This window comes from Eublepharis macularius, chromosome 13 (genome assembly GCF_028583425.1).
Source record: "Eublepharis macularius isolate TG4126 chromosome 13, MPM_Emac_v1.0, whole genome shotgun sequence".
In the NCBI taxonomy this organism is placed as follows: Eukaryota; Metazoa; Chordata; class Lepidosauria; order Squamata; family Eublepharidae; genus Eublepharis; species Eublepharis macularius.
This window is the reverse complement of record NC_072802.1, coordinates 50413223-50535118: the sequence shown is the minus strand read 5'-3', so window position 1 is coordinate 50535118 and position 121896 is coordinate 50413223. Positions and strand designations below refer to the sequence as shown.

At 43.8% G+C, this 121896-nt stretch overlaps 3 protein-coding genes across 11 annotated transcripts; 1 reads left to right on the top strand and 2 right to left on the bottom strand.

Annotated features, from left to right (window-relative positions):
* Positions 1-1049: 1049 nt before the first annotated feature.
* Positions 1050-22531, bottom strand: EWSR1 (EWS RNA binding protein 1). 4 transcript variants are annotated; one of them, XM_054996180.1, is made up of 18 exons: positions 22449-22531; positions 18186-18222; positions 17938-17989; positions 16907-17030; positions 13284-13470; positions 12228-12392; positions 11225-11436; positions 10438-10621; positions 7663-7700; positions 7099-7131; positions 6334-6452; positions 5805-5934; positions 5219-5341; positions 4956-5121; positions 4282-4379; positions 4138-4203; positions 1672-1924; positions 1050-1457 (listed from the first exon to the last, which is right to left on the bottom strand). In XM_054996180.1, exons 1-18 carry the CDS (start codon positions 22459-22461, stop codon positions 1418-1420), a joined length of 2040 nt encoding a protein of 679 aa, XP_054852155.1. In that variant the 5' UTR covers positions 22462-22531; the 3' UTR covers positions 1050-1417. The 4 variants fall into 4 exon arrangements, with proteins under 4 accessions (XP_054852155.1, XP_054852156.1, XP_054852157.1 ...); XM_054996181.1 differs by having other exon boundaries at positions 7663-7697; XM_054996182.1 differs by lacking the exon at positions 4138-4203.
* Positions 22532-22857: 326 nt separating this feature from the next.
* RHBDD3 (rhomboid domain containing 3) lies at positions 22858-37768 on the top strand. 3 transcript variants are annotated; one of them, XM_054996189.1, is made up of 7 exons: positions 26739-26883; positions 27734-27907; positions 28024-28181; positions 29264-29668; positions 32054-32222; positions 34656-34973; positions 36883-37768. In XM_054996189.1, exons 3-7 carry the CDS (start codon positions 28028-28030, stop codon positions 37058-37060), a joined length of 1224 nt encoding a protein of 407 aa, XP_054852164.1. In that variant the 5' UTR covers positions 26739-26883; positions 27734-27907; positions 28024-28027; the 3' UTR covers positions 37061-37768. The 3 variants fall into 3 exon arrangements, with proteins under 3 accessions (XP_054852166.1, XP_054852164.1, XP_054852165.1); XM_054996191.1 differs by lacking the exons at positions 26739-26883; positions 27734-27907 and adding an exon at positions 22858-23002; XM_054996190.1 differs by lacking the exon at positions 27734-27907 and having other exon boundaries at positions 26740-26883.
* A 1530-nt stretch (positions 37769-39298) lies between these two features.
* EMID1 (EMI domain containing 1) lies at positions 39299-114605 on the bottom strand. Of its 4 annotated transcripts, XM_054996188.1 has the most exons (16): positions 114371-114605; positions 97008-97121; positions 96147-96250; positions 80960-81046; positions 74655-74716; positions 73785-73929; positions 71003-71056; positions 69956-70063; positions 61128-61274; positions 59198-59278; positions 55965-56008; positions 55091-55153; positions 53830-53874; positions 53094-53138; positions 47115-47199; positions 41286-41528 (listed from the first exon to the last, which is right to left on the bottom strand). In XM_054996188.1, the coding sequence occupies exons 1-16, from the start codon at positions 114499-114501 to the stop codon at positions 41389-41391; spliced, it is 1455 nt and encodes a 484-aa protein (XP_054852163.1). In that variant the 5' UTR covers positions 114502-114605; the 3' UTR covers positions 41286-41388. The 4 variants fall into 4 exon arrangements, with proteins under 4 accessions (XP_054852159.1, XP_054852160.1, XP_054852161.1 ...); XM_054996184.1 differs by lacking the exon at positions 47115-47199 and having other exon boundaries at positions 39299-41528; XM_054996185.1 differs by lacking the exon at positions 47115-47199 and having other exon boundaries at positions 39299-41528; positions 71003-71053.
* Between the last annotated feature and the right edge of the window lie 7291 nt (positions 114606-121896).

The window sequence follows — 121896 nt, the reverse complement described above, 5'->3', positions numbered from 1 at the left end:
TGGTATTTGAATACTAATTCCAGATGGGTAGCCATGCTACACTTGTTACAGTAAAGTGAAGAAGTGGCCCAGTAGTATATTAAAGACTAACAATTTGTATGAAGTCAGGCGCTATCAATTGTTGGAGAGCCACTGCTTTCTAGACCAAATTTAATGTGGAGTACATGTACTCATAAAAGACCAGGTCATCAACCAGCAAGTTTCTTGAAACAAACAAGATTCCACTAATTCCCTTTAAATGAAAAGGAACGGAACGTATTTCTTATGCCTGGATTAAGAACCTGGTGGGATCACAGAACTGCTTTGCAGCTGGGGTACAAACCTTCAGCTTGGGCCTGCAGTTCTCCTGGAATTATAAATGATCTCCAGACTACACAGATCAGTTTTTCTGGAGGACACAGCAGCTTTGGAGGACAGATTCTATGGTATCTGCTCCTTGCCCTCTCTCCAGGCACCGTATCTTGGGGCCAGATCACAACTACCACTGTTACAGGACCTAAGCAAATGACTACTTTATGGTTTGTGTCCATTTGCTGTCTAGAAGCTTCATACAAAGGTTCTACAACTGCTACTGCTGCAAAATCAAATAAAATCATTTGAATATTTGCAGCTGAAGCCCTGTTTGGCACCTGAACTTCTGAAGGACCTTTGAATGCTGCATCCAGCTTTGAAGTAATATGACAGGCATGGTTCCAAGCCACCAAATGAAGAATGAACCCCCTAATGAAAGTTTAGTCATTAGTGTGCCCAGCAATGTGATTTTATTTATAGCCAGGAGACAGTGGCAAATGACATTGTTGGAACAGGTCTCGCTTCCAAACCAAAGAATATGTTCTACAATTCATCCTGTGGATGCAGACTGTACCTGACCAGGTATGCTTCACAGCCTATTCTGAGCCTCCTACATTCACAGTGCCCCAGAACTTTGCAAGCTACAGAGTTACACACAGCTGCTTGGAAAACCCAGATGATCTCCACATAGCATGAGTGCCTGAAGGACGCAAGAGCAACTCCAATGGGAGTGCAGCTGAACACATGCTAAGAGGTGCTGCATTTATAAACATTTGTAATTTTATTTAAAAAACATCACAACCATTAACAGTGTTACAGTTAGTTTCCCTCCTCCTGTTCTCCCACAATTTACTGAGCATGCTCACAACAACAGTTTCTCATTGGTTTTTAGTTAAACAACCATTTAAAAAAAGGAAAAGAAAAAGAATAACTCAGCACACTACCATTTAACTTTGTTTTAATGTTTCTCCACAAATGGTGAAAAATACTAAGTACAGACAAGGAATAATCATAATGTTGTGGTCAACATTATAAATATGGAATTATAAATTTAAAACATTTTCTGGTTTAAAAAATAAATCTGGTAGTAAATGCAGTCCTGCAGGGAGAAGGGGGTCGGCTGCCACTAGTAGGGCCTGTCTCTGCGCTCCTGGCGATGCTCTCCCCTGCAAAGAGAAGGAAGCAAGGTCGTGCTCAGCTAATTGTTCTGGGAAGGCATTTCAGCAAGACAGCCTAGTGGGAAAGGGAAATGACAGCCAACCACCACAGACACCCTCCCTCCCAGAACTTTGGGTATCCTTTTTCCTTCTCCCCCTTCCTGTAAACAGCTACAATACACATATCCATGCTATGTCACATTATTACTGCCCCCAATCATACTTGTCCATTTTTCCTGGTCCTCCGCGTCTGCCGCCTCTGCCTCCCATTTGTTCCATAAGAGGTCCAGGTGGGCCCCCAGGTCCTCCTCGGCGGCCCCCTCCAAAGCCACCTCGATCCATGCCCCGACCACCTCTGAAGCCACCTCTGTCTCCACCACGGCCACCTCTGAACATTCCTCCAGGGCCACCACGATCCATGAGGCCTCCTCGACCTCCTCTCATTCCACCAGGGCCACCCCTGCCACGGTCACCACCTAATGCAGAAAAACAGCATCATTCATTCGAGCAAAGGGTCGCTAATAGGGTGGCAACACCAGACAGGCTGCTAAAGACCTGCCCCAAAGTGCTGCACAACTCCGTTATAGGGTTCCAGCCAAACTGGAGCCAAAAGTGGTGAAGCAGGTCAGGAGCCTACCACCTTAAGAAATAGGACATCTGTTCCTTCATCCCACGACAGGGAGCAGTGGCAATGGACACAGCTGCAAAGTAAACATCAAGTACCAGAATGCCCGACTTCTGTATTGCTTACATCCAGCTCCGCAAGGAAGATCCAAGAGGGAGAATATTTCAGACTGACACACCCCCCCGCCCAAATCTCTTGTAGCTTTTAATTGCTCCTAATAAAAGCAACTGCAGAAGGAATGGCTCCTGGGGACCAATCATTCCCTTGGCTGGAAGAAGTACTAAGAATGGGTAAGGAGCCCTTCACAAATTATCAGTAGTACTACGGAAACAGTAGTATGAACATTAAAAGCAATGCTTCTTGCACTTTGCTCCTCCCTGTACCTCCAAATCAGGCACTCAAAGTATATAAAGGGTTTGTGAAACAGAAGTAACTAACTGGACTGAATCTATGTTTAACAGAGGCCAACTTGTGGGTCAAATGCCTGAATGGTCAGTATGACTCTGTATGTGGACCTACTGCTAAATAAGCCCTAACACAAAGATGTGCAGCCACCTCTGGGCACAAGCTTGAGGTGGAAAGGCATGAATTGGCAGGCTGTAATAACAGGGTGAAGGGACCAATCTGCTTAACTCGTCCTTGAGGGAGTCTTGAAACACAATCATGGGCCCTTGTAACACGCAGGGTGGATAGGTAACATTCTGTGGCACAGCAGCAATCAGACACACTGCACCTTGCCCTGACATTTCAAGCAGCCATCTTTACTCTGCTTGAGCTTACTCCTTTCAACAGTGAGGACCCAGCAATTCCTAAAGTTAACATATCGAGACCAAGATGTCTTGCAAAGAGACTGAAATGGGATACAAAGCACCTATACAGTGGGCTATCAGACTGCACCATCTGATGCCAGATAAAGTACACCCTGAAAGATTTTGCAGAGTTGCACTAACAACCGAATATATGAAACTCTCAACAGAGCAGTCCACAAACACACACACACCCAAGCCAAGACCTTGAGACCTGTCTGCTACTGCATCTAGCAAGCCTGCTTGCCAAGGTCTATACTGGTGCCCTAAGATCTCACAACTACAGGGTGAATTCCCACTTGACTATAACAGCCACCCTCCAGGCAAGCCAGACAGTGCTAATACTATGCTGTCATTTTAGTGGAAGATGTGATATTTCAAGGCCTTCTTTCAATTCAGTTTTGAATTTTCTTAAGTGGTTTTTTATGTGAGCCGCTCTGACAATGGGACAATGACAAACATGCAATTAACAAGTTCCTCACCTGCAATCACTGCAGCACCTTGCCAGCCTTCCCAAACTGCTTTGGATGGGTGAGTGGGATTGGAGCTAGGGAAGAGTAGGTAATGGGGTAGGGGAAGTAGGAGAATTTTGCTCCTTGTAAATGTTTGTTTCCAATCCCATCCACAGATCCTCATATATGGCTTATGTAGACATTGTTTGCAGAGAGAATATCATGTGCTTGCCAGAACAAACAACATGTGAGAGGGATGCACATCACCAACAAGCCTGGGCTCTAGTAGTTGCCAATGACAGCACAGGTGAATGCAAAGCCCCTGGTTCAGGAGCTCACTCCTAATGCTGCCATCTAAGTATCACAAATGGTCTTAGGAAGACATTCATTGTGCATGGGAGTTAGACTAGGGCAACAGTCATACATCCTACTTCACATATGGTCAGGCCCCACACAAACTGAGGATCCTAATCCTGAAGACTACCAAGTTTGGGCATACTACTTCTCCTCAACTTCTCAGACACACCTCCCACCCCAGACAGTTATATAGGTGCATGCCTTGCCCAGGAAGGACCACAAAAATCTGGAGCCTGCCCTGAGAACAGCATCACATTCACCAAATGTAAGTTGGTTACCCCACCTCCAGTATAAATTCCTGCAAGAGAACATGTCCATGGTCAGTACTTCCAATCATCAACATTGGTAATCTTATTACTGCACATAGGGCAGACTCACCTGCCCATTTATACTTCCAGAAGCGTATACACGAACGAAGGAAAAATATACCACCTGTGCAATTCCCTTACCACTATAATTTGTCCCGTAAATGAGCCCTCTAAGTGGCAGCGGTTTTCCAAGCAAGAATCCAGGACCTTGTGAACATCACATAAGCAGAGATCAGTGTCAAATATTCCAACTCCCACCCCAGCTCACTGACAATAGGAACATACCTGGAGGGGGAAAAGGTGGGGGGAGAAAGCCTTCTGGTTTAGGAGCCTTGCACTGGTTGCATTCTGTTCTCCAGGCAAAGTTCTGGTTCCCACAGCCCCTAAAAAGAACCAGCAGTCAGTGAAGGTAGATGCCAAGCAGGTGGCTGAATCGAACGCACAAAAGCCAGCACAAAAAGGCAAAAGACAGGCATAGTCTCATTACCAGCATTGATGACAAAAGCATGCCTGGCTATAGGTATCTGAAAACTCGGCTCTTTCCACTTGCATAGTGGCTACTGTTGAGAACATCTTCATGCAAGTGGCTAGGGACAAGCTGAAAGAAATACTGCTGCCAACGCCTTCCACTACAACAAATGAGTCCTGAGGATATACATGCGTGCAAGGCAGGGAACTAACCTCTGGATGAGTTGACAGAGTATACTGAAAGATGGGGTGAGAGGCAAGCAGGGCGCCTGACAATGAAAACTTGACAACAAAAAAACCTTGACGACAAAATGTTGCTACCTAGATTATATTCCCTCACGGTAAACAAATGCCCTTGATGGATTTTGGGGCTCTGCTGAGTTTGAACACAAGAGAACTGCTTGTCCAAAGTCACAAAGTCCAAAGCGAACTGCTTGTCCAAAGCAACTGGTGCACAAATGCAATAGATGAAAACTAGATGTGCGACTTACGGATTGGGGCACTGCCAGTCTCCTGCTCGGTGTTGGACATTTCCTCCACCGGAAGGGTTTCCTCTTGATCCTCGTGGTCCTCTTGGTGCAAAACCACCTCCTCTATCACCACCTCTGCCTCCCATGCGGCCCATTGGACCACCAGGCCCACCAGGAACTCCTGGACCTGAAAGAATGAGCTTAGTTATTCCGTGTACACAAGAAGGGCTCCTGGTCAACAGCCAACGTTTTCAAGTCAAGGAACATTATATCCCAATGGTTACCTCCACGGAGAGGGGGAGGCAGGCCTCGTGGCTCACGAGGAGGCATTCCTCCTCTCATGCTGTTCAGTGGCATCTTCTTCCGAGCAAGAGAGACTTTAAGTTTGCTCCCCTGGAAATCCTTCCCTGGGAAGACAAAAAGCAGAAACTTTATGATAAAAGCCTCCAGCAAGGGGAAGGATTTAAATGGCATCTACCTTTATCCAAGACAACGTATCAATTTCATTAATGGAAAAATTGACTTTAGTGTTTACAGGCTGAAGAGTCAACAGAGGGAACTATGAACCACTAAAGTGAAACAATCAGAGCAATTAAAATATTTTGGTTTTCCACAGAAGGGGCAAAGATTCTGATATCTTGCCCTCCAGCCACTAGCATCTGAGATTTCAGCTGGCATTGCCAATACTAGCCACAACGGCATTCATATAAATCCCCACCATTCTGCACTGTTTGTGTTCCTGTAGAATCAAACCCCTCACCCCAAGACCACCCATATGCAACAAAGCTTATACCCATATGGCATAAATATGCATTTAGGTATTTGCAACCTGAATCCTCTGGTATCTCGACCTCAGTTTAATACACTCACCATCAAGCCATTCTATAGCTGCTTTGGCAGTGGGTGGGTCATCATAACACACAGTAGCATCTCCTTTTGGCTTTCCTGTATCCTTGTCAAGGTAGATTGTTATCATGGGCTGTCCATTTCTTTTGTTCATCTGCGTTATAAACACAAACACACAGGACTGATGGGGTTGAACACTAACAAATCAAGTCAGTCACCCCTTCCTCCACACACTCCAACGTTTATGAAGTCTGTTGAATTAAGCTGGAAAACTAAACTCAAGATCACAACACACAAAGATCAAGTTTATGGTAAGATAGAACTGAATTGCCTAAATATTTCATGTCGCCCTTTATTGCTAGCATGGAGCTCACAACCACTCACGTGGCTTTCAAATTCCTCAATGGAAGGTAGTCCTGGGATGATGAATGACGCATGGAACAGCTGCTAAGTAAAAATACAAATAACTGCTGTATTTCAACCAGTTCTCCTTAGGAGCACAGAAGAGGGTACCATCTTAACCAAACAGCCTACAGGCCATGCTGCCACCCACCTTGACAGCGCCACATTGTTTGAAGAAATCTGTTAGGTCCTCCAGAGTCACATTGTCAGTCAACCCCTGAACATACACTGAACTGTTGTCAGCATCATCATCTAGGTCTAAAGGTGGGCCTGTGGATATAAAATTTGTCAACAGAACTGTTACCACAGGAATATCCTCATGAAACCAACTGCCCTTAGGACACAGAATCCAGCTCCACCCTTAGTTATCTAGCAGACTATTTTCCCACCTTCCCAGAAGGTATTCTGCACTTCTATGAAAGAGATCCCAGCTAAACTCTTAGAAGTCTTTGAATCACCAAAGTTGGGGGAAGAAGCAGCGAGAGGTGGGGAGAAACTTATGATATGGCAGTGCCCAAGAGCATTCAGACAAAAAGGAGCACTTCTGAGTTGCAGGTCAGCTCTATTTGCAACAGATCAACCAGTAAACACAACAAGAATGTAAGGGCATCTTCTTCCCCACACAAACCCACTGTAAACACCTGTACCCTACTCCAAAAAAGCCATGCCAAGAAGTTCAAGACCTTCCTGAATAACACCAAACGCGGTATGAGAAACAGGCACTGAAAATAGGCAAAGATATTCCGTATGAACTTTAGTGTCTGACATGGTGCTTCTACAGTGCTGGCCTTACAAAAATGCCAAATTTTTTTAAAAGCAGCATTTGATTACAAGCAAGGAGTCATCTAAGCAAACTGGAGCATTGGCTGCAAAGAGTGGAGATGGAGAGCCCTTTCCCACAGTTGTAGCAATTTACCTAAATCAAGATCTGGTCCTTCATCCATGTGTCCTGCCGCCCCAGGGAAAAAAATCACAGAAGGCATTGTTAGTGCACGCCTTGCAGCCTATGTTACCAACACACACACAGCTACCTATTTACAACCGCCATTTGATGGCATGTGTTAAAACTCAAATTGACCTGCACTGCAAAAAAACTTGCAATGCATACCCTTTATTTGTTGCTGGGATCAGCTTGCTATTTTTAGCAGCCTTTTAAAACCATGACCTGATATTACACTTGGTTAAAGGGGCTTTCTTGGGCCAATCAGTGCACGTTTTTCCAACGTTATTTTATAAAAATCCAAAGCCTCTTAAAGTGATTCCTTCCCCAAATTACAGAAGTAGTTTGTCTCAAAAACTCATCACCCTTTGTTCTGTAACCATAGGTTAAAACCTCATAGACCCCTAGGCATTGCCGGCAGTACCCATTAAAAGTCATGTTGTATGGCATTTTAACCACTTATGAAAACAAATATTTATGGTTTTTATTTTCTGGCTGCATTTTTTTAACACTATCCCATTGTAATGCTCAAAAACTTACCACCAGGCTTATTGAAGCCACCTCGCTCTCCAGCGCTGCTGGGGGGATAAACGAAGAAATGAAGGCCTTTCCCTTTAATAAGCCAGTACCGCTCGGAGCCTCTGGGGCTCACTGGGAAGAAGGGCACTGGCTAAACATATCCAAACAATGCATCTGTCTGTCTCTGTCTTTCTGTCTCTCATCTCGTCACTAGGCCTTTCTTCAGGGCAGCTTGTTCAAATCTCCTTTACACACGTAACCTTTGCTTGCCTGGGTTTGGACACCCCACTCTGGTAGTTGGAGCCTTTTGTTGGTATTAACAATGCAATACCTTGCCACGAAAAATAAAAACTAAGCTTTCTCAATTTTGTTGCGAAAACAAGATTGCCTGCTAGTCAACTCCCTCCTCATTATGCGTATGCAAAGTTGCACCCTCAGCCTCTTGTGAAGGAGAGAGCAAACCAAGTCCCTGGAGAACCTTTAAACATTTAACAGTTTGGAAAAACAAGTAGAAGATAGCAAGCCTTAGAACACAATTCAGATGACAGTCACTAAATCTTTCCATCTAACTCCATACATTCAGGTCTCACTACTGGATTTAACAATGTCTGTGAATGAAGTGCTTACAGAATACACCAGGGTTCAAAGGTCTAGGGATGCAGCTTTGCAGACAACACAAGGGAACAGCACAAAAATCAGTGACTTTAAATTTAATACAGGGTGATGCCACAACTTTTAATTTGTGCAGAAGGTGTTTGGTTAGACACGTACCACCAAAAATGGCACTGGGGAGTGTATTAGAAATGGAACTATTTGTACAGGATTAAGAGGAGGGAGAAAGACAGCAATCTATTAGCAAGTATTGCACCTTTAATCCATAAGAGATTTACTGTACACAATTCCAAGCTGTTGCATGCAGCTTTGCTTCTTTTTGCTAAAGTATATATACCATATATGTAATGTTTCCCTTTAACAGATTTTTACACTTTAATGTTACACAATTCTAAAGTTTACACCTCCCCTCTAATTTCATTACCAAACATCAAGTACTGTATGCAGTTACCAAAGTTACAGAAGATTTCCATTTATACAATGAACACATTTGGTTAAAAATATTCTATGTATATTTTTTCCTCTCCATATGGACACCGTGTCTAGTCCCACTTTTCATTATGCTGCCGGCTGAGTACTGAGTACGGGTACTTTTTAAGTATTGAAGTGTATACAAGGCTCTCACTTTGTAACCTGTAGCATATAAATGCGACAAAGCATGTTAAAAAGTTTCCATGTTTAACAGCCAGTGAAAAATATAAAAATATTGAGGCAATGAAAAAGGGCATGTTAAGAACATTGGGCTCCTTACCTGCAGGAGAGAGACACTGAAATGCATCACCACACCATGATGAAAGGGGCAGAGTTCCCCTATCCTGCCCCCTTGATGACTAATCTACTGCTTTACAGAGCCTACACAGGCAGCGGGAAAACTGTAGCCCCAAAGGAAAATGAGAATTCCCCATCCCTGTTAACAGTCTGGACAGTTTGGAGTTGATTCTATAGGAGCAAGTTTTGCTTACAAGTGTGAAAATGGTGTAACCAGCATTATAAAAGGCTAAAGACGGTTTAAGACAGGTGATGTGATGATAGTCATTTCAAGTGTCTACATCTACTTTAAACACATCTAGGAATACCTTACAGATGAAATCTTATACACAACTAGGGAGCCCTTTTCCATTCAAGCCAATCTGAAAGTGTTACTCTTCAACATGTTAAAAAGGCTTAGTCATTAACTGAACAGGTTTTAAAGTAATAAAAGCAGTTGGATTTCAATAAAGATTTAAAACCATCTGGACCCATTTAGTCAAACTACGCAGAGTGGCTCTATTACTTTTGCAAATTTACTTGGTAAAGTATGTTTGAAATGGGCAAGATCAATCCGTTTTCACTGCAAATCAACTAGAACATCTTTTTGGGACCACTCCCCCTTAACTGTTTTTTTTAAAAATAAATTAAATGAACACTCTGCATAGCTTTATGTTATTTAGATGGATGGAACACACACAAAAGCACCCTTCATTTTGTCTCTTTGATCACACTTTAACAACCCAGTAACAGATAACTAAACCTGACCAAACAGGCTTCCCAAACCAGATTCTGCCAGTTAAAATGGCCAAACTGATTTAGAATACCTGAAAGCTCCAATGGGGAGCTGTGTTCAGACTTGATAGGCCTTTTAGCACAGTGCATGTTTCTCTTCTAGTTCCAAAGCAACCTGCATAAACACAGTGGTCACACTAGAGTGCTGGGCTTCAAGAGAGCAATTCGTCACCATCCATTCAACTTTGACACTAGCTCAAAGAGCTACTGCCCAAAGCAAACACAGCTAGAGCAAGAAAATGCTTTACAAAAGCAGCAGACACCATTGTACATACCTGCAGTATCAAAGCCCAGCGAAAAGCAGAAATGACATGTGGACTTCTTTGGAAGGGGTGTGTGTGTGTTCAATCCAAACAGAGGCTTTCCCCTCTGTTTTACCATGAAGGGAGCTGAAAGCTTTACAATTTTAACACCCAAAACTCTGATCCCTAAGCCCCAAACAACTGCAGGAAAAATACATCCTGCCCCTAGTTCCCCTTGCAAGATGCTTCCATGGATTAACTAGTAGCATATCTACTGCTATTAATAGATATTCCCCATGGAGCAGTGATTTTGCATTTACATCTTTCAGCCCTTCTTTGCACTGCACGCCCTATAGGGTAAAACCAAATTAGATGAGAAGAAGAAAAGGTTTGCTCTTACCCCATTCCGCCGCGGCCGCCTCCTCCCCGCCCACCTCTGCTCACACCTCCACGATCAAAGCCCCCTCTGCTCCTGCCCCGGTTATCAGGGCCGCTCATGCTCCGGCTTTCTCCTGGGCCTGAAAAGCCTCCAGAATCCTGGCCATATACACCCATGCTGCTGGGATGGTCCTGGCGGAATGAACCTGAGGAATAGCCAAGGTTGCAATGTTAGACAAGATGCACCATTCATTTTCATCCTGCACATATATATCTTTGAGCCATCGAATTTTAACATGCAGCTACTATCAATAGTCTACAATAAAGCCAAGTCGTGAAGACAATCACTAGATATGCAAAACATCCAGAACTGGAAATCTGCAAATTAACAATTTCAGCTGTATTCTGCTATGCCCCGCAGCTATCTCTTTCAAACCAACCTCTTAATACTATGACAAGTTCAAACAAGGGCATAAAGGGGCATCTTTTTTTCAGAGCCCACCCAATCGTTTTGTTTGTTTTTTTAAAAAACTGATGACTAAACATTTTGGCAGACCAAGCCTGATGACTAACCATAAAGGGGAGGGACAATGTTAGGCTGTCAATTCACCTGGAGTACAAATTATAGAAACTACAGAAAAACAGATGTGTGAAAACTAAACAGGGGGTTAGCCAAAACAGATGATTCAACCACAAAGATACTGCAGGTTCTTATGCCTGAAAGTTTTGCTTTTTGAAAGGTCCCATTAGTATAGATTTAGAGATTCAACTGGGCTCATTTGTTAACACAAAGGACAGTTACAACTCACTTTGTTGTCCGTAGCTGCTGCTCTGCTGGCTGTACTGGCTTGGAGTCTGGCTGTAGGATCCAGTGGGGGGTGGGTAGCTAGTGGGGGGCTGTTGCCCGTAGCTGCTCTGCTGCCCATAGGTACTTTGCTGCCCATAGCCACTTTGTTGACCATAGCTGCTCTGCTGGGAGTAAGAGCTCTGATCATAACTACTTGGCTGCGATGAGGAATAGCTGAAAAGACATTTTAAAGGATGAGGAAACAGCTCTTAATAAAATAGTTAATAGCATAGTCACTGTTGGTTACCATATTTGTGGTGCCACAGCATAACCAAGCATTGGTCTTTTATGTGATCAGTTATAGCAAAGGAACTGTTTGTACTTGGACTCGAGTAATCTTTTGGGGAAGGAGTTTTTTGCTGTTCATACACAGACTTTTTTAACCAGCCTATTAACACAGCTTTTACAATCCCAGCTTTTCAATCACTGCCATTTCTAAATACCTTAAAATACCCTCCCACTTTTTCACTTTGTTGCATACATTTAGAAAAGTATTTCTTTATGATCTAGTTTTTCTTGATCTTCGCAATCCTGAGGGACAGGAGAATAAGAGTTAGTTGATTCTCCAAGTATACCAGCTCTTAGAGCCAGGCAGACTTGAGAAAACATGCCATGGCAGACTGCAGCACAGCCAACGACCATACAGCTTTTTCACGTTCAGAAACCAAGCTACAATCACATGCTTTAATTATGTTAAGTCCTAAACCCCATTCCTTGAAGATTTCCCCATTATCTGCAGAATCACTCTGAGGAACAAGGGGTGCGGAAGTTCATGGCATACCAATGGATATTAAAAACAATTACATTGGATGAGTCTCCATATAGCCAAGTTGATCATTTCTAAACATAATCCACACCTGTTCTAAAGCATCATCCATAAATGGCATAACACCAACCCGTAACTTTTTTCACTACAGAAAACTGACCAAATACTCTTCAAGGACAAAATGAGAATTCAGGCTTACCTGGTGGGAGGATAGGATGGAGGTGCAGTAACTGGCTGCATAGGATAACTGCCAGGCACCTGATAACTGTAGTTACTTTGTCCATATCCTAGACTGGGTTGGCTGTAGCCTGTTGTGCTCGATTGAGGCTGGCTAGTCTCAGCAGGCTTACTGCCATCCTGGGGTCTAAAAATTAAATTCAGCAATGAAAACACATCTTGCAACAAGACTGCATGTTCAGTCTATAGGTCTAAGACTTTTTTACTTGTAGATGGAATTTATGTCTCAAGAAAAATCCAATGCGCTTCGTGATTGGCTTTATAAATTACATGCAAGCCAAAAAGGATTAAGATTGTTTTGCTAACAATAAGCTTGCTGACTGCTAGTCTGATCACAAGGTACTTTACCATCTCCGAAATGCCTGTCTTAAATGTCATTTAAATCACAGCATTAGCAGTGAAACAAACTGAATTTTATTCAGATTTATACCCTCTTGGAAGCTCAGGCAGGGAAACATGGTTTTCCCTTGCCCATTTTATACTAACCACCTTGGGTGGGAGGTTAGCCTGAGAGTGGCTGGACCAAGATCATCCCATGAGTTTCAAGGCAGAATACAGATTTCAACTCAAGTCCTTGTCCAACACTTATCCACAATGAGCAGAGTGCTCATTCTCAGCCCAACCCCTTAACCACTATGCTACAGCAGCTAGTATGCTGCATGATCTGGTAACATGTAGTGCTCTTTTAATAACTTTTTACGGGCAGAGGTATGAAGTTAATAGGAAATGTGGCATATTTTGAGGCTGTGGTGCTTTACCAGTCATTATACTAGTCTAGAAGAGTACTATGTAGAGTAAAGAACTTTCTCACACTGCTCTTGACAGAACTTGATATTCTGAACTTCTATTTCATTAATACACTATTCAGAAATGGTAAACATTACATTCAAACTCTTCCATAATAAAGCAGCTTGCGAAGCTAAAATGCAGCAAAATGGATGTAGAGACCCAGAGCGAGGCATGTCATTGTTGGGGGAGGGGGGAGTCAAAAACTCTATGCAGTCTATTTATATGATACCTTGCAGGTGCAGATGTTGCTGGCTGCTGCCCATAAGTGGGGTAGGCAGGCTGGGTCCCATAAGCAGATGGGGCAGCATAAGAAGCCTGGGTGGTGGTCACTGTGGCTGTGGTTGCATCATATGCAGCAGTTCCATATCCTTGGACAGGCTGACTGTAAGCTTGGGGGGCAGTTGGGGCAGTATAGCCTGGAACAAAGAGATGTTCATAAGATGCTTACATACCTGTACTTCTCATTGCTCTGAGTGTTTAAACATACCTAATATATAAAGCCCCAAACTGAACCTCTCCTTTAAGTAAAGGAAGCCTGAAAATAAAGGATTTATGCTTTGCGTGAAAGGGATGGCATCTTCTCTACCTTCAGTAAAAATACCACAATATCTAGCAAAATTACCTTTCAGGTATCAATTAGAAGTGAGTGTTAACAGAGTGGTATCACAGCCTCTAACATCAAAGCAGAGGACTTCAAAATGCTAATTAGACCCCGTCAATTAGACTCTGTCCAAACTAGTACCCTTGTACAAGAGAACCAGTATATAAAAGCCCTTCACAAGTCATTGCTGACACAGCAAGCCTGCACCCCTAGCAAACTGTAACCACACAAAAATACACTATTCTCAAGAAGCTGAGGCCTCTTCTTCTGCCACTATGGAACAGATAGCTACTCTTTACTAGTTAGCACACAATATCATCTTCAACTAACTTACTAAGTGGCATCGTAACTGAATTTTCAGCACTCTGCTTTTAAATATAAAGGTGATCTTTGCCATTTTAAAAGGCAATGTAAATTCTGATTAATACTATGTCCTCTCTCAAACTGGTGGCAAACATCTGGTGTGTTTCTTCAAGTTGTGGGCAGGGGTTATTGATGCGTCTTCCCACTGCCACCAGTAAAAAAACTTAATTTCATGTAGTAAAGCAAACCAGGAAAAAAGTTTTGGCTCAACTATATCTTTGATAAGGATACAGCGAAACAATGTATCACTTTAAACACATGACTGCAGTTACTGGTGACTAGGTAATGGTTGTAAAGGGTTCCTCTTAAAAGCATACTTAAAATTGAGTAGTACAGTATGTTACTGAGCAAACTGTATTCAAGTCACTGTATTGAAAGCTACCATCTCAAAATAAGATCCAAGGTTAAAAGCTAGACCTGAGCAGAGTGAATACAAGTAACATGAACTACACAAATCCTAGTCAGAGATTATAAACATTGGAGGTGAAGACTTATCCAAAGCAGAACTTCAGAGAGGCTTCTTGACAAGATTAAACAGAAACTTAAAAAGGACACGACTTAACAAATACTTTATATAACCAGATGTTGTGGGTGAAATTAAACATTTTGCTAAACATTTCTGCATGGTAAATATTTTGAAATGTTTTGCTTCCAAAACTGTATCACATAGAAATTATACTTTAGACTACAGTACCACCCAAATAATTACAAATATTCTCAATATCAAGAAATGATGCCAGAAGACATGTTTTCACCCTAAAGAACATCATAAGCAATTTGGCAAAAAGAGGTGAAAATACTGACTATCAACATTGTGGAAAATACAAAAAAGCAAGGCTGTAAACAGTCTGAACATGGAAACAGTGGCCGAGATGCCAATAACCACAGTTCTTATTGCTGGGGGGGGGGGGGGGGCGCTGCCTCATATGTCCCTAGCAGCAGGAAAACATCAAAAATTGCACGGGACTTGTTCAAGCCACTGGGCCACACACAAAGTAGTTCTTTAGATCCCAGCAAAACGTGGGTCTGAAAATTCAGAAATATCTGCCTTTCTAACAAAGGCCAAGATGTTCATGTCCTTGCAAGATACACTGAGAACCTGGAGTAAAATAGGATAGTCACTTGCATATCTCTGGACAAATCTAAATCATTTCCCAACATTACATACAGTTTCCCCCTAAATTTCTCCATATTGGATTTGAGACAAACATTAAACAAATACTCCCACTTTCATCCAGGACCTTCCATTATGTGTGTAACTCAGCAGAAAGGTTAACAAAGGACTCTGGCACCTTCAGTTAGTAATTTAATGACTAAAACCAAAGGTATACCATCAATTGCCTCTTTACAAAAAATGTAAGAGAGTTTTTCTAAATATTTCACACGTTTCATGAGCATTTAACCAGTTTTGCTGGTGGTTCACATTACTTTACACAGAAGATACTCTGCACTGTGCTCAGGAATTTAGAAACCCCGCTTCCTATTTTCAATATAATTGTAAACAAGTATCTTTATTTAAACAAATGCAGTATTACCACCAGGCCTTCCCATACCCACTCATTTGACAACATCCTGTTCACCATTCACTCCATTCCCTACTTTGACTGATTCAACAGGTAGGAAGACAATAACATTCTAAGTATCAAAGCCAATGGATGTTCCATGCAATAAACACCAGGAACACAGATAACATGCGCTCAAGACATTTCCCTGAATATTCTCAACATTAATCTAAGAGCCTGTTCCATTCCCCAAAAAGCAGCTCTAGCAGTACTGAAGATTTTTAAAACTAAAACCTATTTAGCTATCAGTTTTTTGAAGGCAAAAAAGAAAAACATTTTAATGTAATTGGGTAATAATTGTGCAATTATTTTTGACTCAGCCTGAACTGCCTCAACCACTCTTTTTAAAAGCCCATAATCTGCTACACAGAAGTATTGATTTTAAGTACTAGGAAGCAGACATGCCATTTCAAACAGTAGCTGGGTGCCTTTAGCCAAATACGTGTTTTCATGCATTTTCAACTCAAACCACAGGACCTATACATCCTTCAAATTCTGGCTGGTATTTTTAGTCAACAAATAAAACATTAGGATGAACAGAACTCCAATTTTAATAACACAAGCAAAATAATTTACGAAACATTTACAATGACACAGAAATAGATGTCTGAAAGAGGAACCAATGACATGGAACATGCAGGGATGGTGGCAACTGCTGAACATGTCTACTCATGCTGTTCACCCTTTAGGAAACTGCAAAGACCACCAAGTTAGATTATGTTTGACTATCTCAGTCCACAATTGTCATTTTGATGCACAAGTTATATCCGCACAATTAAGTATTCAGAAAGAGGGCATAAATTGCATTATTTACACAGGCATGGTGCTTATAAATGACAAAGTGCAAAACTGAATGGTCCTGCATGAACATTACATGATCTGTTGCTAGAATAAAAATGTCTAAAGGGTTAACACCATAAATTTAGACAGGATGAACAGCATTTCCCATGCAAAAGTGAGCAGGATATTCAAACCTGTACTGGTCCCTTCTACTGTGGAAAGCACAAGACAAGAAGTAGAGGGCATACCATCAGGAACAGGCAAGCAATCTTCTGAACCACTCTTATCCTCAAGCAGAAGAAACTTTTACAAAGTTAGAGCACTGGCCCAAAAGATAGTAGTACTTCCCTTCCCATTAGTACAACTTTAGTATCTTGCCAGCAGTCTTCACCAGCAACGCCTCAATCTGCATGTGATCCAGCATTCAAAGTTATTTATAATAAAGTGCAATTTCCTTTCTGATGTAACTTCCCACCCTTCCATTACTTTAATCTCTCTTCTGCACCAAAATGGAACCGAGGTTCAAGGTAGGAGGCACAAACATACCAGTTGGAGGCTGCCCATAAGAACTTGCATATGCAGTCTGTCCATAAGTTGCAGTTGTCTGAGCCTGGGTGTAGCTGGCATCAGTAGGTTGTCCGTAAGTCCCATAACTTTGCTGCCCATAGGCCTGCCACAAAGAGGAAAAGGATTTCACTTGGTATTACACACAAAACATTTTCAATGGCCAATCCCAAATCAAAAAATCCTGTAACCAGACGTAACAGAAAAAGACTAAGAATCCCCACTTCTGCTTCAAGCATCTTTCTGTTCAAGAAAACAGGTCAACAGCCCATGAGAACACAAAAACCCATAAAGTGCTACAAGACAGGAGTATAGCAGGAAGTCGGTTAAAAACTAAAAGTGCTGTTGGATTATCCAATTCACTGTTCTGTCACTCACTGGGTGGTACTGACCAACACCAGGCCACATCACTAAGAAAAGCTAAATGGCATGTCAGGCACTGAAAGCAAATGTAATAAAAAGAACATTAGAGCTTACTTACAAACAAGCAGCTGTAATCCCTCAGTGGTTATATGCTTCTCATCTTTAACTCCCCAGCAAGCAAAATATTTTGGCTTTATAACAATCTATACCTTTTAAGATATTTTATTTCTGAAGTGAGACTGGCATGCTGCACTTAGAGACAGGTCTGACAGCCATCAAAGCAGCAGGGTGTAGTATTTCTAAATATGAGTACTAAGATGGCTGCCCAAACATGTCTGTCACTGCTTTGCTGTGTTTCCCTACAGGGCAGTCTTGAGGGCAACAAACATCCCCCCTTTTAAAGCTAGAGAGAAGAGCTAGGAGTAAAGTAAACTCTGAATAGGCACAAAAGATAGGGATGCAGAAGCAGCAACCTCAAGATTATAAAATAATGTCTCCTAAACAATTAAAGACTGTAGAAATGTATTTTGAGCAGCCGTTTTAACAATCCATACAGTAAAACATTCTAGATTGCAGAGACAATTTTTTATTTTAGAAAGTCACTGTTTCTGTTGCTTTCATGAGGGAAATTGTCTACTGTTATATTTTACCTGGGTGGTCTGTGCATATCCTTGAGTAGGCTGAGCTGCATAGGCAGTGTAGCTGTAAAAAGAATACAAGAAATGTGAAGATACAGAATGACAACTAAGAAGAATCATTTCCAAGACAGTGGAAAAATCAGCACAATGCACTTCTAATTATATTTCTTCAATGTCCTTAAAATTAGTATTCCACTACTAGAAGCCTAAAGGCCTCCTTGCAGAATATGCTATTTTCATCTTCAGAGAAGCCAACTTACCCCTGCTGAGCTGCTGCTTGACTGTAGGTACTATAATCTGTGGGTGTTAAGACAGAAAACCAAGGATAAGAAATGGAAAAACAACAGAAGCTAGAGCAATTAAAGTACCATTATTGTGTACAGAAAATTCATATAGCTAATCTTTTGGGCATGCAAGGAAGATTGAAATCTTTTAGTTTTTTGAGTTCCCCTGATGAGACCAAGGTAGTACCACAGCAAAAGCATCAAAGAACAGCCTGCCTAAATCAATACACTCTTGGAAAGCCATTAAATACTGTGTTTATCTCAAGATGTCATGACTATTAAGAAATCTGCTACTTTGCCTGTTTTATATCGTCAAAATCTATTCAGAGGCTCTACACTGATCCTGTTAGATTAGTGCTATGCCAAAAATTTTTTTTACGCAAGTATGTTTAATGGCATTCTAATCATAGGTGGCGGGTATTAAATCCAAGAATTGCCAATAGCGTCTCTACACTCCTGCTCTGCCCCAAATACTACTGATATTTCAACTACAAAATTGGTGAGTTGAAAGACACAAAGGCACCAAAAAGACAACAGTGACTGACTTCCAGAATACAAGAATCCAGGGACAACTGAACCATGACCAATGCTAAAATATGTGCATTAAAAGCCAGGCGCACAGAGATGTGCGGCCTGGTAAAAATTCGTATTATCAGCACTGAGAAATAGGCAGTTTTGACTTTATTCTGCAACCCATTCCAGATATCAACTGAATCATTTAACAGACAGCTCTCCTGAAACGTGTTCTGATGTGTATTTTCTGGAGCTGCTCTCCTGAAGAAATGACATGTAAATCCTCTATATTTCCCAGCACCACAAGCATATTTAAAGATAACTTTTAAATAACTCCTTGTAACTCCTATTAGACTACATTCTGGGATATGTATTCTCCATCTAATTGTTTAATCTTTACCCTGTGATTCAAGCCACACAAGAAGCCTGATTCAACATGGCTGACACAGCAAAAAATGCAATCGTTCAAACAATAAAGGGACCAAAGAGGCCCAACACAAGAGGAAAAAGGGCAAGTAAAGTAGTACTTAGATTTAGAAAAGAAAACTGCAAGCTTGCAGCACCAGAAAACAAAAAAGCATTTTTCTTCTGTCCCTCTGACAACTGATTTTGTTAACTTAGCTTTGCCATGAATTCTACATTAAAACACTTACCTTTACCTATACTTATACAATGAGGAAATCTATGGGCAGTTGCAATAGCTAACAAATCCAACAAGTAGCCATGTTAGTCTGCTTCAACAATAAGCAACATGAGCCTTACATAGCCGCTTAAAACTATATAAAGTTTTTACCTTAGCATAACTTCTGCAAATCACCATCTCTTTAAACTCTTCAAATGGCTAGTGCTTATTGCTTTTAACTATCAAATGCAGTGGAAATCTGGGTTAAAATCAGTTCCACTGATAACTGCTAAATTACACTGAGGCCTAACTGTTAATATTTCACAAAATAACATGACAGTAAAGCAAACCTTATTATGAATACTACAAAGGGCATTCTTAAACACAAAGCACAATTTGCCTCTGCTCTTTTGGGGATCGAATTCTACAACACCTGTTTTGTGCTGCACAAATATAAATATTTTATACTGTAAGCCACCTTGAGTCCCTACAAGGTAGAAAAGTGGCTAATAAATGTTTTAAAGAATGTGGATTTGGTTAGGAATAACAACAGAACACTTTAAAGTATTTCCTGGCTGCCCACTTCTTAGTAAACCACCCCCTTTATTAAAGAAGTCCTTGCAATTTTAAGACTGGAGTTCTATCCTCTAACTGGTGGTGGTAGAGACTGCCCTCAAATCATAGCTGATTTATGCCAATCCCTGGCGGGGTTTTTATGACAAGAGACTAACAGAGGTGGTTTGCCATTGCATGCCTCTACAACCCTGGTCTTTGTTGGAGGTCTCCCATCCAATTACTAACCAAGGCTGACCCTGCTTAGTTTCTGAGATCTGACAAGATCAGGCTTTCTTGAGCTATCCAGGTCAGAGCATCCTCTAATTAGGAAGAACCAATACAGTTATAAAAGTGCAAGATTTGATTCCAGTAGCATCTTAAAGACCAACTACATTCTCAAGGTATGTATGAGCTTTCAAGAGTCAAAGCCCCCTTGGTCAGATCTGAGAAAGGGAGATCTGACTCAAAAGCTCATACCCTGGAAATCTAGTTGGTCTTTGAGGTGCTACTGGAACTGAATCTTGCTCTTCTGCTACCGACCAACACAGCTCTCCACCTGAAAGTAATAAAAGCTTAAGTTAAAAACTACTATATCTTAATTTTTTCGCTATTCGAGGGAGAGGATTAATTACTGAAGGTCCTAAAATCTTGAAAGTCATAATTAGTCTGAACTGCAACTTGTCTTTTAGGAAAGCTGGCTTTTGAGATTATACACCAGCTACAAAAGGTGCCAATTTTACAATTATTACACAACTGACCTATAGAATAGTCACATGCTAGAGAGTTCAGTTTCCACCAACCTTAGCCAATAATGTGCAGCCTTTTAATGTGCTAACAAGCAGTTTTATGAGGCAAGCAACATGTATCTCAGGAAGACAACGTGTTGAACTATGCTCTATTCCACTGATATGCTTAACATACTCATCATTTACGTGAGTCACAGGACACCTTCTTAAAGTACAACTGAGCTCAGTGGAATTACTTTGGTGTAAAGCTTAGAACATTTGCAATTTAACCTTAACTCTCACTAGGTTTTCACTTCAACATGAAACTGTTAGTTCCTCTATTATGTCGGACATAAGTTTCCACAACTTTAACAGAACTAGAACAGTTCATCTGGAACACACACTCTACAGATCCTGCATAGAGTTAAAACTCAGGAATGCATATATTCTCCTTCTTTCCTTCCTCACAACCACCCATTTAGTAATTAGACCTCCAAGACTTCCCACATGGGGGGGGGGACCCTATTGTCTGAGCCAGGCCTAATACTTCTAAGCATTTAGCATATTCTATTTATACAAGGATAATTGGGGGGGGATTTTTTTTAAAAGTAAGAGTAAACACTAAGTCCAGCTGGTGCAGGAAATGGAAAGGGGCTTTTAAGGGACCCCCCCCCCAATGTTAAGGGTGTTTATAAGTGAGAAGAAGGATGCAGCCTCTTCCTGCTCATGTGTTGCAGCAGAAAGACCTCTCAAAGTTTGGACAACTGAAGATACCTCTTTTATGCCCTCCTTTTTAGGCAGTACAGTAAACACACAGAGTAAGTTAAACTCATTTCCTGTACTCTGCTTTATGCTGTCCTCTCCTTAGAAAAACACTGGATGCACCCCCACGGATCCCCACCCACCTTTTGCAGTTTTCAACCTGCTGATTTGTTACAGTTCATGCTGTTGGATAACCGCTGGGTTTATTATAACAATAGTGCTTAAGAACCGAGTAAGACGCTATCTTGCAGCGTCTAGCTGGTTTCAAGAGGGGAGAAATGACGAGAGAAAACACGTGTCTGCCTCCGCCGCCAAGATCAATGAAGCCTTTCGCAAGGAACGAAACACGTTTGCCTAACACCGAGCCCAAGCAAACGTTAGATGGCGGCCTCCGAGCATTCTTCAGAGCTAAACACGTTTAAAATTCTGGACGAGCACCCTCCACCCAATTTTCGAAAGTTTTATAAAGGTTTCTGTTTTTAAGATGCCGGTTTGCGTCCATTTCACCCACCTCCCGTAGAAAAATAGATGACGAGCATGCGTGTCTGAGAGCGAGCAACACACATACGGGCGCACACCTCTTCCCCCACGTATTCATATACTTAATGGGGGAGGGAGGAAGACAAATACCGTCACCGTATTTCTACGCCACCTTTATGAAAAAAAGCCTGTGTGTGTGCTGCGCAGAAATACGCATTGTAGAAAAGCGCCCCGATCTGAGGGGGGGGGGGGAAATAAAAAGGACACCAAAAGGGAGGAAAATTAGTCAACTTGAATAACAACGGGGGCCGTCACCTTTCTCCGCCGGCTAGGCAGCCGACGGTGAGGAGGAGACTCTGCAGGCCGCGCGCTTCCCGCCGCGACCTTCTCCGCCCCCCCCCCCCGAGGCCTTCAACGGCCGCCCACCAACTCCCTCCCGCCGGGCCTCCTTGGCCTTCTCCCTCTCCCAGCGGGAGGTGTTCGGAGGGAGTGCCGCTTTCTGCCCCTTTCTCCCCCACCCCTCAGGGCCCTTGGCGCTCCCTTCGCCGCCTCCCTGAGCGTTCCGGCCCGGCTTCGCCTCACCCGTCGACGCCATTTTCTTTCCCTCGCCGCGCCTCCTTCTTCTTCCTCCTGCTCGTCAACGTCCTCCCGGTCTTTCTGCCGCCCGGCGCTGCGCAGGCGCAAAGCTTTCCCAACTTGGAGTCGACCACTGTCGGAGGGGTGGGGGAGACCGCCACACCCTCCTGATGCTTATTTTAATGATTTTCCCCCTTCCTAACATTACATGCACAAAAAAAGACTATATTAAACAAGGAAGCGAAGGTAAGAAAACAAGAGCGCGAAGTGGAACCGGTTCTTTGTAGGATAGGACGGGACTTCTGCACACCCCTTTCTGAAGGGACTAATGACACCGTCCACCGCTCTAAGGGGTCCTCTGACAAGAGGTTAGCTGTTGAAGAAGCGTCGAGTGTGTGATTCTAAAGTGCGGAAAGGAAAGGCAGTTGGTAATACGCGCTGGGGAAGTTAACTGACATTGAATTCAGCGGAAGGGCTCGCCGATTCTCAGGATCGCCGCTGCACGTCGTAAATGCTCTTCCTGCGGTGTCTCAGAAAAGATTCTTATGTTGAAGCCTTGGGTAATGCGCAACAAAAGTTAAATTCGTTGCTAGGTTTAAAAGGCAGATGATTAATTAGCCAAACATTGGTCGGGGATTTTGAGTGCAATCCTAAAAGGAGTTAGATCCGTCTAACTCCGTGGAAATCTACTGGTTTAGAAGGGTGTCACTCTGTTTAGGATTGCAAAGTCTGAGAAAGACGACCTGCAATGCAGTCATAACACACACCCTTTTACGAAGATTGACTTGAGTGAATTAGAAAGGTGTAACGTTGTTTAGGATCGTTCCAAGTGTTCCGTGGTGGAGCAATAAGATTAGGGGCCAGTGGCACCTTAGAGACCAACAAGATCCAGAGCTCCCTTCTTCAGATAGACTAGCAGCACTGTTTAGGGCCGTCAACGGACCAGGGAAAAAAACCAAACCAGGCTTTTAAAAAAAACTTCTCTGGGCCTATTTGTAGTAATACTATTGAGGTACCAAGGCTTTATTGAGTCTTTAGATAAAAAGCATGCAGTGTGCCCTTCTAGTTCTTTTTTGCTTTTAAATCTGGAAAAATAAGACCATTGTCCTGAAGAATGTATAAAGTGCTTTCCCCCACAGGAAAGACCTCCTCTGCCTGGAGCCTGGGGACACAATTGCCATTCAGTTTGATGGACCTATGGTCTGATAAGGCAAATTCATATAATTCGTATATTCACCAAACTCTGGCAAAGTTTACTTCGGTGGTATAAAACCTTGGTCTGGTTACTGAACTGACTCTCTCTCCCTCTTATGAAAAAAAACCCAAGCAGAAATATTTTCTCTTCACAAGCCTGCTAAACTGCGTAGGCATGCCTAAGCACAGGGCACCAGTTCAAACTGTTTCAGAGGCTGCTGCAGGCGATGCTGCCGAGTTCGGAGCCCACTTCATCAGATGCCTGGAGCATATTAAACAAGGTAGAAACTACCCAATAGGATCGTGAGACGAGACATAGCACAAGTAGTTAAGAGCTACAACGCAAAGCCTGACCAAGTAATATCAATCAGACTTCAGGGAAAGCCTGTTAACATAACCATCATTCAAGTTTATGCTCCACAGTTGCTGAGGAGGAAGAAATCTAAAACTGTTATGCAAGTGTCCAAGAAGAAACTGACCATACACCTAAACAAGATATGCTGAAAATCATAGGTGACTGGAATGCAAAAGTAGGAGATAAAGCAGAATCAAACATAGTTGGAAAATTTGAACTAGGATCACAAAATGAAGCAGGAGAGTGGCTCGTAGAATTTTGTGAAGCCAACAACCTGTTCATTGCTAATACATGCTTCAGGCAACCAAAAAGACAATTGTATACATGGAAATCACCAGGTGACCAATACAGGAACCAAATAGATTACATAATTGGAAGCAGAAGATGGAGAAGCTCTATTCTCTCTGCTAAAACAAGACCAGGAGCTGATTGTGATACAGATCATGATGGAAATGTTCCACTGTACAGAAACCAGAAGAACTATGGGCTGAAACCAGAGCTATTATCAAGGAAGAATGTGCAAAGACTGCTCCTGCAGCCAAAAGAAAGAAGCCTAATGGATGACTGAGGAAACTCTTAAAACTGCTAAAGATAGCCGAGAAGCAAAAGCAAAAGATGACAGAAATAGGGTCAAAATTCTAAATGCAGCTTTTCAGCAACTTGCACATAGAGACAAAGAAATCTATTATAATAACCAGTGCAAAGAAATAGAAGAAAACAACAAAAATGGAAGAACAAGAGATCTGTTCCAAAAGACCCAAGAAATCAAAGGGATGCTGAAAGATCAACACGGAAATATAGTATCTGATCAGGACAAAATAAAGGAAAGATGGAAACAATACACCGAAGAACTATACAAAAGAGATGGAAAGACGACAGATACTTTTGACAAAGAATCTTTTGATGAAGAACTAGAAATCCTAGAAAGTGAAAAACTGCACTCACAGCAGTTGGGAGAAACAAAGTACCTGGAATAGATGGAATACCAAGAGAGCTGTTTCAAGCTACAGTAATGGAGTCCATCAGAATCTTAACAAGAATCTGTCAACAAATATGGAAAACAAAACAATAGCCCACAGACTGGAAACGCTTAGTCTACATTCAAATTCCAAAAAAAGGGAATACCAAAGAGTGCAGCAACTATTGGACTATCGCGTTAATTTCCCATGCAAGCAAAGTGATGCTCAAAATTTTACAGCAAAGACTCTTACCATCTATGAAACAAGAAATGCCAGCTGTTCAAGCTGGATTCAGAAAAGGAAGAGGCACCAGAGATCACATTGCAAATTTACGATGGCTAATGGAACATACCAGGGAATTTCAGAAGAAAATCAGCCTCTGTTTTATAGATTACAGCAAAGCTTTTGACTGTGTGGATCATGAAAAGCTATGAAGAGTCTTAAAAGAAATGGGGGTGCCACAACATCTGATTGTTTTGATGTGTAGCCTGTACTCTGGACAAGAGGCTACTGTCAGGACAGAATATGGGGAAACAGAAATTGGCAAAGGTGTCAGACAAAAATTCATATTATCTCCCTGCCTGTTCACCCTCTATGCAGAGTATACTATAAGAAAAGCTGGATTAGATCTAGAAGAAGGTGGAGTGAAAATAGGTGGAAAGAACATTAAAAATTTGAGATAGCAGATGATACCACGTTACTAGCAGAAAATAATGAAGACTTGAAACAACTACTGATGAAGGTTAAGAAAGAAAGCGCCAAAGCAGGATTACAGCTGAACATCAAGAAGTCAAAAGTAATGACTACTGAGGAATTACACAATTTTAAAATTGACAATGAGGAAATGGAAATTGTTCAAGATTTTCTATTCCTTGGTTCAATCATCAACCAAAAGGGAGAATGCAATGAAGAAATCAGAAGATTGAGACTTGGAAGAGCAGCTGTGAGGGAGCTAGAGACGCTCCTTAAAGATACCTCTCTGGGAACCAAGATTAAGATAATCCAAACTCTGGTATTCCTCATTGCTATGTATGGATGTGAAAACTGGACGGTGAAGAAAGCTGACAAGAAAATTGATTCATTTGAAATGTGATGCTGGAGAAGAGTTTTGTGGATACTATGGACAGCCAAAAAGACAAATAAGTGGGTACTAGATCAAATCAAGCCTGAATTCTCCCTAGAACCTAAAATAACAAGATTAAGGTTATTTTACTTCAGTCACATCATGAGAAGACAAGATTCTCTGGGAAAGTCAGTAATACTTGGAAAACAGAAGGTAGTAGGAAAAGAGGATGACTTAAAACGAGATGGCTTGACTCAATAAAAGAAGCCATTTCCTCCAGTTTGTAGGATCTGAGCAAGTCTGTTAATGATATAGGACGTTTTGGAGGCCTTTCATTCATGGGGTCGCATAGGTCGGAGGCAACTTGACAGCATACTACACACACAGGATCATACTTGCAGCAACCAACAGTATATAGTAGTAAAATCTATAGTCCCTATCCCTTTACCGGTGCATCTCGAAGCAAGGCCAACATGACTTATCAATGCAACAAATACTGCAATATATATTAAATAATTTGAGTGGAAATTAATTGTGTTTTTTCCAGAGATGGGGGAGCAACCCTTCCCGATCTCCACAAAACACAATAGGATCTTTGCAGCAACAAAATAGGGTCGGAGTTCGGATCCTCTGGTGGTTTTAATCTCCCCCTCCAACACTGTCGCGTTCCTCCAGTTACACTTTAGCGACGCTCCCTCGCTGGTTTCAAGCATGTGCAAGCCGGACTTGCAAGCGGCCTTTAAGGGAAATCCAGCAAGTCCAAAATGGCTGAGCTGCGCACCGGTCCTTTCCACGCCGATGAGCCGCCTCCGCTGCCAGCCGGGCTGGGGCGACTGCAGCCTGTCTCGGCAAGTGGTCGTTCTTGAGCCGGTAAAAGCAAGCGGTCGCTGCTATCGGATCTTGCGGGACGAGGGTGCAGAGCGGGCGGAGGGAGTACCTATTTGCAAACGGCTAACCCCATTCTAGGCAAAGGATTCGCTTGCAAGTTCCCAGTTTCTTCAGTGACAGGATCTGAGAATATAAAAACTGAACGTAGTCAGAGAACAGTCTGATAGCTCTGGGGGAAGATCCCAAGCAGGGCATGAGGGCAGCAGCTCTCCCCCAGTGTTTGCTCTGGCACATGTTAGTTACAGATATACTGCCCCTGAACATGGAGGTTCCAAAGCTGACAGACCTATCCTCCTTAATGAATTTGTGTAATGATTTTTTTTTAAAAGCCAGATGAGCTGCCTGCCATCACCACATAAGTTTGTTCCAGCAGTTACAGCTCTGTGGCATGAAGAGCTTATGTGTCTCTGGAACTGACTGCCATCCAACTTGCTCAAGTGAACCTGAGATGGAGGAAAGGGGAATCTTGCTCTTGGAAACCCTGTCTATTTATCTTGCAACATGGAATCCAGTCTTACCCAGAGTTAGATGCACCTAAATGCATTGAAATTAATCCAGCCCTCTGACTAGGATCGGGCTGAAACTGACTAAATATGTTACAGTTCTCTTATAGCTGCCTTTAAACTGCACTGTCAGACTTATTTTTAGGGGAGTTTGGGGGAGGGGGACAACTAAGAGCTGGCGTTGTGAGCCAACAATAATGTCCGTGGTTCAAATCTCCTCTTAGCTGTGAATGTAAGGGGTGGACTGAGGTCTAAACTAGCATAGATTCATATTTGTAATTTCAGAAATAATGTGTAATACAGGTATAATAATTTTGGATTACTTACAGAGTTGCTGTTAGAATTACCAAGATCCAGAAAGGCAAAAAATCTGCTAGATGTTAATAGAAGTTGTAAGCCAACCCCAGCTTAACCCCTCCTTCAACTTTTGCTCAAAGTGAATGGAACACCTGATTGTTATGGGATCCTTCCAAATGATCTGAGTCCTGGGTAATCTTTGTTAGGTATGAGCTTCATCCATTAAAATGTGGCCTTGCTTAATTTGCAATTAACAACTAGCTTGCAACCTGCAATAAATACAAACCTTCAGTCCGAATTGTAATATTCTCTCATCTCGTAGGGGAATGCGGCTCAGAAGGCTTCTGACCAGGCTATGGGAGTTGCAGCACCCCCCAATTGCTTCCTCCATTTTGATGCTTCTTCTTTGCCTCTTCTGGCTGATGGGCATTGGGGATAACTTGGCCTTAGTGCCCAGCCAGGTATTCAGACATTCCCAGAGTAAGTGTTTGGCTTGTCTTTGTTGCTCTTGGGTCCAGATGATTAACAAGTGATATGTACAAACAGAGAGAGAGAGACAAAAGAAAGCTCACAGGCAGACACACATAGCAACGTCCACACTGTGAAATCCAAAACTGATTCTCCCCCAAATATCAAGGGGTTTCAGCCCCAAGGCTTGTGGTCAGATGTTGACTGGGATTCAGAGAAACCCCAAAAAAGACCACAAAGCAGTTGTATGGGCACATAGGGGGGTATGTGTGTGCTGATGAGAGATGCAAACATTCTGGAAGATTTGAAACCATGGGAGAAGATTTAACAGGTCATCTGAGAAAATCTGACATTCTTTCTCATTTCACTCCTTTGACAGCATAATATGGATAATTTATAATTTAGTTAGCATAAAAGGGGGACTATTTTGGAATATTTATATAATTTAGAAATATAAATGCCTTAGCTATTTATAAGCAAAATTGTGACTAGGAGAAAGAAAGCAAGAGAGATGCAAACAGCTGTACTCTACACTGCCTTTAGTTTTTATATTTCTGAGAAATGAGGCTCCCTAGTCACTGAGGTGTTATGGAATATCTATGAACATTCCAAATGTTCAGAAATGTTTAAAAGATCAGCATAGAGAGACAGATAAAGTTAGGGGAGTTTTCTGTTAGTGGAGTGTGCAGTAGAGAAGCAAGTAAGCAGCACTGTCAGGGTCAGCTGTTTGGTTCTGTGTGTGTTTGTGTGTATGAATGAAGGAGGGTGTCTTTGTATTGTTGTTGATATTCATGCATTAAAAAACTTTTTAAAAAATGGAGGGTGCAAGAAGGTTCTGTTGCTGTAAGACATGAATACATGGAGTTGTCTTATATTGAACCAGACCATGGTCTAATAAGGTCAGCTCTGTTTACTCTGACTGGTGGCAGCTCTCTGGGGTCTCAGGCAGAGGTCTTTCACTTCTCCTACTACCTGATCCTTTTGGAGCTGCAAGTGATTGAACCTGGCATCTAGTGTGGCAAGCAGATGCTTTACCAGTAAGCCATGGTCGATCTCCAAATAAAGGTAATCCTGTGCTAACCACCTTCTCCCAGTTCTCTTTGCAGCTTATCGCCTGGTGATCTACTGCCTGTACCACACAGATGCCACCCACCTTCTCTTCAATTTGCTGCTCTTCCCACTGCTGGGATGGGCTCAGGAGCTGCGTCTGGGCACGTGTCGCTACCTCTATGTCTCGCTGCTGGGAGCCGTCATCCCAGCCCTGCTGTACATCCTCCTAGCTGTACTGTATGACACCCAGTTTGATACTGCTGTTGGTGGCTACACACCTGTGCACCTGGCCATGCTGGGGTATCACCAGAGGCAAGAGAAGCAGAGGGGGATCTTGGGAGTGATTCTTGCAGCTCTTGTGGCTAGCTTGCTGCTTGGACTCTGCCAGATTCTGTCACCCAACTCTCCTTTCCTCCTGCACAGCTGTGGACTGCTGACATGCCTGGCCTGTATCCTTTTGCTACCCTTTGAGTCTGCCATTCAATTGATAACTGGTCAGCATCTGTATTATTGGCCACCCCGCCCCCCTCCAATGGCAGTGAACAGCATAGTTTACAGTGCAGTCTTCTTCAGATCCAGAAGAGTTAGCCGTGTTAGTCTGTAGCAGCAAAATAGTAAAGAGTCCAGTAGCACCTTTAAGACTAACCAATTTTATTGTAGCATAAGCTTTCAAGAGCCACAGCTCTCTTTGTCAGATGCATCTGATGAAGAGAGCTGTGGTTCTCGAAAGCTTGTGCCTCAATAAAGTTGGTTAGTCTTAAAGGTGCTACCGGACTCTTTACTGCCCCCTGGTAGGCCACTTTGGTCCAGGCCCACAGAAACCAGACACCAAGCCCACTGCAGCATATATAGCCCAAAAATACTTGGAGCAGATATGTTCGTTTGTTATAGCAAAATTCTTAAAGACTAAGGCCTCTTCCATATGGTGATGATTCTCCGTGTAGCTCTCTTTGCTGCTGCTAATGCACAGGCAATCTCAGTGGTAAAGGAGCAGCCCCACAACATTTTTCTCTGCACACTTTCCTTGCCTCAATCCCATTCCTCTTCCCCTGTGCTGCATACCATCAGAGGGCTTTTTTAAAAACTGGCAATTGACATATCACTATAACATAACAATCTGTCTTCTAGTTCCTCTGAACTCCCAGCTTTCATTTTTTAAAAAAAGCATAAGTATTTAGCCCCTTTTCTTTGCAGATATCCTTTTTTCCTTATATTTCCACTACAAAGAGGGCCACATGCTTACTTTTAAAAACTGAAGATTAGGAATTCAGAAGATCTAGTAGATCATTGTAACACTGTAATGCAGTCATAATGTCAAGTGTTGATCCCTCACCCCCACCAAAGTCTGAAAAAGCTCCCTGGTGGTGGGGCAGGGGGAGCTACAGCAGAGTGTGTGTGTAGGCAGTTCCTGCAAAAACGCACGCCTTCCTGTCCACAACAGTGTTCCAACATGCTTTGACTGCAGTCTTTCCATAAAGATCATAGCAGACCAGATTTGGGAAATACCACAGCAAAGCAAGGGGAAACACAGAAAGTCGGCAATGAAGTGACAGCATCGTGAATGTTCCAAAAAGTACCTGCTCCAGTTTGGAAGCCATATTGGAGCAAAACTGCCATATGGAAGCTGCCCAGGAAGTTTTTCTTCTGCTTTGCCGTTTTATTTTTGGTGACTACAGAGAGTAGAAGAAAATATTAAGGTTTGAGGTATTTATTTTTTTGCAAAATGAGACCAGGCAATGCAAGAGGTAGCTATAGATGTGTCACATGTCATGCCCATACAGAACACTCACAAATCCAGAATCTAAGTCAAGCTGATAAAATGGTAAGATTAAATCAGTGGGGCTGTGACTCATTCCTGAGTGGTTATGACGAGCTGGCTAGTAAGAATAAGCACCTGAAGAGAGCCAATTTGGTGTAGTGGTTAAGAGTGCAGGACATACGGAGAACTGGGTTTGATTCATCACTCCTCCACTTGTAGCCAGCTGGATGATTATGGGTCAGTCACAGCTTCTAGGAGCTCTCTCCTAGCTCTATCCCCCACCCACCTCATAGGGTGATTGTTGTTGTGGGGACAATGATAAGATATTTTGTAAACCACTCTGAGTGGGTGTTAAATCATCCTGAAGGGCAGTATATAAATCAAATTTTATTTTAAGGACAGTGACTTTCTCAGGTGACCTAGGTTTTCTTGAGACCACTTCCACAAAGTCTGGTTTGCATATGAATTCCAGTTCAGCAGTTTTGTGATTGATTCTCCCTTGGAAGCTTCTCTTTGGGGAATAATGGCAATTTTAAGCTTCCCTTTAAGGTCTACAACAGAATATGGAGATCATAAGCTGGCCAAAGCTATTTTCCAGCAAGGACCTGCTTGGTTATATACAGTGTAAGTTGGCAATGAATTTCCACCATATGGCTAAATCCAGTACACCTTTCAGAGAGGCTGCTTCGTATTGGCCGTCTGGAGGAGCGTTGAGGAATTTATGCAAGTTTTCCCCCTCTTGGGCTTTACTGCAGTCCTTTTCAATTACAGCTTTTGGCTGTCTATTTTGCCAGGTTAATAAGCAGACTAAGAAGCTCTCTTCCTGGCTGTGCTTATTTTTCCAAGTATTTTCTATGGTAGAACGTTCCAACTTATAATGCTCCCACCTCCAGTCTGAAGTGGTACATTCCAAGGAGGACTGTACCACTGGATTAGCTCCCAGTTTCTATAACTGGATCAAGCATTCTTTCTGTGTATTTTCTAGTGGGAAAGGAGAATGTAGCAGATAATTTACTATAAAGGTCCTGGCTTACCTGGGAAGGAATTTTCCTTGACAAGTGTGGGGACACCTCAGTTTGTGCTGGGATTTTTTCTCCGCTGGAACTGCCTGAGAGAAGCCCGGAAATGCTACACAATGGGATTATCTACAGGACGCAGGCAAGAGGCTCGTGTTTTCTCCCCTTTGTCATGCCCCCAGCAACTGGACTCCTTCCAACCGTGGACCCAGCAGCCAGTACAGAAAGGTAGACATTGGACCCATATACAAAAAGTATCTCGGGTGTTTTGCCTCACTGGCATGTGGGTGGATCTTTTCCACATCCTGGCTGGGCATTTGATCAGAATATCACACCTAGCCAAAGTTTTTGTAAGGTTGGCAAGTAAGAGTGAACAGCAGTGAGGCTACCTTGCAGGTACATCTGTGGCCTTTTGTGTTTTATTTCTGTTTTTATTTATTTATTTGAAGATATCAAAAATATCAAGCCAGTCAATCAACAATATTTAGAACCTAGTCCAACTGTCATTAACAATGCTCAGGGCAGCTGTAATTGACAGTCTAAGTCATAAAATACTTAGCATATCTTAAAACCAACTTTTAAATATATCAGAGAGTCATTCATCCTAAATATAAGACAATGTCGCAATTTTGATCTCTTCCTCTGGCTTCACCACATTTCAGTAGTTTATAAATGGCCTCTAGCTTTGTAAAAATAAGAACAGAGAGTGTTCGGTTTGTCTTTAAATTCTGGACAGAATCAATGTCTGCTCCCTTGCAGTGCAGTGTTTGGTAGGAATGCTCATCTGACCTCTAGAAGTTATTTAAAGAGATAAATCTCTTGCATCTGGACAATATTTGAGCAGTTGAAAGAAGACTCGTCCTGTTGCCTGAGAAGACTTGCCCCCTGAGCCTTGCTGATAGTAAAGGGAAACTGGGTCAGGTGTTCAAAAAAACTTCTTTTCATTGAGGTCATGTTCCTAAAGTTTTGTTAAAAGCAAACAATAATTAAGACGCCTCGTATCTGAAAGCTGGGTTTGCTGGGTGGAAAGGTCTTTATGTCTGGCTGTAAACCTTGATAAGTTTGCCAAAATTATCTTGCTTATTATGTTAATTAACCTATGTCAATTAATTAAGAAAATATAGTTAACTTGCAGAGGTGAAAGAGTTCTGCTGACATTTGGAAGCAACTTGTTGAGATGGTGGGAAACAAGTTACTGGGGGCCACCACAAAATGGCTGCTACAGGAGCAGGGCCTATTACAAAATGGCTGCCATTTGGGATCAGGGCCTTGCTTTGAGGAACAAGAGGTGCCATTTAGTTTCAGAAGAATGGAGAAGGTTTGCTTTCTGCATGACTGTAGAGAGGAAAATTGTCAAGTGCAGAAATGTAAGAAAGTATGTCTGAGGGTACATAGCTGTGACTCATCTGCCTGGGATGAGCACAGCAGGGCCGGATCTAGGGTTGCGAGCGCCCAGGGCAACCTTTGTTTGGCCTTGCGCACACAGCGCGCAGATGCTTCCGACACGGCGCGATGATGTCATTTTGGTGACATCATCACGCCAGCGCCGGAGGCAGCATGCAGGGCTTGGAAGCTGCCCGCGCCATTTGCTTCTCTGCAGGCGAATGGCGCAGGCGGCCTCACAGCCCCCCGCGCTGCCTTTCGCCTGCCCTGCGGGACGGGGCAGCTGGCTGCCCTTTGTCTGCCCTGCAGGACGGGGGGTGCATGGCAAGCCGGCCGCCCCCTGTCCCGCGGGGCAGGCGAAAGGCAGCGCGGGGAGCTGCGAGGCAGCCCATGCTGCCGCCTGCGCATTCCGGCAGCTGGGAGCTGCTCCCGGCACCCCCTCCCTGGCGGCACCAGGGGCAGACTACCCCCCCTGCCCCCCCTCGATCCGGCCCTGGAGCACAGTATTTTGTTAATGTGTGTTAGGTTGTAAGAAGCAAGTTGAAGCTCTCTAATTTTTCTTCTTCCATTCGAGACCCTTGAAATTTCATTCGCAAATAAATGGGAAATACAAAAGTGGGCACCATGGTTCCCACGGGTGCTGTGTTGTTTACACGCAAGAAATATACAGAAGGCCCAACCTCTTCACAGTAACCTGGCAAAATCCCTTAGACAGAAAGTTCAGTGGGAACTAGGGGTGCCAGATCCCCTAGGGGTGAAAGGGGGGGTGAGGGGTCACGTCATTCCTGGCTTGACACGAGGATACTCTGGAGCACGTAGGAGTGTGCTTTGCCCCACTGCCACATTCCTGCACTTCCCCCCCACTGCACTGTCCAGGTGAGGGGAGTGGAGGCTGGGGGCAGGGAATGTCCCACCCCCACTGGGAGACTGGCAAGCCTAATGGGAACTACAACCAATTGTCTGAAGACTGAAACTGTATCCGAGCTTTGTTTCCCGTGGAACACGCCAGGTACCTCTTTCTGCAGTACCTACATCTCTTTTAGCCAGTAGGCTTGGGCCCCCATCATAAGTACTGGAACCGCTTCTTTTAGAAAGAAAGCTCTGAACTGTACAGTATAATATGTGTTCTTTTTTCCCAAGCCTTTTTTATCACATTTACACATTACCGTTTGCATACATACTTGCATTTTTGGGCATAGACCCAAGTTCTTCATTTGTGGAGTAGCCCTGTTTGAATCAAGTCAAAACCTTTTCTGTCTTTTCTCCCTCAACTCCCAGGATTCCCTCTGCTTTGGAAATTAAAATCCAACCAGTCGTCCCAAGAACTTTTCACACCCAGCCTCTACCTCCAACTTCACCATCTGTGTCTTACTGGGGAGGAGAAAATATAGGGCTGGAGCAGGAATCCAGGCCACCATACACATCTGGTTCTCCGCCTTCCTTCTCAGGCCCCTATGGGGCTTCAGACATTCCTTTTCCAGTCCCTCATGAATCCTTACTTGATGAAGAGATGCTGCAGGCTGGAATCCAGGCCTCTTTGCAGGATGTGACTGATGGAGAACTGAAGCTATCCAAGTCGTCTGTCTCTTCACTCCGGTAAGAATTTGTAAGAAAAAGATGTTATACACCTCCCACTTCCCCAAGCAATAAGAAGCTCCAGGGCAGCACTTCCTTTGTTTGATTTAGAGAGTACTGGGGCTTTATGGTGTTTTTGAATTATGTAACCTATTTACAAATAAGCAAGCAGAGTTCAAGTGGCAGCAAAGAAGCACTCCTACAGGGTAGCAAATCCACTGCTCACATCAGATCCCCAGGGGTTGTTTCCACAAGGACTATTTCCTGTGCCCATTTCCTTGCATCCACCATTTCACTCCCCACTAACAGGCTTTTTGGCAGCTTCTTAACAAATCAGTAGTAAGGATAGTAGGTATATTGCTGTAACAGTATATCAAGTTACTTTTTACCAGTTTTTTTCAGCATTGTGAAGGAAGGGGAGAAATGGCAGACAGGAAAGAATGGGGAGGGAAAACTTGAGAATCAAACAGTGTGGGCACTCTGTTGTTGTTACAAATGGCTCTACATTTGTGAAGGCAGCGAGTCCACAATGGAGTATCATCCCCATGTGGAAAACATCCAAGGTGTTTCAGTCAACTCCGAACTGTGTCTCTGACAGTCTCTACACGAGACATTTGGCACGAGGCTCTAAAGTGTAGGGAGATGCAATGTTAGCCAGGACGCGTAGTTTAAAAAGACAGAGCCAGAGATCGCTCCTCAGAGAGTTTGTTAATTTCATCTTCGCTTCCCCAAAGGCGAGGTGAAATTGATAGAGCCTTCCCAGAGGCAAAGATGAAATTAATAAACCCTCTAAGGCGCAATCTCCTTAAACTACCCTCCTGTAGAGAGGTGAAATTGACAGTCAATTAAATTTTAAATTTTTAAAATACACTTTGCAGCTAATATTGCATCTCCCTGTATTTGAGCGTCCTCGTGTAAGATGTTTCATGGTGAGAGACTTTTAGTCTCAGCCAAACTTGGGAAAACCTTTCTTTGTACACACACTCCATTCAGCTTGGAGAGGTCACCTTCTGAAGAGAGAGATTTCCTAACAGTTGTCACCCACTGAGGAAACACCCACAGTTGTCTTTGGTGGCTGAACTGGGGATATCGGCAGGACATCAAAGCAGTTCAAAGAGGGTCAGTCTGAACTAAGAACCTTTAAATGGGAAGTGCTAATGTTGGCATAGTTCTTTACCAGCGACAGCACTCACGCTGCAGGATCCTTGGTGTCCAAATGTATCTTGATTAATAGATTGAGAGATCCTAATTAATAGTCTGATTGCCTTATACTGGGAAGAACTTGCCTTCTCTTGGAACTATTCTTTCCCAATTAGTCATAGATCTAGAGGAGTTAGTTATGTTAGTCTGTAGTCACAAAATAGTAAAGAGTCCAGTAGCACCTTTAAGACTTAACCAACTTTATTGTAGCATAAGTTTTCAAGAACCACAGTTCTCTTCGTCAGATGCGACAAAGAGAGCTGTGGTTCTCGAAAGCTTATGCTACAGTAAAATTGGTTAGTCTTAAAAGGTGCCATTTTTACTATTTTACTCTTTACTATTTTACTCTTTACTATATCCCAATTAGTAGCATTTTATTAGGTTAGGTTCTACTGCTGGTAGCCCTCAACCCTTGGTGGTATGCTCTTGGTCAGAAATCTGCTCCTTGGCTTCATATGATTGTAACAGGGGTCCTCATTTCTTTATATAGGTCTTCTCTGAGACTAACCAGGAGGAAAGCAAAGTGGGTGTATAGGCCAGGAAGGGGAGAGGGGGCAGTCCCCTTCCCTGTGGTTTCCATAAGGAATAACAAAGCCTAAAAAGATTCGGGGATGCCTACACCCCACACCCATTCTTAGTCACTTGATATTCTTTCCTTAAGGACAAGTTTGGTAATTATCTACCCAAGCTTCTGACCCTTAACCATCTTCTTCATGCCTCCCCCATCCAGGCTTCAGCAGCTCCAGAAGATGGGCTTCCCAACAGAACAGGCAGTGGTGGCTCTGGCAGCCACAGGCCGCGTAGAGGGTGCTGTTTCTCTGTTGATAGGAGGCCACATTGGAGATGCAGCTGTGGTGACTACAGAGAGTCAGTTGGCACACCATGAACTCTTGGGTACCAGCCAATGAATAAACAGAGGAAGGAAGATCCCTGCTTCCAATATTGCTACCTTCTGGGCGAAAAACAAACCACATATGGAATAAATATAGATCTTCATAGCATCCACCAAGGAACAATGAAACAGGAAGAAGCAAAGTTGTGCCAACAGTTCTACTGCGAGGTGGCAGAACTCCAGGTGGTCCAAGCTAACTGGGAAATCTTCCCAGGGAAACACAGTTTCTTCTGCCCACCACCTTAGACTCATGAGGCTATAGGTTCTGAGATGTGGATCCAACATGTTGTTGACACCACCTGCCCACTGGTTTTCCTAATTGCAGCATCTTTCCCCTTATTCCTAGAGCAAATGTGTCTATTGCTTTTTATGCAACAGGAGAAATAAGCTACAATTAGGAAAACTTTTTGAGTTGCCTACAGGGTCAAGTACCTGTCCTCTCAGATGAGTAAATCTACCTGTAAACGTCCCATGATCGCCTGGAGCTCAGAGAGACTGATCATTTTTGATCCTGGAATGGATATACCTGGAGGAACCCAGGAGATTTAACAGTGTTTAAAATCCACTCGTCTTGAGTTAAAGGCCTTCAAAACATAAGCTATTTCTGTGGTAGGACAGGAAGAAAAAACCCAGATGGGTTGTGATACCAGGAGTACCATTTAGCCAGGGAATGGGTTCGTCTTGTGTTCTTTGCAAATTAAAGTTTGTCTCCCCCGAAGATTGGCATCTTGCTGTACAGCAGAAATTTCCCTGCTGCCCATCCATAGGCTATGAGCATCCCCTCACCATCTATTTTGTATGAAGAGGTTGTGAGTGACCACTGGTCCGATCCCAGCGCCTCATTTCCCAAAAAGAGCAGGTCAGTGTGCTTCTTGTCGTCCTCGTATTCTCACAGTCTCCTCAATCTCTTTCTGCCCCTCCTGTACCCTGTTCACTGCCACTGGGCAGGCAGATACACCAGGATACATTCTTTCTGCCATGGGTTTGGCTGCTCTGACATCATGTGCTAGATCAGAGTGAGGGCTTGGCAAGTTGAATTCAAAAGGCCAAGCTTCCTAGAATTTGATATGTTGTCGAAGGCTTTCACAGCTGGAGAACAATGGTTGTTGTGGATTTTCTGGGCTGTATCGCAGTGGTCTTGGCATTGTAGTTCCTGATGTTTCACCAGCAGGTGGCGAAACGTCAGGAGCTACAATGCCAAGACTAAGGGGATACAGCCCAGAAAATCCACAACCACCATCTTCCTAGAATTTGAATTGTAAGCTTTTGAGCAATCTCAGAACATCTCAGCAGCCACAGGCCTACATTTGCTTGCCACCCACTATCCTGATGACCTTATTCACTACATTACCTGCTTCTCAGGGCCAAACTAGATGCAACATTAGGCATTCCATGATTAGAGCACCTTGCTTTTTAAAAAATGCAATTACCAGGTGCATGGTGTGTGTGTGTGTGGGGGGGGGGGAAGCATTCTGACTGGGGCTGCAGGATGGTGGTAGTCTTCTCTCTTGCATCATTTCCTGACCTGAAACAGCCCCAGTGGGGCACTATTTGTATCTGCCCCTGAAAATTGTACTTTTTAAAAGCTGGGAGCTCCAGTCTCAACTTTCAGCTTCTTGTCTGTTTTGGCCCTTAGCAGGATAGGGTGCTAGTTGGGTGTACAAAAGAGGATACCACTTAGTGGCAGGAGTTTCTCTCCATGGAGGGAGAAAGCTATAGCTCACTGGTAGCGCACAAGCATTGCATGTAGAAGGTCCCAGGGGCAAACTCTGGCACCTGCAGTTAAAAGAATTTCAGATTCTGGGGAAAAGATCCTTCTCCACATGATATTCTGGAGATCTGCTCCGAGAACTAAAAGCTGCACAATTCAAATTCCTTTGAACCAATCCGGAACTTCCTGCCAGTCAGATCGGAGGATACTAAGCTAGAGGGATAAGTGGTACAACTGGGTAGGCTTCCTATATTCTATGCTTCCATCATAGGTTCCAGTCACATTTACCCCTCCCTTTCCTTCTTGTCCCCCTTTGCTCTAAAAATCCAAAGTTTGCAGAAGGACAAAAAAAGCATGCAGTAGGAGCATGTCACACAATAAAACTACAGCACCCATTGCGCCAGTTTGTGCTGTTAACATATTTCAAGGGCAGGACACAGATTTCCTTGGTGCTGAACAGAAGGTTTTTAGTAGCTCTGAGTGTGGCTTCTCCCCAGCAGTAACTTTTAAGAGCAGCTGGGCTTTTCTTCCCCACATAGACACAGATGTTTAATAAATTGGAACAAAGTGCTCTTGCGAAGATGATCATTCTGGGTCAGTTTAGAGGCAAGATGCTCTGCTTCCTCTTCTATTAAAACACGCAGGCTTCTCTAGTGTTCTGAGATTTTTATTGACCTCGATAGAACTGGTACTCACATCTGCTGAAATTCCAAAGTGGGTGTGATACAAAAGTAGCTCCCTTCCCCTCCACCCTGCCTGGAGTGCCTGCAGAGCACATCTGCTGTTCAACCATGTGAAGGCCTCAAGGCTCTGTGGTTAAGAGTGAGGGCCGACTGGTACTCTTCTATGTGTACAGCATCCCGCTCCCTCCATCCAACAACCAGCCCAGAATCCTGAGAATCTTAGCTAAAAAGAAGTTTCGAGCCCTCAGTGTTCCAGAAGATATGCTAGAGGGAAATGCATCTCTAAAAGGGTCTCTGTTTCTGTTGCCTCTCTGATTATTGCCCTCTGCCTTCTGGCCTTGGATGTCATGCCCCTTACTCATCTAAGGAAGCCAGGTGAGTATATTTCATAAGCCTGTGCTGCCTTGTGGATAAGCAGATGATCATGCCTGCAACATTCTAGAGCCACTGAAATGATCAGGGAGATCTGAGTTCAAATCCATGCACAGTTATGAAACCACAGGCAAATAGTTTTCACCTACCTCACAGTGCAGCTCCTCAGTGGGCAGGGATACAACTATTTTTTTACGAAAGAAATGAAGCCATTACCCAAACCCTAAATTAGATTATCCAGCAGCAAACCTCTCTGGATACAAATGAGACATTGCTCTGGAGTGTTGGGAGACACAATCAGTCTAGCTGCTCCTGTGAGCCAGCATCCAGGGCCTCTGCAACAGCAAGACAAAGGGGCAGTTCGTGGCACTCGGGAATGGAACGCGGGTGCATAAGCCTGTTTCCAGATGATAGGGAACAAAATGTTGGCACTGAAGTTAACGCTGAAGCAGTCTGAGCCTATTTCCAAACAATGGGTAACTATCACTGGTCTGACTTGTTTTGTGGTTTTTCTTTTAGTTTGATTTTTGAACAGAGCAGGCATGCACTACCGGAACTGGAAGTGCACAGAAAATACATTTTTGGGGAAACAAGTAAGTTCCACAGTGCTAGGTGGGGTGAGACAGCCTTGTTAATGCCTGTTGGTTTCTCCCTCCCCCAAATTTGAAAGCATAAGTAGCAGTTTCTGCTGGAGTGGTTCAGTGTGGAAAGCTCAACTTCCTAAACTGCGGAAGGAAAATTTAAAAAGGGGTGGTGGCCAAAATAACATGGCTATGTGTTGCTGATCACACTGGTTATGTCACAGGTACTAACCAATAGGTGCCTATGACCTGCAGTCTGCAGGGCACTCCCACCATTATAGAAACACTAGCAAGGGTAAGGAATGGGGAGGGGAATCACATTTTTTTCAGTGAGACAATACTGTTATTGGATTTGCAGACATTTAAATGTTCTCATTGGATTCCCGTAAAAACTTAGTAATAACTGTGCATTCTTTGCACACCAGAACAATCCTCTGGAAAGGCCCAGAGGTTCTCTCCTCCAAGCCCTTGCCCTGGCCAGGCTACAGGAGAACAGGAGTAATTAGCTAGGAGAAGAGAATGATGGATGCGAGGATGCCGCAAAGATCTGCAGCTCTAGTTCAGAGAAGAAATTGCAGGCCAATGTTTTCTGCCAGAGTGGCAGCAAAGTAATTCAGCAAGCTACAGGCCAGTGCATCTAGGGAAGAGGGAAGACATCCCTGCAAAATAGCACCAAGGGATGGAGAGCTCCCCCTGCAAGACAATCAGGCAATCATAAAAGGTGCACAAAGGCTTGGTTCTGGCAACAGTTAAGCCGGGCACACACAACATAGCATTGGTTACAGACCCCTTGCACAAAAGGAACAGATCAAATAAATATGAAGCAGGGCTGTTAGCAAGCAAGTATTCTCCCAGGTGCAGTGGTGACGCACCCCTTCTGCTGCTTCTCCTTGAGGACAGTCCAAAGCTGGCCGAGGGTTGGGTGCCACCCCAAAGGAGACCGCTGCGGTTGCAGATGTGTTTTCCTTCTGCCTTCAGCAGACAAGCAGGTTGCTCTTCATTTCTTCTTGTCTTCGCTTCTCTGGGAGTGGTGGTGTGAGATAACCCTGTAGGCTGCCAGACTCTCATCACGCTTCCCCCGGTAGTAGCTGGGGGTGCTAGTGGAGGCAGGACCAATGCCGGATCCCAGTTCTGGTTCTATCAATGTGTGAGGAGGAGGGAAAAGCAGAGTGAGATCCAGACACTCTTCCACTTGTCATGGAATCTGGAAACCCAAGAATCTTAACTTCCTTTTTTCCCCAAAGGAAGGCAAGATTCTAGGGCTTCAGAGGCAAGGATGACAGCGTACAGACAGCGTCTGGTGAAATTTCAGAATCTTGAGAGAAATGAGCATGTGTTGGAAGTCATTTGATACCCCCTATCTTTCAAAAGCATGTTATGTTGTGGGGAATAAGTAATAGTGGTTCATTTGGATGATTTCGTTTGACTGCAAAGTTTGGATCAGGGTGCAGGAGTGCAGAGAACATACACTGTAGATATAGCCGGGGGAAAAGAGAACAACGGAAAAGGTTATAGAACAGCCAGGGTTACAGAACGAATCTCATCTTAGGACCAAGGTGGACATCCACAAAGGTATCTCCTATGGATTTTTTTCCAGGTGTAATAGTTATTGTGGGGGGGGGGGATGCCAGACTGAATCAAGGTCTTGAGGGAGGAGTGTTTGCTAAGCAGGGAGAAAGGGCGGAATAACAGCACAAAAGCAAAAGTTAACCCTGTCTCCCCAAACAATGTACTCTACCCCAATTTGGGATACCCTAAGGCTACCAACCAACAGCAAGAGAGCTGTTCATTGATGTACTGAGGTCACAGCCAGTTTGGCACTTAGCCTCTACTATTTATGGCAACTGAATGGAACCTCCATGTACAAAGGAAGTATACTTCTAAAGATCAGATGGTGGGGACAAACAGCAGTGGGAGCCATCACCTTCAGGCCCTGCTTGTGAGTTTCCCAGAGGCACCTGGATGGCTGCTATTGAAATTGGTATGTTTCATAACATGGGCTTTGGTCTTATCCAGCAAGGCATTCCTTATGTTCTTATCTAGAGGCTGCCTCAGGGGTAGAAGACCCCAGGCTCTGCCCTTGTCCCTCTCCAGCACCCCTCCCTCTACCCCATCCCATAGTGATTGACAGATGATTGTTAATCCACCAGACTCCAGTGTTTTTCCCCCTGCCCATTTAGGCTGTCTTAAGAAGTGTGCCACTGAGCATGTTCACGCATAATTCAGAACAGCACGTTCAGGCCTAAAGCAGTCTTTTAAATTAAACACCACCATTTTGCAAAAAACATTGATACTCTTTCCTTGGAATTCATGCTGGGATGAGAGAGAAAAGGCCACTCCTTTCCCCTGAGTTTTGTAGCCAGAAGATGTGCCCTTTCCCACTTGGCTGCCCCATAGGTTGTCGTGGATCAAGAAGGGCCAAACAAGCACCATCATGCTAGAATTAAAAACAAAAAAGCAAAACTTTGTCTCCATGGGCCTTTGAATACGCAGGGAAAAACCCGGCCTTTCTAGACTTTGCATGCAAAAGTGTGGGGGAAGGAGAAAGGCCAGGCTGCCGTGGAGATCTCGGGGCCATGAGCGCTCCGCCCAGCAGCGAACGCGGTGGATGCATCATGCTGAAGAAGAACAGAAGGAGAGGGAGGAGAGGTGCGACGCCTCGTGTTTTTGTTACCTGGCCAGATGATAGCTTCCAGCAAGGTGACCCTCCTAGCCAGGAGTTCCAGCTGGGCCTGCTGTTCTAGGAAGCTTTGTAAGCTAATGGCCTAGTGGAGATTGAGAAGAGCAGAGTGCAAATTCATTCACCCTCAATATTGGAAAAGGAGGGGGGGGGAAAGAAGGGGGGGAGTCTGTTGGCAGGGGCAGACTCAGAACACCAGGGCTCTTGAGTGGGAGGGGCGGGGAGGCAGGTGCTGTGGAGTTTGGAGGGAGGAAAAGGGAAATGTCGTCCATCTCCAGGCCACCCTCCTTCGCTGGAGGAGAGCAGCACCTGATCAGGAATCCGCTTCTCTCGCATTCTCCATCCTAGACTGCTGTGGAATCCAAAGAGCCCAGGAAGGGAGGAGTTCCAGTGCTCCTGCAATTCATCCTCCAGCATCATCTACGTTGCCCTACTGGAAAGTATTTGAGAACAACTGGTCCAAAATTGCAACACCTTCACTGGCTCCCAGCGGGTATCCAGACCCCATTCACCGCATTATTTTTGACCTTTAAATTCCTTCTTACATTTTTGTGAGTGAAATATACGTGCCATAAAGTGACTGGCTGGCTTACTGGACTGCATAAGTGAGCCTCCTTGGAAGCCCTTACTACTCCAGGGAGCACAGCATGCAGAAGCCCCAGGTCCGTGCGTGAATGCCTGGGTGCACACGAGACAATGCTGGACTTTTTTTGTATGTGCAAGGCTCTCCACAATCATCTGCTTCCACCAAAAGTGTACCACTCACCTTCACCTGCTCATCCTTCCTGAACAAGCTTTCTCTAGTTCCACCTCATCTTGTTACCATGGCTTCAGTCCAAATGCCATAAACTTGTCAAATGCCTGCATTAGCTTGGTGGCATCTCTTGGGACTCATTGTCTTGAAGGAGGCATTGGTCATGGCAGCCATGTTACTCCTGACAGTACTTCTCATTTATCTTCCCAAGCTGTAAACATGCACTTTCTCTGGTTTATTACACACCAGGATGAAGCCTGTCTTGTTTGAGATGTCTTACAGACCAGTTTAAAACTCTGGGCCTGCTAGATCAACATGCCCTGGTGAGAGGATCAAGAAGACTCTGGGCAATGACTGAATTGTAGCAGGAACTGACTAGACATTTTGACAGGGGGGCTTTATAATTGCTACCCTTTTTACCAGCTGCTGCATCTGTGCCGTCAACAAGAGATTGATCTGCAGACATTAACAGCTGGTTATGAACCCCCCTGCTGTTTCCTGCCTCTTTCAGGCTTCTCTGTGGACCCATTGGCCCATTTGGATTGGGCTTTAGGCTTGGTTCTAGGACCAAAACAACATTGATTGCTTTGGTGGATTAGCTGCATTTATAAATGGGTAGAGGTAACACCTTATCATCAATTCTCCTTGATTTGCCTGCAACGTTCAGCACTGTGGATCATTCAGTCTTATTGGGAAGGTGATTCAGGGGCTGTCATTGGATTTTCTCAGTCATTCCTGCTGCTATTAGAGATGCTGAGTGATCTGAATGAGATCTGAGTGATCTGGATGAGATCCTCTCAAGGCTTTTCAATATTTATGTCAAGCCACTCAATGAGATCATCCAGAGCTTTAGAGTTGGATGTCATCTACATGCTAATAGCACTGAAGCTATCTACATCTTTTGCAAACCTTCCAGAAATGCCTGTCTTGGGCCTGAACCACTGCCTTGAAGCTGTGGTCAAGGGGAACGAGACAAAGCTGAATCCAGATGAACAGAGGAGCTGTTGGTTGGGAAGGCTGATATTCTGGAGGGGACTGAACCTATCAATGTGAGGTAGAGCAGGGCTGCCATGACTGAAGGGTGTAAAGAGTCTGGGAGCCTTCTTGGACCCAAGCTTACTGACGGAAAAGCAAATCGGTGAGTGTGTTTTCTTTCATATAAACTCAATTTAGAAACAGCCCTCCTTTCTAGACTCTGCTGTCCTGGCCACACTTTTGTAGCCTCCAGATTGGACTAGTACTACTCAGAAACTTCAGCTAGAGCAGAATGCAGCCACTTAAGATCTTACAGTGTTTAGGCACTATGCACACATTACGTCAACTTTAAAGCACCTGTGCTGGTTACCTCTTTGCTTCCAAGTTCAATTCAAGGTGAAGGTTCTTTTCTTTAAAGGTATTGACAATTTGGGACCTACATATCTAAAGGACTGCCTCTCCTTGTGCTAACTCATGTGCCAATTGTGTTCCTTACAGCTCTTCTCTCCTCTCCTCCTACTTCTGTAGCATGTTCCGCCTCTGTCAATTCCTGAGCTTTTTCAGTTATTGCCTCTGAATTGTGGACCACCTGGAGGCAGCCTGTAAAGCACCACTTCTGATGGACCTTCACATGAGCCTTCTTTTCAAGCATGACTCTCCCAATGTCCTAAACTGGTGTTTTTTTTCCTGATCGGCACAATGCTTGTTGCTGCGTTTGAAACTTGTGATTCTATACTGGCTTTTATTTTTAAACTCGTGAGGCTTGTGGCCAGGTTTGTGCTCAACAAGAAAAGCTTGTGCTAAACAGGAAAGGCAGCACACAATATTTTGAATGAGTAAATTGTGAGTACTATTAAAGGTACAGTCACTGGCTGGAAGTATATTCTGGTCAAAGGACAACCACAGGGAATTTGGGGCTTGTAGCAGGTACTTCCTGGGCTGAGGCTGGCTCTTTAGTTAGGTAGTACTGCATGAGTTCAGGCTTCAAAGCCTCTGCAGACAACAGAGGGGAACAGGACTGATATAAACACCAAATGGCTGGCTATCTGCATTTGCCTAGTGAACAAAACCGTCTGCCTGCTGCACTCCAGGATTCAGGCACGCTCCTGGCCCCAGACACGGAGACCAGGACACTCATTCCTATCTGGAGTGGGCTACAGCCACCCTTGACCCCACCTATCCTAGGAATGCTCTGTAAAATAACTAGTGGGATTTGTTCACCAAGGCCAGTTCCAGAAGATGGCATCTGCTAGGTCCATCTACCCTGCAAATCTGCCATCCTTCCTCTGTGTGGCACAGCCCAAGAAACTGAGCAGAAGCACAAGAGAATTCCTGGTATGCCCTGTCTCTTCCTGGTGAAGAGAATTCACTGAGGGGGCCATGCCAGGAACCCCTCTAAAATCTTGGCGGAGGCACTGTTACCCACATTTCTGGATTCCCACTTGAAACACATGCCACTCAAAGCTCACTGGAGGATGGGTAACAAAATAAAGGAACAAAATAAAAGGAACAAAATAGAGGAACAAAATAAAGGAACGCTAGCATCAGTGGTTCTGAATGGTCCCAGTAAAATGACTAGGCTTAAAAACATTGGCTGGGTCTATCTAGTGCTTTTATTGGTAAGATTTCTTTGTTAAAAAGAGCGTGAGCAACTTCTCTTGCCACCAGAGGGCATTCTCTAAACACAGATGCAGCCAGGAAAGGGCAGCAGCCCCTCCCCCCCATCATTCTGCCAGAATCCAAACTACACCTATTTCTTCCACTTTTGTTGTAAGTAGCCCACACTGTCTTCAGGACACAGGGCAGGTCAAGGAGGCCTTTTCCATCTCATGACCTTGCAAAAGCAGGAGTCAGCGGCCCTGTACCCCAACACTGCCACTATCCCACTAGTGCCTGATCTCATTGGTGCCCAGTGAAACATTCTGGGACAAAGTTTGTTTCCAGAAAGGGTCTGCATTCATTAGCTTGCCCATGGCAGGCAGAACTGATCTCATCAGGACCTAGGCTTATGCAGCCAGACTATGCAGCGATGATATTGTTGCTGATGACACACTTGCTCTCCGAGCATAACCACGCAGTAACCTTGTGACCCACCAATCGGAACACACAGACCACCTACAGAAGAACCCCAGCGCACATCCTGGTTTTTGCAACCTGCTGAGGACCACAAAACTGGCTATCAAGCATGTGCCAAGCCAAAAGGTGTGTCTTGTGGGCTGTGTTCCACATGGTTTTTTGCCACCCAGAGGGTGGCCCCTCTTTTCCCTAAGCCTCCGGGCCTGGGAATTCTGTCCTTCTGTCTGTCTCTACTCACCATGGAGCCCAATCATTGTTTCCAAGATTAAAACCCTCTCAGCTAAAATCTTCAAAGCCTCTCGGAGCTGGTGTAACCCCTCCCCCTGCGGACGAAAGAGACAGATACAGCCGTGAAGGGAACGCACAAGGGTGTGTGTGCAGGGAAAGGGGAGAGGAGGTTGGGGAAAGAAGGGAGGATTGAAGCCTTTCTTTTCCCTCCCTCCTATCCTTCCTTTTGGAGTCATTTAAACCCTTCCCGAGGGCTGGGTGCAAAGGGGTGCAAATGCAAACATTAAGACGGGCAGGAAGAGCAACCGATCCTTGCAAGGAAGTGTGTCAAGGTGCCAGGGTTATCACATTAACATGCAGATACAATCCACTGGGGGGGAGCATTCAGCTGGTGCAGCTCATCAGGAATCCCATATTGTGGGGAGGAAAGGAACGTAGCAAGGAACGCTGAAAGAGCATGCCGTGCTTGTCGCTGTGCCTAACCATCTTTCCTACAAAAGACACCCTGTCCCTTAGGGCGCTTGGAAAACTCCCTGAGTCATATGGGGATGATGCCTGACATGTCCTACCCAGAAGCAATTGCATTTCACTACCTGGGAATGCAACCCGGAGAGGATTGACTGGCCTTTCACCCACAATTGAACCTTATGCATGTAGACGTGGAAGCCAGCCCCACTATGGCCAATTCCGCATGGCTTACCTGAAGCCAGGATGTTGCAGAACATGCCAGCAAAACCGCGAAAAATCGCGTTTTCTCGTGCAAGTTTTGTGCGACGTCATGCAAAACTCGCGCGAGAAAACACGATTTTTCGCGGTTTTGCCGGCATGTTCCGCAACGTCCCGGCTTCAGGTAAGCCATGCGAAATCGGCCAAGGTCCAATAACACTTACTCCTTTGCAGCCAGAATATGAACAGTCCTGCAGGCTGCAGCAGGCCCCAGCACCTCTAACTCCTTTTGCCTTCTTCCCCATTTGGCTGTAGTGAGCAGGAACAGTTCTGTGGGTTGTGACAGCCAACCCTGGCCTTCTTCTAAGCCAAAGCCTTTTCTCCCAGTGTTATGGAAACCTCATCAACCAGGGGCAGAAAGGGCAAGTCAGGCCAATATTTCAAGGCAGGGGAAGGGCAGAGGAGATGCTCAAAATCACTATACCTTTATCTACCACATTGGTATAATGGCCAATAACTTTTCTAGACTCAGGACCTACCTTTAACCCTAAAATTTGCAATATAGAGCTCTTTTTTTAATAAAACATGCAATGTCCCTCTTTCTCTCTCTGCTTTCTCCGGGGTACATGAACTATACAGTGCAGATGCTGTTTCAACAGCCATACCTTCTAGCTAGGAAATTCTAGGAACTGTAGTTCTGTGTACATACTGGGGAGGTAGAACTTCCAAGGGAATTTTAAGCATCTACTAAGACACAACCCACTTCTGAATCCTCCTGACTCATTGGTCTGGAACCCATAGCTATGCCATGGGTAAAAGCTCCACAACAAAAGAGCGATGGTTATGTTCCTTAATTTCTAATGATTCCCTCTTCCCCCCCCCAATGAAATAAATAAATAAAAACAGAATATAAACTATTCACACTCCCTTTGTCTCTTTCTCCCAATTCTCCCAATTATGTTAATCCAGAGTCTCATTCTCTCTTTCTGACATACACTGGATTGATCTACTAATTAACCTCCAGCCACTGCTTAGTGAAATGCCAATAGATACAGCAACTCCTGCAAATAGCGGATTAGCCCACCCTTAAAACTGCAGCAAACAAATAAGAGGCATTCTGGTTTTTTCCCATGTCTGTTTGAAGTAAAAATAACTTTTAAAAAATGTTTCCTTGATGGGCAGAACTGCAGTCTATTATCTGACTGCTACAAGTGCTCATTTTGGCTTGGCAAGGCAGACTAAGGATTACATAAAGTGGACGTAAAAGGACAGAGAAAAATGTAGCCATTGAGGCCAAGATTAAGAGGCCGTTGGGCTTAGGAGGGGGGGCAAACTGCCTCACTAGTTGCCAATCCAAAAGTAAGAGAGGGACATAGAGGGATTGGTGGCACAGACTACCCACAGCCCGGAATATGGTGGCCAGAAAAAAATAGGAGGATGTTATTCACCACCAGTTTTCCCTAGAAGTTGCTAGGTTGATGTGGTTGCATAAGAATAGGAGATAACATACATGCAGTTAGTAGCAGGCTACAGTGGGGCTGGCAGTGGCATTGGGGGTGGGGGTGGGGATGCATAGATGGAGAGAGAGAGATGGAATAACTGGATCCCCATTGATTTATTCTGCACCCTTTTCCACAGACACATCCAGGAAGTGGGTGGAATTATAGGGCTGGCACCTCTCACTTCTGCCAGAAAAAATTGTCCTTTACAAACTCCAGCTCTATGGGACAGGACAGTGTCCTTTTGGTCAAAAAGCAGGATGCCTTCTTGGTTTCATATACCAAGGTTCTCACAAAAATGGCAATTTCCAATATCTTAACTGCACTATTTACCTCAATTTACCTCAGTTTTCTTTAATGGACCCCTCAAGAGGTGTGACTTCCTACAGTGCAAACAGACCTCAGCAATGTATGTTCCCACCAGAACATGGTGGTGGAGGAGTGGGGAGAAGAAAATGCTGGAAAATATATCTTCCAAGTCTCAAGGGAGTGTGACAGTTAGTTGCCAGACCAGTGTGTTTAAAATGGGGCTATAACATTTAATCACTGCATCAGTTAGACAAGTTGATCAACATTGATTGATTAAAGCTGTGCCCTTGATTAACTAGAAGTAAATTTTTAAGTATTAATGGTTTTCTCTAAAAATATTGGCTGGCAACCTCTTCAAGAGATGTTAGCTTGCTCCCTGACACACTTGTTTTTGGTTTGCAGGGAACTTCTTTTTTTACTGAAGCATTCCAACCTGAAAGCTCCCACCTACATTCTAGCCCAGGTAGAGGCTAATCTCTCTCTCTACAGGAGACATCTGACAAGCAAAGAACACGTGTTGGGAGATGCAATGTTAGCTGGGAAGGGTAGTTTAAAAAGACAGAGCCAGCAGCAGGGCAAAGGCTTTGCTGTACACTGGAGCTGTGTGAAGGGGCTGTGAAATGCCAGAAGGGAAACTTCAGCCCATTATAACCTCTCCAGGTCCAAGCCCAGCGCTGGAAGGCAGCTCCAGCCCATTTCCATTCCTCGCTGCCTTCTGGTTGCAATCCCACACAGTTTTAGGCTGGAGAGGTGAAATTGACAAAGCCTTCAGGGAGGCAAAGATGAAATTAACAAACTCTGTGGAGTGATCTCCACCAGTTCTGACTTTTTAAACTACGCTTCCTGGCTAACATTGCATCTCCCTACACTTGACAAACATGTGCCAAGGTGTCTCGTGTAGAGAGACCCTGAGAATTAGACTTTAGGATGATGTGCCTGGTATCATCTAGGAGCCATTCTCCTGCTATTTGCACCTGCTATGAATACTATTTTTGAAGGACAGATTACAGAAGAGGGTCTTACAAATAGAAAAAATATTCTAGTTTTCCATTTGCATTTACAGGAAATGCAAGGAGTACTGTAAGTATTACGTATGAAAATTAACCCTGCTGTGATAGGGGCCAGAATCTGTCCTTCCCCTAGAGGGAAAGAAACAGTACAGATGTGTTAGGTGCTAGCATACCAATCCTGAATGCCAAATCCTCTGATTTGGGGATGGAATGAGGAAAAAGGAGGACAGGGACAGAGGAAGCAATAGAAAGGGACAGATAAGTAGACAGAATCCTATGGTAAGGCTACTCAACCATCTTTTCCCATCTGTAGGGATACTCATTGTGTCTACCTTTAAAGTCCCATTAAGAACATTGCAACTGAAACTTGTCTTTTGCCTTTTTGTTTGCTGTCTCTCTAGCTGGCACATACACTGCTACTGGGATAACATTTGGTGTTGCCTTCTCTGGTGGCAACCAGGGCTGCTAACGCATCATGCACCGAAAGTGGACCCATGCCCTTAAGAGCATAGGGAGAAGCTCCGCAATTGTTGCTCATCTCTCTCTATGGCTTTAAGACTCTTGTGGCAGGGAGATGCATGACTCATACCTACCAAGGGCTGCAACATCTGTCCTCTTTCCAAAGCCTCTTTGCAACCCTCTTCATCTCCAATAACCCACAATTACCTTGCTGCTGTCAATTATATTCTTTAAGACCGTGTTCTTGTTTCCTGTCTTCATTGGCAGTGGCATCTGGTCATATCAATCTATGAAGCTAGGTCCACCTAGCTCTTTTCCAGTCCTGTTATCGGAGACTTAAACTGAGACCTTCTGGTCACAAAGCATGGGCTCTTCCCTGCTCACAATCCTATATCACTGGAGCCAAAATTCCAGGGAGGGGGGCATGGGCGGGGGGACAACACTCAAGGAATTATCTGATCATGGCAGGAGCAGCTCAGAAGAACCAGAACTCAAAAAGGCAGCTGGAGCATTGATGACCTGCCTTTGTTTTTTTTTAAAAAAAAATGGGATTAGAAAGGGGTGGTGGTGGGAGTTACTGGTTTACAGAACATATTCTTTGGAAAGTCCTCACAGATGATGAATTCCTTCTCCAGGCAAGAGGCACATTCCATCATCGGCAGGACTACCACTTTTTCATGAAAGAAGCTCTGTGATTTCAACAGTTGCACAATAGGAATCTTCCACAGGTGAGGATTTTCCTAGCATCGGAGTGGAATGATTGGAAAAGCTGTTGAATTCCTGCCTATAATGCAATTGTTGAAGGCACAAAATATCTATGGCAACGGAGTAGGTTCAAAATCCTTGTACCAGTGAGTTTCTCCAAAGGGAAGTCCAGGCTGAACGCATGATCGGCCCCACTCCACAAGCTACCCATATATCGGCTCGGGGTGGCAATATTTTAAAGGCACCACATGAAGCAACCCCATGTGTTCTACAGAAGATGGTCACCCCAAGAGGGTGCTGAGAACGTAACTGCCAAACAAACTGCCTGGTCTGTTCCTGTGCCGTAAACAGCAGCTTGATCAACAGTAATCAGTAGAGGAGGCTTTTTCCAGCACAGAGAGAAGCTTTCTGACTTGCTAATTTCTGCATATTAAACTGCCCTTAAGGCACCACTACAGGGGCTGGTTGAAAAGTCAGCAGCTCCAGCTGGGATGTAACTCTTGGATGACACACAAGTGCAGCTTTCTGTTTCTCTTTTTGGAAAATGTTCTTTCCCTTTGAGCGCCAACGTTCAGGCTGCATCTGCCAGAACCAAAAGGGCTTTGTGTGTTTTATCACCACACAATGTAAATGTGGAATTTAGTACTTGGCATGAAATATAGTGTGCAGAGTGTTTGGGGTTTTGTTTTTTTCATTTTTAAAAAGTCAAGTTCCTGGCCCTTATGTCTTTGAAAATCAGCTTGAACGTTTATGGGCAATGGCTGGTGACATGTCAGAAGCCAGTGGAATACTTTGTCCTCCCTCTGGTTTGCAAAAACAGAATAAATCAGAAAAAACATGCATGATCATTAATTCATTTTGGGTTTTATTATAATAGAATTTAGATGTAAAATTGTGATTGTGTGTACATGTGCAGATGCAGATTTACACATGTCTGAGCAATAAACTGCCACGGCATCAGATAAAGTGGAATCTGGTCCACAAAACCTGATGCCAGAATAGACCTGTTACTATTTATGATGCCACAAGATTCCTTGATTTGTTTGTGTGGCAAAAACAAACACAACTACCTCTCTGAAACAGCAATGGGAAACCTCAACATAAAAGGTAAAGCCCCCCCCCTCAATTTTCCCAGTTCTTTAAGTGGCATTTTCTTCTAGATCCAGCCTAAGCAGAGGAGATACCCTGTATTTGGATCTGACGGTAGGTAGATCCTGGACATTGGGCAGATTTCTACAGGGCCAGGTGTTTTCAGAGGAATGGTGTCCTTGGCATTGAGTGAAAATAGCTAGGAACTTGGGAAATAGAGAGAAAGCAAGGGGGCCACAGTCCAGAACTTACCCAGCTGCCTTTCTCTCCTGGTTCACCTTTTGGGCCTGGTTCACCCTGAAACAGAACAGAGATGGCATTCAAGGAAACAAGGTAAACAATGGGCAGCTTTCCATTGGCACAACAAACAGGATGGAGGCAGCCCCTACCAGGTAGCAACATGAGCCATGGTCAGCCCAACAACAGAGGCAAACTAGGCAACCAGCTGGGCTACCAAAATTTCAGGGACCCCTATATCAACTGTATGAAAGGCTTGGGGAGAGACATTGCCTGCATTTCTGAAAGAGTCAGCTACCATTTAGTTGGAAGATATCTCCTGCATTTCAGGGGCGCAACCTAGTCCTTCTGATCACCACTGGCTGCCCACAAAAACATTAGGAAATGGGCAGCGGAAAGACCAAAGGAATGACAGCCATAACATGAAAATGATGAAATGGTATCTTGGCCTACTTTTGATGATTTAATGTTCTACCTCTACAGTGCTCAGTACTAAACATGTGGATGTGGTTGACTTATCTGGGGTGAGAGTGGGAGACAGGCACATGATGTCCCATGGGGCACAGACACCTGCCCAGGAAATTCTTTTGGGAAAGCCACAATGAAATGAACATTTCAATTAGGCTTGTATAAAAGAAAATGGCACCCCATGTTAATTAGTAGCAGGGACTTGCCACTAAGTGACCAAATGTCTTTTTGCCTTCCATGACAGAGTATTTCTCCTCTTTTCCGGCCCACTCCACTCACTTACACGCTCTCCATCCAGACCTCTGTGGCCAGGATATCCTGGTGGTCCCTGGCAAAGAGAAAACACAGGAGTCTGAATGTGTCCTGCTGTAGTCTTCTCCCTATTCCCTGACTTCAAAAGACAGCATCATTTTTTGTGCTCCAGCTCCGGTCTGCTGGAGTGCTCCAGAATTGATTCTTGGCCCTTGAGCCAAGCATATAGGCAACAGTGACCATTCAAGCTGCCCTATCCTGTCCTGGATGGAGGTGCCTGCTTCTTTAAATAGCACCCTGGTCCAGGAAGAAGTGTTCTGACAGGTAACAGTGCTGCCCTGGCTGTCTGGGTGCCTGTCAATTCCTGCCTGTTATCACAATCAAAGTTTGTGTTCTAAAATATGGTGAGTGAAGGCCTCCTAACTTTTTGGCCAGCCTTTGCAATGATCATTTAATCACTAGCATAACAGCAGACTGGGCCCATGAGAACTTATCTACATGCTGAGAAAAGCTTCACCTCCTGATTTCTAGCATATCAAGTTGCCATTAAAGGTTTAGGAGCAGGCCTGGCCATATTTTTTTTCTGGTCAGATGGCAATTAGCCAAGTGGAAAGAAGATGGCAAGCAGGTGGATTATTGCAAGATCAGAGACTTGTGAAACAATAAAGAGATATGGCAGACTTGCTAACACTGCCTAGTTTTCCCTAGCTGGTACGAATTGTCTCTAGACAATCAGATGAGGAAACTTTTGTACACTGCAGAGATTTCCCTTCTTTCGATGTATCATAGGGGACCAATGTATGTGTACATGGGCTCATACAGATTTGTCGATACTTCCTTTTGCAGATTTATTTGCAAAGCTGAGATAACAACATAGGCAGTAGACAGACAGGTCTCATGTTCCCTGGGGGGATAGATATCCTTCTTTTGTCCAGCCCTTGCCTTCTAGTCAAACAGGTTTGGGAGAGTTTTGAAACAATATAAAAACTTGCCAAACTCATTTGTCAGAATCAAAAACAAGATAAGCGTGTATGCTGTGAACAGCAATCCCTCTATCAAACTGCCTTCAGCTCCCTGAATAAAACTATCATCTGTCTTTTGCCATACTGTTCAGGACAGGGTAAGAGAGGCTCCTAAACAGAACTCCATTACTTTAACCTGGGCACAAGCACCAAAGGTAATTGAGAATAACTTATATATATTTTAACAATATGGAAAACATCCATTAAAGCTCCTTCTAGATATTGTGTAAACACCCATCCCACTGTAGCCAAATGTGACAGGATACTCACTCTCTCTCCTTTCTCTCCAGGGGTACCAGCTGCCCCATCAGCACCTGGCAATCCAGGGATTCCCTGCATGAAATCACATCTCCATTATCAAACAAGATGTAGCTAGGTTCCTTTCCGTCACATACCCTCTCCAACCAGGCAGTTGCCATCTACTTTTACAGGCCCTGTTCTTGTTCCCGCCCCCCCCCCCCCGAGTTTGCTGAGACCAAACTATTTGCTAGGTTCACTTACTTCAGCCCTGGATCTGTTCTAGGGTTGCCAGCACAGCCAGCAGCCCCTCAGGGGAATTGGGAAAACATGGGTTGGCATTGTGCCTTCGTGTGATGTCATTTCTGCCAAACACCAGAATCAACATCATTATGTCAGGGACATGTTCTAGGATTCACCTAAAACTCTATGGTTAAACTCTAACGTTTTGGGTGACTTCTAGAGCATTACCCATGACTTAATGACATTGCTTCTGGTTTTTACCAGAGGTGATGTTGCACTCTGTGGTGACACTGGCCCCCTCCCACACAGAAAAAAGGAGAGTTGCTGAGCCCCATATATAGCTGGCAGCTCTGGTCAGCTTGGGCAGCTTATATGTTGCACTAGGCTCTTTTGAACCATTAGAAAAAAGCACAACTTCTTCCCACTTCTGCTTGGTACGCGGTCTCACATTAGTCTTAGTCCTGAACACAGGAAGAAATTGGATCCAAGTGGCAAGAGCCAGGCTGCCCTCAAATATAAGAGTGACTTACACCGTCCATAGTTCAGTTCCCCAAATCTTAGAGATTCCAGGAAAAATTTATCTCCTTTCTAAAATATTGGTCTGAAATGCCACAGTGCTATCACCAGAAACTTAGCAACCTTCTCAGAAATTTGGAGTACTTACATCATGCCCTGGTGATCCTGGCTTCCCAGCTGGCCCTGGAGGACCTAGATGGAGAAAAATCACTTATACCTTTGTCTAGTTATTCATTTTGCTAGAGGGCCATTTTGATAAGAAAGGGGGGGGGTCTTGATAGCCAAGAACCCTCTACCTAAAAGTCCCAAAGTAGCTTGCCAGTAATTCTCATTTCACTTTTAAACACAGAGAACTCTCACTTCTGACTGGCCAAAGCACAACAAGCTCATGCCCCAAATTATTTATTTTTTTACATTATTTCTCAGTGAGACTCAAGGTGGAATTACATAGTGTAAGCCAATACAATCAACAGCAGGAACATTCAGTAAATAATGCAATAGAGTACACAAATTTGCAAAGGTTTAAAAACAAGCAGAGATCCAACACAGAGCTAAAATAATGCTGAAACAGAGCATGAGCAATTCTAAACCTGACACAGAGCGTCAAACCAAATCGCGTGGCCAGATGATTGTGGGCATTGACAAAACCATTGGGGGATTTCCTGGTCACTTCTGGATCTCTGAATGAAGATTCAGGCCAGGCCACATATTTCAGACATCTCTCTACCCTTTTCTATTATTTGGTTTACTAGCCAATCTTTTGCCATATTGATTATTCTGAAGAACAAAAGGAGCCAAATTGGCAGAATGATTGGCAGTAATCTCACAGTGAAATCCTAAACAGAATTACTCCAGTCTAAGCCCATCAATTTCAGTGGGCTTAGGCTGGAGTAACTCAGTTTAGAATTTCACTGCCAGTCTGATTGCATCTTTGCCAGGAGAACACAAGGGCAGTTCCAAGAAAGATTCTCTAGTAACGTGTTAAGCTCAGATGGCCACTCCCTGGCATAGTGGAAGCCCACAGGCAAACTGAATCAATCACACACTGAAGGCTCTTAGACTACTGTTCAATGTAGTTTGGTTTAATCAAGGTGCTCTTATGCACAGTGCTCTACTGTCTCGCCACCTTTCTTTCTAAGAAAAGCAATCTCAATGACGTCAGCCTGCTTAGGATTGCTTCCTATGTCTTTTATCAGCTGCAGGCCAAGGACTGTGCCTGTGCTTCTATTCTGGAGAAGCAAAAGAAAAGCAGAGTGTGGTAGTGGATGCACAAGTTGTCTTCCTGAGAATCTCTACCTTCAATTTTTTTTTAAAAGGTCACTTCTAGCCCTTATGGCTGTAAATGTATATTTAAAAGTGTATGGATGAATGGCCTGACTCAGTAGGAGGCAGCATCTCATGTTAATTAAAATATGATAAAACTGAAACCCTTTATTGACTTTCTGTGTGACATGGGAAAAGATGAACTGATGATCTGTGGATTTGATCTCTAAGAAGATAAATCTGGGGAAATTAAACAAAAGGCAGGGGGAGACAGAAAAGGTAAATTTTTGATGTATTAATACAAACATTAATAAGTATAATGTTAGTAAGGACATTACAGGTGTAGTAGATAAAACTGAAAATGATTTCTTATATATGTATTATTTTCCTTGGGTTTTTTTTCTTTCTCTTTTTCTTTTTCTCTTCTATTTCTACTTTCTCTCTTTTTTCTTTTTCTTTTTTTACACTTTTAATTGGATTTTAAATTTTTCAATAAAATAAAACATTATTTTTTAAAAAATGATAAAACTACAGAAATTCCTCAGGGGAGTTCTAGACAACTTCATTCCAACCTGACCCTTTCCACATCGTCAGCTTCCAGAGTTTTCTTGTAAAAAGTGCAATTATCATAATTAGCAGCAGAGGTCACTGTAACCCCAGTTATCTAATAGGTTTTGGTGAAACAACCTGCCCTCCAGCTGCTTTGGCTTCCCCCTTCCCCATTCTATGCCATTTCTGGGCACTGGATCATTATTGCATTGTTTGCATCTGTCAAGGCCCCATGCACATTTGTGTCAGCCTTATAAAGAAGTAGGTGTGAGGAAAGAGCTTGGAACCAAGTACAGAGGAGTAAGCCGTGTTAGTCTGTAGGTGCAAAATAGTAAAGAGTCCAGTAGCACCTTTAAGACTAGCCAACTTTATTGTAGCATAAGCTTTTGAGAACCACAGCTCTCTTCGTCAGATGCATATAATATAAATATAAATACATAACATGTATATACAAAATAATAACACGAATATACAAAAATTATGTAGATTTAATAAACTGACTAAAACATATAAATAATGGCATGCTCCCAACAGTGCCACAGTGCTCACTCCAGTTGCAGACCACTGAGAAATCCTGTCATTTTGTTCCAGGGAGGGGATGTCAGCAGACACTCAAGAACAGCCGGGGGCGGGGAGGGAGTGGGGGTCTAGAGCAACTGGGGGAATTGGCAGAAATCACCATCCCTTCTTCCACAAACGGAGGTAATGCTGTGCTGTTGGCAGAACTACATGGCTGGATGCATGCCATTATTTAATAATAATACTACAGCATTACTACATCTAATAGTAAACTGTCTGGTTTCTGTGTAGATTAGAAAAGTAGTGCACAACTGGGTGACTCACAAAAAGGAAAGTCTCTATATATACTTGGGGGAATTCCCAGGTATGCAGAAAAATACAAAATGATGTAAAATGATGAAGAGAAACAAAAGAGAGAAACCCCTTTTAAAAAACAGCCTGATGAAGATTGAAAATGCTTCAGAAGAGATGGAATGCTGAGAGCAGCCGAGCATCAATCAAAGAAAAGGGGGAAGGAACGAGATATTAACCTGTTCAAGCCAATGAAAGCTAGACAATCGTGGAAGAAAGGGGAGATTTCCAAATTATTCCCCCTCCCACACTTCCTCATGGACTCCCAACATGTAAATATGAACAACAGACCAATAATCCTTTAACTGGAGACACGTCTCTGAATAAAGAGACTCCATTTTCAACTCATTAGTAAATTGTTACAGACAGACTTATCATCCCTGAATTCATCTAATTCTTTTCAAGAAGCCACCTCAGCTGATGGCTCAAGGAAATGAGTTCCGTAAAAGTCAGTCCACTGTGTGCGTCTGTGTTAAGAATTACTGCCTTTTGTCTGTTCTGAATCTATTGGCAACCCACTTAAAACTATTGGTTTCCCAGGACAACTCAGTTTTTCATGGTTCTGAGGAAAAGAGACTGGCTGGATTTATATTTATTCACTTTCTTCACATGGGATGTGCTAACTATTGTTATAGGCAAACACCTTTGCTTTCCCTTGCCCCAAAGAAGAGCCAGGATAAGAGCAAGGAAGGTACTTACCAATTGGTCCCGGAAGCCCAGGAGGACCAGCTGGTCCTGTGACACCTGTTTCAATAAAAGTGTTTGACAGAAGAGGGTCTCCTGTGACAAAGAGGAAGAAGAGATCAGGGCATGAGCCTCCATCCATTGGAAATCAGACAGGTTGCGAAAGAAGCCCATCTTGAGATGCTCACTAGATTAGAGCGCAGCACACAGGCACAAGAGAAAACTCTCTTCCAAGAGCTCAAATGTACACTATGCCCTATGCCTGTCTCATCAGATGTAGCTGCTAAGGATCAGGGTCAGTACATACCACTATACCCGAGCATATATACCAAAGCAGGGGTTAGAAACATATAATCAAAGAGCCAATATAAAGAAGCCTGTTTTCATAACCCACAATATACAAGTTAACATTACTGGCAATTGACACACAGATTAATAATCCATAAAGTTATTGCAGCCCATACACTGGCTGTTGCAAGTCCCTTATTAGGAAGTGACATGTGAAATCTCACAATAAGTAATAACACAGGCGAAGCCTGCACAATTGTATTAGTGCACTAGCATCTGTGCATGGTTCATAGGTAGATTACAGCAACTACATCTCTATAATTTTTCTTTTTGTAGAGGATCTCTCAGAAGCCCTTTAATCCCATAAAAATCTTTTCCCTGCCATTCCCTACACATACTGGTTATGCCAGCATCCCACCTATTCCTCTAATACACCTTGACTTAAAGATGTTTCTTTTAAAAAGGGCCATATTTGTACCCAATTGTATTTGGCTACAGGCTGCAGATCCCTGTGCTAAAATATGAAACAGAGGACATACAGGTACAAAATTTTCCACCAGTACTTTCTTGATGAATAATTGAGTCTGTGTATGTATCAAGAGTTACCTAGGCTAGAATCATGAACCAACAGACTTGTATGTTGCTGCCGTGTGTGGTAAGCCACCCAGGGCTACAGGTCAATGTGTTTTCTCATTCTTAGGTTCTGTGGTGACTCTATATACTCAGGCTGGTCACTGGATCTCCCTTACCTGAAAGGACTATAAAAGCCTGTGTTAATTTGTAACTTCCCAGAGCAACAGGTGACTCTTTGCTCATGATGCTGGGCTTCTGGCTCTCGCTCTGAAGCAGAATACGTATTCTCTAATGAACATTTTGTCTACCCCTCCTCCTTTTCCTCAGTTATGTCCTTGCAATCACTATCATGCCAATTCAGAGGTATTAGCTTCAGGGTTGCTACTCTGGGCAAACAATCTTTCTTTATATTGCTGAAGGCTTTCACAGCAGGAGAACAATGGTTGTTGTGGATTTTCTGGGCTGTATCGTCGTGGTCTTGGCATTGTAGTTCCTAACGTTTTGCCAGCAGCTGTGACTGGCATCTTCAGAGGTGTAGCACTGAAAGACAGATCTCTCAGTGTCAAAACTGAGAGAGTCAAAACTGAGTTTTGACACTTGAGAGATCCCTGTCTTTCGGAGCTACACCTCTGAAGATGCCAGTCACAGCTACTGGCAAAACGTCAGGAACTACAATGCCAAGACCACGGCAATACAGCCCGGACAATCCACAACAACCAATCTTTCGTTAGATGGGGAAACAGTCTCTGGTTTCTTTGCTATGCCTCCTATTATTTACGGATACGTTGCTGCCACCATTTCTGCAGATCTATACCACTGCGACGCTATCACAGAATAAAGGGGTTGATCAGTGGCTGAAGCAAGTTGAAAGCAAAGGAAAATAGCTCCTGTTTAAGTAGGGGCTCATTTGTTTCAGTTGAACAGGGGCCAGTTTCCCTCATTTTTCAACTTAAGCTGTTGATCATTCTCTTGATCATGGAGCAAGTGAGCTGAAGAGCTGACACTTCACAACTTAAAAATCATTTTTAATAGCTTGCAGGGCTTCCTCTTTTATCCACATTTCTACTTACTTTGGTCTACTTACTTTGCTCTGGGATTTGGGGTATCTTTGGCCCTACTGGGGCTGGTGGGCCTGGTGGACCAGGTGGACCTGGCAGGCCAGGAAAGCCCTTCTCTCCAGGGAAGCCCCTTGCACCATCCTTTCCTGGAGGGCCTGGAGGGCCTGGAGGACCTGGTGGAGAAGCAGGAAAATACACAATGAGAGATGGGCCAATAAAGGTGGCTTCTTTCAAGACCTGTTGGCAATACACAGGCCTGGCTGGAATGAGCAAAGCCACAAAGGCACCACACAGGCAGGGCTGTGTCTATGCCAGAATAGTACAGGAGCACAGGAAAAGCACAGAAACCTCCTTCCCGGGAATTTCAGCTTTCACTTTTTAAAAAAAGAGATCAAGTTTCTAGCCCTTATAGCTGTGAAGAAAGCATAAAAGACTGCTGAAATCTCAAAAGCTAGAGAAGATGGTGAATAAGGTTCCCAGCAGTTGTTACTACTACTACTACTACTACTACTACTACTACTACTACTACTACTACAGCATCATCTAATCCTCTTAATGTGCAAGTCTACAATAAATCAGGAGCTTACAGTCTAAAATTTCAATACAAGGGAGACAATAGAGGGAAGAGATTGAGACAGGGGGAAACTGGGTAAACCCAGGAAAGTTAAAATCTCTCTCTCTCTGGACTTGTATCTGAATATATGCTGAGTAGCAAGCTGATGGCACACTGAATAACCAAGAGCTGACTTTTTCCTTCTTTTCATTTTTAACATCTGTCATTTCTTTACTTCCTCCGTTTTAGAACTATGTCTGTGCTCCAGGCAGCCGGTAGAGATCAGAAGGCTTTCCATCCTGCCCCCTGGAATGCTGGGGATATCCCCCCCCCCGCAAATAAGCTGCCTCTGTATGCTTCATTCAGAAATTCAGACAGCGTCTCTTTCTTCCTGTCTCTCCCCCCAAGACATTTACATAGCTGAGAACACCTGGAATGTTGGCACCCCAGGCTATTGACTGGGCCAACCCTGGTTGCAAAGAAGAGGCTGGAAAAGTAACCAGAACACCTTCACTATTCTGCTGCTTAGATATCTGGTTGTTGCCCTCCCTCCATAGCAAATTCCCCAGAACTTTGTTTTTAACCTGGCTGAAATATAAAAAGTACATTGATCAGGAGAAACCATTGTGGATTGTACCAGCTGAAGTGATTAACCCGAACTTGGAATACAAAGGGAAAGAGTGGCTTACCTTTAAAGAATTAACAGAAATAGAAGATAAGGAGATAAAACTCAAACCAAATGAGGAATTGCCATTCAAATACGGCTGGCTACAATATCGACAGATCAAGGATTTATTTGACTCAGATCAAAGGAAGACAGGTTTTAGAATTAAAAATTCAGAGTTAGAAGAACTTTTGTTAGGGGATAACAATAAAGCAATCTCTAAAATGTATAAACTGTTATTAAAGTGGTTTACAGAAGATGAGACAGTCAAGGTTCAAATGATAAAGTGGGCGATAAATTGTAATAATGAAATAACGATGGAGGCATGGGAGCAATTGTGGAAAAATACCTTAAAAATTTCAACATGTACCAGTATTAAAGAGAATGGCTATAAAATGTTATATAGATGGTATTTAACACCGAAAAAATTAGCCATAGCTAATAATCAGCTGTCTAATAAGTGTTGGAAATGTAAGGAGCATGAAGGTTCTCTATTTCATATGTGGTGGACTTGCGGCAAGGCTAGAGACTTTTGGGCTAGAATATGTGCCGAGATGTCTTTAATACTCCAGTATAATGTCGTTAAAAATCCAGAAATGTTGCTGTTATCTTTACATTTGGAAGACGCTGATAGAAATGATAAGATATTATTGTACTATATGATAACAGCGGCAAAAATATTATATGCACAATACTGGAAGAGAGAAGAAACACCTGAAATTGAAGAATGGATACGAAAACTGTTGTACATGGCTGAAATGGACAAATTAACGAGAAAACTGACAGATCAAGATCCAAAGGGATTTTTTGAAGATTGGAAGAAAATGAGAAAGTACTTAGAAAGAAAATGGGATGTCAAAGGACAATTGTGGTCTTTTGAAGTATATTAAATAAGATATACTTTAGATCTTTACCAGTAGTAACAGACTAATAATTATAGTGTAGGAATATGATCAGAAAACGGGGGGTTGGAGTGCTGTTGGAAGTCAACATTGAAAAGGGGGAGGGGAGGGGGAGGGGAACATATCCCTATGGGAACTGAAAAGAAATGTAGTTGCTTTTAATTTGATTGTATGTTAACCCATCCAATAAAATTTTATCAAAAAAAAAAGTATAACCCTCTGAGGTGGGAACTACCACAGAGAAAATGCGTGTTTTATGGGGCAACGATTCTTTAACTGCATACAGAAGTTCCATTTCACATGCTGAGCTCTTGAAACATGGGAGGATAAAATCTAAACAATAAAGTTGGCATTTTAAAAATCCTTTGACTAAATAAAACAAAAAATGAAACTGAGTTCAGCTTTTGAGATATTTGACTGCAGATCTTCATGGTAGTTTTAGGGGCTCTGCCATGGGGCTCTTCCAAGGGGTTGGAAGGCTAGCATACAGCGGCCATAGTGTGGAACAGCAAATGTTTTGAAACAAGTCACGTCTCTTCACAAACTTTGCAGTATAAGTATCTGGAATGGAGTCATATCCCAATAGTCCAGGAGGGAGATGAATAGTAATTGGGATGTTAGTCTAAGAAAACAAGAAGCATGTGTTGGTTAGAGGCTGAACATGTTTCTGATCTGCTTGCTTTTGTGCTCACTTGCTAACTAATCAACCTGTATTTGTAGGTAAACAGATCAGCATACTGCACATGCATTTTCCCAATAACAAAAAGTTGTCAAGAAAAATGCAAACATGTGCAGAGAAAATGCAGTTTCCCCATAATGGATACAGCAGTGTGTATGTAATGGGGGGGGGGGAGGCAACTGTGTATTTCTTGCACAATTATCTAAAAATAAAAAGCTAAGCTTTGCATGAGGCCCATGCCCAGATCCTGCAATGCAAGATGAACACAAATGTTAATGGTCATTTGATGTTAGCAAAAACAGTTATCTGCCTCCTGGACCACTGAGGCTGAGAGCCCTCGTAGCTGGAAAAAGACTTAGCTAGAACAAGATTTAGTGCATTCAGCAAGTACCAAGCGACAGATCTCAAGAGATCTCAAGCTTTGCAGGACCTGGGAGAGCTCCTAGACAAGAGAGACGTTGCTTCTATGTAAACAGTGTACCTATAGAGCAAAGCAGGCCCTTATAGTACCAAATCCTACTCCTCAGCACATAGCAAGCAGGGATTTAAAGCAGGAGAGCACCTTTTGAGCTGAGAATGAGACAGAGGTGGCTAAGGTCGTGAATGGCTTTAAAGGTATGAACCAGCACCTTAAACTGAACTCAGAAACAAATAGTCAAATAAGATGCTTAAGAAAAGTGTTATATTTTCAGATTGGCTTGTTCCAGTCAAAAGAAGAGCCACTGCATTTTGCACCAGATGAAGTTTTTGAACGATCTTTAAGAGCAGACCCACACAGAGCATGTTATAATAGCTGAATCTCATGGTTACCACAGCATGGATGAGGGAGGCCAAACTGACTGAATCCATAAGGTGAGTTCATTTCCTGGCTACCGTTAGTTGAAAAGAAAAGGCACTCTTAGAACACAATTCACACATTGCAGAGTAAAACGTTGCATCTGGTGTCCTCACCCAGTGTAACAATTAGATGTGAATTTGGGGTTTTCCTCAATTCCCTGGCATAAAGTGCCCAATTCTGATTAGGACTGCAGCGTATATGGAAAAGGGGCTCCTGTCTCCCACCCCCATGCAGTTTTCTTGACCCAAAATGGTCTGGGAGGGGAAAGGGTTGAAGCTCTTTCTCCATACGTGCTATTGTTCCAATCTGCATCTGGCACCACACAAGTGAGAATTGAGGAAAACCTGCAATGCTTGTCTGACTGTTACACAGGGTAGAAACCCCAGAGCCCAGACCAACTGGTATACTCCATAAGGTATGAATTGGCCCTTTAAGTCCCCACACTCACTCTTCCAACAAGACTGGATCAAGAAGCACTCCCAAGCTCTTCACAGAACCTGCAAAGGAAGAAGTCAAGTGGGCCACACAGCCCCTTCTGGGACATCATCTTTAGCATCACTTCCTTCTTGTCTGGATTCAATTTCTCTTGTTCTCCCTCAGCTGCTCAGCCACAACATCCAGGCACTAGCCTAGGTCCAAGACAGCCACTTTTGGAAGCCTATTTAAAGAAATATAGAATGGAGTGGCATCAGCATACTGAGGTTATCAAACCCCAAAGCTACTGACAACTTGTTAAACAGCCTAACATAGCTATTGAAAAGCACTGAAGACAGCACAGATCACTGTGGAATGCCACAGGTTAAGAACTAAATAGAGGTCTCATTAACAACAACTATTTGAATCCTGTCAGAAAAGACCAAAATCATTTAAACAACTTTCCCTTCATACTTATCCAGCCCATGAGATGTAGTGATTATAAAGTGTCAGACTAGGCTAGGTTCTGATCCCCATTCAGTCATGAAATTGACTTTGGATCAGTCACCCTCAACCTGCTTGACCTACAATACAGGGTTGTTTTGAGATCAGAATGGAAAAAGGCAGAACAATGTACAACTCCTTGAAGAAAGGGCAGGATAGAAATAGACAGATCTAGCCCAGTTTCCAAACTACTTAATAAGATAGTGGACTAATAGGATAGAGAGATCTGCCGTATTAAAGGCTGCTGACAGATCAAGAAACACTGACAAGAGAGCTTTGTCCATCTGTGAACAGAAATCATTGATCAGAGTGACTAAAACCACCTCTGTCTCCAAATCAGGCCTGAAACCAGACTGAAAAGGGTCAAGAGCAAATATGTCATCCAAAAATCTCTGAAGCTGCTCTGCCACTGGTGCCTAGGCAGAGAAATGAAGCCCAGTCTTAAGATACAGCAGAATGAGGTGGCAGAGTGTTCAGGAGGTAGAATGGACTAGACCATTTTTAGGTGAAGGATTACATGCTTTGAAGTTTCCTTACACAGCGCACTGAGAGCTAGAATAGAGCCTTTCCTCCTGATGTGCTAATTCTTAATTTGCAGGGAATTTGTACATGGGAAAGCATTTAAAATGTGACTCTCCCCAATTTGTCATCTGAAGTGGTTTAACCCATTCTACCATGTCCAAAGTCTACCTCTTCACTCTGCTGCACATATAGAACAAGCCTTAGACACAAGGCCCATAGTTGCCCCAAATATCTCAGGCTTGTTTCTTTAATAGAGGTCTAACCACAGCTTCCTTCAGAAAAATTCCTTTCAGTCAATGAGGAATTAGCAATATTAGCACCTCTTGTTCCCTTATATCATCTCAATGAGCTTTTAGCAATGAGCCAGATCAGAAATTCTAATTTACAGGAGGTGGCTTTCAGAACTCAAAGGACCTTGTCAGTTGCAGTCAGGGAAATCAATCCCAAACTACCATTAAAATTAGCCCAACCATTAGGGCAGACAGGTCTCCTGCTATGGTAGGAGACCTCTCAACAGTAGCCACAGTTGCCCAACAGAGCAGCAGGGGAAAACAATCGTGACCCCTGGAAATTATGTTATTGTGATCCTCTAGGACTCCCTCCAAACTCTATGGTACAACCAGAAGTGGTAAAAGTATAGTGTTTGCGGGTAATCCTAGAGCATTATGCTGATGGCACTTCAAGTGGACACCTTGGAAGTGATATTGCAGTGTTGGAATGATGCCTGTTTGAATATCTCCACCCATGTACACTTCCTCTACTTTCCAGCACCCAGCTGGCAACCTTACCAACAGTGGTTCTGAAGCAGAGACACACTAACTACATCCAAGCTGGCATCCAAGTTGGATCAGATCAGAGAGCTGTTATCAGCAAAGAATCAAACAAAACTATCATAGGTAATTGCCAATTCACTACCAGTTTGGGACTCAGATCTAGGAGCTATCAAACACCTAATTAGCCTTAATGATTGTTCAGAATTCAGTTGATAAAATGATAGCAAAGAAGAACATAGCGTTTGCCACTTGTTGCCACCTCATAGACTTTAATGGAGTTGTGAATGGTACACAGAGAGAAATAAAGTGGATAATGAGAATTTTTTTTCTGTCTCTTCTGTGATGCTAAGGACACTCAAGGAAACTGATGGGAAGTACAACGAGGACAGACAAAAGAAAGTATTTCTTCACACAATACATAATTCATAGGGAATTTGCTATCACAAAGTGTAGTAATGACCACTGGCTCAAGTAGCTTTAAAGGGGGTTTGGATAAATTCATGGAGGATGAGACGCCTATCAATAGCTATTAGTTATGACAGCCAATTTGGACCTCTTGCCTCATTTACCTCTGAAGATGAGTTGGAAGGAGGAGACAATGGGGGAGAAGATGTTGCCTTCATTCCGTGCTTGAGGACTTCCTGGAAGTATTTGGCTGGCCACTATTGGAACAGACTGGAGTAAATGGACCCTGGATCTGATCCAGCATGGCTTTTTGAATAATCCCTGTATCATGAGAGGTACAGAGCCTTTTTGGCTTTGAGTGCCTTGCAGCTGAAGACCAGGAGCGTGCAGAGGAGGAGAGAGGGGTGGGGGCAAGGTTTCTTCCCACTCGCTTCCCCCAAAAGCCCAGGGAAGTCCTGAACAAAGAAGTGGGACATGAGAGAGGAGCTGGGCCTGAGAGGGAGTGAGGAGTGTGACGGGGGAGTGGGGGGAGCTAATGGGTCCTCTGTGGGGTAAGGCTGGCTGGTTAATGTTTAACTCCAAATGGCCAGAGGCGACTTTCTCTGGGATGCCTTCCAAACCCAATAAACATTAAGCAGACCCACAGAGACGGCAGACACGCTGCCAAAAATAATCGCAGTTCCATGTTAGCTCCATTCCCTGCCAGGTCCTTGGCCTACTTTGCATGGGGAAGCAATCTCATTCCCTCCCCTTTCCCCAGTAAACCCAAAGCTACAGGGACTTATCCCTAGTTTAGTCTGGGCAGTCTATCAACTTCCTAAGACACCCTCGTCCAGAGTTTCTCAAACTTCTGATAGTTGAGGCACGCTTTTTCCCTGAATTACAATTGGAGGCACACTTCACTCTTGCCTCCAAAATGGTTTATGTTTAAAATGTAAGCATACAAGAATGGCCTTCCCTCACAGGAGTCCACCACCTTGTATATCTGTATGAATCATTGTTCTGAGCATCTCTCCTTCAAAAGTAGACAGCCCAGAGCAGCAACTCATGCAGAAATGCAAAAGAACAGGCAACTGTTCCACTGGGTATGATTAAATGATCCAATCATAAGAGACGCAGAAACACAACAGCAGGACTGGAGTCCAGTGGTACCTTAGAGACCAACAAGATTTTCAGGGTATATAAGTTTTCAAGAGTCAAAGCTTTCGCTCACCCAGGTACTTCTAGTGGATTATAAGAAAGGAAGGCCAGAGCAATGAATGATGCAGAACAGAGGAGGCAGATCTCTTGTGCTTTGGGATCACAGAAGCCTTTAATTATTTACCGACTATTTTTGCCACATATTAGCCATTCCTCCATGGCAGCTCAGTGTGCCCAAGACTACAATTTGCAAAATGCTTCTTTAAAAATAGGGTCACCGCTTACCAGCAGCCACAGCCTCTCCTAAGAAGACATGAGAAGCTGCTGACATGCTAAACATAAATTCTTATACCCAAGACTGTAATAGTAATTTGGGGGGCTCTCAAGAGCCACTGATAAAGTCAGCCCTTTTAATGCAGTGAAGTATCGGTCAAGGGAAGAGTCTTGAAGGAGAGCTGCCAATGAATGATAACTCAGTCTGGAGGGCATGCAAAATCTCATCACCAGGCAAATACTAAACACTATACATGCTAACTCTGAAATAGTCATTGTTATTACATGTTGTCAATCAAATGTTGGGATACAGCAATATCTTTGTGCACAAAGAAAAAGAAGACGTTTCTGCAGGGGCAGCAGGCTGTAGATAGACAGGACTGTAGGGGGAGCACTTTCTTTCTTAAGAACTTAGTCCCTTTGTATCTGCAGAATGCTAATCTTAGGCTCTCCTAGAACTTTCCATACATTCTCAAACTAGCTAGGCAGCTAGACTTATCTCTCTACTTTCCTATCCAGCCTGTCTGTTTTAATAATAAAGCTTTTGTTATATTTTGTTAAATCTGTCTGAAATCCTGACTACTGCAAAGGCATTCCATCAACATCAAATACATCCAGTCAAATGCTAAGTAGCATTATATGTTATCTATTAGACACTGTCAAATACTGAAATATAATGTTACAGGGAAAGATCAAGCATTCAAGCAATCAGAGGAAGTATGGAGAATATCTGACATCAAAGTTTACAGAGGGGATTCTGGGGGGGAAAAATTTCATAGTCAGTCCACTCTAAATCCACAGTTAATGGGAGAAGGTGTCAGATCTCTGCTTTAATATCCACATGAACAAGTAAAGTGACCATGTATTAAACCAAACTACTGATCCACCTCGCCCAATACTCTCCACTCAGACTGGCAGCAGCTCTCCTGTTTTTCCCAGCCCTGCTACCTGAGATTATTTAAATGGATATGCTACAGACTGAACAAAGGTATTTCAGCATGCAAGGCACTGGGCTGTATCTCTTGAAATAGGAGCATATGCAACTTTACGCCAACTATCAATAGTTTTCCAGAGTCTCAGGATGCGAAAGGCATTTCCTAGCTATGCTATCCATTCATCTGCAGGAATGGAATCTGAGAACTTGTGCATACGCATCTCATGCTCTGCCACTGTTGCCCAAGGCTTACCTTGTGGTCCAGCAGGACCTTTAACACCAGGAATCCCCGAAGGCCCCCTGATGCCGGCATCTCCTTTCGGACCTGCTGGTCCCGGAGGTCCCTGTGGGGCCAGTCTTCCTGAAATGGAGGTAGAAAAAGGTGCTCAGGGAGAGTTCCACATATTCATATGATCACGATAATGAAATGATAACAACAAAGACCAACAAATGTGGTTGGCTTTAATGAAAAGGGTGATGTTAGGGTCTGAGCATGTTTCTTCCAACTCCTGCTGTGTTCAGAATGGCAGCTGAGCCCAGAAGGAAAAGCACTCTGAACATGTCTAGAGGTGCTTTTTACTCTAGCCAGTCTGCACAGATGGAGAACAGTTGTTCTATTAAAGACTGGTTGTGAGACAGTCTGTAAGATTGGAAGCTGCCTTCCAAGACTGGTAAGCTGTTGCTGTCTTTCAAAGTGGAGCCACTTTTGTGGTTTGTTCCAAAAGTGACATTTGTTGATATGGCCACAAATAATTTTCAGGACCCACTTCTAAACTTACTTCTAGACTCACCTGCAAAGAAAGAACCCCACACTACTTTCTGCCTTCCCAACATGAAATGCAGAACTCTCATGTCAAGAAACACAAAACAAATTTTATTTTTCACATTCAGTATTCAGAATATATAAGGCATTATTGAGCGACAAAGCTGTATTTCACAGCCATTTTGCACACTCTGCAGAGACAAACTCAAATTTTCCCTTGAGCCTCTTCTCTCAGCTCACCCTGTTTATCCTCTTCCAACTCGCCCCTAAGAGTCGTGACCCACTTTTGGTTACCAATCCACAGTTCGAGAGAATCTCCAAGTTACAGGATACATCCCTTAGTGGGAAGCTTGCATATGGGCTGGAGGGGTGAAGTGTAGCAGGCACCTGAATGTGATACTAGCATGGTTCAGGAAGCTGTTTTTCTTTATCAGAGTACATCCACACAAATGCATTTAATGCCGGAGTATCACACATTCAGATCTAGGAAGCTCACAAGATTGCTTTGAATTTAAATGGCCTCACATCAGTACATACCATCCCGCCCTGGAATGGCTGTCCTCAACCTCTCTCCGGGGCCTGGAGAGCCTGCTGAAAAACATAGAGGTTAAGATATAGGCTAGAGTGTTTGTGAACAAGGTGGCATAGCTGTCTACCCTCAACCCCTTTTTCTCTATCGTTCAGGGGCTTCCCACACACTCGGAATGAAGACAGGAATATAGACTCACTTAATGGGCGTTTTAATGCTGATTCAGTCAGGGATGAATATACCAGAATAAGGCAGAGGAGCATGTCACTTGTTCCAGGGCTCCTTAACAGGCCTCTGCTTCCACCCTCCCCATCCTTTCTGACAGTCAGGAGCCTGGAATAGCCAACACCAGGAGGGTAACTCAGGCTTTGGACACTGAGAGCCAAGCTACAAGTGATGCCTGACACAGGTTGGACACGTGTCAGCTTCCCTCAAGTTTTGATGGGAAATGTAGGCGTCCTGGTCTTACAGCTTGGCTCTCCATTTAATTGAAGTTTACAGAACCCCTGCCCCATACCCAGCGCAGGGGAAGGGGGCGCCTAGCAAGAACCTGACGCCTGCACTCTCCTCCCGACCGCATGTTTTCCCTCCCATAGACTGCTGCTCTGTAAACTTCAATTAAACAGAGAGGCAAGCTGCAAGACCAGGATGCCTACATTTCCCATCAAAACTTGAGGGAAGCTGACAAGTGTCCAACCCGTGTCAGGCATCACTTGTAGTTTGGCTCTGACACTGTGCAACAGATAACAGGGCACAGGGTATTGAAGTTAATCAGGATTACTCATGTACCGTGTCCACAGAATCATCTTGCAGACATTGCCTGAAGGATTTTGAATGTTTTTCCTCCACACACCACCATCAGCCTCAACCACAAGGGTTAGAAAATTTGAATTAAAAAAACAAGCTGAAAGCTGATTTCAGTGACTGCGTTTCAATATTCCACTGCTTTCCAGAAAAATGTGGCAAGCATCTTGACTGGTTGGTGCCGGAATGTCATCATAGCAGTGACAACAGTAGTCAGTGTTCCAAAACCATCATTTTGTGGCTGCTCTGCCACATAGCCACCACATAAATATAGTGGTGTTGTGAACTATCAGTGAAGTTTTTGGGAATCTGGCTCCGGAGCCCAAAATGCTGCATGATGCACAATATTTTGTGTATACAGAAATGTACATTAGGAACAGCACTGGCTTGCCTCACAGCATGTTCAATGATTGCAGTGCCTTTTCTGTATGGTATGAGAAATAGTGGGCGGACTGGACACCTCTGTCTACATCCGGCACAGTTCAGAATGTCTCCCTCTTGTTTTTACCACCCCGACAATAGTCCCTGTTCTGGCCACCATCCTCTTTTTTTTGAAAAGAGAAACCAAAGAGATTCTCTCAATAACAAGCCCCTCCCTCTCCTCTCTCTCCTACCCTTATGCACCAAACCAGAAACACATGTTCTGTCAGGGCAAGGGAAGGCCTGATAAATCTTTCCAGCTGCAGAAAATTTAAGCCAAAGCTGGAACCACTGCCCGCCCCCAGAACAGTCCCGGCACCCAGCTGCTTTCAATTTAACCCCCCCCCCCCGCTCACCCTATGTACTTCTAACCACTTCTGCTGCAACGCTGGCGGGAAGGGGGAGGGGAGGTTGGATGGCTGGAGTTGACAGGCAGAAGCAAAACTCTCCTGACCCCATTTCTCTCCAGGGAAGACACAGCCAGTCTTAGGATGCTTCTGCATTCTTCACATGAACTTGGCGAGCATGCTAGACACATGCTGGCCCTCAACCAACCAGCAGATCCTATGTTAGGGACTGTCGATGCGTGCCATGATGCCATAAAAGCACACGAAAGCCACAGAAATGTGGTACTAGCCACAAGATTATGCTTCCTGTGAATTTCAGCACTTTGTTTTTAAAAATAAATCAAAACAAAAAAAAACCTTTATGGTGCAAAGATCTACTTCAAAGAACTGCGGGCAAAGTCCTCACTATGACAAAGAATTGACCGAGCAAAAAGAACTCTGATTGGTTGCTGCTCAGGGTCAAGGATCAATCTCCTTGATGAATGAGTAGCTATTGCAGGGAGCAGGACCCAACCTCCCCCCCCCCCCATCCCCTCCTTAGTCAAGTTGCTAAGGAAAAAGGACGTGGTGTAAAAAATGAGTGCTCTAATTCCCAGAGCAGGATTTAAGTCCAGCGGCACCTTAGAGACCAACCAGATTTTCAGGGGATAAGCTTTCAGGGGTCAAAGCTCCCTTTGTCAGATACTGATACAGATACAGCTCTCTTTGTCCGATTCCCAAAAACCTTCTCAGGATTTCTGCAAACATAGAGTCTCTCTACATGAGGCATCTGACACGTGAAGAACATATATCAGGAGGTGCAATGTTAGCCAGGAAGGGTAGCTTAAAATGACAGGGCTGATGGCAGGGCAATGGCTTTGCTACACACTGGAGCTGTGTGAAGGGGCTGTGAAATGCCAGAAGGCAGCTCCAGTCCATTTCCACTTCTCGCTGCCCTCTGGTTGCAATTCCACACAGTTTTAGACTAGAGAGGTGAAACTGACAGAGCTTTCAGGGCAGCAAAGATGAAATTAACAAAGAGAGGTCTCCCTTGGCTCTGTTTTGCTTCTGGCTAACATTGCATCTCCCTATACTTGACCAACACGCACCCAAGGTGTCTCATGTAGAGAGACTCTTAGGGACTGTATCTTCATACTTTCCAAAAGAATGGCTTCTAGATCCTACCTATTTCTCTTCCCCATGTCCAGTACACTTAGTGTTTTCCTCCCTGTTCACTTACCTTTTATGTTTTCATCCCCTGGGCTCCCCTGAGCTGCCTGAGAGCCCCACAGAGCCACGACGTCTGCAGAGGCATCTCCCTTAGAGGATTGTCGTCGACTGGGTCCCAGGGAAGGCACAGACTCAGCTGCTGAGAGAGTTGCGACCTGGGAACAAGGGGAAGCGTTTCCAGTGATGAAATCCTCAGTGAAGAAGGTGAAGGATGTAACCACTGCTTGAGTATAATGGGGGGGGGCACAAATGCACAAGCATGCACTACCTTTACTTGGGATGGCTCCAAAATGATTCAGGCCTGAGTCAGAACATCCAAACGGCACCTGCTTTTTTACTAATTAACACAGGTCAGTTCATTGGGAAGTTCTTTTGCGCAAGTCTCCATTGAAAGCAACAAGCTTCCACATTCTTGTGCAATTCCCATTCTTTTCAATAGGGGCTTGCACAGGAGAACTTCTCAGTAAATTGTGCTCCCTGTTGTGTCAGAGCGATCAGCTTCCCATTTGGCTACCCTTAACGGCATGCAGAATTTGCCCGATCTCTGAGCGAAGAAATACAGCCTTAGGAAATATGGGCTGAGGGCTCTCAACAAATTAGAATCAATTGCACATTTTGTTGCCCATTAGAAAAGATGGCCTTTCCCTGATGAGCCGAGGTCGGACTTGGTTCCCATTAAGTAGGTTCTGAAGATGGCCTGTTGCCAGAAGGAGCAGAATTCCCTCGCTGCTCCCACTTGCACCCAAGGAAGCCAAGGAATTTGACTTTCTCCAGTCTGTTATGGTCAAGAGGTTTCCTGGATCAAGGTTACAGGAGTGGGAGGGAAATGGCACATCAAGCAGCATGGCTAACACACACCCAAATCAAGAGAGACACTGACCTTGGCTTCCAAGAAACTGAGGCGCTCAAACAGCTCCGACATTTTGCTGCAATTTAAACAACCTGAGGATATAAATCATAGAAGAATATGAAAAAGGCTTAAAGAGGATACCTGTTTGCTTGTTTGTTTCATTTATCCTGCCATTTCAACAAATGGTCTACAGAGATAGCTTACGTCAAAATTAAAGAACAAGACTTGGGTCCAGTCTTTAAGGTACTACTGGACCCAAATTTTGCTCTTTTACTACAGACCAACACGGCTACCCACCTGAAACTATCAAAACTAAAATCCGCCTATGACACTGCCTTACATGGAGTCCAACTCCTGGCCCTTCTAGTTCAGAATTATCTATTGGCAGCACATCTTCAGGATCTCAGGCAGAGAAGAGTCTTTCCTGCCAATTGTATATGGAGCCACTTTCACAAATAACGTAAGTTAAAGTAGAGTTTGTTCTCTTCTTCCCAACAGTTTCCTTACAAAAGTCTTTCCCACTGAAGCACTGTCTACAATCCCTATAGACAAAATAAAAAGGAAGAGATTTAAGTAAAGTTCCTCCTGCATGTGTGTGGGGTGGGGGAGAGCTCTCTTTTGCTCCTGGATTAGAGTAACAACTATAGGAAACCTCTCAACTCTCTAGTGTAAGGTGAGGAAAGGCATAGCATTCTAAGTGCGTTGGGGGTGTGAACACACATTGGGTGCCTTGGAAACAAAATGCATGGAATGCAGTGAACGTTTGTTGTAAGTATTTCTATCCCATTTAAAATATAACTTCTGTCTTCACCCACCATGCTTGCTGGAATGCACTAGGAGCTGCTACTAGGCATCCACATTAGGACTGCAATAATTTTCATTCATTTACACACAATAATGCAAAAGACAAGAACGTTTGCAGGCGGAGGCCCTTCATTCTCATATATGTATGAAAATTTTTGCACATCTGGCAACACTGTCTGCAAGCTTGAAGCAGAAGCCAACTGTTCATGGAATCAACTGGCAAGCCTCTTCATGATGTCACCCATAAACCTTCCCCACCCCCCCAATCCTGGAACAATTTTCACTTTAAAAACAAGTTTTTTCTTCTTCTTTTAAATGAATAAGACAACAAACAAAGAGAGAAATCCAAAAGCACTCATCCAGGGCTTAAATGGTTTTGTTAAAAAATATACCATTGCAGAAACACAGTAAAAGGGTCAAAACTGTGGGCTAATACAGCATCCCTAATATGCGCACCTGTTCTTTTCGTTGCAAAACTGGGAGAAAGAAGGGCTCATCCCACAGCCTAACCTCATGTTAGGGTTGCTAAAAGACACACTCATGAAGCTGCGAGCCAAGCCACAAGTGACGCCTGACCCAGGTTGGACACTTGTCAGCTTACCTCAAGTTTTGATGGGAAATGTAGGCGTCCTGGTTTTACAGCTTGACTCTCCATTACAGCTGCAAGACCAGGATGCCTACATTTCCCATCAAAACTTGAGGGAAGCTGACAAGTGTCCAACCTGGGTCAGGCGTCACTTGTGGCTTGGCTCTGCATACACTGAATCAGACCTTGGGTCCATCAAGATCAGTATTATCTACTCAGTCTGGCAGTAGCCCTGCAGAATCTCAGGTTGATGTCTTTCCCATTACATATTGACCCTTTTAATTGGACATGCTAAAGACTGAACCTGTGACCTTCTGCGCGAAGCATGCAGAGCCACAGCCCCTTTGCCACTTGAAGAAAAAATGTCCTGATCCTTTAAGAGAGGCTTAATACGTGCAAATGAAACTTTTCCAAGCATGGAGGTTAACAAAATCCCGTTATGCCTGTATTAAAGGGACAAGACCACCCTAACTCAGGTCTACGAAAGATTAGAATAAAAGCTTGTTAAATCTTTAGGGTGCTACTAGACTCCCGCTTATCTTTCTCCCTTTTAAAAATTATGGTTTTCTGCAACATAAAATGGCTCCTGCTAGGACATATGTGCACATCATTTAAAAACAAGAGAATGCTTTTTTCTGCTGCTGAATGATTGTTTTTCTTTGCATGCAAAGCTATGCACATTTAATCAGTTAAAACTAATATGAGTAAGATAGCTTTCACTGTGTGAGGGTATACCTGTGGTTTTGTGACGTGAGGTACATTTTCAACAAAACTCTGGGGAAGGTAAGCAGATGGAAAGCTATAGCTGCCTCCCAGGGATGCTTCCACACAGTGACGATTGTTTCTGCTGCTGCAAATGCACAGGCACAGAACATATTCTCCACATGGCTGTTTCACCTACATTTTCTTGGCTTTTACTCTCTCTGGTCACCATTCCCCTCCAACACCTCCTAAAATAACAGAAGCAGTACCTGTAGCTTTATGAAGAGAAGGCCTTCAGTGGCTGTTGCTAGGCAACCACAACAGTATTGCCAGCCTTCAAGCCTTGGTTTCTATTAGTAAAAGGCAAGGTTTGTGGGGGGGGGGGAACCCTTTCCAGGGCTGTTTTGGCTTCTGAGGGAGGACTCATCAGGGCCAGCAGCAACCATCAGGCCACATGTTACCACAACTTGCATGACTTATCCAGGACTTGCTGCTTGTTACTGTTCAACAGCAGCCACCCTATCAAAGCCAGTGTAGTATAGTGTTTAGTTTCCTAATAGGATATGGGAGACCCAGGTTCTAATCACCACTCTGTCATGGAAGCTCACTGGGTGACCTTGGCCAGTTATATATTTTCAGCCCAACCTACCTCACAGAGGATAAACAGAAAGAGTATATAGTGTGGGGATGGGGATATATGGGAAAATGCTCTCCACAAATCCTTGTAGGTTTCCCACTGTGCAACTGGGCCTGGCCCAATGGCCAGCACCACATAGCTGGGCCATAATTTTCCCAGGTAGAGGGTGCCAGGTGGAGGAGAGAAAGCTGAAGACAGGGAGCTGATAAAAGTAGTTTGACTGCTAAGTGAGAAGGAGAGAAGGAAGCAGGAAAAGTGGAGAAGGTATGAGGGCTTTCAGGGAAAGGAAAGAGGAAATAGCAGGGGAGGGGAAAATGAGATTCTCCCTGCACATTCTTGCAGGTTCCCCATTTGTAGCATTATAATCTATTGCCACAATCTACTAGTTCCTTTGAATTCCCAATTTTCATTTTTAAAAAGTAGGGCAATAATCCTTTTCACTGTGGAGTTATAAGAAGGAAAGATATAGCAAAACAAAACAAAGGCCGTCGTCACACGGGCATCTGTTCCGTTAAATTTACAGCATATAGCGTCATCGCTGATATCGGCACAGTAACATTTCTTTGGGTCACCTCGCGTTTCTTCACACTCCCAGCTGTCCACACCTAAGCGCTCTGTTCTGTTCTCTCTAATGGGCGTAGAAGCAGCTCCCCCCCCCCTTTTAATTTTTTTTTTGGCGTTTAATTCCGCTATAACGGAATAACATTAGATAAACGTGCCGGTAGCCCAACCCAGAACGACACTGATAGGTTGCCCTTTTTTCCCGCCCATGGAGTGGCCAGAACATTGGTTGACCCTTTTACTTTTCCAATTTTGAAATTATATAAATAGCCCTTTCTCTAATGGCAATTCAGTCATTTTTACTTGTTTTATTCGGCAGAAAATTTTCATTGTGTGATGTCGTTATAGCGATATAAAGACATTATTACAAAGAAAGGGGGGGCGTCGCGGGAGAAATGGATTCTGGGATTGAGGAGAGAAAAAAAGGGTGGGCCTATGGTGTGGCGAGGCGAAAAACATCGATGTGAGGCATTCACACTGAGGCACAAAATATCGCGACTATCAAGCACAAAGCAGAAGAGAGAAAATCGCATCAGTGTTGGAATAAGGTGGGTGTTTGCTGGGAAATTGCGCCATTTTCGCGTTAAATAGAAGCCCGTGTGACAACGGCCAAAAACAGCTAGCGACAGTCTTTTGTTTAGATGAAATCTGGAAATCTGGAGGAGCTAGTAAATAGTGGCAGTAGATGGTTATAATACCATACTGACATAGCATTTATTTATTTATTTTTAAAAGACAGGAAACAGACCTCTGGTGTCACAATGGGAGAAATCAAAGTGGGAAGGGGCTGAGAGAAGGAAAATGGTTCTGATGTGGGCAAGACCTTGAATAATACACACCATCCTGTTCAGACCCTCTGGTCACATGTTTGGATTGTTTTCTTCCCAAAAACATTTTTGAAAAAGGTATTGGTGAATTGTTGTTCTAGATGGGGTGCAACACCCACTGGCCCCTATATGGCCATGGCCTTCTCCCACATTGCTCACAGCTGAGTCTAGCAACCATTTGATTAAGCCACATGTCATGATCAGTTCACCATCCAAATGTCTGAAGCAGCCATTTGGGTGCCAAACTGAAGGAGGTTAGCAACATAGGAGGAAATCTGCATACTGCAGTGCTGCTTCTGGAGTCCCTGGATCTGGTTGGGGTGGTATTGAAAGTATATGTCCCCTGCACACCTGCAAGTCTGCCTTAGACCCAATGGAGGTAACGTGGAAAGAGGATGTTCTATAAGTGCTTACGACTCTCCAGGTGGGACTCTGTGATCCACCTGAAGATTTAGATCCATGGGATGAAGATAGATGCTCTAGAAAGTTCATGTATAATATTGTAAAAATATGGCAAAATACAGAATCATGTAAGCATGTGTTTATTTAGCATGCAGCTTGACTGTGCGCATACCAGGCCATTGGAGCCAATTCCCACACTGCATGGATTAGTGTCTTATGCTGTAGAACCAATTCTATTAACTCCCTGGCAAGTGGCAGGCATGACAAACCCTTCCCCAGCCATAATGGGGTGAAAAACTAACACTCAGATTTTTACCCATGTCAAGATTCCCCAAATTGCACATCAACATCCTGCTGCCCATCAGAGGCAGTTGAGAATGATCATGAAGCGGACAAGCCAAAGTGAACAGAGCTAAAACGAATGTTCAAAGAGAGCCATAAAGAACTGCAATGTGCTGCTTACTGCATTATATGATCTGATCATAGAGAACAGAGCAGCGCGATCAATCACCTCCTGAATTTTATCTTAATGGCTGACTCAGCGAATTCACATTCCTTATTTGGTTGTGCTTCAGTTTGGATTTTTACAGATAGTTCTATGAAACTTTCAAATGGTTGTAACCTACTTCGAGTTTTGTGTTTCAAGAAGGAAGGAAGCACATATATTTAAAGAACAAATAAATAATGAATATATATCTCAGTGACTCTATGTGGTCCACTAAAGGCCAGATGACACGCTACACTTAACACATGGTCCCATTGGGGACTAAAAGTATGATGCCAGCTGCAAGTTCTCCATAACAATTCAACTTAGAATCATCACAGGGGCTCAGTTCTGGTTAGGACTATACTGTGCTTGTGGGGCTCTTGCTGACCCTGGGATGTATTATTTGCCCTGTTGAAGAGCTGCACCTGCAAGCATTCAGTACACATCCAGCCTCCTAATGGGACAAATAATGCCTCCTGGGCTATTTCACAGGACCGCCCCCCATGCCATGGTCCCGATCCAAATCAAGACCCTGTGCGTTTCTAAACTGATTTGCCATGGGGAACTCATGGCTGCCATAAGACTGCAAGTCTCCGTGGTGATCCTGTGTAAAATGTAATGTGTGCTTTGGACCTAAGATGACTGTTGCTACATCATAAGTGTGGCAGAAATGATCTGAAGGTGCCTTTGTTGCTATGGAAACACATTCAGCAGACAATGCAGCCACATTCTATATGTTTCTAGTATATCAGGCAACAGGTCTCTGTAAGTGTACCTATTGGCTAATACCTGCGTAATGTTTCTAATATGTAAAAAAAAAAATGGTAATGTGAAGGAGGAACATATAAACAATTAAGCATATATGGACTGCTCAGCTGAAGCCTGAGGGGGAAATCCGAGACAATCAAGACAATCCTAAGCAAGTCTTCTCAGAATCTTACTGAATTCTGCTCAGTGGGGCTTACTTCCAGGAAAGTGTTCTTAGGATTGCACTGTAAGAACAAGTCTAGCATTCAGAATGCATGACATACTTCTTTTTCATTTTACTCCTAATTGCTGGTTTTATCATGTTATTATGCTGCCTCTGATGCTGATACTCTTAATATGTTACTGTTTTATTAGCTTGGATTATTTATGGCAACTTCTACTGCTTGTGCTGTTTTTACTGCAGCTTGATTTTTTTAATGTGGTGTTTTTAAAAAATTCTTTGTGAGCGCTACATTTTGTAGATGGGTATGACAGAAACCCCCCAGAATAAACTAAAACAATATACATAGGCATGAACGCACACCATAATTGAAGTAGGAGGTGCTTTCCTAGATACTCTACCTGAATAGGTTGCTGGTCGGACAGGTAATCTGTGCAAAGGAGCACTTCCATGCCCAGCATTGTGAGCATCCAGATAACTGACGCTCTCTGAAAAGACAAAAACAAAAAAGACACACGTGAATCACTTAATGCATAATCCACTAGGTTGTTCTGCCCCCAAAGGATTAGGCGAGTAGTCTGGGTATATTCCTAGTCCTATTGCATTGTTTATTGGAGGTCCTTGCTATCTGATTGAACAGTTTTTTAAAATTTTGCAATCCTTCTTGAGTCTCAGTGAGAAAGGCAGGCTATAAATGAAGTAAATAAATGAAATTAAAAATAAATTAAATTTTCTTGGGCTCTTCATTGTTCCCAGATAAACAGGTAGTAGAATCAGTGAGCTTCAGGCTTCTTTTACCAGCTGGAAAACATTAACATAGCCAATGCCTTGGTAGTAGATAGATTAGACTACTACAAAGTAGTCTTTGCAGAGCTGCCTTGAAGGAAGTCTGGTAACTTCAGCATGTATGAAATGCAGCAGCCAGAACACTAAAGGAATCTGGTGTAATGAGCAGCCAACTGAACTGGCCTCCAATTTGTTTCTGGGCCAAATTCAAAATGCTGGTGTTGACCTTTGAAGCTGAAAAGGGTTGATGCCAAAGGACTTGAAGGCCTGTTCCCCCATCTACAAAAAGGTCTGAATTCAGATAAGGGGGGAAGGGCCTCCCTCTGGTAATGAATTTTTGACAAGTGGCAATTCATAAGGGGGAGGGTCTTCTCAGCTGCAGTCCCTCAGCTGTAGAACTCCCTCCTCCAGGAAATATAATGCACCCTCAGCGGTAGGCCTTGTGGCATAACCTGAAAGCATATTTATTCTGGAAAAGCTTTGAAAGGATGTGATTAAAATCATAAGAAATAATATTATGCTTTTATTTTTACGTTTTTATTGCATGTTATGATTTTATTCTGGGAGCTGCTTAGGTGTTCATTTTGGTGAATAAATTCACTAAATAAATACAATAAATAATTGTATAGGATCCAAATTGATTAGTCATACTACATCAGAAGTTACATCATTCTATATCTGTATATCTCCCTCCCTGCAGGTTTTGATTGTTGATTATTTTTAGTGCAGTGGTCATTCTATTTTGGTTACCTTTTACTTCTCTAGTATCAGTGTTGACAACTGCAGGACCTAGAGCTAAATCAGTCCTCCAAAGAAATAGCAACTGGGGGTAAGACACGTAGAAAGCAGTCCTAAGCAAGTCTACTCAGAAGTACATTCTCTAGTATTCAATGAGGCTTACTCCCAGGAAAGTGCCCTTAGGATTGCAGCTGTAGAAGAGGCAGTGCTGCTCCATAGTTACTTTATGCTGTTTTTATGCCCCTGGCTTGTTTTTAATGGTTTGTTTTGTTTTTAATATTGATAATTTATTATTTTTATAATTTTGTGGCATTGTTTTTACTTGTAAGCAGCCTCGAGCAAAATTCTGGAGGGGAACAGAGGAAGCATAATAAAAATAAACTTGTCAGCATGGAATAGTAAGAAGTCTGTATTGGCTCACCCTTTGCATTCTTATTTGTTTATTAAAATATTTATACCCCACCCTTTTAAAAAAATATTCAAGGCAGCTGACTAGAGTTTTAGCAACTAATTAATAGTAATTATTACAAAAGAAAACATGTAGTAGAAAAAAAACCCTTCTTCTCAAAATTGTATATTGTCCTACCGATATTGCTTCCTGCCAGAATGGCACTAAAGTGTTGAAACATTACTAGACAAGCCCCTAGGGAACACACTTTATTCATTTTTTCACTCAATAGAGATTTAAGCCTTTTTAACAGATAAATTCCAGTGCTGTAACCATTAGTGTTCTGTAGCAGCAAAAATAAGAGTAATAAATTAAAGGAATTTCATAACACCTTAAGGCCTAAGAGATTTATTGATGCCTAAAGATTCCTCAGATACATGAAGTGAAACCTCAGTCCCTGCACAAGGTTTTTTTTCCCCCCATCGTTTGAAATTAACCTCTCTAGAATCAGCCACGACGGCAGCAACATGTTGGTGGTTCTGGCTCTGCCCCTGTCAGGTACAAAGTGTAGGCTAGGATTTAATTTTAACCACTTGACCTCAGAAAAGTGGTGTGTTTTAAATAAATGCATTCTATTAAAAGCAAAAAAGGGGTGCACAAGTGAGAGGAGATGGATCTTACCCTGCAATCTGTTGCACAGGCCTTTTTCTCCCTTCCAGGCTCACTTCTGTCACTGAAGTTAAACTGGCAAGGAAAGGAGCTCTGCTAACCGCAGAGAAATAACCCGTGGGAGACGGGAATGTTCATAGGTGCCCACACTTATATCCCTTTTGCTGTTTAAATTGGACCTGCCACTCTTTCTTTAGAGCAGATCCTCTCCCAAACAGAGTCTCCCACCAACATATGTAGACTTGGGTACATTTTGCATACTCTTAAGGGCAGCAGACTAGGATTGCCAACCTCTGGGTGGAGCCTGGAGATCTTCCATAATGACAATTGATCTTCAGGCTACAGAAATTGGTTCTCCTGGATAAAACAGCTGCTTTGAGGGGCAAACCCTGCTGAGGCTCCTCCCCTCCCCAAACCCTGCCCTCCCCAGGACCCACCCCAAATCTCCAGGAATTTCTTAACCCAAAGTTGGCAACCCTAAAGCACACAGACAGCTCTGACGCACAGTAGCACAATCCAATGGGAAGTTTTCCCACACAAGCCGCCCTCCCTTATTTAAAGGGGAGATATGCAAGAGTGCACACAAGGGGGAATTTTTCTCCTCAAGTTCCAAAACATTTCAGCTGGCCTTTAGCTATCTTGGGCAGGCCTTTAGCTGTCTTCATCTACGTTATAAGAACATAAAAAACTGGCCTGAAGCTGAAAAATGTTTGAATAATTACTGGCATGTTTTAACAAGGAAAGTTGCAAGGATGAGGCCACATCATGATTTTATTGTAGATGAGAGGAAGTGAAAATTCAGGACCCTGGTCGGCAGCTCATGTTGTCGACAACCATCAGGCATTTTTGACCCCTTTTTAGTATTTCCCTCTCAGCCACTGTTTTACAGTAAATATGTAGTAGTCTTAGTTAGGATTTTTCTCCCATGAAGCCATATTTTGTTCTCCCAGGCTCCAATGTCTAAGATACCCCAAACTGCTGGACTTCACATCCAATAAAACCTACTAGGGCTATCCCTTTCACCTAGCAAAATAACCATTCACTATCTTCAAAGTAGGGTTACCAGCTCCAGTTTGGGACATTCCTGGAGATTTGGGAGGTGGAGCCTGGAAAGGGTGGGGTTTGGGGGAGGGGAGGGACCTCAGGTGGGTATAATGCCATAGACCCTACCTTCCAAGGTAGTCATTTTTTCCTGGGGAACCGAGCTCTGTTGCCTGGAGATGAGTTGTAATTCTAGGAGATCTCCAGCCACCATCTGGAGGCTGGCAACCCTACTTCAAAGTCAGGAAAATTGGGACAGGACCCACCTACATATGAAAAGGTAACCCCAACTTCATCCACCTTCCCACCCCTTGTTTGCCTACTGTCATCATATTTTTAAAAATTGGCAATCACATTTGGAATTGAGCAAGGGCTGAAAGGCCAATAAGATTAACTCCACCTCTGATCCCTATGCAAGAAAAAGACAATTTGATAAGCCATCGCTAAGTGGTAGAGCCCAGGTATGAGGTTCCAGGTTCAACCCCAAAATCTCTAGTTAAAAGGATTTCAGGTAGAAGGTGTTAGAAAAGACCTTTGGCTACACACTGTCAGAAGAGCCATTACTACCCTAGATGAACAAGCCTGGCTTAATAGAAGGCAGTTTGATGCATTTTTAAACTGAATTTTAATTGAGATTTGTATTATTTTTTTACATTTCTGTATGCCACTTTGGAAGTAAATTTGTTTTTTCAGAGGGCTGAAAAGCAGGGCAAAAACACAAGAATAATATGTTCTTATAACAGATCCCTCTCAGCATGTTTTTTTTAAAGAGATGCTAAAATGGGCTAAATTTGCTGGTGTGTAAAAAAATCAAAAGGTATGGGATAGGCAGAGAATATAAAAGTACCGGGAGTGTTGAAGTAAAAAAAAAATGAGGGGAGTCTTGCTGAAAAGGAGGCCATGTGCATAAATACATAAAGATGACGAGGGAGATAAAGATCAGAATGAAATGTGTTGCAAGCTGTTGTCCAACTGATAACTGTTAATGTTAATGGTCATAGCAGTAGCTAGCTATACTTGGGTATGGGAAAATTTGAGTGTTTTCAAGGCACTCAGGAGAAATGCCAACAAGCTCAAGAATATTCTTGAAACACTATGAATTTTAAATCTGTGAATTTTAAAGGATGTTTGGTGGGAATAAGCAGTCTTGATTTAGAGATAAATCTCCATAAAATGCTTCATTGAGCTGTTCATCTTGTATACTGAAATTTTTGAGATATGTTTCCAAATTCTATGGAATTTCAAAGATTCACAGGTTCTTCAACCATGAATCTATTCATGCAAGTCCATATTTAGGCAAGCATACCTTTTCACGTGTGGAAACATATTTAAAAACCAGTCACAAGCTCACTTTGAAAATAAATGTACCTGAAAGGAATAGATCCAGAGGAGTTAGCTGCATTAGTCTGTAGTCGCAAAATAGTAAAGAGTCCAGTAGCACCTTTAGACTAACCAACTTTATTGTAGCATAAGCTTTCGAGAACCACAGCTCTCTTTGTCAGATGCATCTGATGAAGAGAGCTGTGATTCTAAAAGGCTTATGCCTCAATAAAGTTGGTTAGTCTTAAAGGTGCTACTGGACTCTTTACTATTCAAAAATAAATAGGAGATTCTCAGATTTATTTAAGATTAATATAACCATCATAATTATTTATTATAATTATATATTATAGATACATGCCTTTTGTTTTCTCCACAGATCACAGCATCTGAAAACCTTGATTACAAATAAACTGAACTGTATCTTTAAAAAGTTAACATATTTTTGGATGAAGATCTCTTTAAGTGGCATGTCACTACAAGATGTATAGTGATGGCCGTTAGCATAATATTTTAGAAGGATTATGCAAATTTTTGGAGGAAAGGCCTATCATTGGCTCGTCCCACATCACTAAAAACAGTTACATCCTTCTAAGCCTTCAATGGATTTAGAAGGATTTAACTCTGTTTAGTATTGCACTCGTGCAGTGAAATCCTGTGCAGAGTTATTCAAGTCTAAACCCATTGATTTAGATTGGTTTGAATTGAAGTACCTCTGCATAGGATTTCACAGCAAGTTACTCACGATGGCTTAAAGGAGTCTTCCATGTTCAGAAGGAGTATCCAGCGCTCGGGACAAGATAGCAAAGAAGGCCATCACCTTCATGCCGTAGGTATGCAACTGCGTGAGTGGACTGGCCCTTTAACTTACTTGGAAAATTCTCTGGAGAGCCACTGGGGGTCAGGAGCAAGCCAAGCTGAGCCTCAGAGGTATTGCCAGTGCAGAAGCAGGCAAGCCTTATCAGGTCCAAGCAGAGAGCCAAGCTACAAGTGATGAATTACACTTGCTTGGCAAGTGAACAGACTCACGTGTATTCCTCCCTGTTCACTTGCCATTCACTTGCGCTCCACTTGATCAAGTGGAGTCTCTCTACACGAAATGCCTTGGCACATGTTGGTCAAATGTAGGGAGACACAATGGTAGCCAGGAAGAGCCAGCAGAGATTGCTCCTCAGAGCATTTGTTAATTTCATCTTTGCCTCCCTGAAGGCTCTGTCAATTTCACCTCTCCAGTCTAAAATGGTGTGGGATGGCAACCAGAGGGCAGCAAGAAATGGAAACGGGCTGGAGCTGCCTTCCAGAGTTGGACTTGGACCTGGAGAGGTTATAATGGGCTGAACTTTCTCTTCTGGCATTTCACAGCCCCTTCACATAGCCCCAGTGTATAGCAAAGCATTTGCTGTCGCCGGCTCTGTCTTTTTAAACTACCCTTCCCAGCTAACATTGCATCTCCCGACACCTGTTCTTCACCTGTCTCATGTAGAGAAACTCTGAGTCCCCTGCAGTGCATGGAATGCTGCACTGCTTGGTTTGCTTCTGAGTCACTTTTTTTCTATAATAATTTTTATTTTATTAATAAGATTAAAAGCCCAATAAAGTGGCAGAGAAAGAAAAAAATAAAGAAAAGGGAATAGAAAGAGAGAAAAGAGGAAAAGAAACAAAAATTAAAGAAAGGGGGGGGAAAGAAAAATAGTACATATTTCAGTTTCCATTTTTCTCTACAACACCTATTATATATTTACACACGTTTTACTTGTAGTTTTAATACCCCTAAAATTTACCTTTTCAATACTGCCCCCCTTCTATTTATTTTTACCAAGTTTATATTCTTAGAAATCAAACCCAAAAATCATCAATTCATTTTTTCTCTTCTCACACAGAAAGCCAGTAAGGGTTTTCCAATTAACCATGAAAGTAGGCAGTGTTTTACCTCTAATCAGAGCTGCAAGTTTAGCCATCTCTGCTACCTCCATCATTTTCACAATCCCGTCATCCATTGAAGGCAATACTGTACTTATCCATTTTTGTGCATATAAAAGCCTAGCCGCCATTGTCATATATAGAAATAGAATACCATGATTATTTTCCAACTGTTTGTCCATTAATCCCCCCAAAAAGGCTCTTCTGAGTCACTTTTAACATCCTAGCCTGCCCTGGCTCTTGCTGCACACTATTAGGCAAGAGAATGCTGATCTAAGATGGAACTTTGGTTCATTCCAACAGAGCTGTTCTTACTTTCTTAACTTCAGAAATTCTGAAAACATGAATATTCATATTCAAGTTAACTGATCACATAGATGTCCATTTTTCTGCTCCTCTGAACTGATGCGGTCTAAAGGCCTGAAAACAAACATTATGACCAGTAACCATCTTTCCCATGGGCCTGCTAGAACTGCAACCCCAGGACACCAGAGTCGCACTGAATATGGGAAGTCTTTCCCCCTTGCTTTTCTTGTTTATGTACCAACAAAACATGGCAAAGAACTAAATTGCCCTCAACCAATTGCACTTGGAGTAGTCAGAGGGTTTTCATCACCACCACCTTTTCTGATTTACAGTCACATTAGGACAGGCCATTAGCCCAGACTAAGTCAAGAAGGGATTGTTGATCTCTTGACCACTCATACTGATTCCACCCTGAGGTTGACTGTCTCCCCCTTCCTTCAGTTTGAACAGGGATGCATCTGACAAACTCAGTGTAAATATTTGCTTCTGAAAGGAGGGAAATGGAAGAAAGAAAGGGTGTTTGTTCAGCTTGTAAAGCAGAAGAGATGTGAAAATGTCATGCTTTATACTCTCAAGTGTGCAGAAGAGGGGGTGGGATTGCATGGTGCATGCAGATGGCCAGGGTAAAATTAACAATGGAGCATAAATTGGCCCTTGAAAGTTTCCATTTGTTTTCTTTCAAAACTCAAGTCCCTAGCCCTCATGGTATAAAAAGAAACCAAACGGGGTAGAAAATAAACTGGGTTTAAAAAAAAACCTGTCAGGGTCAGACCAGAGTGATGAGTTAGAAGTGTTAAAAATGTGAGTAGGAAGCCTATTATTTATTTATTTATTTATTTATTTATTTATTTATTTATTTATTTAATTCAATTTATACCCCACCCTCCCCACAAATGAGCTCAGGCTGGCTAACAACATTAAAAATACATTAAAATCACAAAAACATAAAATAAACAATAATTTTTAAAAAATCATTAAATAGTTCAGGAGCAGGCTATTTAGACAAATATTGGGAGTCCGTATACGGGCATAGCAGATGGCTGAGAGCAGCCCCAGAAGAAGAGGTGGTCTTAGATGGAAGAAGGGGGACACCCGCTGGCACTCTGCCGAAGGCTCGGTGGAACATCTCCGTTTTACAGGCCCTGCGAAACTGTAATAAGTCCCACAGGACCCGAATCTCCAGCGGAGAGCATTCCACCAGGCTGGGGCCAGGGCAGAAAAAGCCCTGACCCTGGTTGAGGCCAGACGGATGTCCTTCGGGCTGGGGACCACCAGGAGTTGCTGGTGTGTCACACATTATGATGTGTGATGTACTTTTGGAGCAGGAAGTGACAAATTGTAGCAAGAAGGCAAGATGGTTTTAAAATGATTTTTAAAGACACAACATTGGCTGTTTCAAGCATATTGCAAGAACAAGAATTAACAGGAGTCACTGCCTTCCCTCTGCCCAGAATGCTTTAGTAATGTGAGCCAGTCATTGGCCATGAATGGGAGAGATGACAGCAGAAAAACAGCACAGGGTAACTGGGCGGACAGGATCTAGAGGAGGACAGTGATACTGACCGAGCAAGGGAGACTCTATAAACAGGAAGGACGGATGGCTTCCTTTTGCTGTCACCTTAATGGGTCACTGGGGTGGGGGATGAAAGAATACTTTTACAGAGAGGCAGGCAGCAGGCCTAGAAAAATATCCCTGGCCAAGCAGGATAAACCTGTCAGAAGAGACTAGGGGTGGAGAACTCGCCTAACTCCTTTCTAACACTTGATTTTCTTCTGTTTTCGTTCAGCTTTAAGTATTATTTAGGGATAAGGGTGACGTGATGGCTACAGAGTGATCAGAAAGCTGAATCTGAGCTGTATCCACATGGCAAGGTTTCTCTATTTCCCTGTAATCACAGCTTCAAATGCAAAAACATTTGGGCTAGCAATGGAGTATTCGCATGGGAGTTTGTGTGCACTTTGCTCTTTCTGCTGCCATTTTTTCTGCATTTCCTCCCACTGCGCCACCAGAAGGTTTTTTGGCTTTTAGAAAAATCCTACTGTTGTTGTGTATAGTGAATTATTGCCACAATCTGTTAGTTCCTATGATTTCCTAGCTTTCATTATTAAAAAAGTATCTAGCTCTTTTTGTTGCAGAGAGATAAGAGGAAAGGTGTATCACTGAGCAAGTTTTTTTTTTAAATGCCAAGCACAATTCCATGTGTTCATATTATGTATTAACTGAGTCTCCAGGATCAGTATGTCCCATCAGCAAACTATAGATTACAGCCTGATCGTCTATAATTCTGGTCTCTGATCACTTGACTCAGATGCAACACAAAGCATATAGAATCCCCCACAAGTTGCTTATTTCCAACATACCTGGTGGAGGTTGAAGGCTATAATTCTACTTTCATCCTGTACACCAATGATTTATTTTACTTCTTTATTTAAAAAGCATAACCCTGCCATCCATATACATCTTCAAAGTGGCTAACCAGTGGATTGAAATATAAAACAATTCAAATAAAATCATCATAAAATATTTAAAACAGACAGTTAACAAAGCACAAGGGGTAAAAGCAACAAAGCACAAGGGGTGTAAGCAACAATTGCCATTCCCCTTTTCTATCTGGTTCAAAGCCTTCTGGAAAATCAAATGCTTAGTTTGCTTCCTGGCTAGTAATCCAAAATGTTGTCTAACAACTTGGGGGTGTTGGGCAGTTTTCCCATCTCTACATCATGCAGGAAAAGGGAGTTTAAGCCATCCCCCCTGCACCATTCTCCTGATAAAAATTGGCTTGACTGATATTACCCCAAACAGGGGGGAAATAAATACCCATATTATACTCCCACACACCCACACAAATAACAGGGTTTGGGGCGGGGGAGGTCTATCAAGAAAATTAAACAAGGAAAAGATTGAAACTCACAGTCTTGGGAAATACCTGGTGTTTGGGGGCAGTACCTGGGAAGGAAGCTTAGCAGGGATGTGATGTGATCCCCACTCTAGGATTTCCATTTCCCCTAGACTCTATAGTGTTTCATAGAATCCACACTCTGAGGCTGCCATTTCCCCCAGGGAAGCTGATCGCTGTAGTCTGTTATTACAGAACTCCAGGCCCCACCTTGAGATTGGTAACCCTCCCTTCCCCTGCACTATTATCAGCCCCTTTTATTGCTGAGTTATGGTTCCTTCCCCCCAAAACTACAAATATGTAATCTGCAAAAGTATCTTCCAGGATGGGTAGACAATCCTGGATCCTGAATTGGATGATATTTTGAACCCGCATTCAGACCCCACTTTGCTTCCCATTGACTTTGTACTATGCATAAAACTTAAGTGCATTTTAAAAAAATCTTATCTACAGTCTGCCGGCAACATTCACATTTGTACCTAAACAGCACAAAAAAGCTGAAATACATTAGAATGAAAATGTTCACTGTCCAGCATCAGGCCACACCAATGGCTTTTCATCTGCCTCTTCCTGTTAATCTCCCCTTCCGTCCTTCTCCTTGTCCCTTCACCCCCCACCCATTATTCCATACTCCCCCACCCTCACCCCCAGCTGCTATGCTCTCCCATTTCCCACCGTTCTCTGCCAAGTTCAGGGCAGGGAGTATATCTACAGGCTAGGATTTCATAATAATGGGATTTCACACCAGGTGTCCATTCTTTATTACGGAGCATTCCTCACTTCCTGGCTGGCTGCCATCTATTATGACTTGTGCCTGCTGCTTGTTGCGCTCTCTTTTTCACGGAGTTATGCACAGCATTTTCCTGTGGTGCTTAGCCTCTCACTAAGGCCTGGATCACACATACAGGAGAATGAGGTGGCAGTGAAGTGGCAGAAAAGCAGTAAGAATGGATTGTACCACTTTAGAAACCAGGTAGTGGATTTGTTTTGGATATTCCTTTGCATTAAATAAAACCAAACCTCATCACAAACAGAAAACTAACACAGCCGGAAGAAAGATGTTGATCCCCCCTTTTTGCTTGCTGTGCAAGTTTTCTATTTCCAGAGAGTTTCTAACGTAAGAGAAGTATTCCAAAATATGATCTCCTCACTCATTCTGAAGTGGTAGTGTCCATTTGACCACCACCTCAAGTCCCTTGCCACTAATTTCCCCTGCATATGTGAACCAGACTTAAGCAGTGGGTATGACTTGAGAACATGCCGCCCTCCCCCAGTACCTCTAATCCCTCAGTTCTTTACATCATAATCTGCAGTGGCCCCTAGTTTCCCTTCTTGCTTTCTTTGTCCCAAATTTACCTCAAAGTTTTCAAACAATGTGTAGTTTTACACTCCATCTGCCTCCAAACGCTGCTACATCTACATACTGATCAGAGAACTTGTTCATTCCTTTCCAAAACTCCATGTTAAACTTACCCAGAGCATGCAACCTGCATCGATTGAGCAAATCAAACGCATTTTCCTTAATTTTCTTACTTTTAAAAAAGAAACTATTTTGCATTGTGTTCTGCTTCTGTTAGTTGCACAGGAAGGGGAATGAAGGAATACAGGATATTAAACTCCTGCCCTCAAAAGCTGGAAATCTTACTCAGCAGCATTTGATATTTTAGCAGGCATTTCCCACAAGCTTTCAAGAATTATCTCTGTAAGCATAAGAGCTAAAAGTTTGCCCAGGAAACTGAATGCAATAGCTAATAGCAATTCTGCAACTTTTCTGTACTGCTGGGAAATCCCAGCATACAGACACCCTCTCCAATGAAGAATCTATTCACTTTTACATAGGCCAGTGCATGTATTTTCTCTGGGAAATGTTGCATCAAAGATGTGGGTGCTTTTGAGCGTGCTGAAAATGTTTTTTCTCTCACCCATCAAGGAATTTTTTTTAAAGTCCACATGGATATCTAGGCATGGAAGTCCATGTTTCTTTGCTATGCCTGGCACCTTCTGATTTTAGAAATGTGATATTACAATCTCTCTCCACTTTCCTTTCAAACTGCCCTAGCTCATTTCTGTAGTCTCTTCATTCTCTCTCCCTGTAGTCAGGGGACCCTGCATGCTCAAAGCCAGCCTTACTGTCTTCTCTTCCGGGATTCCTGGGTTCATTTTCACTGACTTCCAGGCTTAAGTGCAAAGGATGGGCTGGGATGCACCCTTCCAGATTGTCCTAAATCTCTACTTCCTTCACCTCAGACAAAATGGACATTGAACTTCTCCTGCCCTGAAATGTCATTGTTGGAATTTGCAACCAACACACTAGCTGGATACGTGCCTTTTTCTCAGTTCCACCTGCTAAAGCATCCCTTCATACAATCCCAGCAAGCTCCGACCACATCAGGTGAATAGAGGACCACCTTGAGAACTTGTTGGAGTTGAATGAGGAGGCTCTTTTCCCTCATATACAATGCAAAGATAATAATACTGGCCTGCTTTGCAAGATGGATTGTTGAGATAATGTATGTGAAGTCACCATACCCAGTTAAGTCTGTAAACAGCATAAATTTGCACTTTGAGGTTCTGCAGAAGTGAGAAGGGGAATGGAACAGAGAAATGTACAGCTTATGTTCCACAGCCATGAGGATTAGTAGTTTACTTTTTTTAAAAATCTAGGTTTTTAAGGATACAATTCCATACCAGATAGAAGATTCTGTGCTTTGAAATAAACATAGTCCTAGGTATTAAGTAAATGATAATTGAGTTACGATATCTGGCATTTTAGATGGCAATTTTCCATTGTGCCCTGTTCTCTCCAAGTACTATTAAAGCTGGGGCCCACACAGTTCTCTGGAACTAACCAGGAAACAGGTTTCTATACCCAAGGCTGTGTCTACTCTACACCAGAAAAAGAAATGCCTCAACTCTGATCCAAGATAATTTAGAATATGGATATGTATTGTATGACACATTTACAGCTGCATTAAGTTATATATATTCCTCTACTAGCTCAAGCTGTGGGGAAAAAAGATCCTGAAAGTTTCAGCAGATAATAACTCTGCATGGCACAGACTGGCTAATGCCCATGTCAACATCGAGAAACCTCCTCCCCCATCCCCCATGCAATTTTGCACTTTCAAGATTTCCTTTTTAAAACGAGCAAGGCAACAAATTAACAGACAAATGCAGGGACAGCAATTTCAAAAATAAAAGCACACATGCAACACGTTTAATCTATGTTTTTAATCTAGACAGCCAGTGTGTTGTAAGGGTTGGCATTTTTTATTGGGATCTGGGGGACCCAGGTTCGAATCGCTACTCTGCCATGGAAGCTTGCTGGCTAACCCTAGGCCAGTCACATGCTCTCAGCCTACTGTACCTTACAGGGTTGTTGTGAGGATAAAATGGAGAAGAGCTGCTTTGGGTCTCCATTGGAGAGAAAGGTGGGATATAAATGAAACCAATTAAAATTAAAAATAAAAAGACAGCACACTTGAAGCAAAGGGAGAGGGGAAAGACTGTTGTTTCATTTGCAAACTTGGGTGAAGCCAGGATCAGACTGCAGGTGAGGGATGCAATCTGCACCTCTTTTGATATCATATCCATCTGCATCTTTATATGCCAAACCAAAACATGCCCACTTCTGCAAACTGTGGGAAACAGGAAAGAGACTTGAAAGTTTGAGCAATGATGGCAAGGAGTAGGACATATTTGGTGTCTGCACCTACCTTATGAAAAAACTTCCCTGAATAAGTCAGGGAAAGCAACTTCTCTGCTGAACTTCTGCAGAGGTTGCAAGTCATCCTCTTTAAACTAGCCTTCAGTTTATATAATTTGGATGCTGAAGTGTTTTACTGTGGACTTCTTACGATAAGCTGATGCTGTTTTTATTGGAATGTTTTGATATTGTCACAAATAATGTTCTGAATTATTTCAATTATTGGTATCTTTTTAATTGAAATGATTCACTGGCTAATATACCATTATCTGCCTTGAACACAGGAAAAGTAGGATAAATAAGCAATCAAACAAAAGACAAGCCACTAGAACAGGGGTGGCCAAACTTGCTTAATGTAAGAGCCACATAGAATAAACGTCAGATGTTTGAGAGCCACAAGACTTGATGCATTGAAGTTACTTCAGATGAGAAGGTGAGTTTGGGGAAGGGTCCTGAAAGTGACATCACAGGAAAGGGTGGGGTTTTGGTCAGTATGCTGGAAGTGACATCATCGGAAAGGGTGGGACTTAGGAAGGCCCATCACCTGACCTTTCACCTGGAAGTGACATCACAAAAGTGATGTCACATCCTTGCTAGGCTTCACCCCCAAAGTCCCCAAATATTTTCTGAGTCAGACCTGGCAACCCCAACATTTTTACTGAAAATATGAAAGACATGGAAAGAAAGAAGGAAGGAAAAAAGGAAAAGGGAGGGAAAGACATGCAAAGAAAGACGGAAAAGGAGGGAGGGAAAGACATGGAAAGAAGGGAGGAAAGGGAGGGAGAGAAATAAACTAAACTAAAATGCATGGCCACAGTGATACTCAGAGACCTCCCGGAGCTGCACAATAAGTCTAGAAGAGCCACATGTGGCTCTCAAGCTATAGTTTGGCCACCCCTGCACTAGAAGCTTTGTTCCATGCAGGGGAGACACAGAGATTCTCTTGAAGAGGCCATATTGTTGTTAACTACTGATATTTATCAGTACTTTTGCATAGAACATCACAAGCCAAGCCTTTGAACCTACTGTTCACATTTTTTCCCTTTCTTCACTTCTTGCTGTCTGAGAACTCACTTCACTGCATCTGACAAAGTGCACTCAAACCCACAAAAGCTGGGTTTGTCAGCCTTTAACTTGCCACAGGACTGTTCATTTGTTTTTGCATAGATCTGAAAAGTGTTTGCTGGTTCTCAAAAAGATGGTATTAGACACCTTTATTTTTCTAATCCTTCTCAATTTTAATTATGATCCCTTTGAGGCAGAGACCTACTATATAACTCAGCAAAGTATAATGAACGTGGCACTGTATCAATGATAACAACCCATTCTGTAGAATAGAAAGACCGACCCTAAGCTCCATATAACCTGTCTCTAGAAGACTTCATCACCAGCAAAACACTTTTCCCATTTCTCCCTGCTCCCCACAGACTTGGTAGCAGTCAAAACAGCTGCCCAGGCCTCCTCTGGTTTTTACATAAACCTGAAGAACGTTTGGGATAAACTGCTTCTCAAAATATAGTATCATACTGGTTGTTTTCACATGCCTGTAAATGCCTCTGGAAAAATCACACAAAACTCGCAGCACAATGGCGTCTTCCTAGCGCAAATTCACGTTTAACAGCATGATTTCTGACATCATTGCACCATTAAACAAGAAATCGCGCAATGAAGACACTGTCGTGCTGCGAGCTTTGCATGATTTTCCGGAGGCATTTACAGGCATGTGAAAATAGCCACCTTTACAGTTTAAAATTGGGAAGGATTGGATACGTAATCTCGAGTCAGAGTTGCACCTGACTTTATCTGCTGTCCCATACCTGCCTCGCAGTTTGCCCCCGTGTGTCCTGGGCAACATTTCCACTCCAGAGCTGTGACCGTCTTGTATGCCTGCTTGTATGTTGGTCTGACAATTGTTCTATAGCTGGTGGGAGAAAAAACAGAAATAGCTACTTCAGGAATCAACAGCAGCAGGTTCATCTAACATGGAACGTTAGTGGGACAGCAGAAAAGAACAGAAGGAATCTGGAGGGGAAAGAATGGGGGAGGAAAATAGCAGCCAGTGGAAGCAACATACCTGGAAAGGAGCACCTGACAAGATTGGGTCAATCTTATTTTATCGGTAATGGTATCCCAAACAGAGACAAGAATAAGTCTGTCAAGGCCTAGCATTCCAGACTCAGAGAAGCAGGGCCTGGTGCTGTCATATTGAATAGCAGTATTAATGGTAGGACTTTCGTGTCTTGTTAGGGATCTCTGTGAATGTGTGTAGTAACAATCATGTGACTGTGAAAAGGTGGATTATTCCCCACCCCCCACAAAACTCCATGGAAAATGAACTATGTCGTCCATGTAACTCATAGCTGAGCAGTTTGTGCCAGACTATTGCCTCTCATCTCCAATATACACGCAGGCAGGCCTGTACCAAAGCCATCAAATGAGGCATTAAATAAGTGAGCTAGCCAAACAGCCTTGCGAACAAGCCCCAAAATTTGAGTTAGAGACCTGGCAATTATAGTCATGAAAGGAGGTCAGGGAGATTCAGACTAGACTGGTACCACTTCCTCACTTGGGTTCCCATGGTAACATAGGCCTTGTGAGTACAGTTGTACTGGGGGCAGGGAATGCTGCACAGGGGACGTTGAGAGGGGGAAGTGTAAACTATGTACTTGCTTCCTCACCTGCCTCCAGTGCAACCCATGGGCCACCGGCAGCTCTGAAAAACTCTCTGGAGGTAGGTGCCATTCTGGACATGGCAGGAAACCGTCCTTGTGACAGTGTATGAACACCAGTTTCTGAAAGAGACCAAGACACACAGGATAGGACATTCACAGGTTATGCAGAACCTTCGTTATCACCAGTTATTTGATCTGGCTGTATCCAAGGTGGATGATTAATTTAGATACTATATTCTGCTTTTCTCCACGCTGAAGAGTCAGTGGTTTTCAGCATCATTCTCTCCTCTCGTATTTTATCAGCACAGCAGAAGCTCAGAGAGGTAGGTTAGGCTGAGAAATGCCTCAGAATGGCAGAATGGTGATTCAAACCTGAGTCCCAGATTCTAGTCTAACTCTGTAGCCCAGGGACCACTCATGGATGCCACGTTATCTGCCAATCGTTTTCTTGGCACCCTCTTCCTTCTTCCCCAAACCAAAGAGCCAATCCTAGCTTTCTTCCACCTCATTAGAGTAAGAGGTGCTTACAGTAAGAGAAGAACCCAGAAAGTATCACTATTCTGTATTCAGGGAGCACCCTTTGGGAAACACCTACCTCCATCATAGAAGGATGCTTGGCTTGCAACCTCCAAACATTTTGTCATTGGCCCCAGAGCATCCCTCGGCCATCATTGTGTGATTGTCCCTCATGGCAGCCATCTTGTGATGGAACCCACTCCCATCTTCCCCCCTACTTTTTTGCTTTTACCTGGTTCCTAGCAATGTCACAAAATCTACTTTTAGTGCACCTTCTCCTCAGCCAGAAGCTTCATGTCTCTGACCAATCAAACGTCTTGCCTCTGACTTCTCCTGAATTCTCCACCTCTCACCTCTCTTGCCCTTTTTCTCTTTTTTGTTTCGCTTCCCCAGATTGAATTTGGAAAAGAGTAAGAAGGCTTCATTCACATGTGCAGGTGTCTAGAATATGTGTCTCCCCAAATATACATAGTAACAACACAGATCCATACCACTGCTCCTACATTTATTTAATTATTTTTATTTAGCTAATAATGTATATGCCAGTCTTCTATGCACGGAACACTTATAGATGGTAAAAGCAAAAAAGACACTGACAATATATAAACTCAATTTAGGCTGCTAAACATTTCATGGTCTACCTGGCTTTTTAAATGCTGTTTTTAATGGTTTAATGTCTTTACGCTGTTTTATGAGGGAGAGTGGAATATAAATGTAATAAAATAAACAAACAAACAAATAAATCCTGCTCCACTGGTTAAGCTGCCTCAGACAGGTTCTCTAGACAGACAGCATATACATTTTCAAAATAAATACCTCAAACATCAGGAGGGAAGGCAGCATGGTAGAGCCTGATCTTTTAAGATATCAGAAGCTAAGTACGGTCACTACTAGGATGGGCAAACACCAAGGAAGATTCTGTAGAGGAAGGCAATGGCATACCACTGCTGCTTCTCACTTGCCTTGAAAGCCCCTTGCTGGGGCTGTCTTGACTTGCTGGCATGTACACACACATGCACACGCATGTATGTGCGTGCGCCATAAACGTCAGCAAAACTTTAACAGCAATTAAAACCTCGGGAAGTTCGGGAACAGCAATCACATTTTTTCAAAGGCCCTCCAGAATACAGATATTTTTGGTTACACTAAAAAGTCTGCCATGAGGGGACATGTCATACATCCTGTGGCTATGGTTGCCAACTGCAGGCTGGTAAATTACTGGAGATTTGGGGGTAGAACCTGGGAAGGATAAGGTTTAGGGAGAACAGGGGCCTCAGCAGGGTATAATGCCAAAGAGTCTACCCTCCAAAGCAGCCATTTTCTCCAGGAGAACTGATCTCTGTAGTCTGGAAATCAGTTGTGATAATGGGAGATTTCTAGGCTCCACCTGGAGATTGGCAATCCTACCTGGGGCATGAAGTTCCATTGCTTAGAGGCAGCAGCTGAGAAGTCTATCTTATAGACTATTTCATAGCATTGGTTACTGCAGCAAGTCCCCACCCACCCAACCACCCCAAACAATTTCAGACCCAGAGCAGGTTCCTATGCAAGGAAGCATATGCAAGGACGCACTCAAGCTCTTCAGGGCTTTAAAGGGCTTTTTTTCTGGGGAAAGAAGTGGGGAAACTCTCACCCAGGGCAACTCCTGGGAGGAGGTGGTGCCCCTGTCACTACATGTGCAAAGTGCGTGCACGCTCCCGGGCCCACGCAAAGCTGTCACTTCTGGGAAGTGATGTCATCATGCAAGGTGTGGTCACCCTCCCGAAAGAAAGAAAGAAAGAAAGAAAGAGAAAGAAAGAAAGAAAGAAAGAAAGAAAGAAAGAAAGAAAGAAAGAAAGAAAGAAAGAAAGAAAAGAGGGAGGGAGAGAGGGAGGGAAAGAAAAAGAAAAAAAGAAAGGAAGTAAGGAAAAGAAAGAAGGAAAGAGAGAAAGACATGGAAAGAAGGAAAGAGAAAGGGAGGGAGGGAGGGAGGCTTCAGCTGGGAGGAGGGGGGAATCCCCCTCCTCTCAGCTGAAGTTTAAAGCCCATTTGGGGCTTCCCTGACCAGCTGAAGAGTGGGGATTAAAGAGCTCCTTTCCCACAGCTTGCCAAGCAGAAAGGAGCTCTTCGAACCCCCACTCTTCAGCTAGTGGGGGGGACTTCCCCCGACCACCTGAAGAGGGGGGTGGGGGTGTTCAGCTGGTCAGGGCCACCTGAAAACATGACTACTTTGCAGAGCTACTGGAATGCTGTTCCAGCGCATTCTGGCAAAAAAAAAAGGCCTGGTCAAAACCAACACTTCCATTTGAGCCTAGAGACAGACTATAAGCCCATGCTTATAAGAACATAAGAAGAGTCTTGCTGGATCAGACTGGTGGTCCATCTAGTGCAGTGCCCTGCCTCACACAGTGGCCAACCAGTCATTCTGGAAGGCCCACAACAGGGCATAGAGGCCTTCCCCTGATGTTGCTTTAGTACTGGCATTCAGAGTTTACTGCCTTTGATTGTGGAGGTTCCCTTTAGTCACCATGGCTATCCTCCATAATTTAATCTAGTCCTCTTTTAAAGCCATCTATGCCCCTGGCCAGCACTACATCCCCTGGCACACATTTTTATTACTCCTTCAGTAAATAAGTTCTTCTGTTTGTCTGTCCTCAATTTATTGTTTGCCAACTTCATCGGGTGCCCTCAAGTTCTAGTATTTCCGGAGAGGGAGAAAAAGTTCTCTCTGTTCACCCTCTCTACCCCTTGTATAATTTTATAAGCCCCTATCATGTCCCTCCTCAGGACCAAACTTGAAATGATGGTAACCTCAGAGCTGCCATGAAGATGCTGCCATTATTTTAAAGAGATGTAAAAAGCGGTGCTCTGCCATCACACACACACGTGCCTTTTCAAATGCCGAAACAGACATGGGGGGGGGGGCTGTAATTAGTTTGGCATTTGATGAGGCATGGGGGAAGAACAAGAGTGCCTCAGTTCACCGTGCTGTGGGCCCAGTCAGGATTGGGCCCTTGTGTAGGGTTTCCAGGTCCCAGGAATCCCTCCCTCTGCCTACCAATCCTCAGCTGATTGGTGGGTAGAAGCAGTCTGGATAAATGGGGTGTGCACAGGGGTCATTTCGTAGAAAAAGAGCTGGAGGAACTCATTAGCATAACTAATTAGCATATGCCACACCCCTTGCCAGTACCGGAAGCGTGTCATTAGTATAAATGATTTGCATATGCCACACCCCCTGACATCACCTATCCTGGCTGTTTTGGACCCATTCCTGGCCATTCAGGGCTGAAATTGGGCCCAAAATGGCAAAAAGGGGATGAAAATGGCCAAAAAAGGGGCCCAAAATGGTCAGGATCGGGCCACTGCTGAGCGGGAGAGTGATCCACCACCTGTCAGAGGCCCAATCCAGGCCATTTTGGCCCCAATCCAGGCCAAAATGAGTCCAAAATGGCTGAGTCAAGTGGGCGGGGCCACCTGTCATGTGACCTCTTTGGGGAACTGCCGGAACTGTGTTCCTCAGCATTTCCCCTCAAAATGAGCCCTGAGTGTGCGTGATCAGCACGCCCACACAATGATGCCATTTTCAGCTGGGTTGCCAGGTCCAGGTTGGAAAATTCCTGGAGATTTTGGGGGTGGATCCTGTGGAAGGCCAGATTTAAGGAGTGAAGGGACTTCAGCAGGGTAAAGCCCACCTTCCCAAAACAGCCATTTTCTCCAGGGGATCTGATCTCTGTGGCCTGGAGATGAGTTGTAATTCCAGGAAATCGCCAGTTACCCTAGGCTTGACCCATAAGTGACAGAGACATGCTGGGGCCGATTCTTTAGCACTCAAACAAAAACTAGTTTTTGGCCAAAATCTTTATAGTTTGGGCTGAGCGCTAAAGAATTGGCCCTGAAGTGATGACATCACTTCCATTTTCAACCCCTTTAATCATCTTGGGCTGCATCCACACATGGTTGGATTACTGTTGCCCTACAGCAATCTTTTGCAACTGGATTGTCTTGTCCACACAGGAAAATTCACTGCAAATAACTGCTATAGCATTCTTTTTTTTTTTTTTTGGTATGCAGCATAGTATTGTGTTTATTCCACTGATTTAAATATTTAAAATATTTTTATTCCACACACACCCCATATATTAAAGTGTGTAGCAAATTGTCAGTAATACAATACAATGAAATCCACTTAAAACACCATATAAAACTGAAGACCAACATAATATCAAGCCAGAAGAAGCACAACAGATGCAGTATTGTGAGATGGGCAATTAACAACAGGAAGGGGGCACACAAATGTATGTATTGCTATAGCATTCTGACAGCGTAATATCCAATCATATGTGGATGTAACCACAGTTGCCCTCTTCTGTTTCCACCCCCCTCCCACCAGCTTTGCAATGGCCTTTTTGAGATACAGCAGCAACCAAAACTGCACAGTGTTTTCCAAACAAAGCTGCATCACAGATCTGTCCTTGGCGTGATACTGCCTATGTGAGCTTATTGCAATGTAACCCTGTTATTATGCTGATCACCACATTTTGTACCAGTTGGAGTTTGTGGACTGTCTTTAAAAGTAGCCCCACGTACAGTGTGTTACAGTAGTCTGGTCCAGATATTAGTAAGGAATGTGTGACACCAGCCAAATCTGCTTTGTGCAGGAAGAGCAGCAGTTGACACATCAGCCTGAACTGATTAAAGCACTCGTGGCCACCTCTGCCACTTGATTCTCCATACGCAGTGATGAGAACTTTAAATGCTGCTGACAGGCAATAATTTTTCACTGATCTAGAGGAATAATCAGTCACAATCTGACTGTGAGTTCCCTACCCCCGTATGATTCCCATCAGCAGCCCCTGGCTTTGAGAGCTCCGTTTCACAAGCGACACATTGCCCTGGCTAAAAAGCAAGTTGACAAACACATACCCCACTTGGCATCAAACCAGATACCCTCGCCACACTTGGGATGTGTGTGAGACAGAGAGAGAGTGTGTATGTGCATGCTTAATATGGAGGAGGGGGAAAAGAAAACTTGAAAAGGCTGGAAGAGGGCCCTGGAGAGGTGATTAAGCATTCTGGCGAGCGAACAGGAAGGGAAATTCCCTCCAGCCCCAGGAACTTGGTGCCAAGTCTTGATCTTGAGAAGTCTGTAATTTTCCACGCCAGAGTTATAAATCTCTGAATGGCAGGTCGCTCGCTAACCCTGCAGGGGGTTTGCATGACCTAGCAGTGCTACCCTGCCTGTCCATCTGGCACAATATTTTATATATATTTACATATATCGGTCCATTCAGATGGGATTGCAGCACTAGACTGCAGGCTTCTCCAATGCAGCCTGTGAACAATTAAATCAGGTAATGTGAGCCTCTGATGTTGCCAAAGGACATGCAGTTTAGGGATCTGGTTTGCTGCCATCCTCCCACCTTAATGGAGGCCTTTAGGTAGGGCACAGCCAGGAGGTCTCTCAGCAAGCTCCCCACAGCCAGGGCCAGATGCAGTTAGGCATGCATTCCAGTGGCCTCTGTTTATCAGAGGTAGTCCCAGTTTTCTGATACGTGCTCTTGGTAGATTGTGTAAACGTTCTGCCTTTTGAGTATTCACTAGTATCAATTTCCCAGGTTTGGTATTGGTTTCTGTCTCTCCTGAGTTTCTAGAATTTAGATCTTTGACAGGGTTTTGAGCAGATGCATGTTGCCTCTAGTGTGTGAGCATGAATATGGACTCCTATGAGCTACCTGTGCTTCATGTTGTCTAATGTCAGCCCTAGAATTGCTTATGTTCTGTTTCAGCATTTCTTCAACTCTGTATTGAATTCTTGCTAATGCTATGTCTTTGTGAATTTGTGTTTAATTACTCTGTGGTATTGTTTATGGAAATGTTCTTGATACTGACTGTACTAATCTCACACGGTGTAATCCGTCTTGAGTTTCAGTGAGAAAGGTGGACTATAAACATGTAAGTAAGTAAGTTTTAAAAGCCAAACAACTACATGTTGCTGTAGTCAGAGCATGTGATTGCCTACAGTGTACACTGCAGTGGTGATGGGGCTTCCACATGGCAGGTTTCCCCACAGTTTCCTCAGCCTAATCTCCCAGCAGCAACCACTCCTCCCCCCATCCCTATGCCACCAGAGCTTTTCCAGTATTTGTTTTTAAAAATAAGCAATTTAATATTGTTATAATAATCTGTATATCAGGTTCTCTGATTTCCCAGATTTCATTAAAAAAAATCTAGTCCCTTTTATTGCAGAGAAGTGTCTTTCACCTTATAGCTCCGCAATAAAAAGGGCTAGAAATGTACTCTTTTTAAAAATGAAAGCTGGAAATTGAGGAAACCTAATACACAGATTGAGATAATAATGTCCAGTTGTCGTTTTTAAAAGCCTCCCCAGTAGTGGGGGGAGGAAATAGTCACTGCCTGGACAGGAGCAAGGGAAATGGCTGCTATGTGGGCAGGACTGGGAAAATCCAAACTTTCCCACCTACACACCATCCATCCAGGCTTTATTGAAATCTTCCCCGAAACTTCTGCCATCCCTAGCCCCATTGAATAAAATGGACTTCTGAGTAGACTTGTTTAGGATTACTTTCTTAAGCTTCTAAAATCAAAAAGGGCAGAGATGTCAGCTTTCCCAATTAGTTTTCCCTATCACACTAGAATTTTAAGATGAAGTTCCCCCATGATATTACAAATTAAATTTTAGATAGGAAAAAGGACTTCTGTGAACGTAATGCCTCTACTTAACCAAACAGAAATGTAAGGCAGATGGAACTACTAGGGTACCATATGTAGGTATGTTCTTTATAAAGCATTTATCTGCTAGGAAGACCAGATGTGATTTGGTATAACAAATAATAGGAGATCAATACCACAGACTAAAAACCACCAGAGTCAAGCCTCAAGGTGGAACAAAATTATTGTTTTTTTTAAAAAACCCTATGCAATATCTAAGGCTAAGCGCTTTATTTGATAGAGATCTCACCAGACCAGAGAAAAGTTTTTTTAAAAAATCACTCTATGAAGAAAAAGATCATGTTCCTTTGCCCCAGTCAAACAAGCTTCAGAAAGGGTTTTGCTATTTTTATTAAAAGTCCTTCTTCTACCTCATACTATCTTGAGGCTTGCCTTTTGTTCCCTGCTGATCCAGCGTAAGGCCACTTCATATGCTTATAACGTCCCCCATACTTTACACAACCCCAGAGGCCCCAAGTCAGCTTCCCAACTAGAGCTAATTGTAGAGTAGAACCACCAATGGAGGAAGATCAAAGGCTCTGTCGTCAAGGCAAATACTAACCAAGGGAAAAGCCCCAGAGCTGAGTTCAGAAAAAAGCCACACAAACACGCCCAGCAGCACCCCACAACATCCACCCACATGGCACAAAAGGTAAGGCCTGAGATATCCTACAGTCTTCCCTAGCCAGCAGCTAAGCTCAGCCAGATCAGACCACCTACAAACAGTGCTTCATTCATTCCTAAAATGAGAAGGACCAGACTAAGGGCCAAACTAGGTGTTACGGAAATGCCATTTCGGTAGCAGCAATACAGCTGGTTCTCCCCTCATCCTTCAAACCATCCCTACATCAGTGAATGATCATGAGTAGACAAGAACAAGAGTTTGACTGATGGTCTTCCAATGCTCCTGTGTGCCAGGCTACCATTGGCTCATGTTGTCCCTGTAAGGGTGCTCTTAGTTTCAGGTGAATAGCCATGTTGATCTGCAGTAGCACCTTCAAGACCAACTAGATTTCCAGGTATGAGCTTTCGAGAGTCAAAGCTCCCTTCGTAAGATACAAGGAGTGGGAAAGGGTAGGAGTCTTTATAATCCAGGCAGAGAGTGGGAGGGGTATTGCAAATTAGAGTGTCAGGAAGCTAGCTATAAAACATACTGTAATCTTAGTGATTCTTGGCCCTAGGCAAAAGGAGGATGGGGTACCAGAATCACTGCCACCTTGGGTTCCAGGTGGTTGCTGGAGATCTCCTGGAATTGATCTCCAGGTGACAGAGATCAGTTCACCTGGAGAAAATGACTGCTTTGGAGGGTGGACTCTATGGCATCATACCATTCTGAGGCCCCTCCCCACCCCAAATCGTGCCCTCTTCAGGTTCCACCCCCCAAATCTCCAGGAATTTCCCAGCCTGGACCTGGCAACCCTGCTATCACCCCTGTGTCAGGGCCTGAGCCAAGCAAGGGGTGGCCCTCAACCCATGTGGGATCGCAAGCACAAACCTCAGATAGGCTGGGCAGCAGGAGCCTTTCTTCTTTCCTCCTCTCCTTTAGCGGGGTGGGGCCTCTCCCAGCACGGAGCAGCTGCGCCTGTTTCCCACTGGCTAAGATCACCCCTGGTGGTGTCTGTCCTCTTGGCAAAGTATGGAGCCTATTGCTTCAAACTTAGTCCCACCGATATTTATCGCCCTGCTCTTCCAAGGAGCTCAAAGCTCAGTCTTAGTCTAACAGTAACCCTGTAAGGCAAACTAGACTAAACTAGACTTAAGTGGTATCTTTGGGGTATGAAGGGTAGCACAGCAAGAGTCAGGTAGCTCTCACATACGAGGTATGATCCACCAGGCTGTTCTCCCATGCATGCCTCTGTGAAATGCAGTGTTCAAATGATGAGTGATGTGCGTCAGGGGACAGAAAGGCCATTTGGATTTTCTGCCATAGGCTGGCCCTGTCCATTATTAAGCATACTCTTACATGGCACTCTAACAGCCTATTCACAGTACTGCAGCTAGGAGCTTCTCTACACAAGTAGTCTGGGAGATGCAATGGTAGCTGGGAAGAGTCGTTTAAAAGGACAGAGCCGGCGGCAGGGCAAAGGCTTTGTTATACACTGGAGCTGTGTGAAGGGGCTGTGAAATGCCAGTAGGGAAACTTCAGCCCATAATAACCTCTCCAGGTCCAGGTCCAACTCTGGAAGGCCACTGCAGCCCGTTTCCATTCCTCACAGCCCTCTGGCTGCAATCCCACAGTTTTAGACTGGAGAGGTGAAATTGACAGAGCCTTTGGGGAGGCACAGATGAAATTAGCCTGCTCTGTCTTTTTAAGCTATGCTTCCTGGCTAACATTGCATCTCCCTACACGTGACAAAATGCTCTGAGGTGTCTTAGGTAGAGAGACTCTGTAAAGGTAATGGGTGCCATTGCCAGGCAGCTGACTGCAGAACTTTGAAATGGGTGTTTAATTTATTAAAAGAGGAGGGCAGAAATTAACATATATGCATACACTCTAATTAAGGTGACAGCATAGGCTGAATCACTGAAGACTAGCAGAGGCCCATTGATTTAGCCCAGGCTTCCCCACGCTGGTTCCAGTCCGAGGGTGACTCCCCCAGTTCTCACATTCCTCTTGCATTCCTAGTCAACACTGGCTACATCACACCAGCCTCTCTGCCCCTCCTGGACTAGGGCCATGGCCTATCACTCACTACTGCTCTGGAGCCCATCACAAAAGCCTCTTTATGCAATGCCTCTCCACTCTGAAGTGGCCCTATACTGCTGGCCTGGCGGGGTCTGGCTGGGTGGGCGGCCCTCTGTCCAGAGTGCTGGCCAGGACTCCTTATGAAGTTAAGGGCCTGTTGATTTAAGTGGCTGTCATTGTAGCACATGGAATGTGAGCACTCAGCATGGAGGCTGCTGAGGCTGCGTTCCCTGTCCACACTGGGATGGGTGCCAGTGGCCAAGCGGAGCTAAGAGCAAGGCTGTCCCCCTGCAGGGCCCACAACCAGGCCACAGTAGAGGATCTGCCCCTCAGCTGCTTCGTCTTTGCTCTCCAGCTGCAAGACCTCCCCAGTCACAGTTCCCATGACGCTTGAAAGCAGCCTTCCTGCCTGGTCTTGGGAGTAACATCATCTGGCAGGACGGTCTGCTGCGGCTGCTGAAATTGATGACCTCCAGAAAGCAAAATATCCTAAACAGTTCCCAAAGAATGGGGCACTTCTACAAGGCAGGGTTTGCTACAGGAAATACCAGTGTCGCAAGGGTCATTCATACATCAAACTCATAATGTGCAGACATCACATCCAAGTATCTACGCATCTTGGAAATGTAGGTGAATATCAGATTTCCCAGGCATGTGCACTATAGTGCTAATGAGGTACCTACTCTCCTAAATGACAACCACAAAGTACATGTTTGCTTCATGAAACGTCAAGGTTTCTCACACCACTTACACTACAATCAGTTGCCTAGAATGGTTCCGTCCTTCATACAGCAATCATGCGTGCTACAGATATACATGTTCAACCAAGTAATGTGTAATATTTGAATGACAGACATGCAGTCTTGCATATCTATTTCTATATGCCAGGAAGACACAGTCCAATTAGGGCTCACAGACATATGCATATGCCAGTAGTCCCTTTCAATAATTATACTTGTCAAATTGGACAACAATTGATACAATACTAAACATTAACAATTACGTATTATTGTATTAATAATGATTAAATATTAATAATTAAAGTATTAAACCATGTATTAAATATGGAAAGTCATCCAGTAGCACCTTAAAGACTAACAAAATTTGTTCCAGCATAAGCTTTCATAAGTTCACCATCAGAAACATGAGATGTACTATGAATAAATTTTGTTTGTCTTTCAGTTGCCATTGCTCTTCTGTTTGATTTTTTCAGGTGGAGAGCTGTGTTGTAGTAGAAGAGCGAGATTAGGGTCCAGTAGCACCTTAAAGACCAACTACATTCCAGAGTATGAGCTTTCAAGAGTCAAAGCTCTGTTCTTCAGATTTTTATCACCATTCATTTATCTTCACGGAGCCACGAGTACCTTTGTTATTTTGGCTGCAACAGACTAATATGGCTGCCCCTCTGGATTTAATACAACCAAAGCTTTCAGTTGCTAGAGCACATTTGTCAGATACATGAAATGTGACATTCAGTTAGAAGAGGGATATATCTAATTATAAAGAGGAGTTTAAACATGCATCTGTTTCTCCTATTTTGTGTGTTAGTGGTACAAAACATGCATGATAGTGTACCTAAGGCAAACACAACTGCCACACATCGTGTTTAGCTGCTCTAGGGGACGTAAGAGGCTCAGCGATATGAACATGCCAGCAGCATGCTGGCTTTTGGGTTACACAGAGATATTCACCATACAAAGCAAATTTAGAAATGTAAAAGAAAGCCTTATTCTAGCCTGATGGAGAAACTCTTTTTTTCTTTATTTTTTTGCATGCATTTTTGACAAGGCATTAGTCTAATAAAGAGAAATGCTCCATCAATCCAAATGTTAAGGAAAATCCACTCTGTACATGCTCAGTAGTACTCGTTTTATTGTTTTTTCTTGCATTTTGCAGTGCTGCAACCTAAAAAAGCCCTGGCCGAACTTTAGAGATGCTGGGCTAAGTGATCCTGAAACATGAGCAACCACCAAGTGAAATAGTCTATCATTCATGTATTGTGACCTGCCAGGTAGGTGAAGCTTCTCTCCCTGCCCTGGTGCAACATCCCCAGGCCATCCCCCCCAAACCAAGCATTCTGCGTCATGCATACAGGACTGATGGGCAGCATTCAATGCGATGAGTCAGAAGCTGCGGAGCCCTGTCTAGACCTGATGCCTCCAGTGTATGTCTGGGTTACAAACATCGGCTGGTGACCACCCACAGGATGTCTGTGTGATCCACCCATTCTCCCTTTACCACCAGCGTCTTGCCTATAATTAGAGGGTGGTCATTCAAAGAGAAGGAAATCCTATGTACTTCCTTTTCCTCCCAATAATTTTTCCCCTCTCTGTCTTGACCTGGAGACACAGGCCTTACAGCACTGTGGCCTCAGACTGCCTGTGTTGGGAGGACACCTGTTTCTAAACATAGAATGGCTGCAGCAGCTGATGTCACCAAAGACCTTGGAAGGAGCTTTTTGCGTTGGCTTTTTCCACAAAAGCTGAAGTCCCAAAGGAACACAATGTGCTGTTGAGGTTCGCATCAAAACCATGATTTATCATATCCTTGACACAGGAAGATAGATGTACTTGTTTAGGTTAACAAGATGCGAACAGTCTGGCAAATAAGCAAGCCCCTTCTCCCATCAGGTCTGGTAGAATGCGCTGCTCAAAGTTGCCAAATGTTTACTAGGCCCTGCTTCTCTGCCTTAAGCTACCAGATTGACAGACGTCAGCAGGTGTTAATGCTTCTCTCCAATTTGTTGTAAAAGGGCACAGGAGCAGGGACGGTCATTTTTTCCCTACTCACTTGCACTGGTAGGGTGAAGCTGCCTCCTTGAATCAAGTCAACCCACTGGTCCATCTAGCTCAGTAGACTGGCAGCAATTCTCTACAGTCTCTGGCCAATAAGGACTTCCCCATCCAACTGCTGCTTAAGATCCTTTTACCCAGGAATGCCAGGTATTGAGCCTAGAACTTTTGGCATACGAAACATAGGCACTATCACATTATAATAACTACAACAACATTTGATTTATATACCGCCCTTCAGGATGACTTAACACCCACTCAGAGTGGTTTACAAAGTATGTCATTATTATCCCCACAACAACAAATACCCTGTGAAGTGGGTGGGGCTGAGAGAGCTGCTAGAAGCTGTGACTGAACCAAGGTCACCCAGCTGGCTTCAAGTGGAGGAGTGAGGAATCAAACCCGGTTCTCCAGATTAGAGTCCCGCGCTCTTAACCACTACACCAAACTGGGTCTCCACAGGGAAGGGCTCTCCATAGCCCTTCCTTTAAAGGACTGTCCACTTCTTATGAACACTTCCTTTAATAGCTGTATAATGAACAGGGATCCATCCATGAATCTGTTTGCCATCAGGAAGATCCAACATGAGCAGCAGGTATTATTTACACCTTCCAGTGTCCATAGGACATTTTGGAGGTTATAAATTCATAGGGTTGCCATGAGCTGGAAGTGTCTTGATGGCATATAACACACAAACATATCTGTGTACATAAAAACAATTGTGTGTCAGTTTAAAAACTGACAAACTCATTGTGAAAGAAGATTTTGTAGGCCAGAAGCCACTTCATCAGATGCACAAAGTGTTATGCTCCACAGACTCCATATATACACATGTACCCCCCCAAAAAAAAGATAGATGGATGGGTAGACAGTAGACAGTAAATGGGTAGGCAGACCTCAAGAAGAAGGAAATCCTATGTTAGAGAGTAATTAGGTAGGCAAAGAGTCAATGTGGCCTAATTGGTCAGAGTGCTGCACTAAGCTCAAGACGACTTGGATTCAAATCTCAACTCTGTCTTGAAGCTTAATTGGTAACTGTGGACCGGTCACTCTCTGTCACACCCTTCACAGGGTTGTTGTGAGAGTAATATTGGGGGGCAGACCATGCATGCCACTCTGAGCTCCTTGTATACTTTGTGAGCTTTGGCTCAAAATGGATCTGCCACAACACAGCTCCTGGAATTCTGATGGTTTTGTTTAAAAGGTACATTTCAAAGACCCAAAGCAGTTTTCCCTTAAGGCATGCTAAAGTAGCCAACTGAGGCAGCAGGTAGTGGTTAAGTGGTTGGACTGTGCTGTTTTGGCTCCCACTACTGCCATGAACTCTGCAGGTGGCCTTGGGTAAGCCACTTCCGTCAGCTCCAGCTCCCCAGCTGTACTGTGGCGATAACAACAACACTGGCTTTGTTCCCTGCTCTGAGTGGAGTACTAATCTGTCTAAAAGAGCGGTATATAAGCACAGTTGTTGTTTTGGGTGGCATTAAAGGCTGGCAGAATGGGCAGGAGACAAGTCTGACCCAGGAAACACACACCATCGGGAAGTTCTCCTGCACAAGCTCATTGAAATGCTCTGTGTGTCTCCTATTGATTAATAGGAGCAGGGTTTGCAATCTGGACTTTCTTTCAGACACTGGTAGGCCACTTTTCCTAAGCCCGATGAGGTTTATATAAAAATACTTTAAAGGCAACAGGATCTGAATATTTCCTGCCTTGAGCACCAAACTGACTTGGGCTACCTCTGTCTAAGCATGTTTTATTAGTTACACGCTACCCAAAATCTAACAAGGTTAATGCAAGCTTGTCAAAAATGATTTTTAGAAAAGATGTTAATTAACGCTGTTTGCCAATTAAAACCTTTTAGTCAATGAACTCTCTGGCTTTTAATCAAATTGTGGGTTACATTACAGCATCTCAACGCATCCGATCCGTCAGAATGGGAAGGATCAAGGAAAACTAAGCAGTACTGTTACATTAATCTTTTTTTAAAAAAATACTTGCAAAGCCTGAATCTCGGAGTACATATATAGGTTGTTCCTCAAAACCTGAACAATTTTTTTTGTACTTTTAATTTTAAATGAACATTTTATATGTGTATTAAGCCTCTTGTTTAATCGGTTAATGCTTCTAGCTACTTGAGGTACCATAAACAATCAGAACTGATGCTTGAGAGTAAATTATCTTCATGGACCAGATTTAGGACAGTGTGTGTGATGGATACCACCAGATACGAGGCTTAGTTCAGCAGACTTGCTAAACATCCCTGCTAGGTACTGACTCTAGCCTAGAGGTCGCAACCTCAGGTCTCTACAGCCAGTGTGACATAGTGGTTAGCATGCCGGACTAGGACCTGGGAGATCCAGGTTTAAATCCTAACTAGGTGATGAGGATAGGTGATGTCAGGGGGTGTGGCACATGCAAATCAGTTATGCCAATGACACACTTCCGGTGATGGCAAGGGGCGTGGCATATGCTAATGAGTTATGCTAATGAGTTCCTCCAGCTCTTTTTCTAGGAAATGACCCCTGGATATAGTGCAGCAGGAGGCAACTGGTGAGCTGACATTTCACACAGAAAGAATGAAACAAGACAGAAACGGTAAATGAACATGTTATTTTATCCACACAGCAGCCCCATGAAGTAGGCTAAGCAGAATATTAGCTGCTTCCCTCATGCATCATCCAGAATGCTGCGAATCTTCCACATCTAAATCCCACTCATTGCTTACCATGCAGAAGTACCAAAAGAAAAATCTAATTCCACAAAGCTCCAGTGTTAAGTACTAACCACTGAACAATGCTGCTTACCCTATAGCAGCACACCAAGTGGATCTGATAGCATTTTCCCCAGAGTGTCTTCAAGAGCTATGCAGAAGGCAGAAATTCAGCCACTGAAACATTCTCTAGTTTTATGCTCCCAACAACTTCACTTGTTGAATGTTTGTCTGTATTAGGCAATTTTGGGAAGCAAAGCAACCCTGCCCTAGGTCCAAACGTTCAGCCATTCACAGGGATTAGAACTCAGTTTAAAGATGGAGGAGGAGGATTTCTTCACACACCGTATCTTTTAAAAATGAAATCCACTGTCAGAAAATCTGATGAGGTCCACTTGTGGCTTTAAAAAGGGGTTGGACAAATTCATTCATCTGTACAACTGAGAATGGATCTATCAAGTACTAGCCATGGAAGTTAGAGGGAACCGTCAAGAGCAGAGGCAAGATCTCTGAATAGTGGGGACGGGGAGGGCTGCTGCCTTTAGACACTGCTTGGGCGTTTCTTGAACTGTTCTTGCAAGGCAATTATTATGTCCGTATGGAATTCACAACCACAAAATTGGGGAGCGGGGGGAGTAAGCAGGGGTGGGAGAGATACTCATGACCTTATATGGCCTTTTAAAAAGGATTAGGCATTTTCCTAGAGGATAGATTTATCAGTGCCATTAACACTGATAAATAAATGGAGCTTCTGTTTTCAGAGACTCTCTACCAGATGTGGGGCAGGGGAGCAGAGAAGAGCTGCTGTTTTGGATCTGCTTGGAGAGCTTCCCAGAGAAGTTTGGTTGGCTAATGCTGGAACAAGGATGCTGAACCACATAGAGCTTCTTGGGCTGATGTTGCAAGGCGATTCTTGGGTTTTTATGGAGCTCAGAAGCACAAGATGTGATGGGGAAAGCTTAGCCTATAGGATTAGACAAATTCAAGGAGGACAGGTCTATCCTTTCCTTTCCTGGTACAGCTCTTTTGGCCATAGCCTTAAGCCTGATCCTGCAGTAACAAACAAAAAGCAAAATACTAGTACTACTGTTACCAATAATAGTGATAAAAGAATCTCACTCCAATCACAATTTTTTTCTAATTTTAGACGGGATTACTAAAAGGTAGGATGCCAGTGACCTGGTAATGTATGGGGTCCTTATCTTGTAAAAGAAAAGAAAAGCTCTGATTCATATTTGTGAGCTCATTCTTCTCAAGTATTGAAGACAGGTCTATCAAAGTTTAAACATTCTGATAACTAAATGGGACCTAGGGTTGCTCACAGGCTGGGAGAGAAATGGCCTGTCCGTTTAACACAGGCTTCAGGTGTGAAATGGGTAGCTAAAGCTTTTCATGGCATAGAGGTAAACATCATCAGGTACAAAACATCCCATTAAGCTTCAATTGAGGGTGGTAGAGGAAAGTGCCCTCAAGCCATAGCTGACTTGTGGCGACTCCTAGTGGGGGTTTTCACGGCAAGAGACTAACAGAGATGTTGGCCATTGCCTGCCTCTGCAACCCTGGTCTTCGTTGGAGGTCTCCTAGCCAATTACTAACCAAGGCCGACCCTGCTTAGCTTCTGAGAATTGACGAGATCAGGCTCACCTGGGCTATCCAGGTAAGGGTTCAGTTGGCAGGACAGGAAATTCCGCCCCCCCGGCCATTAGGAACCCGAATGGAACCTCCATGTTCACAGGCAGTATACCAGAACTGAGAAAAAAACATCGGGGAAAGGTTGCTCCCTTCATGCCCTGCTTATGGCTTCCCTGAGGCATCTGCCTGGTTGCCGCGGGAAACAAGATGCCGCATTAGATGGAGCTTCTTGGAGATGCAGCAAAGCAATTCCTAACGTACTCAGGTGCAAAAAAAAAATCCACATTAAACGATTCCCTTTGCAGAATGCGCCCTCCCCGCTTACCTTCGATTGGTGTACTGGAGCCCGGCGTGGCCCCAGGTGCCGCTGCCTGAGTCCGGGAGGAAGCAGCAAAGCCACAGCGTGGCCCGCAGGCACTGGGGCCAGCCCGGCCACCGCCTCCGGGCTGCATCCATGAGGCTCGGGCAAAGGGACGCGGGGCTCAGCCGCCCTTGCTTCCTCCCGCCGCCTCTCCAGCAAACTCCGCGCGCCCTCCCTCCTCCCCGACGTGCCGAGCGAGGCGGCTCAGTCAGGGCGCGCTCATTGAGAAAAGCAAAGGGAGCGGAGCGAGCGCGGCAGCCCCCGCCTTCCCCGGCCGCCTTGGCAGAGGAGCGGGCTCCGGGTGGCTCGGCGCCAGGCGCAGCCGGGATCAATCCGGGGTTTAGGCAGGGGCAGGGAAGCAGCCCGCCCGCCCGCCGGCCGCGTCTCGAAGGCAGAGCGCGCCGAGTCCCTCGCTCTGCCTTCACTTGGCCAAAAGTCCAGCGCAGCTGCGGGTGCGCGTGAGCGAGCGGGTCAGGGCCAGGGAGCCGCGATGAAACAGATCAAAGGAGCCCCAGGAAAACGAGAGCGAGGACTCGGACCCGAAGGGGGACTCCCTTTTTTTGCGGAGGTTGCGCGCTTTTGCTGTCCGCGGAGCGGAGGCGACCCAAGGCGAACTCTCCGCAGCCCCTCCCCGCTCGCCCCACACTTTCTGCCTTTCGCTCCTGTCTTGTGCCTGACAAGAGTTCCTTCCCTTTTCTAAAAGGCACCGTAAAGTTCTGCCCCTCCGGGATCTTCCCCCCTCTCTCTTTCTTTCCAAGGTACAATCGGAACGACCCTTCATCAGGGACAGAGCCAGCTCTCCCTCCTCACTTCCCTTCTGCCTTTCATGTGCAAACCATGCAGAGATTTCCCATTTTCCCCCTCTCTCTGAAGGGGGTGGGGAGAAGGAAAGGATGTTGATGTACCCAGGTCACACAGGAGAGAAGGGTTTTTTTTTGCTTGCTTCACCTCCCAAAAGCAAGTCCTGGTAACTAGTTGAAGAGACCCTTCCAGGAGGCAATAAAGGCAGAGTGCCATTACAGGTGGTGGCATGGAAAAGGGACCTTGGGAGCGCAATCGAGCCGAGAGAAGACGTTCCCTTGTGCCACTCCCATTCATTTGAATGGAGCTTGCTCCAGAGAACTTTCCCACTGGATTGTGTGTGCCAGTCAGTAATCTTTTCCTAATGGAAGAATTAGGAGCGGAAAACCAGCCAGTGGCGGAAAGGTGAAGCAGCCATCTTATCCACTGCTGCCACTTCCACGGTTTAAACTTACAGCCTCTTGGGGATGCTTGAGGGTTACACATGGCTCCCTGTAGTATTTTATTTCCATCTCAACAGGTAGACCCTGCAAATTAGCCAGAGATCCAAGTTCTTGTGAGAAACAATCTCATATGGTCTGAAACAAGATGAGCAGTGGACAGTTGTCCCTTGGCCTGGCTACACGGTGATGACTCTATCTAAGCACAGGAAGCAGCCACTGGGGAATCCAGTGTGGCACAGTCCATCCAACCACTTCATTCTTCTCTAAGTGCAAGCCACATCAAAGATTCAAACTTGTTTTGAAAAAATTCTAAATAGTAACAGCAAATGCAAAGCCATGGTACTTGCCAGGACAAAGCTTCTTCCTCCTGAGCATTACCATCTTTATCTTTTTTGGGGGGTGGGGATAGGCAGCAGTGCTGACACTGGAGGCTGAGATAGTTTCAGGTGTTGTTCAGGCCTTGTTGGAATGTAGTAGAAGAGCAAGATTTGGTCCAGTAGCTACTGGACCTGAATTTTGCTGTGGAGACTGAGATGTCGCTGGTCCAAAACCTTCCCATCTAATAGATCAGGGGTGGACACAAGGTCTCTTGGAAATGACCAATCACTTCCCAAACAATCAAAAGTAGCTCTCTGCCCCTCCGCCAGCGCTGCTGTAATTTCTTTGTGTTGGGGGACAAACACTGTACCCAATTCTGGGTACCCCCTAAATTTAAAATTCCCTTACACTTTCTTATTCTTCCCTGCAAACTATAGCAGCAGCTTCTCTCGTTTCTCTTTTGTGAGCAGGAGGAAGTAAGCACTGGATGGGAAAACGACAGCTCTGGCATCCGTTCCCATTTGCCTGTCCTACTTCATGTGCCAGCAAAGGCACCCTTGCTGTGGACAGGAAAGGGACATGTTATTGCTTCTTTCCCCCTGCATATAAACTGCTGTTTGCCTCTTCCAGGGGAAACATAGCAGTAACTATATATTTCCTCTCTGCAAGTTACAAGGGTTAGTGGTGGTTTGGGAAAACAGTAAATGTTCCCCCACTAGAGTACAGCAGGCCTGCTCTGAAATGGTATTGGTTTTTGTATAAGCTGACTGGCTCCACCTACTGATCTGCCCTTTTGTGACTGGTAGCTGCTCCCGAGGTACTTGGGGAAAATGTAAGCAAGGAAGAGAAAATTTGTCTCCCTTATCATAGCCCTAATCATTTTCACCTCTGTATACCTCCTCCTCCCCATCATTTAGCACTGTACATAGTGCATGTTTGTGCCATGGAGCAAAGCAGAATAAATATCTAGCCTGGCAAAGGGCTCTTCAGCCTCAGACACAGGGCCTGGCCCAGTGTCCCATCAAACACAAGAAATGCATCAGACCAAACATCTGTCTGTGGTCAGCAGCCCTTCTGGAAAACATGAAACTGCCTCAACTAAAAGCTGTTGACAGACCCATCATTCCCTGTTAATTTGTTTAATAACTTGTTTAAGCTAGTGGATGTCACCCCATGTTGCGGCACTGAATTCCATTTTACATCTTGTGTGAAGAAATACTTCCTGAATCCACAACCAGCCCACTCCATTGGGTGACCCTGTGTTCCCAGAACTTCAGAAACTGGACATGGAAGCGGTGGCTATCCCAGAATCAACAGATAAAGTTTCACAAAGACTAAAGAATCTGATTCTTTTAGGCCAGCTTCCTCAAATCAGAGCTATGTATGTGCTATGATTCTACAGCAGCATATAAAATGCCAAAAATGTTGTGCTGGCCACATAGTCTAGCTTCCCAAGAAACTCAGCTCTCACTTTTGTGCTTGGTGGTTCTACTACTCATTGGAAAGGCTTTTTTTCTGGGAAAAGAGGTGGTGGAACTCAAGACGGCACAACGATGTCACTGGAACAAGGGGGTCAGCTGGAACGGAGGGGGGAGTTTTTTAAAGTTTAAATTGCCCTCGGTGAAAATGGTCCATGGTCGGTGGCCCCGCCCCCTGATCTCCAGACAGAGGGGAGTTTAGATTGCCCTCCGCGCCGAGTGGCACGGAGGACAATCTAAACAACCCTCTGTCTGGAGATCAGGGGGTGGGGCCACCAGCCATGTGACTATTTTTAAGAGGTGCTGGAACTCCATTCCACCACGTTCCCACTGAAAAAAAGCCCTGCTCATTAGTAACAGGCAGGCAGGGCTTTTTTTCTGGCAGTACATGACAGTACTGGTACCTTATTCTGCAGTACTGACACCTCTTTCAGCCAGCAGACTTGGGCCCCCCAAACAGCTAATATTATGAGTACTGGCATCTCTCTCTCTCCCATTTTCTTTTAGAAAAAAGCACTGATTAACTGGAATGAGCCTGAGAACTTTTTGCTCTCCGTTCCAATTCGCACTGCCTTGTTGCTAGTGTGGTATGAAACCTGATTTAGATGTTTCTAATAAATTCGGTGGCTTCCAACATGCCAAGTGGGAAAAAAGATTTATACAAGACCATGTACTCTGACTTGATATTGCCCCTTAATTAATTAATCAATCAGTCCATAACAACTACCCACAGTTGGTTCTCTTCTCACACTCATTAACAAGTGCTGGAAACCTTTCTATATCCACATGTCCAGCATGGTGGAGTAGCTACAGTGTTGTAGTATGATCTGGGAGAACCAGGTTCGAATTGCCACCCTGCCATGGAAACTCACTGGGTGACCTTAAATCAGTCAGACTCTCAGCCTAACCTACCTCACAGGGTTGTTGTGGGCATAAAATGGAGGTGAGGAGAATTATGTAAGCCACATTTGGTGCCCATTGAGAAGAAAGGTGGGGTTTAAATACAATAAATAAATAAGTCAGGAGGAGGAGACTGTTGCAGCAAAAATTAAACAGGAGAACAAGTAGCAGTGTTCTCTTGTGGTTAGAATGTTGGGTTAGGATCTGGGAGACCCTGGTTTGAATCCTAATCCGCCATGGAAGCTTACTGGGTGACCTTGGGCCGGTCACATGCACACTCAGTACCTCACAGTGTTGCTGTGAGGATAAAATGGAGGAGAGAAGAACTATGTAAGCTGCTTTGATCCTCCATTAGGGAGAAAGGCGGAATACAAATGAAGTTTCTACCTAACTAAACAAACACATTAAAAACTAACAAAATTTATCATTATTTATTTAAAACATCCATACACTACCTTTCCAACCAAAATCAGGTCCCTGAGGTGGCGAACATCGAATATTAAAACATAGACATATAAACAAACATACACAAACCAGGAAGGAGACCAGTTAAGAATTTACTGTGGGTATACCAAACTAAACAAACAAACAATCTTCACCCCCTGGTGGAAGACAAGGACAGAGAGGGGCAGGTGAATCTCTCTGAGGGGGGAGTTCCAAAGTTTTGGTGCAGTGACTGAGAAGGCCCTTTCTTAGGTTGCCATTGTATAGCCTCAGACTCCCAAAGCAGGGCCTCCAGAGATTACTGGAGCAAACAGGTATGTTCATATGGAAGAAGGCAGTCCTTATTCTAACATAAGTTTTTGCAAGTCAGAGCTCTCTTGATCAGATTCATGGAAGATTCATCCAAACCAGCCAAATTTATACTTAAAGTAATAGAAATGGGGTGGAGTGGAGAGAAATTACAGACCAGTGTAAAACAAGAACCAATGGAAGAGTAATCAGTCCATTCAGAGTGAGTGAGAACTACTCCAAATTGCTGATAGGTAGGCAGGGTCGAATTAACATAAAATCTAATTTTTAAAAAATACTTGTTAGGTTCAATAGGGTAATAGAGAGACCATACAGCTGAATTAACTAACATCTGTAAAGGTAGATCATGTTGAGATATTAGGATATCTAGTGAGTGAAGAAACCAAGGTCATTGTTCAAGCTGACAAATTCTTAATTCAGCACTTTTATGATGAATTCTCCCTTTTAAGTGCTGTTGAAGGAGAACAATAACGCCAAAGTATGTACAGAAAGGGTAAGTATGATCCATTCTAGAACCACACTGTAGCAGTTCTATTGACCTAATGGGGCCCAAAGATGTCCCATTCATTGTGCAGAAAAGGATGGAAGGTTAAGGGAGTATAACTGTGTGTGACATTCTGGAGTGTACCATGCAAAGATCCAGGGCGCATTTCATAAACCCCCCAGAGATTGCTGGGAATGGCCTCTACATCATGCACTGTCACCACCACTCCGTTCAGTGTGGGCGTACAAAGCTTTTTTGTATCTGCTGCTTCTTGGATGTGGCGGTGTTGGTGTAGGAATGCTTCATGAGAGGCAACCAAGTATTATGGTTGCCCTGTCCTCTGGCTCTAATAGTTTCTGATCATTTAAAGAAAGACAGTACCCTCTAGTGGTTAATACAGGAAGTGGGCTTGGCCATCACATGCTAGGGATGGAATTCTTCATTAATTCAATGGAACTGAAATAGCAGGTGTTGGAAATGACCTTTCTCTATAGAGTCCCTGGAAAGCAGCTGCCAATCACAGTAAACAATACTGAGCTGGAAGGACCATTGGTCAGATTTGGTTTAAGGAAATTTCATTGGGTGTTTGAGCCCATACATCCTAGTAATAAGACAAGGACTAGGGAGACCAAGGTTCAAATCCTCACTCAGTTGTAACATACACTGGGTGACCTTGGGCCAATTTACTCTCAACCTAACCAACTTCACAGGATGAGGATAAAAGCAGCTGCCTAGAAAGGAGGAGTCTAGGGGAGCTATTAAATTGTATATATACTCTCTGCTTTTGAGGAACAGATGCTGCTCTAGAGATGCGTGCTGTCTAATCTGCAAACGGGTCGCACAACTACTGCTTGTGTCAATGGGGCTTGTGCAAAAAGCTTCCCTGATGACTGTGCCCCAGTAGGGTTGCCAGCTCTAGGTTGGGATATTCATGGAGATTTTTGGGGTGGAGCCTGAAGAGGGTGAGGTTTGGGGAGAGGATGGGATAGACTTCAGCAGGGTATAATGCCATAAAGTCCACCCTCCAAAGCAGCCATTTTCTCCACGGGAACTGCTCTCTGTTAGCTGGAGATAGATTGTAATTCCAGGAGATCTCCAGCCACCACCTAAAGGTTGGCAACCCTACCCATGGGACAGTCTGTCTCTGTTCAACCACCATCAGCTCTGGTGTGGAGAGGGCTGTCTCTAGGCACTGCAAATCAATAAGAACATGAATCCCCCTATTAGCCCAAAAACTTGTCTTTACAAATTTTACTTGTTTCAGTTCAACATGCTTTTCAAGCCGTCTTTTTTTTTTAAAGGAAAACGGAATAAACTCAGAAGATGCATCTCAGATTGACACGAGATCCTCCTTCAGCTGCCTAAGCAAGTACAGCCTTATTCAGGTGTAGCCAGATCATGTTTACAGATAACACAGGTGTTCTGTCTGTGTTGTAAGGCCTCTGGCACTGGACCCAGAACGTCTGGTTCCTCTGTCAATTCCATAAGGAGGGTTTGTGCTACAAACAGAAGGAGCTGGATTTGGAGACTAGGATTTGGCAGCTGACTATAAACCGAACCCAGGGAACGTGCAGGAATAGCTTTGTGGTGCTAGATCAATTTAGAAGCATTCTGAGACATGCACAGGCTCCTCTCCCACATAGCTTTGGATGACAGATCTCCCCCCCCCCTCCACCCCAAACACACACACAAAACTTTTTGTGGCAAGAGAAACCACAATTCAACAGATGGACACGTCCCCATCTGCATCGGTTGAATTTCCGATTTTGGCCAGCATGGCCTGTGCTTGCTCTACTTTTTTTTATTGTTGTTATGTTTAACATTGCAGGGCTCTTATGTCTTTTATGACAGCAAGGCAGGCAGAAAATCAAGAACTGCAGCTGTGAAAAGCTCCATCTCTTGAACTCCATCTGTTGAACTGCCAACAGATTTAACTTGGAGTTCTAGTGTTACAAGGGAAGGCAAAACACCCCCCCCCCCGGTTTTCCATTCAATTCATAATTTTACAAACCTTTCTTGCACCCATCCCCCACTATAATCTAAACTAAAAGTCCATGAACATTTCTTTGCTGAATGAATTCATTTTTGAGCCACCCCAAGAAAACAGTTTGTACAAAATGGCACCTTTGTACAAGAACTTCTTGGCTGCAGAAAGCAATGCGACATGGTCCCAAATTGATTGCTGGGAGGGAGACTACTCTAAACCGCCCAGAGCCCCTGGGGATGGGCGGTATATAAATTGAAAAAATAAATAAAATAAATAAACCAGGCTTGAGAGTGTTGTGGCTGGGCAGTTATGGGAAATTAAATTTC

Bases quoted from the DNA above. Each gene is read 5' to 3' on its own strand.
- EWSR1 (XM_054996180.1), bottom strand. The intron at 5,935-6,333 runs GTGGGTGGCAGC...TTTATAACGCAG, and splicing joins AACAATGTGGCGCTGTCAAG to ATGAACAAAAGAAATGGACA. The intron at 1,458-1,671 runs GTATGATTGGGG...TTCTCTTTGCAG, and splicing joins GGACCAGGAAAAATGGACAA to GGGAGAGCATCGCCAGGAGC.
- EMID1 (XM_054996184.1), bottom strand. From the start codon at position 114,501: ATGGATGCAGCCCGGAGGCGGTGGCCGGGCTGGCCCCAGTGCCTGCGG. The intron at 96,251-97,007 runs GTGAGGAAGCAA...TTCTCCCACCAG, and splicing joins ATGGGTTGCACTGGAGGCAG to CTATAGAACAATTGTCAGAC. The intron at 41,529-53,093 runs GTAAGTTCTGGA...ACACATTGATAG, and splicing joins CAGGAGAGAAAGGCAGCTGG to AACCAGAACTGGGATCCGGC.
- RHBDD3 (XM_054996191.1), top strand. From the start codon at position 28,028: ATGCGGCTCAGAAGGCTTCTGACCAGGCTATGGGAGTTGCAGCACCCC. The intron at 29,669-32,053 runs GTATCCTTTTGC...GGGACACCTCAG, and splicing joins ACTGCTGACATGCCTGGCCT to TTTGTGCTGGGATTTTTTCT. The intron at 32,223-34,655 runs GTAGACATTGGA...CTCAACTCCCAG, and splicing joins CCAGCAGCCAGTACAGAAAG to GATTCCCTCTGCTTTGGAAA.